General features: G+C 45.3%; 1 protein-coding gene and 1 long non-coding RNA gene across 3 annotated transcripts; one reads left to right on the forward strand and one right to left on the reverse strand.

The window, feature by feature from the left end:
* Window positions 1-2835: 2835 nt before the first annotated feature.
* LOC122543399 (nuclear receptor subfamily 4 group A member 1-like) lies at window positions 2836-62455 on the reverse strand. The gene is made up of 7 exons (XM_043682099.2): window positions 62239-62455; window positions 39679-40493; window positions 22726-22855; window positions 12186-12349; window positions 10816-11018; window positions 7458-7636; window positions 2836-5828 (listed from the first exon to the last, which is right to left on the reverse strand). The coding sequence occupies exons 2-7, from the start codon at window positions 40489-40491 to the stop codon at window positions 5572-5574; spliced, it is 1746 nt and encodes a 581-aa protein (XP_043538034.1). The 5' UTR covers window positions 40492-40493; window positions 62239-62455; the 3' UTR covers window positions 2836-5571.
* LOC122543400 (uncharacterized) lies at window positions 59100-113588 on the forward strand. 2 transcript variants are annotated; one of them, XR_015755687.1, is made up of 3 exons: window positions 59100-59274; window positions 76683-76806; window positions 113506-113588. It is a non-coding gene; the product is annotated as an uncharacterized LOC122543400 (long non-coding RNA). The 2 variants fall into 2 exon arrangements; XR_006310013.2 differs by lacking the exon at window positions 113506-113588 and adding an exon at window positions 83013-83162.
* The last annotated feature ends 30591 nt before the right edge of the window (window positions 113589-144179 follow it).

Here is a 144179-nt window from a genome sequence, read left to right on the forward strand (position 1 = left end):
CCTCTGCTGCAGAAAGCCATGTTGACTATCCCTATCAGTCCTTGCCTTTCCAAATACGTGTAAATCCTGTCCCTCAGGATTCCCTCCAACAACTTGCCCACTACCGAAGTCAGGCTCATTGGTCTATAGTTCCCTGGCTTGTCCTTACCACCCTTCTTAAACAGTGTTACCACATTAGCCAACCTCCAGTCTTCCGGCACCTCACCTGTGACTATCGATGATACAAATATCTCAGCTAGAGGCCCAGCAATCACTTCCCTAGCTTCCCACAGAGTTCTAGGGTACACCTGATCAGGTCCTGGGGATTTATCCAAATTTATGCATGTCAAGATATCCAGCACTTCCTCCTCTCTAATCTGGATATATTTCAAGGTGTCGCCATCTATTTCCCCACATTCGATATCTTCCATATCCTCCTCCACAGTAAATACTGATGCAAAATACTCGATTAGTATCTCCCCCATCTCCTGCGGCTCCACACAAAGGCTGCCTTGCTGATCTTTGAGGGGCCCTCTTTGCTCCCTAGTTAACCTTTTTTTCCCTTAATGTATTTGTAAAAACCTTTTGGATTCTCCCTAACCCTATTTGCCAAAGTGGAGTGCCACAAGGATCGTTCTGGATCCACTACTTTTTGTCATTAATGTAAATGATTTGCATGTGAATATAAGAGGTACAGTTAGTAAGTTTGCAGATGACACCAAAATTGCAGGTGTAGTGGACAGCAAAGAGGGTTACCTCAGATTACAATGGAATCTTGACCAGGTGGGCCAATGGGCTGAAGAGTGGCAAATGGAGTTTAATTTAGATAAATGCGAGGTGCTGCATTTTGGGAAAGCAAATCTTAGCAGGACTTCTGCACTAAATGGTAAGGTCCTAGGGAGTGTTGCTGAACAAAGGGACTTTAGAATGCAGGTTCATAGTTCCTTGAAAGTGGAGTCGCAGGTAGATAGGATAATGAAGAAGGCGTTTGGTATGCTTTCCATTATTGGTCAGAGCACTGAGCAGAGGAGTTGGGAGGTCATGTTGCAGCTGTACAGGATGTTGATTAGGCCACTTTTGGAAAATTGTGTGCAATTTTGGCCTCCTTCCTATTGGAAGGATGTTGTGAAACTTGAAAGGGTTCAGAAAAGGTTTACAGGATGTTGCCAGGGTTAGAGAATTTGAGCTACAGGGAGAGGCTGAATAGGCTGAGGTTTTTTCTCTGGAGTGTCGGAGGCTGAGGGGTGACCTTATAGAGGTTTATAAAATCATGAGGGGCTTGGATAGGATAAATAGACAAAGTCTGTTCCCTGGAGTGGGGAGTCCAGAACTAGAGGGCATCAGTTTAGGGTGAGAGGAGAAAGACATAAAAGGGACTTAAGGGGCAACTTTTTCACACAGAGGGTGGTACGTGTATGGAATGAGCTGCCAGAGGAAGTGGTGGAGGCTGGTACAATTGCAACATTTAAAAGGTATCTGGGTGGGTACATGGATAGGAAGGGTTTGGAGGGATATGGGCCAAGTGCTGGCAAATGGGACTCGATTAGGTGAGGATATCTGGTTGGTATGGACAGGTTGGACCGAAGGGTCTGTTTCCATACTGTACATCTCTATGACTCTATGATCAGGTAACATCCTGGTAAATCTCCTCTGCTTCCAGGCCAGACAACATCAGATCCTTGGTGCTTCCCAGGGTGCTACTGTTCATCATGGATTCCCTTGCCTTGTTTGCCCAGAGGACCACACTGACTACATTCACCGTTGCTCGACTGAAAATAATGCACTTTACTGAAATGGTGCAGTCAGGCAATTTCATGTTCTCATCTGAAAGGCAGGTGTCAGCAGTAAGATCATATAACATATCCAGGTGGCAGGACAGACAAGAAATGGTGAAAGCAGGTCCAGGCCAGTGAAACCACTATTACAACACTTAGGAGGCGGATGGGGGTGGGGGCGCATTTGTAGGATTCAAGAGATGAGCTCAACTCCGGGCCCATGAGACAACAATTTTCCTTCCTGCCCTTGGGCTGTGCAACTTCTGGAGGCTTCTGTCCACCATATGGGCCCCTCAGTACATCCATGGTCTGTTCAGAGCCACATTATGCACACTTGCTTTAATTCAGCAAAGCCTTCTCAGAGCTGTATTCATACACCCTCCCCCATCCTCACTCTGTCTCAAGGCTTATAAACCTTATTGCAGCTCAATGATCCAACCGGAGAGATTCCTGGCTCAGTTACTGAAAGCCATGCTGACTTTCATTAATGCTAGTGGGACTGCGTTTGGGAGGGGGAGCAGCAGGCAGTGCCTGATCGCATGTTAATGGACCCCAATATCCCCTCTGGCACTGATCCTCTGAAAGGCCCAACTCTCATACACTTAGACAACGATAAACTGCAGATGCTGAAGATCTAAAGTAACACCAGAAATTTGCTGGAGAAACTCAGCAGGTCTGGCAGCATCTGTGGAGAGAGAGAGAGAGAGAGAGAGACAGACAGACAGAGTTAACATTTCAAGTCCAGTGGCCCATCCTCAGAATGGGGTCACTGGACTTGAGACATCGAGTTTTTCTCTCTCCACAGATGCTGCCAGACTTGCTGAGTTTCTCCATCAATTGTGTGTAGCTGTCTCACATTCTGTTCATTGCTTGGGACACTGGTCAACATCCAGTGGTCCCTGACTCACCTTGGTAGCTGCCTCCTGCAGTACGTGCTTTTCATGCAACAGCGTGCCAATGTGACACTGGGCATTGCACTCAGGCAGGCAAAACCTGCTGCTGGTAGCCTTAGCTGCAAGCTTTCATTCTTCACGCACGTTATATGCGATACGCAAGAAATCCAAGGAAGCGTGGCTTTGTGCTCAATCAGGCCTTTTATTGGGATATGGACGAGACTTCATGTTTAAGAATGCGTGCTACACCAGGGAGGATGGTTCAGAGCAGTGCTAGAATAGATAAAAGCTTTTATTAGCACTAACTCCACAAGTGACCCCATGCACAATTTGTGCACAGAACAGATGTGACAATAGGAGAGATTGCTTTCAGAGAGGACAGGTTTTTTTAAACATCAAGCTAGACATCTTGACGTCATACCCTCACATTGGAAAAAATATTGGTTTAAAAATATATATTAACAATAGAAAAGTATATGCATTTTGCAACAACCTCTTACATTTTCTCCTAGATTACAAAGTCTTATTATCATAAGCAGGTGGACCTCAATAGGGAACAGCCGAAGTACCAATGTGGCATAGTGGGATCAGTGGTTACGAAAAACAGAAAATGTTGAAAATCTTCCACAGGTCAGGCAGCATCTGTGGAGAGTTAATGTTTTGGGTTCATAAGATCGGTCAGCATGGACAAGTTGGGCCGAAGGGCCTGTTTCTTTTTTGTATGACTCGATGAGATGTCACAGATGCAAAATGCAAACTTGGTTTACCACTCTGCACAGAGGTTGCCACACACATTCAGGAATTCCAGCATTTTCTGCTTTTCTTTCAGATTCTCAGCATCCAGAGGGTTTTGCTTTCACAATGTTGGGCACGCCATTTCTCCAGGATTCCCAAAGCTTCGCCATTGTGGTTCTCTCATTCTGAACCCCAACCCCTGCAGGCGCTCGCAAATATGGTCCGCATTAAAAGCCTGGTTGAAGTCTAAAAGTGCGGCTATAACTTTATACTTGAGCTGCCCCATTGTAAAGGTCCGAATCCCGAAGCAGAAGAGACCAGTTTTGCAAACCTAGAAGCAAGCCTTAAAAGTGTACACATGAGGGTTCAATACCATGACGACACATTGTGCATTGAATTCGACCATTTCCTGGAAACATCAGAATCAAACACCTTCTGTACAATAATGAGTGGTAAGGCACTGTCAACATAGTCTGAGTTTTTTTTAAACCAATATAAAATATACACATTTTCATTCTGGCATCAGACGTGTTAAGTACTACAATTTATTCAGTGCTCCTTGTTTGAGATTAAAGCATGTTATTCCCAGTCATAATACTCTCACTATACGATAAAATCAGACAATTATTCCCTGCCACGACAGTACAATACATCTCTTTCACCCTTGCTCCCTCACAAGGTCAACCAGTCAATAGACCAATTGATTTGAACCTTTTGTCATATGGGTGACCATTAACTGAAGCCAGGAATAACCGCTTGAAAACGTTTACAGTCCATTTAAGGAACCAAAGAACTCATTGGTGGATGTGACCAATATGGGTTTCTGCGATAGCTAAGGAGCCAACTAATAGCAAGATTAATAAAAGGAATCGTAGACCACACTCTCCATCTCAACTGCCATTGCCACCATCTCTGCCTGCCCCAATCTACCCTCCAACTCAACCCATAAAGTGCCTGTTTCCATTGGGACAAGTGGCTTTGCTCTCTCATGCACAAGTCTCAGAACCCTTCCTTGAGGGGTTACTACAAACTGAAATTGATCCACTCTTAGTTCCAGGATTACATTTTTTTTCATTCACAGGACTTGAGCATTGCTGGCTGGGCCCAGCATTTACTGCCCATCCCTAACTGCCCCTTGAGAAGGTGGTCGTGAGCTGCCTTCTTGAACCACTGCAGTCCATAGGGTGCAGGTACACCCACAATGCTGTTAGAGAAGGAAAACATATCTTAACAAGACAAATAACCTTTTTAACACACCCAAGCTAGTACCATTAAATTGTGTCATGTTGCATGAGTGTAGTCTTCATAACTGGAAGTGTCACAGCTTCCAGTCAGGGCTGTGTGCTTCTTCAGTACTGCCTTATTTTTTTTATTTTTGCTAAACCTTGGTGTCAAATATTCATGCAGAATACATTTGTGACATTGTTCAAGGTTTAGTCTGTCACACTTCAGGCTTCTCAGTCCTGACTGTCCAGGTCTGGCCTTGAAAGAACCTTTTGAAGATTGACTTATCACACTGTTCACAAATGTTGTCCTTTCAAAATCCATCTCAGATAGCTTTACTCTTTCCAAAGATGACTGGGTTGCACACGGTATTCCTACATCTGACATATTATTACAAATCCAGCCAGACAGATAAAGAACATATCCATTTTCTTAGATAAATGATGGCTGAAATAAGCTCAGTCTTGACTTTTCCCATTTGGCCCAAAGACCATGTTCCTTGACTCTCATTTGTGATTCTTTAGCTGTGATAGATGACTATAATTGAGAGTGTACAACACAGAAATGGCATCACATTGCATTCATTCTTAAGTTTAGGATTTAGGGCCATGACATATGGGACAGAGGGAGAGAATGTCTCTAACCAGTGCTATTATCTTCTCTGAGAATATCTGATCTCCCAAGTTTGTGAAAGCTCAGAGAAGCTGTATGGTTAGATTGCTTTGTAGAAACTGCAATGTAGCAAAGGGACATTTTTTTCTCCAACAATCTGTAATGCTGAATAAAATAAAAACAGCATGTTTGAAAAACAGCAAACCCAATTAGCGCATAGCGTATTTGTCCATTTCCTGAAGCCATCCAATTTTGGAACGGGTTCCAGTGTAAGTTGAACTCCCTGCTCATACTGCAACATCAAAGATGATGGCTGGGGTCCAGTTCAACAGTTATACAGCTTGGCAGCTTCTCTAGAAAGGCAACGTGTCCAAGAATAGCTTATCGACAATGGCAGGTGGAGGAACCAGGTCAGCGAGTTTCAGGTAAAAAATGCGTTGCAGTCCTTGTGTACAGAGTGTGCACAGTTCTGGCAGCTTGCCCAGAAGCTTGGATAAGTAGTTTGGCCGCATCTGCTCACCTGCACTGGATGTGACATGGTCTTTCAGGCACGTTATTATCTTGGTCTGCAGGTCTTCGACCTTCTTGGGTTCTTTTAAGCCGTGCCGGTCTGAAACATCGTAAAAACCACCACAAGCCCATGAAACTAGTTTACAGAAATGGATGAATAAACAATAAAGCAAAACTTTACAACTCAAGGATCATGTGAACAACTATCAACCACTTGGAGGAAAATCCCCCCACGCTCACATGACGATAGATTATTTTTATTTCAATCTAAAGATAGAGGGCAGACTGAGAAGCAGTTTTTTTGCTAGGATCCCTGCACACCACCCACTCTCTCAGGCACCCCCCACACACCCCCTCCCCGCCCTGCTTCACCAGGGAGGATCTTGGGTACAAATGCCCCCTAGGCTGTCCCATAGTTCTCTAATTCCAAGAGGAAGCGGTCTGAGGGGCCTGTGCCCATAATTGGAGAGGAGTACTGGGCCAAGGGAAACAGAAAATGCTCAATAGATTTAAAGAGGAAAGATAACTAAAGAGTACTGGTATTGTATTTACCCTGAATTCTTTTTGGTGACATAATTTAAGAGAACCGTGTTGATAAATCAGGGGCACACATACTGGTATCGTATTGGCCAGCCATGGTTGAAGGACTCCCCAGACTTCCTGGTTTAGAGCCAAAATTTCCCTGTATGCTACTTCAGGCACTCTGAAAGTTTGTCTTCGAGGGAGGTGGCTGCATAGGCAAACTGAGTGCAAGAGCCAGGAGTAGTTACAACATGCAATGGAGCTGCTGTGGATAAGAGGTGAATGACTCCAAGCAATTTGTGGTTACGATCAAACCGAGGTCATTGCTCAAACTGAACTGCTGCCTCATTTCACATTTCAGCTGCTTTATAAAATTTTATCCTGTGGAGTTTGAGAACCTTGTCCAGGTTGTATAATAAGGTCCAACAATTATCAGGCTTATTATTCAAAACATTTAGTTTACAATATCAAGAAAGTACTACAGGACAACTTGATGGAGTGAAAGCTGATTATTTCTTTATTTAATTGATGCAAATCCCTGGAGTCAGTTGTGAGCCTCATCATTTGCTGAGCTGAAGGTGATTCGTTCCTGACTTACTTTGTGAACGGGATTTCCCTCAATACTGTGCAGCATTGTCTGTGTCTCTCCGCAAGTGCAGAAGGTTGTTTGTAGTGAGGCCTCAATAATGGACATAGGCTGCACAGGGGCCCTGGCTTATTCTGAACCTCTGTAGCAAGGACCACGCTCACCGTGGGGGTGCAAAAACCTGCCATTACAGATCTGTCACACAAAACTTGTTCGCGACTTCCCTTGCTTCTCATGCCTGGATCGCAAAGGTAGATCGTGTTCAGGAAGCATGCTCCATACAGAGCTGTGTAGTGGTAAGTGAGATACAGCATAGATGATTTCAACTAGTTTATGCAATTTCATTGTAGTCAGAAGAGAGAAGAAGTGATGTTTGCAAAGACAGGAAGCCAGGGGAGGTGCATGCTGAGCAGAGAGGTGTCTATTATGATGTGTCTATTGCTCTTGCTGAAGGCGAACGATATATTTGAGTCAAAAACCAGAGACCCTTGACAATGATGCCTCTTTAAAGGGAGAACAGGCAGGGAAAGTGTTTCTGGGTGGCAGCTTGCTCAGGATAAGGGACACCACAGTTAGAAGAAGGCCCTCACCGGGAAAGTCTGAACGAAAGGACAAACTCACCTGTTATGACAACCAACGCTGCAAGGCAGGCGAAGCTGGACACATCGATCTTCATCCGCTGCAGGGTGCCGGAGAAGTCAATGATAGAGTCAATCCATTCGCCAAAGCCGCGCACACATTGCTGACGGTGGAGGACGATGCCACTGCAGAAGATCAGCTTGCCTTCGTCAGGGCTGGACCTGCAAGTAACATGTAAACACAACCTCTCACTATTCAAGCCAATCAATCTTCCTGTCAGTCTTGGACTAACAGAAAGGGGGAACAAAAATCAAATAAATCGGTTACTCCACTTAAACACAGAATTCATTGCACACTGACAGACGTTTACTATCCGCACAACAAAGGCACGATGTTTATTCCCCCATAATTTCTAGGACTATTCCATTGAGGATATTGCGACTGAGTGCCACTTCTGCTTTGAGCAGCTCTTCGACCAGGACTGACCAGATTGGAATTGTTGGTACAAAAGAGTGGAGGAACACACTTCCCATTCTTGATGGTTATCCACGTGTGTATACATGTCAGTTTGAGGGCAGGATTGCAACCAGCTTTAATAACGTCTCCAATCAGGTGGCCCACAAACACATGACCTGGACATTATTGCATCACAGTATATGGAAGCTGTGCATAAACTGCTTGCTCTTCCGACATGGAAACTGGAATGACACTCCTTGTGTATGAAGCAATTTGGGATGTCCTGTGGTTATGAAAGGGGCTACATAAATGCAAATTCTTTCTTTAACACTAAGAAGGACTAGGAAGAACAGGGATAGTTAAACTGCATGGTGGCTCAGTGGTTAGCACTGCTGCCTCACAGCAGCAGGGACTCAGGTTTGATTCCAGCTTCGGGCTACTGTCTGTGTTAAGTTTGCACATTCTCTGTGGGTTTCCTCCCACAGTCCAAAAACGTGCAGGTTAGGGTGGATTGGCTGTGCTAAATTGCCCATAGTGTTCACAGATGTGCAGGCTAGGTGCATTAGCAATGGGAAATGCAAGGTTTCAGGAAGACAGTAGGGAGTAGGTCTGGTGGGATGCTCTTTAGAAGGTCAGTATGGCCTGTTTCTACACTGTAGGGATTTTATGCCATCACCATGGGCCTGTGCACCATACACACCAATGTAAAAGACAATGTTTGTACTGAGTTGGCATTGGCAAGGATCTGATGGGCATTTGGTCAGAGTATTCAGTGGAGGGGTTGGGAGGTCATGTTGCAGCTATACAGGATATTGGTTAGGCCGCTTTTGGAATACTGTGTGCAATTCTGGTCTTCCTGCTTTAGGAAGAATGTTGTGAAAACTGAAAGGGTTCAGAAAAGATTTACAAGGATGTTGCCAGGGTTAGAAGGTTTGAGCTATAGGGAGAGGCTGAATAGGCTGGGACTGTTATCCCTGAAGAGTCGGAGGCTGAGGGGTGACCTTATAGAGGTTTATAAAATTATGAGGGGCATGGATAGGGTAAATAGACAAAGTCTTTTCTCTGGGGTGGGGGAGTCCAGAACTAAAAGGGCACAGGTTTAAGGGGAGAGGGGAAAGATTTAAAAGGGACCGAAGAGGTAACTTTTTCATGCAGAAAGTGGTACGTGTATGGAATGACCTGCCAGAGGAAGTGGTGAAGGCTGGTAGAATTACAGCATTTAAAAGGCATCTGGGTGGGTATGTGAATAGGAAGGGTTTAGAGGGATATGGGTTGGGTGCTGGCAGTGGGACCAGATTAGGTTGGGATATCTGATCGGCATGGACGAGTTGGCCACTTCTCAGCCCATTTGCCCATTTGATCAAGATCCTGTTGTAATCTGAGGTAATCTTCTTCATGGTCCACACGGTCCTCCAATTTTGGTGTCATCTGCAAACTTACTAACGATACCTCTTATATGGAAACAGGTCCCTTATAAGGTCCATACACCCCACCAGCCCATTCCCAGCACCTTCCCCTGCCACCGCAAGAAGTGCAAAACCTGCGCCCACACCACTCCCCTCACCCAAGGCCCCAAAGGATCCTTCCACATCCAACAGAAATTTACCTGTACCTCCACTAATGTCATCTATTGTATCTGTTGCACCCGCATGGTCTCCTCTACATCAGGGAGACGGGATGCCAACTTGCGGATCATTTCAGAGAACATCTCTGGGACACCCGCACCCACCAACCTCACTGCCCAGTGGCTGAACAGTTCAACTCCCCCTCCCACTCCATCAAGGACATGCAGGTCTTGGGCCTCCTCCATCGCCAGACCATTACCACCCAACGCCTGGAGGATGAACGCCTCATTCCGCCTTGGGACCCTGGAACCACACGGGATTAATGTGGATTTCAACAGGTTCCTTATCTTCCCCTCCCTCCCACTTTATCCCAGTCCCAAGCCTCCAACTCGGCACCACTCTCCTGACCTGTCCATCACTTTTCCCATCTATCTGCTCCACCTCCTCTCCAACCTATCACCTTCCCCACCTTCATCTACCTATCACTTTCCCAGCTACCTTCCCCCCAGCCCCTCAACCTCCTCTCCCATTTATCCCTCAGCCCCCATGGCCCATAAGCCTCATTCCTGATGAAGGGCTTATGCCTGAAGCGTCAATTCTCCTGCTCCTCGGATGCTGCCTGACCGGCTGTGCTCTTCCAGCACCACACACTCGACTCTGATCTCCAGCATCTGCAGTCCTCACTTTCTCCTAGACCCTTCAGTCCAACCAGTCCCTGCCGACTGTAATCCCAAACTAAAGTAGTCCCACCTGCCTGCGCCTCACTCATATCGCTCCAAACCTTTCCTATTCCTGCACTTATCCAAATGTCTTTTAAACATTGTAACTGTACCCGCATCCACCACTTCCTCAGGAAGTTCATTCCATCCATGAACCACTCTCTGTATAAAAAAATTGCCCCTAATATCTTTTTAAAATCTTTCTCCCCTCACCTTAAAAATATGCCCCCTAGTATTGAAATCCCTCACCCTGACACCTACCATTAACTCGATCTATATCCCTCATGATTCTATAACCTTTATGAAGTCACCGCTCAACCTCCCATGCTCCAGGGAAAGAAGTCCCAACCCTGTCCAGGCTCTCCTAATAACTTAAACCCTCAGTTCCCAGCAAAATCCTGGTAAATCTCTTCTGAACCCTCTCCAGCTTAATAATATCCTTCCCATATCATGGCGACCAGAACTGGACACAGTATTCCAGAACAGGCCTCATCAATTTCCTGTACAACCACAACATGACGTCCCAACTCCTATACTGAAAGGTCTGAGCAATGAAGGCAAGCATGCTGAACACCTTCTTAACCACCCTGTCTGTATACAAAGAAAAGAATGGAGGCAGTGAGGTCCTTCCAGATGGGGCTATTGTGTTCCCATACTGACCTATAGGCTAACCGGAGGATGAAGAGCTCGAGGAAAGCAGATTCCAGTAGTAGATCCTGATCTTCCTTAGGCAAACCATTGAATCCCGGAATCTTCTCCGCCCACTTGCGTATCATTTCCATCGAACCAGCCAACAACTCGTAAAACTGTCGGATATCTCCAGCCTCGTCTTCCTGTGGCTGATAAACGCTGGATTCCTGGAACTGTAGCAGACATTGTCATTCAATGGGAGAACATTTCTGCTGAAGAGAACAACTATTTTCTTTTATAACTGGCAAACAAAAGTACGGAATGTTGGCTTAGTTTAGAGTGAGATTTCTCTGCAAAGCATACGATTGACCACCATCAATCAAGCATTTGACTTGTACAAATCTATCTGACATTTCGGGCTTTGTATGTTGATTGGCATTCTATTATTAGACAGAGAATGCATGCTGCTTTCGGATCATATTTACTCCAGGCTTGGATGGGCAACACAGAAGTGACCGCTCAAATAATTTCTGAAGACAAATTGCACGCTTGCACAAGTAAAGTTGGCGCCAGGCTTTTTTTTTCCCTTTTCGCGCAGAGCCACACATTTGCTGCCTTTCGATTCTTTGCGCCCTTCCAGATGATTATTTGTTGAGGTGAATGTGATTGACATATTCACCTCAAATGAATATGTATTAATTTGGAGTAGAACTGCAGGTAAGCAAACGGCCTCCTGGCTGGCGGGGTGGGAGAGGGGAAGAGTTATGGGCTTTTTTTAAGGAAAGGGACATTTTAAGTCAATTCACCATATCACCTTCCCATTGCCACTTATAACCTTCCAAATAAGCAACCACACACACGCAAAAAACAAATGACACATGTCGGACCATCATTTCCATTTTAAGACGCAACTCAACACTGTTGACGGGTGATAGAGCAAAAGAGGCCTGAAATTGTAAGTCATGATTTGGAGATGCCGGTGTTGGACTGGGTGTACACAGTTCAAAATCACACAACACCGGGTTATAGTCCAACAGGTTCATTTGGAAGCACTAGCTTTCAGAGCGCTGCCCCTTCATCATGTGGTTGTAAGTTTAGCATTCGTGCTGTGGCTCAATATAAATAACCAATGTTGTCGTTGCTGTCGCCCATGGGCCCTGACATGCCCTTGGCAGGGTTTTCCTGGCTGAGTGGCCTGATGCCGACAGCTCACTGGTTCGATGAGGCCTGGGCCTACGTGTTGCATGCACGTAGAGAGTCAAACATTGGGCCTGATGATTGGCAAATAAGTCAGAAGAATTTCACTGGATTTGCAAATGGGTTTAAATGCTGCCTCCTCCTCCCCAACACAAACAGTTTCCTTTTTAAACCCCTCAACTGTTTTGCCGTCTCATATTTACCTTGGAATAATCTAGATTAGACATGATTGGGTTGGAATCAATATGTGCCCTGACCAGCGCTGTGATGAGACTAACTGGAACATTTGAAGGCGTGGCTTCTTGAACACTCTTTGGTTTGGATGGAAGTCGACCTCTGCGACCTTTCAGGCTGTCTGTGCGGACCACTGGAAGATTAAAAAAAAGTTAGAGTTTCTTTTAAGCCTCTTGGGCCTCTTGCCATTGGAGCTAGCGGTTGCAAAATAAAAAGCTAAAGGAGAAATTTTGAGAGTTTGTGCAAGTGTGCCTACTTCCAGTGCCTCATCAAGTTCCTCATGCACATAAAGTGCTGTTAGACAGTTGCACACAGACTTGAGGTGAGCCTATTTCTTTTCTTTATTAAGGCCTTTTGGTAATAAGCAATTCTTTGGTTTCATTTTCTGCGCTGGGTGCATTTGTTACATCCAATAATAAAGGCTGCTGCAAGAGCAACAGAGAAGTGCTGGGAAGAGATTACCTGCTAATAATCTGCTCCTTCAACAGCTCCGGTGTTTGCTCTCTCTCCTAGACTGACCCTCAACCTGGACTTTGAAATCTGACTCCAAACAGTTCAACTCCATCTCTATGTCACCTCTCCATCTATTTCTGACCAGGACAGGTCTCTCCTCATGTTCTCTGTCTCGATATTACCCAGTGTCTGTTCACATGCACTTCCTGGTAATGTTCCAGACCTGAATCTGTTACAACCATCTCTCTTTGTAACTTTTGATCCTTTATGGCCCTATCTTTTGCCCATACATGCCAACTTTTCATTTCTCCACCTTGTCCATGCTGCCTCACAATCTCCTTATCACAACTCCTTTGCCTTCCAGCTCACTGCTGCGCAGGGCTTGAATCTGCTCTGCACAAACCCATAGCTTCCCCGTATCCCCTCACAAGACTCAGCAAAGGGGTACGCCAATTGTCTGAGCCTCCTTACTTGCTGACTTTCACAAGGCCACGAATAGGAGGAGATGGCCATTCAGCCCCTCAGGCCTGCTCTACCATTCAATCCAATCATGCTTCTGCCTTAACATCACTTTTGCACCTACGTATCCCCTGAGAGGCCAAAAATGAGTTTATCCCAGTCTTAAATGATGGATCATCCACATCCCTCTGCAGTAGAGAATTCTAATAATTCACACCTCACTCTGAGTGAAGAAATCTCCTGATCTCAGCCCGAAATGATCATCCCCTTACCCTGAAACTGTACCCGCTCCCATTGTGTTCGAGATTCTCCAGCCAGGGGGAAACAACCTCTCAGTATCAACCCCATCAAGACTCTTCAAACTCAAATCTGTCTCATTCTGCTAAACTCCAGAGAATGTCAACCCAATTTAATCAGTCTCTCATCATAGGACAACCCTCTTATCTCAAGGATTGATCAATTGAATCTTCGCTGTCCCACCTCTGATACAAAAGTATACCTCTGTCAATCTGGAGACCAAATCTACATCACACCATTCCAGATGTGGTCTCAGCAAAGCCCCATGTAATAAAAGTAAACCTTCTTGTGCTCCAGACCCCTTCGACGAAGACCAACATGCAATTTGACTTCCAAATTGCTTGTTGTAACTCCAGGCTTCCTTTCTCAACACTCAAGGAGGGTAAACCTCAAAAACTCATCCCCATGCATCCTACTCACCATTACTCCCGCGCCCCCGCTCACTCACCCACCCCCACCACTGCCAATGGACTGACAACCACTGTGCCTCTCTGCAGTTCCCTTCACCCAAACATTCAATCAGGTTTGCCCCCCTGCTACAGGAATGAAATGACTCCAATCAAAATCTTGCTTGCAGCCACTGACATCTTCCTCCGACACCCTTTCATCACCTGGTCTAAATAAGTGTTGTTGTTTGATTCCATTTTTACTCGTCCTTTCAGAGCCACAGCATCGCCAACAATGCTTTCTCCTTCTGCCCCATTCCAACATAAGGAGGCCATTCAGCTCATTGAGCCTGCCTTGCTGCGGCAGAATTCGATCACGGCTGATCTGTATCTTAACTCCATTTGAACTGCCTTGGTTCCCTATTCCCTCATACCTCATCAAACAAAGATCTACCAATCTCAGTTTTGACATTTTCAATAACTCCCAGCTGTAACAGCTTCTTCAGGGGGGTCAGGGAGGAAACGACTTTCAGATTTCGAACCAACAATTATGTGACAAAGGTGCTTCCTGACATCAGCCCTGAATGGCCTGGTTGAAATTTTAAGATCATGACCCCTTGTGCTGGACTCTCCCAGCAGCAGAAACCAGTTTCTCTCTATCTACCCTACCACCTCCTTTGATCACATTAAACATCTCAATTTGATCTTAATTTTCAATACTCAAGCAAGAACAATAACATGTCCACCTAACTGTCCTCATAACTGAATTCTCTTAGTTCCAGTATCATTCTGATGAATCTGCCATGACCCACTGCAAGATCCATATATCATTCCTAAGGTGCAGTGCCCAGACCTAAAGCAATATTTGCACTAGGGCCTTCTGGGAGGTTTGACAATCTATCGTACAACTCCCACCCCTTTGTACTCCCAATGTCTTGAGCTATATCCTTGTCCACACCTACCGTCCCCTCCACACCAGTTCCTCACCCATAAGCTGCTGTTTGACAAATATACAGGTTCAGTGTCTGCACATGCTTAACTCTATTCCCCCACTCCTCGCCCTGAACCCTCTGCATTGTCAATGCTGAACGAGCTGTGACATCTCCAGTCCAAAGCTCTCCAACCTTGTGTTCTGATCTCTCTATGGCCTCATCCCAGGCTATCTGTATAACTTCCTCCAGCCCCACAGCTTTCTGAAATCTCTGGATTTGTCCAACTCTAGCCTCCTGTGCATTGTACTTATCTCATCACTGCCGCAAGATTGGAGAGACTCAAAACTCTGGAACTGCCAACTTCATTATATGATATAGATTCAGCCCCAATTCAGTCAGGTTTGCGTCATTGCCTGCATATAGGATGCACTGGACTGCACTCAGGCAGAATCATTACTTTCTGGATATCCAAATGCTACAACAGCACCTTCGTGGATTCTGCATAGTTCCAAAGGAGCTCCTCACACACGTTACAGCCACCATGTGCTCTACGATAGATTGAAGGCCAATATCAGCCACTAGCATGGCTGCAGCTCCTGTGTGTAGGAGACAAGGCAAGATAAAGGTGGAGGGAGTGAATTTAGAGGGCAAAATAATCAGAGCAGAGACGCTTGCGGGGTTGAAATATTGTATCACGTTTCAACCGTGGAGGGCTCCCTTCTACCAGACAGAATTGGCTGCTTAACACGCAGATATTGCCAAGTGTCACAAGGGAAACTAACAAGACTGTGGAAGTTGCTCAAAAGCAGAATTGAATCATGTAAGCCTGAGGAAACATCAGCAATGGAGTAGCCCAACCAGGGAAATCAAACCAATGCATCAGGCTGTCGCCAACAAATTTGTCTCTGGAGGTCCTGACAAATGAACAGTGCAAATTTCACTTGCTCACCTATCTTAGCTTCTTAGCATCTTTGCTGTAGGCTGCACGTTCAATCCAAAATGATTTTCTGAAGATTGCCGAGCCAAAAACAAACCCTCTGACGCCAATATTTCAAGAAAATGTTTTTATTCCAGCAGATGTGAAAACTGTGCCCAATGCACAGTGACTCACACCGAATGCAAGGCCATGCTGGGTTGCTGCAAGATATCCTCACAGGCCCGGCTCTCACTCACTCAATGTAACTGAAAGACAAAAAGTCCTACAAAAGGTCCTTTCCTGCTGGAAACACTTGCCATGTATGTGGGCAGCTGTGTGGGGCTGCTTGTTGTCAGTGTGGATCTTTCTTTGCCCAGAGGTGCATGATGGCAAGGATTTGGCACAGCTGAGACACCATGTGCTTCAGTTTTGCCACCTGTGTGCGATAAAAATGCCAATGCTAAAAATGCTAATCCCTGTGGGATCTGGATTGCTATGCATTGCCTTAGCATCTCACAAGCATGTGGATGCAAGCCTTTATTCAAGCTGAACGAGTAAAAGCTTCTGTAAGAGATACTCTAAGCGTCTCTGTGATCAAAGTCACTCCTCACAGACAACCACTGATGTTGCTACTCAGTGGCTGTCTGCAGAATAGATAGCTGTCTCTCCATGGCAGTGTCTAAATGAGCCCTCAAAACCATGGTGCTACCAGGGCCAGCTTCCACTGTGCTTCACAAGGAGATAAGCAGTTCACATGCAGTTCCTGGTTGTGCAAAATCCTCCACTGGTAAGCCCATGCTGTAGAAGTAAAACTGCAAAGCAAAGCAAGGATTTGTAATCTGCCCCCAGTGGACCGCAACTCACTCGATGCCTCCTCAACCTCACTAAACATCTTCTGACATGTGTGGGCTGATGCTTGGTTCAAGTCATGTTGATGACAACTTAAGGAGTTGGCTTTCCCATCCAAAGGTTGTGAGATCAGAGAAGCAGCAAAGATGAATCTGTGACAGGCCAGAGGTGTGTCTCCTCTCTAACCATAAGCGACTGCTTATCTTTTATTTCTCTGTACAATCCTCCACTGGCAATCTTGATCGTCAGCCAACTGCTGAGTTGCTCACGGCTGCTTCGAAACAAACGGTCTGGGTGAATACCAAGCATATACATTGAAAGCTTCATTATGCACAAGTGTGTTCCAAGTTATGGGAAGTTGTTGAAATTTCAAAGCATTTGTTACATTTGAAGTATAGTCAGGGTGCATCAGAAGCTCAGTATGAAATTAAGCATGTGTTCACTGGAACCTAGTGAAATCTGGTGTGCACGTCTACATCTTAAACAAAGATAATCTGTAATATAAAGTCTGTCAAAACACTGGTGTGGCACGGTGGCTCAGCAGTTAGCACTATTGTCTCACAGCACCAGGGACCTGGACTCAATTCCATCCTTAGGCAGCTGTCTCTGTGAAATTCTCCAAGCATCTGAGTGGGTTTCCTCCGGGTACTCCGGTTTCCTCCCACAGTCCAAGGATGTGCAGGTTAGGTGAATTGGCTATGGGAAATTGCCCCTAGTGTCCAGGGATGTGCAGTTCTGGAAAATGCAGGGTTTATAGGGTAGGGGTGTGTGTTCAGGTAGCATGCTTTTTGGAGAGTTGGTGTGGACTGAATGGCCTGCTTCCATACTGTAGCGATTCTATGTTGTTTGTCCACCTATTTCAATGAAGTCAAGTCACTATAGTCTGACCAACTGCTTTCTCATTAGAGACGGGTGGTGGTTTAAACTGACCACCACACCTCGGTTGAGGAGGAGAGTCCGTCATGGTAACCTCAGCGGTGTGGGGATTGAATCCACGCTGTCAACATCGCACTGCTTTCCAGTCTAACCGAGCTAAATTGACCCCCGTTTTCAATGAAATATTAACCACTGAAAGCTGTTCATTGTTTTGGAAGAGTAATGTAGTTCCAGTTTATTTTGTGGCTGAGGCCAATCTTCACTTCAAGTTGAGGACAGCCTTTCCTACGGGAGCTGCCTTTTACACTGGACAAGCAGAACAGTATCCAATTCATAGCAATGGCCATGTGGACATTGGCTTGTGATGATCTAAATATTCCATCAGCATTTTCTTTCTTAATTTATCCTCACATGACTGGATGGAGTCACTGGCAGGATCACATTTATTGACCTGCCCAAACAACAAAGAGATTTACTTATAACAAAGAACTGCAGATGCTGAAGAACTGAAACAAACACAGAAATTGCTGGAGAAACTCAGCAAGTCTGGCAGCATCTGTGTAAAGAGAGAAACAGAGTTAATGTTTCAAGTCTAGTGACCCTTGTCTGAAGAAGAGTCAAAGAACAAAGAACAAAGAAACTTTACAGCCCAGGAACAGGCCCTTCGGCCCTCCAAGTCTGAGCCGATCCAAATGTACTGTCTAAACCTGTCAGTCAATTCCTAAGCATCTGTATCCCTTTGCTCCCCAACTATTCATGCATCTGTCCAGACGCATCTTAAATGAATCTACCGTGCCTGCCTCTACCACCTCTCCTGGCAACGCGTTCTAAACATCCACCATCCTCTGTGTGAAGTACTTGCCGCTTGTATCCCCCTTAAACTTTCCACCTCTCACCTTGAAAGCGTGATCTCTCGTTAGTGAATCCTTCACCCTGGGAAAAAGCTTATCTCTATCCACCCTGTCTATACCCTTCATGATTTTATAAACCTCAATCAGGTCCCCCCTCAATCTCCTTTTTTCAAATGAAAATAAACCTAACCTACTCAACCTCTCTTCATAGCTCGCACCTTCCCTACCAGGCAACATCCTCATAAACCTTCTCTGCATCCTCTCCAAAGCGTCCACATCCTTTTGGTAATGTGGTGTCCAGAACTGCACACAGTATTCTGAATGCGGCTGAACCAATGTCTTGTACAATGATAACATGACTTGCCAGCTCTTATACTAAATATCCAGTCCAATGAAGGCAAGCATACTATATGCCTTCTTGACCACTATATCCACCTGTGCAGCAACCTTTAGGGTACAATGGACCTGCACTCCCAGATCTCTCTGCCCATCAACTTTTCCCAAGGCTCTCCCGTTCATTGTATAATTTGCTCTGGAATTAGACTTGCCTAAATGCATCACCTCACATTTGCCTGGATTGAAAGCCATTTGCCACTTTTCTGCTTGACTCTCCAGTCTATCTATATCCTCCTGTATTCTCTGACAGTCCCTTACGCTTTCTGCTACTCCACCAATCTTCGTGTCATCTGCAAACTTGCTGATCATACCAACAGTGCCCTCTTCCAGATCATTTATGTATATTACAAACAACAGTGGCACCAATACTGACTCTTGTGTAACACCACTGGTCACCTTTCTCCATTTCAAGAAACTCCCTTCAACTATTACTCTCTGTCTCCTGTTGCTCAACCAGTTTTTTATCCACCTAGCGAGAACACCCTGCACACCAAATGACTTCACTTTCTCCATTAGTCTACCATGGGGAACCTTATCAAACGCCTTACTAAAGTCCATGTATATGACATCAACAGCCCTTCCTTCATCTATCAACTTGGTCACTTCCTCGAAGAACTCTATTAAGTTGATAAGGCACGACATCCCCTGCACAAAACCACGTTGCCTATCACTGATAAGCCCATTCTTTTCTAAATATAAATAGATCCTATCCCTCAGTACCTTCTGCAGCAACTTTCCCACCACCGACGTCAGGCTCACTGGTCTGTAGTTACCCGGAATATCCCTACTACCCTTCTTGTACAGGGGGACAACATGAGCAACCCTCCAGTCCTCTGGCACCTCACCTGTATTTAAGGATGCCACAAGGAGTCATTGGTCTCAAAACGTTAACTCCATTTCTCTTGCCTTTATTAGTCAGTGCATTGAGTACAGGAGTTGGGATGTCATGTTATGGCTGTACAGGACATTGGTGAGGCCACGTTTTGAATAAAGCATTAATTTCTAATCTCCCTGCTTTAGGAAAGATGTTGTTAAACCTGAAAGAGTGCAGAAAAGATTTACAAAGGTGTTGCCGAGGTTGGAGGGTTTGAGCTATTGGGAGAGGCTGAATAGGCTGGACTATTTCCCTGGAGGCTGAGGGGTGACCTTATAGAGGTTTATAAAATCATGAGGGGCATAGATAGGGTGAATAGCCAACGTCTTTTCCCTGGGGTAGGGGAGTCCGAAACTAGAGGGCATAGATTTAAGGTGAGAGGGGAAAAATATAAAAGAGACCCAAGGGGCAACTTTGTCACACAGAGGGTGGTGCACGTACGGAATGAGCAGCCAGAGGAAGAGGTGGAGACTGGTACAATTATAACATTTAAAAGATATCTGGATGGGTATATGAATAGGAAGGGATTAGAGGGATATGGACCATGTGCTGGCAAATGGGACTAGATTAGGTTAGGATATCTGGTTGGCATGGACAAGTTAGACCGAAACGTCTGTTTCCATGCTGTATGACTCTATGACTGTATGTCATAGATGTTGTCAGATTTGCTGAGTTTTTCCAGCAATTTCTGATTTTGTGTGGGAGGTTTGCTTCTGAGACCACTTCACAGAGCGTGGACTGCCAGCATTAAAACGGAGCTGTCCAAAAGGAAAATCAATGCGATGGCTTTGAAAAGTCACTGGATTTGATTCTGAGGAGTATGAAATGTTGTGTGAGAATGCAACTTGTCAAACCAAGAGTTTAATCATCTCCTTCGACCTCTGTGTTCCTGATGCCAACAGCAACAGCCCCCAAAATGTCAAGAGCCTCGGTTTGGTTCAGAATCATTACCAGGTCACCAATATTATTTCCTCTAATAGGCTACTTTCTCTTGCAAGGAGAGTGGTCTTTTTACTTCAAAACAATTATCTTTTGTGCTCCACCTCCACACTATTCATGTGAATTATTCTTTCTGTAGTGCTATTCAAGCAACTCTCTTCCAAACTACCTATGGGCTACCCAGTTAATTCACACATGGCTCGTATCTTACCCCTTTTCTTCAGGTTTGTCCAGCTGGCCTTGAAGAGCACTGCTGACCCTCTTAATATCAGATGGCAAAGCCCAGTGCTCACTCCTTCCTTATGGTGTTAAGAGGGCCTCTTGCTTCCCTCTGAAGCCTCCTGTCACAACCTGGAAAGTACCCGCAAGGCTTCCCCTTTGAAGTGAGCTTTTCCGGTTGCCTCAATGAGCAGTACAAGTTATGTGAAGCACAGCCACTTTGTTGCATGATACACATCTTACACGCTCAGTCAAGTGGACTCATGCTAAGTAAGTGGCTTGGATGTTCACAACTGAGAGCGATCCCAATGTGTATAATAGCTTACCACAATGCACAGAAGGAAAACAGTCTTATTCATGCATTCTCCATGTGCTATGAAGAGCATCTTTTACGGACTTCTGCTTTTGTTAGCACCAGCCTTGAGTTCTGGGATTTAGCAACACCCAAACTGTGCTACCAGAACAGAAGGCATGGAGACAAAACAAGAGGAATCAAAGGTGGGGGGGGGGGGGGGGGGGAGCAGGGGAGTCAAGACATAAATTGACTGTATTAGAGTGCCAACACCTTAGCAATTGATAAAGCAATTCTCTGTTTGTTATAAAATATGATGAGGAGGTGTTGGTGTTGGACTGAGTTAAAAATCACACAACACCAGGTTACAATCCAACAGTACTTCCAAATAAACCTGTTGGACTATAACCTGGTGTTGTATTATAAAATAGGCATTTGCTCTTAATTTTTAGGGGAGAGAAAGGTTCTTCAAAAGGACTAGATGTTGGAAGACAAGTGCTGAATGTAAAGATGATAGCAGTTATGGAGGAGGAGATACTAAAATGGTGCGAGGCCTACATGTCCATCAGGATTCTCAACGCAACATCACTCAGTTTTAAACAGTTCAAAGATGCAAGAGAAAGTACTGCTATTGTGCAAACTGCAGTTTAGCCATTGCGCTGGTAACTCTCCTTCAAGTTTGTGACAAAGTATGTTTCCTAAAAGTTCATAAGCCAGCTGTTACCTCGAAAGAGCAAGGTGCATATACATCTCTGGGTGGTTGTAAGCAACCGGGCAGCAAAGATTCTAATTCAATGGTTTTACTTAACCTTCAGGCTAGCAAGCATTTCAAGATGTGATCTAATTGAAGAGTTTATGTTGACTGAAGAATTTCAAAGGGTTGCTTAAGAGAAACCTGGTAGGAGAGTGGAATAGAACCTTAAAATTTGAACTGGGCCATTCAGGGAGCAATGTCAGGAAGCACTTTATCACACAATTAGGAATGGCAATCTGGAACTTGCTCCTTCTACAAAAAATGCTGTTGAGCCAAGAAAAACGTCAAAACTGAGATAGAGTTTTTTGTTAGGCAACAGTATTAATGTGTAAAGACCCAAGGCGGCAGATGAAGTTAAGATACAGATCAGCCATGATCAAATTGAGCGGCAGAATAGGCTCAAGAGGTTAAATTTCCACCTCATGGTCCAATATTCATTTGTTCCACTATAACTAGAAAGGATGTTCTTACTACACCCTACCTGCCACATGTTCATCCTCAGGGTGCCCAGCACACTGTTTTGGCATTTTTCTGGTTATCAGCATCAAATCAGTCTGCTGAAAATTGACCTCCTTGTAGCCATTTCCCTGATACTGCTAATAGTGTTATACGGGACCCTGGGTCTCGAATAGCTTTGTCTGAACTATGGGGAGTATAATTATGATTGAAGGCAAACCACCAAAGCATAGATCAGTAACTTACCAGGGAGGCATGTAGGACAAAACCTGACAGATGATAATAAAGGCTGGGAGGCAGCAGATTCTGAAACTGTTACTTCCCCATTGCAAAAATGCCTCAAGGGAAAATGTAAAGAAGTGGCTTGGATTCTCAAGGGCAAAAAAATCTTATTTTTGTAATATAGTTGCATTCACTTATACTTTACATCATAGCAAAATGCTGTGCACTAGGTGTCTAGAATTAGACCATTGTTGAGAGGCAGATGTGACAAATGAAATGGTGGTTGACCAACAACATTATGTAAATTTGTGCAAGGCGAGAATCATCCAAATGCTTACCTTCTTTGACCATGCCTACAGCAAGGCATTTCTGAAAGCGGCAAAACTGGCATCGGTTCCGTCGCCGTTTATCCACGGGACAGTCTTTGTTTGCCAAGCAGACGTACTTGGCATTTTTCTGAACCGTGCGCTATGGAAACAAATGAAGGTCATCAGTGAGGAGGTTACCGTGGAAGTTGACAGAGCTACCAAGTGCAGTATCAAGAAGGTTGGAAATCCACACATGCACAGCTTTCTGCGCACATAGCTACACTGAGAAGGTTGAATGTTTCAGTTGAAATTGGATTCAATATTATAATACCTGTTCCCCCTCCCCACTCTGCCATCCACCCACAAGCGTTTCAGTCGAGAAATGAATTGCCCTTTCTGTAAAATAGCCAATAAGGTGATAGATTCAGTTCTCAGCATATGGGCTGATGTAAATCAGAGTGAAACAAACACACCCAAATTGGCACATTACTGGATTGAGGAGGAGCAAACAATACAGTGCCCGCTATGGTTCCTGTTCCGTATCACAACTGCACACCTCATAGCCAGCAGGGCAAGTGTGTGGACATTATAACAGCCCAGGAGCTAGCTCCATGCTGAAGATAGTCAACAGCCTCAAGCATCTCTTGACAACACTCTGCAGAATGAGGTACCATCTTGAAGATGATTAGGTGATTGATGGGGCAATGGGGGATAAACTAGGGTCTTGAACTCTATTCTATAGGGAAGTAGGATGCAGTTATCAACAAGCAAGGTGTGTGGAAGAGTTTAGATTGGACCTATCTTGCTGGGTAAATAGGTTGTGTCATGTTGCTCATGTTGAAGTCTGTGGCTCAATTTAATCACAACTAGCTTGGCCAATGAGCATGACGGAAGATTCGAAGAAGACTCCATCTTGGGGAAGACAAGGGCATGTTGTTTTTGACACTGATGGTGATGAAATTCTTGTTGTCATTAGGGTTGAGCCTTAACTGAGGATAAGTGAGAACAATGTGGAAAAGCAGTGCGGGATATAATGAGACCAGCAGAGATACGGTGATAATCCATCAATGGATAATAATGATAAATGGACAATGATAGGTCACAATCGATGGGTCACAATCTTCTGCTAAATAGCCACTGATATCAATTTGAAGCTAGCATATTTAATAAGACAGTCTAGAACTGTCACCAACAGTCAAAGTACATTAGTAAATTTGCAGATGACACTAAGGTCGGTAGAGTTGTGGATAGTGCAGAAGGATGTTGTAGGTTACAGAGGGACATAGATAAGCTGCAGAGCTGGGCTGAGAGGTGGCAAATGGAGTTTAATGTGGAAAAGTGTGAGGTGATTCACTTTGGCAGGAGCAACAGGAATAAAGAGTACTGGGCTAATGGTAAGATTCTCGGGTAGCGTGGATTAGCAGAGAGATCTCGGTGTCTAGGTACATAGATCCCTGAAAGTTGCCACCCAAATTGATAGGCTTATTAAGAAGGCATATGGTGTGTTAGCTTTTCTGGTAGAGGGGTTGAGTTTCGGAGCCATGAGGTCATGCTGCAGCTGTACAAAACTCTGGCGCGGTCACACTTGGAGTACTGCGTACAGTTCTGGTCACCACATTACAGGGAGGATGTGGAAGCATTGGAAAGGGCTCAGAGGAGATTTACAAGGATGTTGCCTGGTATGAAGAGAAGGTCTTATGAGGAAAGACTGAGGGACTTGAGGCTGTTTTTGTTAGAGAGAAGAAGGTTGAGAGGTGACTTAATTGAGATATATAAGATAATCAGAAAGTTAGATAGGCTGGAGAGCCTTTTTCTTCAGATGGCGATGGCTAGCACGAAGGGACATAGCTTTAAATTGAGGGGTGATAGATATAGGACAGATGTCAGAGGTAGTTTCTTTACTCAGAGAGTAGTAGGGGCGTGGAACGCACTGCCTGCAACAGTAGTAGACTCACCAATTTTAAGGGCATTTAAATGGATAAACATATGGATGAAAATGGAATAGTGTAGGTTAGATGGGCTTCAGATTGGGTTCACAGGTCGGCGCAACATCAAGGGCCAAAGGACCTGTACTGTGCTGGAATGTTCTAGGTTCTATAGGATTTCAGCTCCTATCCATTTCCATTTAATCTGCCTGGTCAGGCTTGTGAATTTTGTAGAGCCAGTTCACGAATTATGACAAGTTCAACTGAATCTGAGCACTGGATTGTAAATTTGAATTCTCTCCAAAGTTAGGGTTAGGGTACAGAGAACAATGAGTCATGAAATATTGGTTAAGTTGCACCAAAACTGGAGTATAAAAGCCTGCAGTTTGAAGGATGATGTGAGGAATCCATTGTTTTGAGGTTAAAAATGAGTTTGATGAGCTTGGCACCGTGAAGAAGCCAGGAGGAGGAGGTATGCACAGAATGATGCATTCAAAACTCCAGGCAAACAAGAAAATTCAGGGTATTGGCTCAAGCAGTGGTGTTCCTACAAACAGTTGGAATGGAACATTTCAGTAGTGCGTGAGAGCTCGAATAGCCATACAGTGCTCTTCACTGTCAGTCTCTTTCCAATTCAAATTGCACTTTGTTCGCAGAGGCCCTACGTTTCTGACAAACTTTTGCACCATCTGATGAAATGTTCTGACATTACAGAACGGAGGGCTGAATATGTTCAAAACCAAAAACCCAGAAACCCAACCCAATCAATCTGCCTTTGTAAAGCTAGAAAGGTTGGACTAGCTGAGAATATGGGCGAAGGCAAAACAACTTCTCACATGTTTATCTAGTGCAGTAACATTCAGCACTGACATATTGGGTTGTAGGGTTCTTCAAACAGCTCTCTTTTGCCCAAACATCTCATCCTTATTCTCAGATGTGGTAAACCAATGTAACTTTTTTCAATTCTGACACCACCTTTCAGGGTGAGCAGGACAGTGCATCAATATTTACATGATGGGTATTCCTACAGAGAGATGACTTTGCATCTATCTATGTTAGATTTGACCTCAGAGGCCAGTGTTAACACTCAGTCTTCAGAAGCTGCAAAAGAAATTGAGAGGTCTACCATAGAAAGTCTTTCTATTTATCTTCTTTAGTTGTCCGAGATTCATAAAGAAATGTGCTGTATGATGGTATCACAGCGAGCATTATGTAAAGATTTTCATTCATATGAACTGTAAGTGTTAAACCGAACATTCAAGATCATCTTCACCTGAGCAAAAAATGCTCATGTGACAAAGAGGGGACAATATGTTGTTGCCAAGCAACTGGTCATTGGTAAGATGCCAGAACATCTGCAAAACAACTATCTTGGTTCTCTTTTCACTAATCCCCCACCGCTACCCGCACCCGCCCCCCCCCACCCCTTACTCTACCCCTTGCTAAGATTCAGTATCACAGCTGTACTGAATATCTGTGTTGTCAATGTTACGTGATGAAAAACAGATTTGATTTTGGCGTTATGCCAGGAAAGTTCAGTGTTTAAAGGGCTTATTGTGTTGTGCAATCGCTCACTGGCCAGTTGGTCATATTTGTGGCTTGCTACTTTTGACTTTAAAGACCCACTCTGTCATTGCAGCATTTCCCCATTTAAAGGGACCGTGTAAATTTTGCACGGCATCGCTCTGTGAAGCAGCGACAATTCCTGAGCAAAGTTACAATGCTGGCAACGATTTTATTGACAATGCCAAATGATTGAAGGGGAACTCACTTAGTTTAAAGCGGTCATACAGTCTCATGCCTGTCCATCGATGTTGCAGTGTGGTCAAGAGTCCCTAGTCTGTTAACTGATCTCACCCTGTGTTGGCCTCAGCACTCGTGCTCAGGGAGGGAAACCCATACTGTGCTCAGGATTGCTGAAAGACCGTTGCACCTGGGTGAGCACCAACTCAGACTCGCCCCCAGAGTCGATAATACAGAACCATTCGTTGCCTAGACTTTCACATAAGCAACAGCCACTTGGGTGATGTCTGGGAGGTCATAGGCCAACTATCAAGTGTTACCAAAAACATGCTAGAATCATTCATGATTTTATTGACTATTTCAACCTCGTAAGAAAAAATAGATCTGTTGTCTACACTGAAGCAATGGATCTTGGGACAGAAGCAGTGGATCTTGGTATGGGCAGCACAGTGGCTAGCACTGCTGCCTCACAGCTCTAGGAACCAGAGTTCAATTCCAGCCTTGGGTGACTGTGTGGAGTTTGCATGTTCTCCCCATGTCTGTGTGCTCTGGTTTCTTCCCACAGTCCAAAGATATGCAGGTTAGGTGGATTGGCCATGGAAGGTTACCCATAGTGGAGAAAGTGAGGTCTGCAGATGCTGGAGATCAAAGTTGAAACTTTATTGCTGGAACAGCACAGCAGGTCAGGCAGCATCCAGGGAACAGGAGATTCGACGTTTCGGGCACAGGCCCTTCTTCAGGGCCTGAAGAATTCCTGAAGAAGGGCCTGTGCCCGAAACGTCGAATCTCCTGTTCCCTGGATGCTGCCTGACCTGCTGTGCTGTTCCAGCAATAAAGTTTCAAGGTTACCCATAGTCTACAGGGATGTGTAGGTTAACTATGGAAAACGCAAGGTTACAGGAATAGGGGGTTGGATCTGGTGGGATGCTCTTTGGAGGGTCGGTGTGAGGTCAATGGACAGAAGAGCCTACTCCCACACTGTTGGGATTCTATGATTCAGTAAGGAATACATTGGTCAATTTGGGGACAGTGACCACAATTCGGTGACTTTTACTCTAGTGATGGAGAGGGATAAGTGTGCACTGCAGGGCGAGAGTTATAGCTGGGGGCAGGGAAATTATGATGCGGTGAGGCATGACTTAGGATGCGTGGCTTGGAAAAGTAGGCTTCAAGGCAAGGGCGTAATTGATATGAGGAGCTTGTTCAAGGAGCAACTATTGAGTGTCCTTGATAAGTATGTACCTGTCAGGCAGGGAGGAAAGGGTCGTGTGAGGGAGCCGTGGTTTAATAAGGAATTGGAATCCCTTGTTAAATGGAAGAGGGCGGCCTATGTAAAGATGAGGCGTGAAGGTTCAATTGGGGCGATTGAGAGTTATAAGGTAGCCAGGAAGGACCTGAAGAGAGAGCTAAGAGCAGCAAGGAGGGGACATGAAAGGTCCTTAGTTGGTAGGATTAGGGAAAACCCTTTCTATAGGTATGTCAGGAATAAAAGAATGACTAGGGTAGGAATAGGTCCAGTCAAGGATAGTAGTGGGAAGTTGTGTGTGGAGGCGGATGAGATTGGGGAGACACTGAATGAATACTTTTCGTCAGTATTCACTCAGGAACAGGACATTGTTGCCGATGTGAATACTGAGTCACAATTAAGTAGAATGAATGGCTTTGAGGTATGTAGGGAAGAGGTGTTGGAAATTCTGGAAAGGGTGAAAATAGATAAGTCCCCTGTGCCTGATGGCATTTATCCTAGGATTCTCTGGGAAGCAAGGGAGGAGATTGCAGAGCCATTGGCCTTGATTTTTATGTCCTCGTTGTCTACAGGAGTAGTGCCAGAAGACTGGAGGCTAGCAAATGTGGTTCCCTTGTTCAAGAAGGGGAGTAGGGATAACCCTAGTAACTATAGGCCGGTGAGTCTCACTTCTGTTGTGGGCAAAGTCTTAGAGAGGGATAGGATTTATGAACATCTGGATAGGAATAATGTGATCAAGGATAGTCAGCATGGTTTTGTGAAGGGCAGGTCGTGCCTCACAAACCTTATTGAATTCTTTGAGAAGGTGACTAAGGAGGTGGACGAGGGGAAAGCGGTAGATGTGGTGTATATGGATTTTAGTAAGGCGTTTGATAAGGTTCCCCATGGTAGGCTACTTCAAAAAATACGGAGGTATGGCATTGAGGGTGAGTTGGAGGTTTGGATTAGGAATTGGCTGGCTGGAAGAAGACAGAGGGTAGTAGTTGATGGTAAAGGTTCATCTTGGAGTGCCGTTACTAGCGGTGTTCCGCAAGGATCTGTTTTGGGACCATTGCTGTTTGTCATTTTTATAAATGACCTGGAAGAGGGGTTAGAAGGTTGGGTGAGCAAGTTTGCGGATGATACGAAAGTCGGAGGAGTTGTTGACAGTGAGGAAGGATGTGGCAGGTTACAGCGGGATATAGAGAAGCTGCAGAGCTGGGCAGAAAGGTGGCAAATGGAATTCAATGTAGCTAAGTGTGAGGTGATTCACTTTGGTAAGAGTAACAAAAAGATGGGGTACTGGGCTAATGGTCAGATACTTGGAAGTGTGGATGAGCAGAGGGATCTTGGTGTCCATGTACACAGATCTCTGAAAGTTGCCACCCAGGTAACTAGTGCGGTGAAGAAGGCATATGGCGTACTGGCTTTTATTGGTAGAGGAATTGAGTTCCGGAGTCCTGAGATCATGTTGCAGTTGTATAAGACTCTGGTGCAGCCACATCTGGAGTATTGTGTGCAGTTTTGGTCGCCATACTATAGGAAGGATGTGGAGGCACTGGAACGGGTGCAGAGGAGGTTTACCAGGATGTTGCCTGGTATGGTAGGAAGATCGTATGAGGAAAGGCTGAGGCACTTGGGGTTGTTTTCATTGGAGAAAAGAAGGTTTAGGGGTGACTTGATAGAGGTGTACAAGATGATTAGGGGTTTAGATAGGGTCGACCATGAGAACCTTTTTCCACGTATGGAGTCAGCTATTACGAGGGGGCATAGCTTTAAATTAAGGGGGGGTAGATATAGGACAGATGTTAGGGGTAGGTTCTTCACTCAGCGAGTCGTGAGTTCATGGAATGCCCTGCCAGTAGCAGTGGTGGACTCTCCCTCTTTATGGGCATTTAAGCGGGCATTGGATAGGCATATGGAGGATAGTGGGCTAGTGTAGGTTAGGTGGGCTTGGATCGGCGCAACATCGAGGGCTGAAGGGCCTGTACTGCGCTGTATTCTTCTATGTTCTATGTTCTATGTTCTAAAAGTCATTGCGAGCTGAGATAGTCTGGATAATGTTTTCAGAGGCTTTTTTGTTTAATTATTTTTTAAACCAGTCATTTTTCATTGTAACTTTTCCTATATATATATATAGTACATATATTTTCCATACTTGTGCTACTTTATTTTAAACATTAATAACTTTGGATGTGTCCATCATTTAAGCAAACAGTAAACGACAAATGAAAGCAAATTTCACGAAGTTTATTAAATACTAATGCCACTCACGTTATTGAGGTTGAAACTCAAAAATTGCAATAGTAGAAGCAGCAGGCAGTAAATAAGACAAACAGTATGTTGACCTTCATAGCGAGAGGATTCGAGCACAGGAGCACAGATGTCTTGTTGCAATTGTACAGGGCCTTGGTGAGACCACACCTGCGGTACTGTGTGCAGTTCTGGTCTCCTTATCTGAGAGAGGATGTATTCGCTATAGAGGAGTGTAACAAAGGTGTATCACATTGATTCCTGAGAATGGCAGGACTAACAAATGAGGTGAGATGGAGTTGGTTAGAATTCTATTCACTAGCGTTTAGAAGAATAAAGGAGTATCTCACAGAAACGTATAAAATTCTAACAGGACTAGACAGGTTAGATGCAGGAAGAATGTTCCCCTTGGTGAGAGAGTCCAGAATCAGGGATTATAATTTAAGGAGAAGGGGTAAATGATTTGGGACTGAGACGAGGAGAAATGGCTTCACCCAGGGGGGAGCCTGTGAAATTCTCTACCACAGAAAAAATGATTGAGGCTAAAACATGTGTTTTCACGAAGGAGTTAAATGTAGCTCTTCTGGCAAAAAGGATCAAGGGATATAGGGAGAGGGCAGGATTAAGGTATTGAGTTCAATGATCAGCCAAGATGATACTGAATGGCGGAGCAGACTCGTGGGGCTGAATGGCCGACTCTTGCTCCTATTGTCTATGTTTATGTGAACTGTTGGAAATTCAGACTGAACAACTGATCACAAAAGGCATAGGAATGTTGAAGCCAAGAATTGTGAACTATATTCTGTTAAAACTTAATGAATTATGAATTTATATGCTTCCACAATTTGGTTAGTTTAAAGTTGCACAGTGACATTGTAACTGACAACCCATAACATACACTTGTCCATATTTAAAAATCTTAGGAGATCCCAAAGCATTTCAACTCACAGATGATGAAGTACTTTGTGAAGTGTGGTTATTGCTGTAATGTAGGAAATGAGGTAGTCAATTAATGCACATCAACTTCCCACAATCAATATGGTCTGCTTTTGTGAATACTGGTTAGAGGAAAAATATTGGCCCAGAGATGAAGAACAACACCTCTGCCCTTCTCAGAAATTGTGGCCATGAGATGTTTTTTTATTGTCACCTGAGAGGACAAATGAGGCTTCAGTTTGACTCCATCCTATTTTTACATGCACACTATGCAGTGAAATCCTTGCTAGCATGGTCTGGTCACCTCTCCAAATACTAGTGAACCAGTCTACTGTAAATTCCTTATAAACTGATCGTGTGGTTTTGGGCCAAATTTAACTTGATTCTTTTATTATTCTTACTGTAAATACAATTACATGCCTGCTTGACATTCAGTGGTTATAGAACACATGCAAATAACATCTGACATTAATGCAAAGCAGAATTATTTGTAAGCAGTCAATCAAATAAGAACAAAAGGTTATAAGTTACTTTACTTAGGACAAGGCAGTGAAGGAGCTGAATCGATGATATCCAACAAGGGTGGGTACAGTGTAGTGGGGCGAAAAGGGTTAAATTATGAGCTTGTGTAGACCAGGTTTTATGTGTAGAAGGTTAAATACTGGTCTAATTGACATAGTGGAGATAATTTAAAGATTTGTTAGGATAGGTAGAGAGGAACTATTTCCTCTGGTAGGAATCCAAAATGGGATTGTGGACAGGGGAAACCTTAAAACTGGAGACACGTCATTCAGTGCTAATGTCAGGAAATGTTTGATGTCAAAAAGAATTTCTTCACACAAAGGACTGTGGAAATCTGGAGCTCCCTCACTCTGGAGTCAATTGAACATTTAAGATTTTTGTTGGTTATTAAGGGTTACAGAATGAAGATGGAAAGCTGGAACTATGAACTAACCATGGCAGACAGAATTCAATGTAAGCAAGTGTGAGGTTATCCATTTTAGACCAAGGAAGGATAGATCAGAGTACTTTCTAGATGGTATGATGTCAAACGCAGTGGATGTCCAAAGAGACTTGGGGGATCAGATCTTTAAAATGCAACAAACAGGTGCAGAAAATAATCAACTAAGCTAATGGCATTTAAATCTGGAGAACTGGAGTATAAGGATGCAGAGGTTATGCTGCAGTTATACAGGACCCTGGTTAGACCCCACTTGGAGTACTGAGAACAGATCTGGGCACCACACCTTAGGAAGATTAGCCTTAGGAGGGAGTTCAATGTAGGTTTACAAGAATGATACCTGGACTTCAGCGGTTAAGTTATGAGGAGAGATTACACAAATTAGGCCTGTTTTCTCCATAATTTGGAAGGTTAAGGGGTGATCTTAACAAATTATTCAAGTTATTAGCAGGAAAGACAGGGTAGATAAAGATAAACTATTTCCACTGGTTGGGGATTCTGGAACTGGGAGTATAGTCTGAGAATTAGGGTCAGACCATTTAAGAGAGATGTTAGGAAGCACTTCCACACACAAAGAGATTTGCAACTCTTTTCCACAAACAGCAGTGGATGCCTGATCAGTTGTTTGCTTAACAAAAAAAATCATCAATTTCAGATTTAAAACAAAGTTGGGCGATAAATCACTGAATGGCCTACTCCTGTTCTTATGTTCCTAAATGAATGGGGAAAACAAGCTTGATGCTTTATTCTTCTTAATCTCTATTCATTCAGAGGATGTAGGCATCGTTGGCTGAGCCCGGAATTTATTGCCCATCCTTGGTTGCCCCTTGAGAAGGTGGGGGGTGAGCTGCCTTCTTGAACCGCTGCAGTCCATGTGCTGTGGGTTGACCCACAATGCCCTGAGGGAGGGAATTCCAGGATTTTGACCTAGTGACACTGAAGGAACGGCAATATATTTCCAAGTCATGATGGTGAGTGGCTTGGAAGGGAACTGGCAGGGGTTGGTGCTCCCATGTATCTGATGTCTTTGTCTTTCTAGATGAAAATGGTTGTGGGTTTGGAAGGTGCTGTCTGAGGAGCTTTGGTGAATTTCTGCAGCGCATCTTGTAGATGGTACACACTGTATCAAGCTGGACAACCTCCCCGTCCCTGTGTTCTCAAAACCTTGGAACCAGTCAGGCTTTTTGTTGGTTTTTATAGCACAAGGAGAGTTGAGAAGAGTGGGGAGCATCACAGCAGTGCAAACAACCTGCTTCCTTAATCTTACCGATCTTGAAATGTACTCGTGAGTAAAGATTATGTGTGGAGGAAGAGTGGGCGGGGAAATTCTCAGGCCACTGCTTTTCAGTGAAAGCACGAGTTAGTCACAAGTGAATCACGAGCAAGTTATAAAGGTCTCTCTTGGAAATGTAATCACTGTGGTATTCCCCTGGTCCCCAATGCATTCTCAATCTTTACCACAAGTTCAGAAAAGGCACTTGAAGCAGTCACACATCTTGCATGACTTTAAATGTTTTCAAAATAGTCACTGGCATATTTCTTTTTAAAACTTATTTTCCTTATTCACAACCTAGAAGATGGGATTTAGTGAGGTTTTATATTGGTGTGGGAGACAAGGAGTTATTTAAACTACAACAGAATCCATTTCTAAACACTAATCTGGGAGTTGATCCAAAGCAGGAGAACATGCTATTGATGGCAGAGTCTGCCAAAGAGTTGTTCCACTATAGAAGTCCCCAGTGGTGACATCACTATGGTTGGACACTGTCCACTGAGCCACAATCTATATATTTTCAATTGCAGCAAATATTTTTACCCCTTTACAACACAGAAGACCTTTTTGACTCTTGCTTCAATTGAATCTTTGACACAGATATCCAATTCACTCCACTTCCCTGCTCTTTTCCCATTTTCCTGATAATATTTCCCCTTCAGGAACTTATCCAACTCTCATTTGAGTGTCATCATTGAATATGCTTCCAGCATCCTTTCAGGCAGGACACTAGATCTGAGCAACTTACAGCATGAAGAATTGCCTCCTTACCCATGCTCAGGTTCTTTTGTCAATTGTCTGAAATCTTTGTCCTCTGGTGAGCAGCTTTTTCTGCCACTAGACACAATTTTTCACTCTGTCAAGAGCCCTCATAACTTAGAATGTATGAAATTTCCTTTCAACCTTCACTGCTGTAAGGGCAACATTCTAATGTTCTCCAGTCTATCAACAGCTCTCTAACTGAACCCTAAACAGTCATCTAAAAACAGATTAGCAGAATTTCCTTGATTTTGCACTCCATATTTTCCAACAGTTATCTTTGACTTTCTCTCCTTTTTATATAATGTCAAGTCTCTTATTAAATAGGTTGGTAGTCATGTAACTTCCAAGTTGTATCCATAACCTTGACCGTCCCTATCTCTGTAATCCCCTCTAGCCTCCACATTCCTCCCTAACTCTGCAGCCTACTCTGACTCTACAGCACTTCAAGCCTGGCCTCCCCAATTTTCAACCCTCAACCATTGATGGCCGTTCATTCCATTACCAAGACCGTAAGCTCTGGAACTCCCTCTCCAACTGCCAGTTTCTTTACAATGCCTCTCGAGATCTACATCTTTGGCCAGGTGTTGGTTCTTCTGTCTTACCACCTTGGGGTGCAGGTTCATAGTTCCTTGAAAGTGGAGTCGCAGGTAGACAAGATGATGAAGAGAAGGTGGTGTTTGGTACACTTGCTTTTATTGGTCAGTGCATTGAGTATTGGGGTTGGGAGGTCATGTTGCAGCTGTACAGGCCACTATTAGAATACTGCATTTAATTCTGGTCTCTCTGCTACAGGGAAGATGTTGTTAAGCTTGAAAGGGTTCAGAAAAGATTTACAAGGATGTTGCCAGGGTTGGAGCTATAGGGAGAGACTGAACAGGCTGGAGTTGTTTTCCTTGGAGCATTGGAGGCTGAGGGGTGACCTTATAGTGGTTTATAAAATCATATGTGACATGGACAGGGTGATTGGCCGAGGTCTTGTCCCAAGGGTAGGGGAGTCCAAAACTAGAGGGCATAGGTTTAAAATTTAAAAGGGAACTAAGAGGCAAATTTTTCAAGGAGGAGAAAGTGAGGACTACAGACACTGGAGATCAGAGTCAAAAAAGTGTGGCAATGGAAAAGCACATTCCTGAAGAAGGGCTTATGCCTGAAACGTCAATTCTCCTTCTCCTTTGATGCTGCCTGACTTGCTGCGCTTTTCCAGCAACACATTTTCAAGCTAAGTGTATGGAATGAGCTGCCAGAGGAAATGGTGGAGGCTGGTACAATTACAACATTTATGGATGGGTATATGAATAGGAAGGGTTTAGAGGGATATGGGCCAAATGTTGACAAATGGGACTAGATTAGTTTAGGATATCTGGTCAGCATGGACAAGTTGGACCGAAGGACCTGTTTCCATGCTGTACATCTCTATCTTCTTGTTCAGTTTAATGTCAGATTTGTAGAGATTTATACTTCCATGGAGCACCTTGGGATGGTTTAGCATGTTAAAGGCACCATGCTAATGCAATTTGGTGTGGCTGTAACATTTTAGTTCATTTCAGAGTTGGAATTGGGACAAAGATTTGGGCTAGAGGGATGAGAAGACTATGGTTCTGAGGAAAGGATAGCACATCCTTCCACGTGTTAGTTGCAACTGAGGGTGAAGCCTTTTTTCTGAAGTTGCTGATGGAAATTCAGTTGGGAAAAGTGTTTTAAAGAATTTGGTTTGTAGCTCCCTTCACCCTGAGGAGATATTTTCTCTTGCCCCCTTATCTCAGTGGCTTGAAAGCTGAGTTTCCTGTACATTCCTCTCTCAGTTTGTCCTTCAAACGATGCCACATCTGTAAAAGCCACTTGGTTTCAGCGTTTGGGCATTAGATGACCCTGGCATGCATTTTCCCATGGAACCACAAGCCAAGACTGAAAAGGCACACACAGCACTAGCCTTGGGGATAACTACAAATTATTCTATACTTAGTGGAAATGAATGAACCATTGAAAAATGGTTGATGTAGTTTTCAAATGCAAATACACTCCACTTTCCATTATATCCTAGTGCAAGGTCTAACCCCACTTGAAACCATAAAAACAATGAACCATTGGGAGTACAAGGCCCACTATTTTCTGGAGGTTTTTTCGCCAGATACTTCATTAAGCTTGTACATAGAGTGCCACTTTGTAACAAACTTAGACCAAGCAGTGGACAGCCTGAAACTGTCCAGAATATAAACAATGCATCCAAAACCTATTTTTCGCAATGCTTTGCATTCAGTGCTACGGAGCTATTCATCATTAACTGTGTTCTCACTCGGACATTTGAGCACATAGTCTCAGGTGGTAGAGGCAGTATTACACAGAGAGATGCATCTTTCAGATCAAATTAAATCGAGGCCTCTCTGCATTCAGGTGACTGTAAAACGTCCACAGCTCCACTTCATTGAGAATTTTCCTTGTGTTCAGACTAATATCCATCCCTCCACTAACATTTTTTAAAGTTAACAGATTTATCTGGTCATTAATTGCAGTACTGTTTGTGGAATGCTAAAGTGAGTAAATTGGTCTGAATTTGCCTAGCAAACAGTGATTGAAAAGTAAGCCATTTTAGGAAGCTCTCTAAGATTTCTATGATCTTCAAAGGTACAATACAGTATCAATACAAGTCCCAAAGAGTCAATTAAATTGCATCAGTAGTTCAACAAACATCAGAACTCATCCGTTGATCCCACCCCTTTTCCCTGGGGTGGGGGAGTCCAGAAATAGAGGCCATAGGTTTAGGGTGAGAGGGGAAAGATATAAAAGGGACCTAAGGGGCACTTTTTCACGCAGATGGTTGTATGTGTATGGAATGAGCTGCCAGAGGAAGTGTTGGAGGCTGGTACAATTGCAACATTTAAAAGGCATTTGGATGGGTATATGAATAGGAAGGGTTTGGAGGGATATGGGCCGGGTGCTGGCAAATGGGACTAGATTGGGTTAGAATATCTGATCGGCATGGACGGGTTGGACCGAAGGGTCCATGCTGTACATCTCTATGACTCTATGACTATGACTCTGCCTCATACCAAACCTATTTGAGGAAAGAGAAGCAAATGGAATCAGGGCTGTACAGCACAGAAACAGACCCTTCGGTCCAACTCGTCCATGCCGACCAGATATCCCAGATAAATATAGTCCCATTTGCCAGCATTTGGCCCATATCCCTCTAAACCCTTCCTATTCATATACCCATCCACTTGGCTTTTAAATGTTGTAATTGTACCAGCCTCCACCACATCCTCTGGCAGCTCGTTCCACACACACACCACCCTCTGTGTGAAGAAGTGCCCCTTAGGTCCCTTTTATATCTTTCCCCTCTCACCCTAAACCTATGCCCTCTAGTTCTGGACTCCCCCACCCCAGGGGAAAGACCTTGTCTATTTACCCTACCCATTCCCCTCATAATTTTATAAACCTTTATAAGGTCACCCCTCAGTCTCCGATGCTCCAGGGAAAACAGCCCCAGCCTGTTCAGCCTCTCCATATAACTCAAAACAATTCTAATCACGAACTGTGACTGATCGGGTGCTCTAAGTATTTTGAAATAGGTAAATCCAAACAACAAAGACAAAATTCAATAGCTCGTGCTACAAATTCACCTGAGTGGTCTTATGGATAAGGCATTTGCCTCCTAGGCCAGGGATTGTGGACTCAAATCCCATCTAGCATGACAAGCGTTAGGGGCTACACAGTGGATCAGTGGTTAGCACAGCTGCTTCACAGCACTAGGGACCAAAGGTCAATTCCACCCTCGAGCAACTATCTGTGTGGAGTTTTCACATTCTCCCTGTGTCCATGCGGGTTTGCTCCCACAATCCAAAGATGGACAGGTTGGGTGGATTGGCCATGAGAAATACAGGGATAGGATAGAATGCTCTTTGGAGGGTTGGTGTGGACTCAATGGGCCAAACAGCTTGCTTCCACACTATGAAAATACAGCAGTCTGTCAATCATTCAGATCAGTGAGCCTGTACTTTGAAAGAACAATCCAATTTGTCCCACACTACTGCAGGACTCTGCAGATTGGTCACTTTTAAGTATCTATCCAACTCGCTTTCAAAGGTTCAACACTCATAGTGACCCTGGCAATCAACTTCCACGGATTTGAATGAAGAGCTAAGCAGGAGCTCTTTTGGAAAATTTCTCTGCCCTGGTGTCTTTTGATCTTGTTCTTGATAGAAGGGCAGTGTTTAAATTGATTTCAAAGGCTCTGTGGTGTTATCCCAACACTTTTGATTTTGTCCTATATTCTATTTATAGAGGTGAGAGTGGTGTTGTCACAAACTAGTAATCCAGTGACCCAGGGTATTACTCTGGGGACCTTGTTTCAAATCCCAGCATGGCAACGGCTGGAATTTGAATTAAATCAATGGAATTGAAAGCCTGTCTCAGTAAACATGATCACAAAACCATAACTGACTGTAGTCAAAACCTGCGTGCCGAATGTCCTTTAGGGAAGTAGTTTGCCTTCCTTACCAGGTTTGGCCTACATGTGGCTCCAGACCCACAATAATGTGGTTAATTCTTAAGTGCCTTCTGATAAGGTCTTGCAAATCATTTAGTTCAAAACAACTCAGGATGGTAACAAATGTGGGCCTTGCTGCTGATGCTCAGCTACCACAAAGGAAGAAACTTTTAAAAACTTAGTGCATTAGAGATCCTCAGAAAGGATCACAGTTTTAACCATGAAGTAAATTCAGACCTTGCAATTCAGACCTTAACTTAGATTATGGCAGTGTGTTTCTGTTCGGCAGCTCTCAGAAGGTTACGGTAAAGGTCAGAGCTGGGAAAGTACAACACGAAAGACCAAAGCTGAGGTGGGGGGTGGGTGCAGCATAGAAGCAACCTGAATGGAGGAAGGACAAAGGAAAGATAGCTCCAAGAGTCAACAGACAGGTGAATCAGTGGTTAGCACTGCTGCCTCACAGCGCCAGGTACCTGGGTTTGATCGCACCTGTGGGTGACTGTTTAGAGTTTGAGATTCTCCCTGTGTCTCTGTGGGGTTTCCTCCCACAGTCCAAAGACTGTGTAGGTTAGGTAGGTTGGCCATGGAAAATGCAGGATTACAAGGGTGGGGTGAGTCTGGGTGCAATGCTCTTTGGAGGGTTGGTGTGGACTTGAGTGGCCTGCTTCTGTGATGTTTTGATTCTATGACTTGCAGCACTGACAGCCTTATGACGGATTTAGCTGGATTTTGGAGAATTGTACCTTACAAAATATAATTCCTGTAAACCAATGATGTGTGTTACTGATTGCAATAAAGAAACTTACACATCAGTACCAATTTTCTTCGAGTAACAACTTGGCATTTGGCATCAAAGTTATCATAGCACATGGAAGACACAAATCTTTAACTTGCTGAATAAATGCCCTGCCATTTCTGTAGCACCTCATGCCTGCACAGTGATTTTACAGCCAATGAAATGCTTCCGAAGAGCGTCACTATTACACAATAGGAAGCATAGCAGCCACCTTATGCACAGCAAGTTCCCACAAACAGCTTTGGTTCAGGCTGAGTTTTGTGGGATGTTAATTGAGAGATAAATATTGGCCAGATCATTGGGGAGAATACCCCCCCCCCCCCTCCCCCAACCTCTGACTTTCTTTGAAACAGCAATGTGGGCTCTTCCATGACCCCCGGAGGAAAACAAATGAGGCCTGAACTGGAGCCTGAACCTTCATGATACCAAAGCGTAAGTACTACCCACCCATTGAGCCATGAGCTCGCTCTGCATGGCACTTTGGCAAACAGAATGGGCAAACTATAAAGTGGAAGAAGAAATGTACAACAGACTTCTGATTCCCGATGATCGGCTTTGCATTATCAAACAGAACCAAAACTATCTCCCCCCAACTAGTGCTAAGGCTCAAGTAACTGATCAAATACCTTGAAGAAACCTTTGCATCCTTCACAGGTCCGTACACCGTAATGTTGGCAGGAAGCGTTATCTCCACACACCGCGCACTGGCCCTCATTGGAAGGGGGGTTACGAACCGGTGGAGAGGGGATGGGATTGTCTATAACAATGGGACTATCCAAGAGCCGTGGTCCACGGTCCATGGGGAGAGCAGGAAAATTCATGGAGGCTTGGTTGGTGGCATCATAAGACATGGTATCAACAAGCTGGTGGACAGGGTTAGCTCCATGGGAACTCGCATCGAGCCTCATGTGGCATTGTGGCACAGGAGACTCTGAAGGTACCTGCTTAAAGGAAAAGAATGAAAGTTGGGACACATTTTTTTGTTGATCTAACAAATGATCCACCTCACCATATTGTAGTGAATGATGAGGAAAAGAATCATCCCATATGGACACTTGCTGCATTTGAAAAGTGGGGGTTGAAGGTGAGGGGATGGAACAAGATCCATTGTAATATTGAGAAGATCCACACTGAGGTAGCACCTCTTCCAAATGCATGTTGATTGAGGCTGGGTAACAGCCAAACATCTGAACGTCTTCCACTTTAAATGGAGACTGCTGGTTGGTAAGCATCAGTTGGTACAAGTAGGCGTCAAAGTCTCCGTTGTTGCTGTCAATGAACGTGTTGAAGCTGGGAAGAGAGGTGGTGGCAGCGATCTCTGTGGTGCCGAGGTCCATTCCAAGCTTTACAAACTCAGGAGTCAAGAAATCAGAACTGTAATCCTCATATGGTCCTCCACTTTGTGGCAAGGTCCCATACTGTGCCTGAAGACAAGGCATCTCTGCAAGGGAAACATATTAAAACTATTCAAGTTAGAGTGTATTTTGGTCTTCATTACATCTTGCACTACTTACTAAAAACAGATTCTAAAGCGACTGATATCTGGTGCTGTCATATAACAGTTTTATTTCACCTGAGGTCAAAGGTCAAGATGGCCAAATGTGTTCATATGTCAACACTACTCTAAATTCAACAAACTGCCAAGCTCACTGGCATTAGAATTGTACGTGCAATGGTAACAGTAAGTCAATCCAGGTCAAATTTGGCACTCAAATGCTACCCTCATGCCCTCTTATTCCATTCTTTTATTCAGGATTCTTAAGCTATTTTTGACTCAATTTTCAAATTGAGTTTATGCCAAGTTTGTTGAATGTAAGCTGGTCATTTTTTCTTCAGTCTGCACCCAAGACTTTATGCATTGGAAAGTAGATTTTTGAAAAAGTACTTACATGACCTGCAATGCTGACTTTTCTTTTTAATGTGATGGCTTAATTCATGTTTTGCCCATTAGAATTAACTTTATTGTCACATGTACTCACATGAGTGCAGTGAAAAGTTTACTATGTCACCATTTACAGTGCCATCTTAGGTATCAAGGTACAGCATCTTATGAATAACCACACAGCCACAAATAATTTGTAACAGAACACAAGAGTGCAGTGCAAGTAGTTGGCCTTATGACAGCAGACATTCTAAACACACATAAGTGGCCATTTGTCATCACAGAGATATATATTTATATATATAAAATATACATCTCCGTTGTGTCCCTCCAGAAAAGTGATACCTGCTGCCATCTTGAGACTTTTTATTCATATTTATAAATGGAATAGCATTGGAAAATGTATTCATTTTTGACTGTGTCACAATGCCAAAGGATCCTATGCAAAACAGTTTAAGATTGACTGATTGATTTAATTGTTGTCACATGTACCAAGATAGAGTGAAAAATGCTGTTTTGCATGCTATACAGGCAGATCAAACTATACAAAGTGCATTAGGGTAGTAGAACGGAGTGAGAATACAGTGTTACAGCTGCAGAGAAGGTGCACCTAAGATGACAGGAACAGGACGAGACCATTTAGCTCTTGAACCTGGTTCTGCCATATTGCAGTTGGCCCATAGTCCATTTCTCTTCTTTTCTTGTAAGTGTGTATGTGTAGCTAACAGCACTTACTACACAAGCTTGCTTGACATTCACCACTGCCTGGATGGCAGCCAGCAGTGAGACATTGGCAGGGATCGAGGGATAAAACCCAGTGCAGCGGAGAGATCCAGCTTGATGCAACTCATGCCCATGGATAAAGAAGGATTGTAATTTGGAACTTTTATCTTTTTGCTTATTTATTACTGCATACTGACAAGAACTATAGTGTTGAATTTTAACTTATTTCCTTTTTTTCACTTTTTAGCTAAGACTTTGTACTTAAGATGGCACCGGAAACGGTGACATAGTACACTTTTCACTGTACTCCCGCATCCCCTGCACTTGTGTACACATGATAATAAAACCTAATTTTAATTCTCAAAAAAAAACACGACCGCTTCCCTTGTTTGGGCAATCCAACACATGCATAAATCCTGCCATCAGCAAACTTGTATGTTATTTCTCTCAGAACCTACATCTGGATAGTTAATGGTCAGCCAGCAATGATTAAACGCAATCAGATGCCGTGGGGCTGAAGCAAGCAGACACTATTGTCGGGAACACAATAGAATAGAGAGGGTGCTTTATTAGCATGTCCTGTTCTTCTGTGCTCGGAACTCCTGGAACTGCAGTGGCTTCCAGGAGATACACATGTTGCTCCAGCAACACACGCAAGTTCCCCTCCCTCTCATCCCTTGGGCCATACATGAGTACGTCAACAGCAAATGTTCAGAACAAAAAGAAAATGTGAGCCAGCAGAGGGCAAGGTCGATCAAAGCCATTTCTGACTTTTTTTTGACCAAACTATGCCAGTGTGTCTCAGTTGCTAACAGCACATTGAGGAGTTCAAGCCCAGCAGCCAACACTTCAGTATCCTTCAGAGAGTTGGTGTGAACTCGATGGGCTGAATGGCCTACTTCCACACTGTTGCGATTCTATGATTCTAAGTTCTTTCTCTCAAAGGAGGCCATATTTCCTTGCTTGAATAGGCATTAAAGAACCCTCCCTCACTAGCTCTGCTTACCTACCCCAGTGTTGGAAGAATTCCAGGAACTTAAGTAGGATCCTGACAGGACCAGGCCCATCACACTATCCTAACCTGCCTTAACTCAATTTTCCTGCCTCTCCTCACATCCCATGATCCCCTGGGGGACCGGGATGGCATCCTGACCAACTGATCCCACAAACAAGATTAGCCAATCATTTCTCTCATCGCTGTTCCCAAATTTGTCATGCAATAAAATGGCGACTGCCCTCACTAATATATGAATAGAGTCATACAGCACAGAAACAGACCTTTTGGTCCAACCAGTCCATGCCGACCATGTTCCAAAACTAAACTAGTCCCACCTGCCAGCATTTGGCCCATATCCCTCCAAACCTTTCCTATTCCTGTACTTAACCAAATATCTTTTAAACATTGTAACTGTACCCACATCCACCCCTTCCTCAGGAAGTTCATTCCACATATGGATCACACTGTGTAAAACAATTGCCTCACGTCTTTTTTAAATCTCTCTCCTATTATCTTAAAAATATGCCCATTAATCTTGAAATCCCCCACCCGAGAGAAAAGACACCTGTCATCCATCTTATCTATAACCCTCATGATTTTTTAAACCTCTATAAGGTCACCCCTCAGCCTCCTACATTCCAGTGAAAAAGGTCCCAGCCTATCTTGCCTTTCCTTCTAACTCAAAGCCTCCATTCCCTTCAAATCCTGGTAAATATCTTATGAACCCTCTTCAGCTTAATAATATCCTTCCGAGAACAGGGTGACCAGAACTGGACAGAGTTCTCAGCAATGTCCTGTATAACCTCAACATGATGTCCCAACTCCTACACTCAAAGGACTGAGTAATGATGGCAAATATGCTAAGCACCTTCTTAACCCCCCTGTCTGTATGTGATCTATATGTCACTGTACTGATACATTACTTAATGCAACTTTAAATTCAACTTATTTCACCACATATTTATACTGGGACAAGGCACAATTGAAATGCAAATCATGAGTACAGAAGTGAGAATTATACACATTGCAAATCTTATTTTCTGCTACCTCAAGTCCCTTGCCCGAGCTGACAGACCAAGGGTTGGCTTCCCAAGTCTACCTTTTCGAAATTTTGAGTGCCAATATACAGCGGGTAGCAAGCAGAGGAGCCTTGGCAAAGGCAAAGAATGAGACCACCAGATTTTGTGGAAAGAAAAACTCTTTTTACACACTATCTGACATGTGGCATCCCTTTTCCTACACCCTAATTGAGCATGGACTCAATCTTTTGCAACAAGCTCCCTCCCTCTCTCTGACATGGACTGAATGCAATGTGATTGACCCAAATTGCAGCAAACAAATGTACCAAAAAAAAGGCAAATCTTAACAACTAAGTGATAGAAACAGATATTTCACGTAAATATGCTTTTCTTTCTTCTATGCAGAGTTGACCCACGTGAGGCTGCTGGACCCTGACAGAGTGCTCAGAGGATGCTCTGACATACTGGTGGATGTTCTCACAGGCATCTTCAACATCTCCCTGAGCTGAGCCATAGTTCCAACATGCGTCAAGGCCGCTGTCATCGTCTCCGTGCCAAAGAAGTCTCCAGTGTCCTGTCTCAACGAGTACCGCCCCATTGCGCTAACACCCAGCATCATGAAGTGTTTTGAGAGGCTTGTGATGAGGAATATTAAGACCCTGCAGTTCACATCTCGTCCAAACTGCTTAACAGATGATGCCATTCCCAACACCCTCAAGCTGGCCCTCACCCACCTGGAGAAGAAGGACCCCCATGTCAGACTACTGTTCATAGACTTCAGTTCTGCATTTAACACTATCGTTCCTCAGCACCTGGTTGGAAAGCTGAGTCTGCTGGGCCCAAATACCACCCTTTGTAACTGGATCCTGGACTTCCTGACTGGGAGACCTCAGTTAGTCTGGATTGGGAACAGCATCTCCAACACCATTACACTGAGCACGAGGGCCCCCAGGGCTGTGTGCTCAGTCCACTGCTGCTCACCCTGCTGAGACACAACTGTGCAGCAACGCACAGGTCGAATCACATCATCAAGTTCGCTGATAATATGACTGCAGTGGGTCTCATCAGCACGACCAATGAGTCAGCATATAGAGAGGAGCTGCAACGGCTAACAGACTGGTGCAGAGCCATCAAACGGTCTCTGAATGTGGACAAGATGAAAGAGATGGTTGTTGACTTCAGGAGGGCACCAAGCGACCATTCTCCACTGGACATCAATGGCTCCCCCATGGAGATCGTGAAGAGCACCAAATTTCTTGGCATCCACCTGGCGGAGAATCTCATCTGGACCCTCAACACCAGCTCCATCGACAAGAAAGCCCAGCAGTGTCGCTACTTTCTGTGTAGGTTGAGGAAAGCCCACCTCCCACCCCCATCCTCACCACATTCTACAGAGGGTTTATTGAGAGTACCCTGAGCTGCAGCATCTCTGCCTGGTTTTGGAATTGCACTGTCTTGGATTGTAATTCCCTACAATGGATAGTGAATACAGCTGAGAGGACCATCGGGGTCTCTCTTCCCTCCATTACAGACACTTAGACCACACGCTGCATCCGAAAGGCTAAGAGCATTGTGGAAGACCCCACACACTCCTCACTCAAACTCTTCTCCCTCCTGCCATCTGGCAGAAGATACCGGAGTGTTTGGTCTCTCACAGCCAGACTGTGCAACAGTTTCTTCCCCCAAGCCATCAGGTTCCTTAACACTATATAATCAGACTCTATTCCACCTGAAACTCTTGCCACAACTTTGAATTGCTGCTAGAACAATATTTTACTAATTATCATTCTTTTATTACACTGTAATTTGTACACCACTGTGCCTATTGTCTTGAAGTGTCAGAAATCACTGTGCTGTCTTGTGTGTTTTGCACTTCTTATGCACTTTATGCCACCTTGTGTCCGATCGTGTAGTTTGTGCTATCCATGTAGCACCTTATTCCTGGAGGAACACTGTCTTGTTTTTACTGTATCAGTTGTATATGGTAGAAATGACAAATAAAGCTACTCTTGACTCTTCTTCTCCTGCCAGTGAAGTGAAAGAGTGGCTTGACTATATTTAGCAAAACATTAAAGAACTGTTAGTCATAAGAAATCTGTCATTAAATCAGTTCAGTTACTTCACGGATGGGCACATTGGAATTACAAAGTGGGATTTGGCAGGTATTTATATGCATTTTGCTGGAGGGCCACCTGGTGGTGAGCTCTTGCAAACACATTTTGGCAGGGAATTTCCCTAATTGTGTGGCCCTGCCACCATCTGAAAGCCACATGAATAAAAAAATATAGCTGTATCTGGTTAACGGGGCATGTTTGCTCCAAATGTTTCAGGTTCTACCACGGTGTTTGACAACAGAAATAGCCTCACCTTTGACCCAGAATTCATTGTGAAATGTAACCTCAACTGTTAGCGCACTTGCCACATGTGCCTCAGTCGCTGCTTAACTCTGAAGCTCTTGGTGGTAAATATTCTGGCAGCAGACCACATTTGTTGAACCCAACACTGCACCAATGGTCAGTACCTCCCCAGAAACATTCTGCCAACAGGTTCGCCATCTGGTTCCCCTTGCAGCCTTAAGATCTCACCATTATCCTTGCAATTTCCTGCACTTTTTTCCCCTTTTTCTTGTAGATCAGCGCAAGTTTTTATTCCATTTCACAAACGCAAAGGCTATTATGTCTTTCTTCAGTGGAAGATACTTTCAACAAAAATACACAAAGCCAAAAATGGAGATGATTTAGGTAACTCGGTGGGAAGGGGGCTCCTGTGGGCAGTAGGAAAAGTAAACAGTTAATGTTTTATAGCATCAACAACCAAAGTATCACCCTGGATGAGTACAAAGGGATGTGAATAGTCTGGCCTCCAAAATAAAAGGTAGGCATCCTGTACTGACACATACTAAATCTCTTCTATCTAAAAAAAGCCAGACTGCAAGGACTGTGCGCTTAGTGAAACGTTCAATAGCGAACAAGTTACTAGATAGACAGAAACAGCAGGGAGTCATTAGCAGTGAGTGGGTTTTTACTGTGGTTTCTTAGAATATGTCACTCTGACTCTGAGTCACAGTCACTTGCAGTACAGCCTATTTGGCCACATCAAGTACATCTGGGCTCTGTGCAGAGCAATGCAGTCAGTCCCACTCTCCCTGCCTCATTCCCCCAGTAATGATCTTGATTATGTAAAAGGTAGCATGGTGGCTCAGTAGTTAGTACGGTTGCCTTCCAGTGCCAGGGATCTGGATTTGATTCCACCTTTGTGCAACTGTTTGTGTGGAGTTTGCACATTCTTCTTGTGTCTGTGTGGGTTTCCTCCTATAGCTCCAAAGGTGTCCATGTTAGGTGGATTGGCCATGACAAATGTGGGGTTACAGGTATAGGGTCTGGTTGGGATGCTCTTTGGAGGGTCAGTGTGGACTTGTTGGGCTGAATGGCCTGCTTCTACACTGTAGGGGCTCTACACTCTTTTGAGGAAGGGTCACTGGACCAGAAACGTTAACTTCAATTTCTCTTCACAGATGCTGCCAGACCTGCTGAGCTTTTCCAGCAACTTCTGTTTTTGTTAGGGATTCTATGCTCCTTTTCCACTGGTTTGCAGCTTTCATCATGAAGCTGTTTACATGGGGTCTTACTACACCATGGTCACATCACTGCCTCTCTTCTTTGTGTTGTCCCTGGGTTGAAATGAAAGCTTTCCACTGTAGTTCATTCATTTTCCAAAGCTTCAAAAAGCATTTTTTTCAATTCATTCACAGGATGTAGGCACTACTGGCTAGACCAATATCCACTGTCCATCTCGAATTGCCCTTGAACTGAATAGTTTGTATAACCATTTCAGGGGCAGTTAAGAAGTAAACACATCCCTGTAGGGTCTGGAATCACAGGAAGGCCAGACAAGGCAAGGACAGCAGATTTCCTTTCCTGAAGGGCATTAGTGAACCAGATGGGTTTTACAAAAATCATCAGTCGTTACAATTAAGCTAACTCTGAACTCTAGACATTCCAAATTCAAATTTCACATTTCTGCGGTGTGAAACCAGGATTTAAACCATTAACCTACTAGTTTAGACAACTAGCCCAGCAATAATGCCACCAGTCTGGGACTACTTATATTGTCCTAAGCCTTCCCTTCCACTTGCAATCAACTGGCTTCTGCTTTAGCTTTACCCAGTTCCACAGTTGTAGTCTCAACGGACTCTGACCTTTCCTTCAGGTAAGGAGAAAACAAACTACAAAGGAAAACGACAGGGTAGGAGGGGGCAGCTACACTTATGCAAATCTAGAATAATATTTCTGAATTGGGTGGCTTGTGCATAAGATCGGTAGTTTTGCCCTCACTTGGTGGCTGAAGGCAACCTGAATATTGGCTGAAGGTGGGACGATGCTGAGCCACGATGCCCGCCACTGTTGAATTTCCCACAAATAGTCACGTTGTGAGGAGTGCCCACCTGGATATGATATTGGTGTGGTCAACCGAAGGTCAGCTGAACCAGTCACCAGGAAGAGTCAGCTCCTCATTGCAGGGAGGTGGTAAATACAGACAAACCAGTGTATGTAACGAGACTATGTGCCAACCTGCTTATCAACACTACAAATGCAGTTTCTCAAAGTCTTTCCGTGCTCCCACAATCGCTGCTGGAGTTGAGTCTGGAAAATGGTACCACACTTCCAGCCCACTTTGAATGCAGACCAATGTGACATCTGCCACTGAATATCACCATAGTTACCTTTACTAGGTCACTCCTCGCCACGCCAACAACAAGCTGAAAGGGTAAAAAAACCTGCACTGAGACTGGCTGGAGCCATGTCAGTAAAAGGGGTTAGAAAACAATGTTAATTTGAGCCAGAGGACTGAAAAGAGTTAAAGCACATTCAGATGTCCTTTACTCACCAACCTTGGCTGAAGCTCATAAATAAATGTTCTATAGACACTTACAGAGAATGTTCTAGATCTTTAATGAAGAGAGATGACTTGTGTAACTCTGCATTCCTCCAATTCTGGCCTCGTATGCAGCTCTGATTTTAATCACTGCTCCATAAGCTGCCATATTTTCAGCTGTGTTCAAGCTTCGAGCTCCTTCTGTAAATTCCCCGGCTCTCTCCTCCTTTAAGACACTGTTGAAAATGGACCTGTTTGGCCTACCCTTTGGTTAGTTGCCCTAACATTTCCTTATGTGTAAAACCTTGCGTGATAATTGTGATTATGTTCATTATATAGGGAGTAGATAAGACAAGGGGGGGGGGTTGTTTCCACTGGTGGGTGAAACTAGAACTAGGGGGCATAGCCTCATATTAAGGGGGAACAGATTTAAGACTGCATTTAGGAGGAACTTCTTCACCCAAAGGGTTTTGAATCTGTGACCCATTCCCTGCCCAATGAAGCAGTTGAGACTACTCGGCTGAATGATTTTAAGGCAAAGATAGATTTTTAAACAGTAGAGGAATTAAGGGTAGTAGTTAATGGGCAAGTAAGTGGAGCTGAGTCCATGAAAAGATCAGCCATGATCTTATTGAATGGCAGAGCAGGCTTGGTGGGCCAGATGGCCTACTCCTGCTCCTGTTTCTTATATTATGTTAAAGGTGCAATGTAACTGTGTGCCGTTTTTTTTTTCAGCATGTACACCAATGGCTGGTTCATTTGCTTTTTGGCTTGGCCTAGGTTATGTAGGTGGGGAGGGGTCACTAAAATGCTGGTCGACCACCTCAGCCCTCTTATCCAAATCTTTTTGGGTTTTGCAGGTGGCTTGATCTTCCCGCTGTATCCAGGCTAAGGACTGTCACTTAATATTCATTGGTTTGCTACATTCCTTCATAACACTTTATTCCTGGAGTGTGACTCAAACCCAGGGCCTTCCAACTCTGAGCCAGGAAAGCTACACTCCAGCTGATCCTCATACATATCAGCATGTTGTGCCAGTTACAGATTCATTACCTTAGGCACAGCCGCAAAGTTCACCAGGAGGGCTGTACAGAGCAAAAGGACACAGTCAGGCAGAGGAGTTTGCTGAATTCTGGGCTGGTCCTACATAAGCCCAGTTAGCCAAGGGTCAGTTAGCCCTAAACTGTTCTGACTCATGGCTAAAGTGGCAAAGAGTTTTGAGCAGATTTCGAACCTGTAGATTTTTAGCTTCCATTCTATAAATGGGTTGTGGGATGGGTTAGGGGTGGTGGTGGCAAAGGGATTGGTACTGTCAAGAAAAAAGGACAATTAAGAAATGGAAATCCCTCTTGTCACTCAAGATTATGCAATGAGGATGGTTCAAGTATTGGGCCTGTGAGATTCTGTTATGGGTGCCAAACAATCTTTTAAAGATGATTTTGAAAAGGGGACTAATTGTTTCTGCTGGTGTATTGGCCCTGGGGGAGGAGCATTTACAGTCTAAAAACTCTCTGGGGGAGGCAATGGTTTAGTGCTGGAATATTAACCCAGGGACCCAGGTCATATTCTGGGGAGCCTGGGTTTGAATCCCACCACAGCAGATGGTGGAATTTGAGTTCAATAGAAAAAACATTTGGAATTAAGAGTCTAGTGATGACCATGAATCCATTGTCAGGAAAAACCCATCTGGCTCACTAACGTCTTTCAGGGAAGGAAACTGCCATTCTTACCTGGTCTGGCCGACATAAACAAAGCTTTTCACTGTACTTAGGTACATGTAACAATAAATAAACAAACATGTCAAGGATAGTAGTGGGAAGTTGCGTGTGGAGGCTGAAGAGATTGGGGAGACACTGAATGAATACTTTTCGTCAGTATTCAATCAGGAACAGGACATTGTTGTCAATGTGAGTACTGAGTCACAATTAAGTAGAATGGATGGCTTTGAGGTATGTAGAGAAGAGGTGTTGGAAATTCTGGAAAGGGTGAAAATAGATACGTCCCCTGGGCCTGATGGCATTTATCCTAGGATTCTCTGGGAAGCAAGGGAAGAGATTGCAGAGCCATTGGCCTTGATTTTTATGTCCTCGTTGTCTACAGGAGTAGTGCCAGAAGATTGGAGGCTAGCAAATGTGGTTCCCTTGTTCAAGAAGGGGAGTAGGGATAACCCTAGTAACTATAGGCCGGTGAGTCTCACTTCTGTTGTGGGAAATATCTTAGAGAGAATTGTAAGGGATAGGATTTATGAACATCTGGATAGGAATAATGTGATCAAGGATAGTCAGCATGGTTTTGTGAAGGGCAGGTCGTGCCTCACAAACCTTATTGAATTCTTTGAGAAGGTGACTAAGGAGGTGGACGAGGGGAAAGCAGTAGATGTGGTGTATATGGATTTTAGTAAGGCATTTGATAAGGTTCCCCATGGTAGACTACTGCAAAAAATACGGAGGTATGGCATTGAGGGTGAGTTGGAGGTTTGGATTAGGAGTTGGCTGGCTGGAAGAAGACAGAGGGTAGTAATTGATAGCAAATGTTCATCTTAGAGTGCCGTCACTAGTGGTGTTCCGCAAGGATCTGTTTTGGGACCATTGCTGTTTGTCATTTTTATAAATGACCTGGAGGAGGGGTTAGAAGGTTGGGTGAGTAAGTTTGCGGATGATACGAAAGTCGGAGGAGTTGTAGACAGTGAGGAAGGATGTGGCAGGTTACAGCGGGATATAGATAAGCTGCAGAACTGGGCAGAAAGGTGGCAAATGGAGTTCAATGTAGCTAAGTGTGAGGTGATTCACTTTGGTAAGTGTAATAAAAAGATGGGGTACTGGGCTAACGGTTGGATACTTGGTAGTGTGGATGAGCAGAGGGATCTTGGTGTCCATGTACACAAATCTTTGAAAGTTGCCACCCAGGTAAATAGTGCGGTGAAGAAGGCATATGGCGTACTGGCTTTTATTGGTAGAGGTTCCGGAGTACTGAGGTCATGTTGCAGTTGTATAGGACTCTGGTGCGGCCACATCTGGAGTATTGTGTGCAGTTTTGGTCGCCATACTATAGGAAGGATGTGGAGGCACTGGAACGGGTGCAGAGGAGGTTTACCAGGATGTTGCCTGGTATGGTAGAAAGATCGTATGAGGAAAGGCTGAGGCACTTGGGGTTGTTTTCATTGGAGAAAAGAAGGTTTAGGGGTGACTTGATAGAGGTGTATAAGATGATTAGGGGTTTAGATAGGGTCGACAGTGAGAATCTTTTTCCACGTATGGAGTCGTGTATTACAAGGGGGCATAGCTTTAAATTAAGGGGGGGTAGGTATAGGACAGATGTTAGGGGTAGGTTCTTTACTCAGCGAGTCGTGAGTTCATGGAATGCCCTGCCAGTAGCAGTGGTGGACTCTCCCTCATTATGGGCATTTAAGCGGGCATTGGATAGGCATATGGAGGATAGTGGGCTAGTGTAGGTTAGGTGGGCTTGGATCGGCGCAACATCGAGGGCCGAAGGGCCTGTACTGCGCTGTATTCTTCTATGTTCTATGTTCTATGTGACTCCAGAGCCACAGCAATGCGATTGATTCTTAACTGGGTAATTAGGGATGGGCAATAAATGCTGGCCTAGCCAGAGGTGCCCACATCCCATGAATGAATAAAACAATTACCTTTAATTGACCTCAAAATGTACCAAATGCAACTTTAATGTGGTTTGAAAGAGTCACGGTAGCACTTTTACAACATGTGGCATACCCCTCCTCTCTTTATTACCAAAGTGTGACTTGGTATCTCAACACTGTTTTCTTTTTTAAAAAGCTCCTTAAGTTACAGGCCAGAGATGTCCACAGCCCTAGCCTGAGCATCTGGACTGATCTCAGTCCAGGGGATGCATGGGTGGAGGTCAAGATGGCTTAGAGTCAGTTCCATGACAATTAGACTGGGCAATGAATGAGGGTGGAAAACCCCCAAAATCAGGATTTCTGCTTTTGGCTGAGAATCCAAACAGCTGGAAAATCCATGTGTGTGTGGACAATGTCAATTGTAACACTGCTGTGACGGCTCTTGTGGTGCAATATCATGGTGATGTATCCTTTTTTGATACCTATGCTCATCCATGAGGAATGTCCCAGAACTCAGGAAACCATAGTCCAGTAAGGGCCATCAACTTTCAGGAGGAAAGGGAAGGCTTATGTATGGCACAGGAATTTGGCACAATTCAAAATGAAGGGTTGCACCCAGTGGTGCAGCAGGACATTAGCCTTGGTCGTGAACTCACATGTAGCTGGACTGGAGAGGAGCTAAATAGTTCCCTTCTATATTGAACCAGAATTAGAAAGAGCCGATATTCCACATCATAGGAACAGGCCATTCAGCCCCCACAGCAACACCTCATCTGATCTAATGCTATCAAAATATCCTGCTCCTGCTTTCTCCCACATGTTCATCCATCTTCCCCCTCAAATGCATCTATGCTATTGCCACAAGGCAATGTTGAGGGGAATGAGTTCCATATTTTAACTATTTTTCACATGAAGATATTCCACCTGAATTCCCTACTGGACTCAATAATGGCCATCTTATATTAATGTCTCTCAGCTCTGGACACCCCTTCCCAGCTCCCACAACTGGAAACATTTCCTCCATATCTGCCTTCTCTAACCCTTTCCAAATCTCAAAAGGTTGTTATAAGGTTGCTCTTCAGTCTTCTACAGCCTGCTCAGTCTTTCCTGGCCGGCAGAACTGTTCTTGTACCTTGTCTCAATTGTTTTTGATATCTTCTCCAGCAACTCCTCACACTTTTGTTGTAAAACATGGAAACCTAAAAACGTGGAAAGCTGTTCACAAGTCTCCCTTGTTGCATGATTTTGTCTCTTACTTTCAGAGCTTCCACCCCTCTGAGAATGTGGCAGTTTTGCCTGATATTTTATTCGATAACTCAGTGACTCCTTGTCAGTTTACTTCAAAGAGACATATTCATTGCTTAGTAAACTGGGTGTTGAGATACTTGTGGTTAAAGTCGAGTCAACAGCAACCTGGGTGTTATCAATGACAAACTAACACCTACCAGTCTGTACAAAAATAGGTCAGAAAAAAGCATCATCACATCCTGTCCTGAGTATAATATATCATAAGACCGTGGAATACTTTCGGCACCTAGGGGCATCGTCAATAAGACACACCTGGGTCAGCTAAAAATGGACAGAGATACTGAGTCTGTCCCACTTCAAGCAATTCAGCTGTAAATGCAGGAAGAATAACGTGGACACTGGAAATTCAGCTGTAAAACCTACTGAACTATATTCAGGGTGAAATGCTTCGTAGACCAGAGATGAAACGCACCATGAAAATGTAACAGTGCAATTTAAGGTCAATTGAAAACAGAAAATGCTGCAAATACTTGGCAGGTCTGGCTGCATTCGTGAAGAAAGAAACAGAGTTAACACTTCAGGGTCACTGGCTGTTTACTGGAACCCTTCATCGACTTGAAGCATTAACTTGTGTTTCTCTCCAGGTGCTGCCAGACTTGCTGATTACTTTCTGTTTTTGCTTTAAACTTCCAGTACCAGAACTACTTAAAGTACTGGCGTACAACAATGAAACACTAATGTGACACAGCTCAGTTTCAATATAAATCATTTATATTATAATAACAAAGTAAAATCAACATTAGAATCTCATTGTTGGGTTCCCTAAAAAGTTATAGTTACTTCAATAACAGTAACTTGCTTACACATAGCGCCCTTCACACAGTAAAACATCTCACAGTAGCGATTATCAGACAAAATTTGACATGAAATCACACATAAGACAGCATTTTAAGCAAAGGGACCAAATAGTTGGTTAAAGAGGCAGATCTCCTCCATATCTGCCTTCTCTAGCCCTTTGCTGAAAATGTGTTGCTGGAAAAGTGCAGCAGGAGAAGGAGCATCCAAGGAGCAGGAGAATCGACGTTTCGAGCATGAGCCCTTCTCTAGCACTTTCCAAATCTCAAAGATTGTTATAAGGAGTAGAGCTAGGTGGCACGGTGGCTCAGTGGTTAGCACTGCTGCTTCACAGTGCCAGGGATCCAGATTTGATTCAACCCTCGGGTGACTGCCTGTGTGGAGTTCGCACATTCTCCCTGTGTCTGCTTGGATTTCCTCCAGATGATCTGGCTTCCTCTCAGTCCAAAGCTGTGCAGGTTAGGTGCAAAATTGGAAAGTGCTGGAAAAGCTAAGTAGGTCTGGTAGCAACTGTGATGAAGAGCCACTCAACCCGAAACATTAACTCTGATTTCTCTCCACAGACGCTGCCAGACAAAAGCTACTGAGCTTTTTCAGCAATTTCTATTTTGCTCTCAGATTTACAGCATCCACAGTTCTTTCGGATTTTATGCAGGTTAGGTGGATTGGCCATGCTAAACTGCACATAGTATCCAAGGTTGCCTGGGCTGGGTGGATTAGCCATGGGATGCAGGGCTGGGGTAAGTCTGGGTGGGTCAGTGTGGACTCAATGGGCCAAATGACTGGCTTCTAGACTGTAGGGGTTTTAGGTGGAGAGGCAGAGAAGTTGAGGGAGGGAGTCCCAGAGTTCAAGGCTTCTGCAATTGAAGGCACAGAGCAATTAAAATCAGCCCATCTCCATTTGGTTCCACTGATCTCATAGACATTGACGAAGCATGTTAAAATTGAGCTGATCAACAGAACCATGTTAAGAAAGAACCATGACACAAAACTCCCTTCTGTAGCTGGGGTGTACTGAGGGCAGCTGATCACTTTTCACTTTTTGCTCTTGGCTTCTTTCACCTCAGCCAAAACTTGCTTAATCCAGGTTTGTATTTCGTTTAATTCAAATTAAAAACCTGTTGGTTCTGCAAGAAATCAATACAGCAGTTAACAAAAGCAAGAGAAGTACCTTAATGGATGGCTTTATCAGGATTTTAGTGTTCTGGCTGTGACTCATCAACAACAGCAAATTGTGAGGGGGGGGGGGGGTGTAATTGGAAAACCATGAAGTAGGCACAATTGGAGTAATCACCTCTTTTATGTCTGCTCATTGTCCTGTTTCATTGGCATCAATACAGCTAAAGGAGAAAGTGAGGTCTGCAGATGCTGGAGATCAGAGCTGAAAATGTGTTGCTGGAAAAGCGCAGCAGGTCAGGCAGCATCCAGGGAACAGGAGAATCGACGTTTCGGGCATAAGCCCTTCTTCAGGAATCGCTGAAAATGTGTTGCTGGAAAAGCGCAGCAGGTCAGGCAGCATCCAGGGAACAGGAGAATCGATGTTTCGGGCATAAGCCCTTCTTCAGGAATGCTGAAAAAGGGCTTATGCCCGAAACGTCGATTCTCCTGTTCCCTGGATGCTGCCTGACCTGCTGCGCTTTTCCAGCAACACATTTTCAGCATCAATATAGCTAAATCCCATTTAACAGTCAGTAAAATCTGATTACATTTTGTGCCCCCTGCCCATCTCTCCTGCGGCATGTTGAACATGCGCAGTAGCCAAACTTGCTCCAATAATTCACTACAATTCTCAGCTCAAGTCCACCTTCCACATCTGACGTTCTCCACAACAGGTTGGCCATCAATGTTAGTAAGGGCCTGGTGTGGTGAGAGGGTGAGGTGGATTTGTACAAGCCAATGTTAATGTTGATCTCTCTTTCGCTAGGCACCGTCTCTGTGGCTCTAGCACTGTATTCTGCACTCTGTTCTGCTGCCCTGATGCACTTTGCATGCTACGATCTGTCTGTATAGCATGCAAAACAACACTTCGGTTTGTGACAATAATAAGTCACAATAAATCATTTTATAATACCTTCATATGTGAGGCAGCATGTTGCCTCAGTGGTTAGCACTGCTGCCTCATAGCACCAGGGATCCAGGTTTGATTCCACCCTCTGGTAAATGTCTACACGGAGTTTGCACATTCTCTGTATCAGTGTGGTTTCCCCTGGATGCTTCAGTTTCCTCCCATGCAAAACTGCCCATAGTGTCCAGGGATGTGTAGGTTAGGGCGGATTGGTCATGCTAAATTGCTCATAGTGTAGGTTAGGGTGGATTGGCCATGCTAAAAATTGTCCCATAATGCCCAGGGATGTGTAGGTTAGTGTGGATTGGCCATACTAAATTGTCTCATAGTGTCGAGGGATGTGCAGGCTTAAGTGGGTTAGACATGGAAGATCCCCAGGATTGGGTGGGATGCTCTTCAGAGGATTGGTGATGAGCTGAATAGCCTGCATCCACACTGTAGGAATTCCATGACAAGAATCCTCTACATTGGAGTCCATTTATATTTTCTGCCCACACCATGATGGAGACAGAGTCAGAGAGTCATAGAGATGTACAGCATGGAAACAGACCCTTCGGTCCAACCCATCCATGCCAGCCAGATATCCCAACCCAATCTAGTCCCACCTGCCAGCACCCGGCCCATATCCTTCAAAACCTTTCCTATTCATATACCTGTCCAAATGCCTTTTAAATGTTGCAATTGTACCAGCCTCCATCACTTCCTCTGGTAGCTCATTCCATACACGTACCACCCTCTGTGTGAAAAAGTTGCCCCTTAGGTCCCTTTTATATCTTTCCCCTCTCACCCTAAACCTATGCCCTTTAGTTCTGGACTCCCCACCCCAAGGAAAAGATTTGTCTATTTATCCTATCCATGCCCCTCATAGTTTTGTAAACCTCTATAAGGTCACCCCTCAGCCTCCGACGCTCCAGCCCTCGCCTGTTCAGCCTCTCCCAAAAGCTCAAATCCTCCAACCCTGGCAACATCCTTGTAAATCTTTTCTGAACCCTTTCAAGTTTCACAACATCTTTCCAATAGGAAGGAGACCAGAATTGCACACAATATTCCAACAGTGGCCTAACCAATGACCTGTACAGCCGCAACATGACCTCCCAACTCCTGTACTCAATACTCTGACCAATAAAAGCAAGCATACCAATTGCCTTCTTCACTATCCTATACCTGAATTCCACTTTCAAGGAGCTATGAACCTGCACTCCAAAATCTCTTTGTTCAGCAACACTCCCTAGGACCTTACCATTAAGTGTATAAGTCCTGCTAAGATTTGCTTTCCCAAAATGCAACACCTCGCATTTATCTGAATTAAACTCCATCTGCCACTTCTTGGCCCATTGGCCCATCTGGTCCAGATCCTGTTGTAATCTGAGGTAACCTTCTTTGCTGTGCACTATACCTCCAATTTTGGTGTCATCTGCAAACTTACTAACTGTACCTCTCATGCTCGCATCCAAGTCATTTATGTAAATGACAAATAGTAGTGGGCCCAGCACCGATCCTTGTGCCACTCCACTGGTCACAGGCCTCCAGTCTGAAAAACAACCTTCCACCACCACCCTCTGTCTTCTACCTTTGAGCCAGTTCTGTATCCAAATGGCTAGTTCTCCCTGTACTCCATGAGATCTAACCTTGCTAATCAGTCTCCCATGGGGAACCCTGTCAAACACCTTAGTGAAGTCCATATGGATCACATCTACCACCCTGCCCTCATCAATCCTCTTTGTTACTTCTTCAAAAAACTCAATCAAGTTTGTGAGACATGATTTCCCATGCACAAAGCCATGTTGACCATCCCTAATCAGTCCTTGTCTTTCCAAATACATGTACATCCTGTCCCTCAGGATTCCCTCCAACAACTTGCCCACCAGCGACGTCAGACTCACCGGTCTATAGTTCCCTGGCTTGTCCTTACTACCCTTCAGACCGATGAAGAGCTCTCTCACTTTCAAATTCAAACCTAACTGTGATAGTTCCCGCCACCCAAATCATTTTGACTGACCAGCTTTTCAGCTCTTTCCCCTCTTTCAGACCTCTTTCTATTTTAAGATAAAAAGTTGATCAAATTGAACAAAATTAGAATTGACAATCTCTTAGGCACACTATAACAAAACCCAAAGGGAAACTTACCAATTTGAATCAAAATATCCTTTTGAGGGAGATAACTGAGCCCAACCCCTGCAGTGCCCACTGGTCACAAATCCCCTCCTTGCATTGAACAGGAGCTGAATTGGGATTTGGACCTCCTTCCAAACAGCATGAAGCCTCTGTGACAATATCACTACTGCCCTTGAAAATTTTCTGAGGCATTTTGTGGCAAGGTTAGAGATAAAAACACAGAAGTAAACCATAGTTTTTGAGGTGGTGCACCATTTTGGGTCGAGGTGAAGCATCCCCGATATGCACTCCCATTATGTGTTTTCTTGATTTCTTGCTTTCTTTTCTTTCAAATCGAGCCCGAAGCGGCAGAGGAGGTGATTTTTAAAAAAAAACTCTCGAAGCTGCTGTCGGGCATTGGAGGGGCAAGGGACAGCCGTCGTCCAGCAAAAGCTGCCAGCGGGAACAAGAGGATGCGCGAGATCAAACCTCGAACGGAAGCCCCCACCCCCTCCCTTACAGTGGCCGCTTCCATTTAGCAATTGGCGGTTCCTGTTTGGGACGCGGCACGGATTGTGGGGGGGGGGGGGGAAGCAAGGTGAGGCCGCCCGCAGCTCACCACGGTTCTCTTGGGGGGGGGGGGGTGTCTGGCGGGAGCGGGCCATCTCGGGGTTTTCCTTTCAGGCTTGAAAAGATCGGACGCGCCAGTTGTTTGACGGCGGCAACTTGCAGCAATTCCAACCCACTTGCCAGCCTTCGTGGACAGTCTGCACAACTTAATAATGTTGAATTACAACTATTTTTAGCATAGGAGCTTCTTGTGGCGCAGTGGTGGATTCTCAAATCCCACCTGTTCTGGAGATATAGTAAGTCTCTTGCATTTTTCTTCCTAACCTGATGAGTTTTGCAGTAAATCCTACCGCAAGTACACTCTGTAGGAGGCGCCTCTTATTTTTAAATGACTCGATCACGTCAGGAAAACTCATCAGAATAAATGTCACTTTTGCATGTAGGCATGATCAAAGTGGCAATGGATATCAAATTATTCACTTAAAAGACACTTGCTAATCTGCATTAGATTTACACTTGTTTCATCTGGCATTCTGCGTACCGCATACCCCGGATTTTATTTTTTCCCATTTAAGCAATTTTTCTAATCAACTTGTTCGGAAATGTTATTACAAATATTCACTTTCGCACTTATTTGGCTTATGGATACTTGTATTTTGTATAAAAGGCGAGATAAGGAGAAATGTCCTTTTTTTTACTTGTAAGTATTTATACCAGTCGGAGTAACAAACTTCCCCCACAGTCACATCCGCTAACCTAAATAAAATATTTGTTTACCTACTGTCTCAACTAATACAGAATGTATGAACTGATTTAATGCAATGTTGCAATTACAATTAGAGTCATAGAGATGTAGAGCAAGGAAACAGACCCTTCGGTCCATGCCGACCAGATATCCCAACCCAACCTAGTCCCACCTTCCAGCACCCAGCCCATATCCCTCCAAATCCTTCCTATTCATATACCCATCCTGATACCTTTTAAATCTTGTAATTGTACCAGTCTTCACCACTTCCTCTGACAGCCCATTAAACACACGCACCACCCTCTGTGTGAAAAAGTTGCCCCTTTAGGTCTCTTTCATAACTTTCCCCTCTCACCCTAAACCTATGCCCTCTAGTTCTGGACTCCCCCATCCCAGGGGGAAAAAACCTTGTCTATTTACCGTATCTATGCCCCTCATGATTTTATAAACCTCTATAAGGTCACCCCTCAGCCTCTGACGCTCCAGGGAAAACAGCCCCAGCCTGTTCAGCCTCTCCCTATAGCTCAAATCCTCCAACCCTGGCAACAACCTTGTAAATCTTTTCTGAATCCTTTCAAGTTTCACAACATCCTTCCGATAGGAAAGAGATCAGAATTGCACGCAATATTCCAACAGTAGCCTAACCAATGTCCTGTACAGCCACAACATGACCTCCCAACTCCTGTACTCAATACTCTGACCAATAAAGGAAAGCATGCCAAACGCCTTCTTCACTATCCTATCTACCTGTGACTGTACTTTCAAGGAGCTATGAACCTGCACTCCAAGGTCCCTTTGTTCAGCAACACTCCCCAGGACCTTACCATTAAGTGTATAAGTCCTGCTAAGATTTGCTTTCCCAAAATGCAGCATCTTGCATTTATCTAAATTCAACTCCATCTGCCACTCCTCAGCCCATTGGCCCATCTGATCAAGATCCTGTTGTAATCTGAGGTAACCTTCTTCGCTGCCCACTACACCTCCAATTTTGGTGTCATCTGTAAACTTAACTAACTATACCTCTTATGCTCACATAGAGTCATAGAAATGTACAGCACGGAAACAGACCCTTCGTCCAACCCGTCCATGCCGACCAGATATCCCAACCCAATCTAGTCCCACCTGCCAGCACCCAGCCCATATCCCTCCAAACCCTTCCTATTCATATACCCATTCCATCTAAATCATTTATTTAAATTACGAAAAGTTGTAGACCCAGCACCGATCCTTGTGGCACTCCACCGGAATTATTTCACTGTTTCCTCTTATTTCCACACCGGAATTGGAAATATAGTTCAAGGTGAGCAAAATGTTCAAAATTAATGCTGTGATACTGGACAGAGCAAATGAATCCCTCGTCGAGATTTTTCCGCGAATTGACCTGTTCTGGGATCTTATTATACACCTCTCCAGCAAATGGGACTTAAACCCAGGTCTCCTAGCTCAGAGGTAGACTCACTACCACTGCTCCACAACAAATCCCTGGTCGGTACTGAGTTAGTGGAAGTCAGGCGGGCAGAATTAGTCCCATCCCTGAGGGAAGGAGGAAGACCAGTCAGGGTTGTCACTCCTGTGGTATTCTTGGGTGTTTGGATCCCGAGGGAGGACTGTCTGATGCTGTTAAACGGCCCTTATGCTTACACAGCCAGCTGCACTCATCCGCCTGAGCTCACACCCGAGGAACTGCTAATGTAGTGTGAGCTATCTCAGCAGAAACAGCCAGGAAGAAACATTGCTCTTTAAAAAAAGAGACGGAGTCACAAAATAAAAGCACTGTTGAACCTCTGGCACATCTACTGGCCAGTCCCACAGCTATTCTGGAAACCACTTTACCAAAGATTCAAAGTTATGATTTCTGCAGTTTAGATTTGTGGGCTTAATCTTGCTTTTCTAACAATGCCACAAGTTTTAAATGCATCAACAGTGAAGTTGTTCCCTACCCGGTTAAAGCCTGGGGAGTCGGCACCGGGATAAACCAGCCTTGCCCCAGCAATTGAATGCAACTACTATAGAGTGTGACAGTTTGCGTTACTCCTGCAGCAACGAGCCCCGAGTAACAGTCGGCGTTACTGTCCTCGTTGACCCGATTTCTTGCACTGTAATTCCACTTAACGCTGTCCTGCAAACCCTTTCTCTCCCCAGCACAGTTTGCACGACCTTCACAGATGTTACAGTTGGCCGGTTAGCCTCACCATTACTTCTAAAGCAACAGCTGAATTCCAGCTTCCTGCAATTGAACCGTATTCTGTACACAAGCGCAGGCAGCTACAAAACCTCAGCAAGTTCCTCCTAAGTGCCACACACAGAACTTTGAAATGCTGTCTTCATACATGTTTAACTTGCAATATTTTGAGGATTACGTTTGCAAAAAAAAAGTACGTCCAGAGCAAAACAGAGTAAATCAAAATAAATCATTGTCTTGGAGTGTAAAAAAAAACTGATTTATGTTCCCGCCATGTAATTCATAACACGTTTTTCCTAAAGAAAGCAATAAGCTATTACTTGCAATACATACCTGATGGTTAAAAACGTGTGGTATATCTTTTGCTTTGTTAAAAAAAAGTCCAGATCAAAAACGATGCATAGAAATAGATTTGGAAAACAAAGAGGGAAAAAAACAAACTCCCAGCTGATGATTTCGCTTGCCCAGCCAAAGAAGCAGGTTGGAAGCACCTGCCTGAGTTGCTGAAGACCCTAAGTCCCTTTCTGCAGCCTCCCTCCCCGGCTTCTGGGAATTACTCTTGTCAATTGCACTGTAATGAACTATCCATTCGGTCCGGGAAGTAGAGGGGAGGGAGGGAGGAAAGTTTGTAGGTCGGGGTGGGGGGCGCTCCTATTGGTCTGCCTCCCGGCCTGTAGGTGGCACCCCGTCTGGGAACCGGGCCAATGGCTGGGCGACGGAATGCTGGCTGACGCGCACGGAGCCTCCGGTGACGCGGAGGACGATCCAAAAATAGCCTCAGGTGAGCCCCACTGGTTTCCGCGCGATAAAAGGATATCCAACTTGCTGAGTACCTCTCCAGCATGCCAGCAGATTGAAGCAGGATGAGGGTAGACCACCCTGGTTTGCATATCTTCCCTTTGCTGTGATTGTGATCAGATTTATTTTTGTTACATGTACCGAGATACAGTGGAACAGTAAGGAATGCAAAGATGGAATCCCTACAGTGTGGAAGCAGGCATTCGACTGATCGAATCCACATCAACTCTCCGAAGAGCATCCCACCCCCTGTAACCCACATTTCCCATCATTAACCCACCTATCCCTGGACACTACGGGCAATTTAGCACAGCTCATTCACCTGACCTGCACATCTTTGGACTGTGGGAGGAAACTGGAGCACCTGGAGGAAACCCACGCAGACATGGGGAGAATATGCAAACTCCACACAAGTCACCCAAGGGTGGAATCAATCCAGAGTCCCTGGCGCTGTAAGACAGTAGTGCTAACCACAGTGCTGCCCTAAGCCACCATGACTCCCAATGATCTCTTTCCTTTATTCATTCAGGGAATGTTGAACATCACCAGTCCTGGGCCTGTCCCTAACATTTTGGAAAGGCAAATCAGGGTAGCACTTATACATGTAATGGTAAGGTCCTGGGGAGTGTTGCTGAACAAAAAGACCTTGGAGTGCAGGTTCATAGTTTCTCGAAAGTGAAGTCACAGGTAAAAAGGATAATGAAGAAGGAGTTTGGTATGCTTTCTTTTATTCGTCAGAGCATTGAGTATAGGAGTTGGGAGGTTATGTTGTAGCTGTACAGGACATTAGTTAAGCTGCTTTTGGAATGTTGTGTGCAATTCTGGTCTCCTATAGGAAGGATGTTGTGAAACTTTAAAGAGGTCATAATAAGCTGGGGCTGTTTTCCCTGGAGTGTCAGAGGCTGAGGGGTGACCTTATAGAGGTTTATAAAATCATGAGGGGATATAGATAGGGTAAATAGACAAGGTTTTTTTCCCTAAGGAGGGAGAGTCCAGAACTTGAGGACACAGGTTTAAGGTGAGAGGGGAAAGATTTAAAAGGGATCTAAGGGGCAACTTTTTTACACAAAGGGTGGTGCATGTATGGGATGTGCTACCAGAGGAAGTGGTAGAAGCTGGTACAATTACAACATTTAAAGGGCATCTGGATGGGTATATGAATAGGAAGGATTTAGAGGGATATGGGCCAAGTGGGACTAGATTAATTTAAATATCTGGTCGGCATGGACGAGTTGGACCGAAGGGTCTGTTTCCGTGTTGTACATCCTTTGACTCTACCCCTGGTGGTAAGGTGCTTTCTTGACACCCCCCCAGCCCCCCCCCACCATGGAGAGGTTTAAAGTGGGGGTTACTTCTGTTCAGAAAATGAAAATATATACCAAGCTAGAGACACAGCAGGTCTAACAGAATGAACATTTCAAGTTGATGACTGTTGTAAAATTCTTTTTATGGGATGTGGGCATCACTTGCTGGACCAGCGTTAATTGCCCGTCCCTAATTGCCCTTTGAGAAGGTAGTGATGAGCTGTCTTCTTGAACCGCTGCAGTCCATGTGTTGTAGGGTGACCCACAATGCCCTTAGGGAGGGGATTCCAGGTTTTTGACCCAGTGACACTGAAGGAACAGCGATATATTTCCAAAGCAGGATGATGAGTGGCTTGGAGGGAAACTTGCAGGGGGTGGTGTTCCATTGTCCTTCTAGATGGAAGTAGTCATGGGTTTGGAAGGTACAATCTAAGGATCTTTGGTGAATTCCTGCAGTGCATTTATAGATCGTACACACTGCTGTTACTGAGTGGTTGGTGAAGGAGGGAGTGGATGCTATTAGATGTGGTGCCAATCAAGTGGACTGCTTTGTCCTGGATGGTGTCAAGTTTCTTGGAGCTACATTCATTCAGGCAAAAGATTTTCAGGCAAGACAACATTTTCCTCACCAAAGGTGTTCTGCCCAAAGATGCTGCCAGACCCAGAGAACATTTCTGCTTTTATGTATCTAGAGCTATTGGCTTTACAGCTGACATGATAGGAAGATGTTGCATTTGTGTAGCATCATTCATGATTCAGCATCCTGAAAGGTCTAGAGTGTGTTACAGGTGCTGAGGTGCCTGTATTATGTAGGTATAATGGAGGAAACATGGAAGCTGATTTGTACACAGCAAGCTCCCACAGACAGCAACATAATCATGTAATCTGTTTTGCTTGATGATTGTTGAAAGATAAATATTGGCCAGGACATTATGGAAGAACACTCCTGTCTTATTTAAAATAGTGCTGTGGGATCTCTCAATTTCACCTGAGAGAACAGACAGAACCACACATTATTTAACTGAAGGACAGTTATGTCTGACAGCTGAGCATCTCCTCCATACTGTATTTATAGAGTCTACTGAATGGCTGCAGCACTGAAGGAGGGCATTCACCTGTTGTGGCTGTGCTGATTTCTGAAAAAGCGGTTCATCCCAAGCTACTCCCCTGCCATGCTGCATGCTTTTCCATTTCAGATAATGATCCAATTCCCGTTTGAAAGTCTCGATTGAACCTGTTTCCCTGCACTCTCAGGCAGCATATTCCAGATCCTAATCACTTGCAGCACGAAGAAGTTTTCTTCACGTCTGCGTTGTTTCTTTTGCCAATCACTGTGCCCTCTGCTTCCACCCAATGAGAATCATTTTTCCCTTTTTTTAAAAAATTCATGCACGGGATGAGGGGGCCACTGGCCAGACCAGCATTTATTGCCCATCCCTAATTGCCCAGAGGGGAATTAAGAGTCAAGCACATTGACTGTGTGTCTGGAATCACATGTAGGCCAGACAAGGTAAGGATGGCAGTTTCTTTCCCTAAAGGACATTAGTGAACCACATGGGGTTTTCTGACAATCCACAATAAATTCCTGGTCATCATTAGGTTCTTAATTCCCCATTTTTATTGAGTTCAAATTCCACCATCTGCCATGGCTTGATTCGAACCTAGGTGCTTCGAACATTAGCTCAGTGTCTGGATTAACAGTCCAGCAATAATACCACTAGGCCATCACCTCCCCAATCTACCCATTCTGTCCAGACCCCTCATGAAATTGACCCTCTCGACCAGATTTCCACTCAGCCTTCTCTTCTCCAAGGAGAACTGTCCCAATGTCTCCAATCCATGTGCATAATTGAAGGTTAACAATCCTGAGACCATTCTCATGGTTCTTTTCTGACCCCTTTCTAACACCTTCACACCTTTCCTAAAGTGTGGTGCCTAGAATTGGACACAATCCAGTTGAGGCTAAACCAGTGTTGATTCCAGCTTTAACATAACTGCCTTGCTGTTGTACTCTCTGTGTCTGTTGCCAGGAGGTGACAAGCTTTACTAACCATGCTCTCAATTTGTGCATGTACACACCCAGGTCCGTCTGTCACACGCCCCCTTTCGAACTGTTCCCTTTCTTTCGTCTTTCTGCCTTGTTCCGACTAAAATGTAGAACCTTGCACCTCTCATCATTAAATTTAACCTCCCACTCATCCAACCATTTCACCAAGATCCGTGGAACTCATTGCTGCAGAGGGCTGTGGAGGCCAAGTCAATGAGTGTCTTTAAGACAGAGATAGGTAAGTTCTTGATTGGTAAGGAGATCACGAGTTACAGGGAGAAGGCATAGGAGAAACGTATCAGCTATAATGGAATGATGGAGCAGACTTGATGGGCAGAATGACCTAATTCTGATGGTCTAATGTCCTTTTGCAGGTCTGCACTATCCTCCTCACAATTCATAATGAGTCACATTTTGTGTGATCTGTCCTGTACACCAGGGTCACCTTCATCGATATTTATCAGTAATGAACTGTTGACCTAGGCTTGACCCTCAGATTTTGAGAGGACAGCTCGAACATGTGTTTGTTTTGTTCATATCTGAGGTTGGTACCAATTGTGCCGCTGTGGATACCCATGGGCTGAGGTGATGAGGAGGGGAGGTTTGTAATCCCTGTTCGACACTGCAGCATTAGCTTCCACAGCATTGTTTTTTCCAATTACAGTTCATAGATTATAATAATCCACTTTACAATCCCTTTCACTAATAGGTCCGAATCTTACCAGAAATTGGCTAAGTGACAGTTCTGTAAGATTTCATAGAGGGGTTCTCGCTATGGAGTCTTGCGAGTTTTCTCAATCAGCACAAGCTTTCCTCATTAATGCCGAAATGCTATCCCTCTTGTCTGATGCTTGTCGAAATGCTCCCACTCATTGTAGGTGGAGCTCCTTGCCACTGCTTTCCTGGTGCAGGTACCATCCTAAAAAGCCCAATGTGCCTTCTTTACTGTGCCAACTTAAGTGCCCACAATCTTCGTTCTGATATGTCACATCCACTAACTCTCTCTGTTCCTGTACCCACCTCCCACCAAGGCTCACGCTCTGACCCTCTCACTATCGCCTACAACTTGCTCACTTGCTCTCACCCACCCTAACCCCTGGAAGCACTAACCTTCCATGCTGTCAGTGCTGCCCACTCACCCACTTACTCAGGACACATCCTCACCTGCACCAACAGTAACTGCTGTGGCATTGACTATCATCTCACCCAAACCTTACCCTTCCGTCATTCAAGGGATGAAAAAAACAGCCCGTGAAAGGACCAAAAGAGCTGGGTAGGTGGTTGGGTGGACAATATGCAGCTTGCCACCCCACAGTCAACAGTATGGTGCTACAAGATGTGCCCTCCTCCTCAGTGGAAAAGACCACCAGTCCCTCAGCAGGTGCATTGGCAAGAGTGCCTCCTGCACCCCCACCAGCTTAGATACTGACACCTCAGCGGGTATATTTGTCATGTTAAGTTCAGGGGGTTCCTGCTGTGAGCCTTCACAGCCCAGTCTCCACAGCTGGCCAAGGAAGAAATGCCCACCAGGTTGTTGGCACTTAGAGGACTACTTGAGACCAGGCAGGAAAGTTCCCCATGATATCAGCTATCAGGGACTTCATAGAAACACAGGAGGAGCAAGCGGCTTTGAGAGAGGACTCCATCACCTTATCTACCCATGCTGCCTGGCAATCGGCTGGGGACCTCCGGGTGCAGTGCGGTGAGGCTGGCATATGTCAGATGCTAGCGTCCATAGACACGTGCAATTGCTACCCATGTAGCCCACCCAAGACGTTGGTGCCGGTGGTCCAAGATGGAGGCGAGGAGGAGCATGCAGCGAGCTGGAGTCACCAAATACCCTGCTCTAACTTTCATGTCTGGAATTCTCGGTGTCTAGGATCTATCCGGTGGATGGGACTTTGGGAGCCTGCGTATTGAGGTGAGATCAAGTAACAATGAGCGATAATTCCTGTTCATAGGCCTCTCACTAGCAAGAATCTCATCTCAATATCCAGGACTTGATTGGAAAATGTGTTTTGGTCTCAATGTCAAGGAGGACTTCATTCAACATCCCACCTGATTTCCCCAAATTTCTCACAGTAGTCCACGTCATTCAGGGAGTGGGAAGATTCTGTCCATAGTCTTGCATATTTGTTGCAAAATGACTGTTCTAGGAGGTGGACACTTGCCTGTTCTATCAACAAACTCACTCATGTATCCAGTGCTGACTCAAGTTTGGATGACTTAGAGAGATGCCATACAAGCAAGCATAAGTAGGTAGCCAACTGACTAATGGAAAGCCTATCAAATATTGTACATAATTTACGACAAGGTTAATGTGGGTAGCACCCGGCTGGAAATGGGTAAGATGGGGCGAATTGTCCACTTTTGAGCGCAAATAGAATTTCCTGGCGTCTGCAACAACGGAAACAGACCATTTGGCCCATCTGTACCATGTCCGCACTCCTTCCACCCTACTCTTTTAAATACAATGTAGCCAGCCCCTGCTGACTCACTGTAGCAAAAACAATTCATGGAAGATTACACAAGGCAAAACAGAAACTTACAAAATTAATTACAAAATGGCTGGGTGATCCTCCTTTTGCTGTATTTGATCAAACCTCAGTCACATCTCCTTCTCTTTCTTTCGCCCTCTTTATTTCCTTGACAGCATATATTTCATCAGTCCCTGGGCAAAAAAAAAGTTTTCCTGAATTTTCCCTTGGAATGATCAGGACGAACCTTACCAATCTGCCGGCTGTAGATGCATCTGTCTGTGACAGTATCGGTAAGAGTGACCACCACACAGTCCTTGTGGAGACAAAGTCCCACCTTCACATTGAGAATACCCTCCATCGTGTTGTGTGGTTTATCACTGTGCTGAATGGGACAGACTTCATACAGATCTAGCAACTCAAGACTGGGCATCCATGAGGCACTGTGGGCCATCAACAGCAGGAGAACTGTACTCCAGCACAATCTGTAACCTCATGGCCCAGCATATCCCCCACTCAACCATTACCATCAAGCCAGGGGATCAACCCTGGTTCAATGGAGAGTGCAGGAGGGCATGGCAGGAGCAGCACTAGGCATTCCTGAAGATGAGATGTTAACCTGGTGAAGCCACCAAACAGGATTACTTGCACGCCAAACAGCAAAAGCAGCAAGTGAGAGACAGAGCTAAGCGATCCCACAACCACTGGATCAGATCTAAGCTCTGCAGTGCTGCCACATCCAGTCGTGAATGGTGGTAGGAGATTAAACAACTCACTGGAGGAGGAGCCCCCACAAACATCCCCGTCCTCAATGATGGAGGAGCCCAGCACATCAGGGCAAAAGGTCAGGCTGAAGCTTTCACAGCAATCTTCAGCCAGAAGTGCTGAGTGGATGATCCACCTCGGCCTCCTCCAGTGATCCCCAGCATCACAGATACCAGTCTTCAGCCAATCCGATTCACTCCATGTGATATCAAGAAACGGTTGGAGACACTGGATACTGCAAAGGCTATGGGTCCAGACAACATTCCAGCAATAGGACTGAAGACCTGTGCTCCAGAACCTGCCGCTCCCCTGAGCCAAGCTGTTCCAGTACAGTTATAACACTGACATCTACCCGACAATGTGGAAAGTTGCCCAGGTATGTCCTGTACAAAAAAGCAGGACAAATCCAACCCGGCCAATTACCGCCCCATCAGTCTCCTTCCAATCATCATGAAAGTGATGGAAGGTGTCACCAACAGTGCTATCAAGCAGCACCTGCGCAGCAATACCCTGCTCAGTGATGCCCAGTTCGGGTTCCACCGGGGTCACTCAGCTCCTGACCTCATTACAGCCTTGGTTCAAACATGGACAAAAGAGCTGAACTCAAGAGGGGAGGGAAGAGGGACAGCCCTTGATATCAAGGCTGCATTCGACCGAGTGTGGCATCAAGGAGCCCTGGCAAACCTGGAATCAATGGGTATCAGGGGGCAAACTCTCCGCTGGTTGGAGTCATACCTGGCACATAGGAAGATGTTTGTGATAGGCCTGGAACCCTGGTATTCTAGTTATCGGTGAGGTGGTGGCAGCAGCTCCTGGTTGTGATAGTCCAGGAGTGGGGTCTCCTGGTTATCGGTGAGGCAATGGCAACAGCTCCTGGTTGTGATAGGCCTGGAGTGGGGTCTCCTGGTTATCGGTGAGGCGGTGGCAGCAGTTCCTGGTTGTGGTAGGCTGGTGGCCAGGGACCCCTGGTTATCAGTAAAGCAGTGGCAGCAGCTCCTGGTTGTGGTAGGCCCGGAGCCAGGGACCCCTGGTTATCAGTGAGGCGGTGGCAGCAGTTCCTGGTTGTGGTAGGCTCGGAGAGGGATCTCCTGTTTGCAGGGCAAGTGTGTGTTAGGACGGGATTCAGCGGCAAAGTCATCCCATTGGCAGAGATGGCACCTAAAGAGTGGCAACTCCTACGTTGGTCGGTCTGGCACAGGCGGCAGTGAGGTGGTGGAGGAGGGGTGGTGGTACAGAGTTGTTGGTGAACCAGCTCAGGCCCAATGTTGGAGGCAGCAGAACAAAGACAGGCACTCTTTCATACTATCTTTTTAGTATTTTTATTCTTAAAACATTCAAAATGGTGGCCAATTGTGACAACAGTTGAAGCTTTTCACTGTATTTTACCATTTTTTTCACTGTAGAATGCAAGTGACGATAAATCATTCAGAATCAAATGTTCAGCGCCATTGACAACTCCACAGGTGCTGAAGCAGGCCATTTTCAAATGCAGCAAGATCTAGGCAATATCTAGGCTTGAACTGACAATTGGCAAATAATATTCATGCCACACAAATTCTAGGCAATGACCATCTCCAATAAGAATCTGACCATCTCTCTTTAATATTCAATGATGTTACCATCACTGAATTGCCCACTATCAACATCCTCGGGGTTCTTACTGACCAGAAACCGAGCTGGACACGACATAAATATAGTTACAAGAGCAGGTCAGAGGCGAAGAATACTGCAGCAAGCAACACACCTCCTGACTCCCCAGAACCTGTCCACCATCTACAAGGCTTCAGTCAGGAGTGTGATGGAACACTCCCCACTCACCTGAATGGGTGCAGCTCCAACAAAACTCAAGAAGCTTGACACCATCATTAGTGCAGAGTGGAAGCCATGTGTACCACCTACAAGATACACCTTAGCCTCATTTAGCAGCACCTTCCATACCCACGACCACTTCCATTCAAAGGACAAGGGCAGCAGATACATGGGAACACCACCCCTTGCAAATTCCCCTCCAAGCCATTCACCATCCTGACTTGGAAATCTCTTGCTGTTCCTTCAGTGTCGCTGGGTCAAACTCCTGGAATTCCCTCCCCAAGGGCATTGTGGTTCTACCCACAGCACATGGACTGCAGTGATTCAAGAAGGCAGCTTTCTCAAGGGCAACTAGGGACAGGCAATAAATGCTGGGCCCAGTCAGCAACGCCCCCGTCTGATGAACAAATGGCTCTTGCACAAACGTGTCATTATTTAACAGCCTTTAAGCATATGAATAGAATACATGAAAGCTGCTAACAGCAATAATGATCCCATTGTTAAGGAAACAAAATGATCATCAAAAAATGTTTTTCTTCCCAAAAGCTTTTCTCACTTGTTTACCACGGAGGGATAATGATACAAGTTGTGATGTAAATATAAGGCTATGTTCCATAGACTCCACCAGCTCAGTGAAAACTAATGTAATACTCTCAGAAGAGCTGTCTTTATAAATGAGATGTTAATCTGAGGCCCCAATTACCCTCTCAGGTGGAGAAAGAAGATCCCACAGCACTACTTAAAGGATGGGGGTGTTCTCCCCAGTGTCAATGTTTAATCCCCACCCAACATCGCTGAAAAATAGATGATGTGATGTTTTTAACTCTTTTATGGGATATGAGCATCACCGGCAAGACTGGCATTTATTGCCCACCCCTAATTGCCATTGAACTGAGTGGCTTGCCTGGCCATATCTGGGGACAATTATGCATCAACTACATTGGCTGTGAGTCTGGAGTACATGTAGGCCAGACTGGGTAAGGATTGCAGATCTCCCTCCTTATTTCATAGTAATAGAAGCAGGAAAACGCCATTTTGGCCCATCGAGCCATTCATTAAGATCATGGCTGATCTATGCATCATGTCAGCTCCTCATACCTGCATCATTCCCATTACCCTTAATTCCCCAACCAAGCAAAAACCTATCCAACTGTATCTTGAATATATTTAATGAAGCTGCCTCGACTGCTTCCGAGGGCAGAGAATACTATCGATTCACTACTCACTGGGAAAAGCAGTTCCTTCTCAACTCTGTCCTAAATCTACTCTCTCTAATCTTGAGGCCGTGTCCCCTAGCCCGAGTCGCACCACCAATGGAAACAACCTGCCTGCCTCTAATCTATCCCTTTCATAATTTTATATGATTCTATAAGATCCCCTTCATTTCTTCATTAATGAACCAGATGGGTTTTTAACAGTCATCAGCGGTGGTTACATGGTGCAATTAGACTAGTTTCTCATTCCAGATTCAAAGCCCACCATCTCTCATAAACCCACTGTCTCCAGAACATTAGCTTGAGGCTTTTGGAGACTGGTCCTGTGACATTCATAGAAACATAAAAAATAGGAGCAGCAGTAGGCCATTCAGCCCTTCGAGCCTGCTACACCATTCAATATGATCATTGATGATCATCCAACTCAGTCCCCTTTTCCCACTTTCTCCCCTAAACCCTTTGATCCCTTTGGCCCTAAGAACTATATCTAACTCCTTCTTGAAAACAATCTTCCCTGCAATCATATTGCTCTTGTGTGGGCTATTGTTTTGCACAAGTTGGCTCCTGCATTGCAACAGACACTTTGATAGGCTGTTACGTGTTTTGGGAAGTCCTGAGGATGTGGGAAGTGCTAAATCAATGCAAGTGCTTTCCATTTTGTCTGAACCTGTCACTTGCAACACCATTGTGGCACAACTTTCAGAGATAAGCTACAGAATGGTCTCCGCCCAAAACAAGTGAAGTTGTTTGTGTTACAGGTGGTGGCCGACCTGCCATGCATTTCCAGTGTTTCCGGTTTTCGGGACTGACACACAACACCCTGACAAGCACAAAATAACCACCTTCTACACAATGACGCAAAAGGAATTGAAGACATTCTTTTGACTTTGTAAGAACAAATGTGCACATTCTTCACAGGTGGCACAGTGGTTAGCACTGCTGCCTCAAAGTGTCAGAGAACTGGGTTCAGTTCCCGCCTCAGGTGACTGACTGTGTGGAGTTTGCACGTTCTCCCCGTGTCTGCGTGGGTTTCCTTCCACAGTCCAAAGATGTGCAGGTTAGGTGAATTGGCCATGCTAAATTGCCCGTAGTGTTAGGTGAAGGGGTAAATATAAGGGAATGGGTCGGTGTGGACTTGTTGGGCTGAAGGGCCTGTTTCCACACTGTAAGTAATCTAATCTTCACTTCTGCAGCCAAGTTGTTTGTTTTCGTTTATCTTTCATAGTGTGTCACTTGCTCTCTCACTGGCAATGTTTGATTGCCCATTCCTAATTGCCATCGAGCTGAGGCAACAGCCTAGTGGTATTATCACAGTACTTCTGGCCCAGATCATGTTGTGGGGACTTGGGTTCAAATCGTACTATGGCCTGATTTGAATTCAATAAAAATCTGGAGGTATGAATCTAATAATGACCATGAGCTGTTGCTGATTAGGGAAGAACCCATCTGGTTAAATATTGAAGGAAATCTGCTATCCTTACCTGATCTGGCCTACGTGTAACTGCCTTCTGAGTAATAAATGCTGGCATAGACAATAATGCTGACACCCTGTGAATGAATCTTAAAAAGAAAAATAAAACAATAAATTGCTGGTGAAACTCAGCAGATCTGGCAGCATCTGTGGAGAGCGAAACAGAGTTAATGTTTCAAGTCTGGTGGTGGACTCATACCAGACTCAAAACATTAACTCTGTTTTTCTCTTGCCAGACCTGCTGGGTTTCTCCAGCATTCTCTATGTTTGTCTCAGATTGCCAACATCCAGCAGGACTTTGCATTAGGCCAAAAAGAGTCGACAAATCTGCAGTGGCTCTGGAGTCCCACATCAGCCAGAGTGGGTGACAATGGAAGGTTTCTCCTCCAGAAAGGACATGAGGAAACCAGATGGGATTTACCACCAGATTCATTACCACATTTTAAAATTCGAACTCATGCCTAAGATATTCACCTTGACAACTGAGTTCGAGTCATAGAGATGTACAGCATGGAAACAGACCCTTCGGTCCAACTCGTCCATGCCAACCAAATATCCTAAACTAATCTAGTCCCATTTGCCCGCATTTGGCCCATATCTCTCTAAACCCTTCCTATTCATATACCCATCTAGATGCCTTGTAAATGTTGTAACTGTACCAGCCTCCACCATTTGCTCTGGCAGCACATTCACTTTATAGAATAGAAACCCAACACTTAATATAATCCAAGAAAAGCGATGGGACCAGAGTTGAAAATGTGTTGCTGGAAAAGCGCAGCAGGTCAGGCAGCATCCAGGGAACAGGAGAATCGACGTTTCGGGCATAAGCCCTTCTTCAGGAATGGGACCAGAGTACCAGGCCGTGGCCTCAGAGTATGCGCAGATCAACTGGCAGAGGTCTTCTTGGACATCTTCAACCTCTCCCTCCAGCAGGCCACTGTCCCTGCCTGGTTCAAGAGGTCCAACATCATCCCTGTGCCTAAGAAGGCTCACGCAGCGTGTCTCAATGACTACAGCACATTGGCCCTAACTTCGTTGGTCAGGAAGTGCTTTGAAAGGCTGGTCATGGCATTAATCAACTCCAGCCTCCCCACTACTCTTGACCCACTCCAATTTGCCTATCAGACCAACAGATCCACGTCAGATGCCGTATCACTTGCCCTTCACTCCTCCCTAGAACATCTTAACATCAAGAACAGCTCCGTAAGAATCCTACTCATTGACTACTGCCTTCAACAGTATTATCCCCTCAAGGCTGATTACTAAACTTAGTGATCTCGGACTAAGCCCCACTCTCTGCAATTGGATCCTCAGTTTCCTGACCCACAGGCCACAATCAGTGAAGATTGGGGACAATATTTCATCCTCACTAACACTCAAAACTGGAGCCCCCCAGGGGTGCATACTCAGCCCCCTACTGTACTCACTGTATACCCATGGCTGTGTCACCAAATACCAGACTAATGCCATTCACAAGTTCGCTGATGACACCACCGTAGTCGGTCGAATCTCAGATGGTGACAAAACAGACTACAGACGGGAGGTGGAGCACCTGGAAGAATGGTGCACTGAGAACAGCCTAGCTCCCAATGCCGGCAAAACCAAAGAACTCATTATTGACTCTCAGCGGGATGTTTCTCATGCCCCCCTACACATTAACAGCACAGAAGTGCATCTAGTGGAGTGTCAAGCTCCTGGGAGTGGTCCAACAAGCATTCTTGGACTCTTCATGTGGTAGAGGCAGCTTCAATTGAAACATTCCGAATGGGATGAGAATGTTACTTGAAAAGGAACAATGTGCAGGGTGGCGGGGAGAAGGCAAGAGAATGGCACTCAGTGAATTGCTCATTTGGACAGCTGGTCCAGATAGGATGGGCGGAATGGCTTCTGTGTGCACTGTAACAAATCTGTGAGGCTTTAAAAGGCACTGAAAGAAATGTAAGTTGTATTTTTTTTTCCCCTCAGTCAAGTACCTGTCAGAAATCCATAAAGTAAACTCAAGTAAAATACTGTCAATCTTACAAAGGCAGCGTGTCTTGAAGGCCGGCATTCTTGGAACAGAGGAGTGGCACTCTGTGGGTGCTAAGAATCAGAAGGCTGAATTCCTACTGCTGACTTTAGTACAAATCCTGCCCCTCTGGATTGAGGGTTGGGGTGGGAAATGGCCAGGACAGCACTCAGTACACCTGGGTTTATTTGTCTTTTTCTTCCTTGTTCCCATGCCACAGAATCCTTCTCAGTGTCAGGTTTTCATACTTCCCTGCTGTGAGTACTTACCGGCCCTCAGAACCCCGCTTTTTTCTCTCGATATTTGACCCACAATCACCTCCTTTCGCCTCACAGCCTTAGCATTTAGATCATTTAAATTGATAAAAAAAAAGGCTGGATAGGCTGGGACTTTTTTTCAGTGGAGGGGAGAAGGCTGAAGTTGATAAAATCATGAGGGTATAGATAGAGTTAATGATTGTCCCTTTTTCCCTAGGATGGGGGATTTCAAAATGAGGGGGCATATTTTTAAGAGGAGAGAGACTTTAAAAAGACAGGAGGGGCAAATTGTTTGTACAGAAGGTGGTTTGTGTGTGGAATGAACTTACTGATGAAGTGGTGTATGTGGGCAAAATTACAATATTTGAAAGATATTGGGATTAGTACATGAATAGGGAAGGTTTGAAGGGATATAGGACTAGTTTAGTTTGGGATCATGTTCATCATGGACTGGTTGGACTGAAGGTTTATTTCAGTGCTGTATGACTCTATGACGCCTCCTCAATCCCTTTAATCTTGCACATCTCCTCTTTCTGCAGTTACTTAAAAGCTGTTCATTGTTAACTTCTCCTAATTCTGACAAAAGGTCTTCAAACTGAAATGTTAACTCTGTTTCGCTTTCCACAGATGCTGCTAATTCTCACTGCTGAATGGTTCCAGCATTTTCCACATTATATTAATTCTGGTTAATCAGATAGAGGCGGAGGCCTCTACAAATAGACACAGATTGAAACTGTATTCGTCATGAAAGGTAAGGGCCCTGAGTGTTGCAATGCCTCATCACTAGAATCTTCCAACAAGCACCAAGACACCACTTTGCTGATGGTAAGAAGGGAGATTCTTCATGTATGCTCAGTCCGTCTGCGCCTCCACACACTGCCCTCAAAGCAGCCGCGCTGGCAAATAAACTGCCACACATCTGCTGCTGGACTGTGTGTTTGCAAAGAAAGTCTGGAGAAGGATGCAGTGATTTGTGTCAAGGTTCATCCCACGCATCTCTGTGACACAGTACTCTGTGCTCTATGGTCTGTTCCACCGAGGCAGACATTGACTGCGCCTGGAGGACCATCAACTCACTGAAAGGTGCTCTTTGGTCTGCCTGAAACCTATTGGTTTTCCAGGACAAGGAGTTGACCCTGACTGGAATGTTGCATTCCAAGGTCCAGGACTACGTGCTGAGGGACACACTAAAACTTGAGGCAGCTGCCACCAAGGCACAGTGGGGAAAGACCACCAATTAAGGTATTTCTGCTGAAGTTAAACGGGGTCCATTAAATTATCAGACCCTCCCAGTGCCTCAAATGTATGTAAATATAATCTTGTACAAGTAACAAATATCATACCACCCTCTGCATGGAAAAGGTGACCCTTAGGCCCCTTTTAAATCTTTCCCCTCTCACCCTAAACCGATGCCCTCCAGTTCTGGACTCCCCCAATCCAGGGAAAAGACCTTGCCCCTCATGATTTTATAAACCTCTATAAGGTCACCCCTCAGCCTCTGATGCTCCAGGGAAAACAGCCCCAGCCTGTTCAGCCTCTCCCTGTAGCTCAAATCCTCCAACCCTGGCAACATCCTTGTAAATTTTTTCTGTACCCTTTCAAGTTTCACAACATCATTCCCATTGGAGGGAGACCAGAATTGCACGCAATATTCTAAATGTGGCCTAACCAATGTCCTGTACAGCTGCAACATGGCCTCCCAACTCCTATACTCGATGCACTGACCAACAAAACTGACATTACCACTCTGCCACCAGACGTAAGAAAAATGATGGGATACCATTCTTGTGCATTTTGGCCAAATCGTAATCTTGGTACAAGTACAATTGCTGCCCCAGTCAATGCATGAGGCCATAGCAACACCACACAGAACTTAACTGTGGTCTGGCCCTTGTCCCACATTTTGCTGGCAAAGTTTACTTTATAACCATGGCGAGTTGCCAGATTTCCATTTGTAAATAATATTGGTGCATAATTAACGTTGTCATTCGTGCAGCCTCATCCATTGAGTGTTTCTAATGTTTAATAATTTAGACCATTTTGCAGTTAACAAGAGGGGTTTATCACTTCCTCTTAGAAGCAGAATTGACACAGCACCACATTGCACTGAATGCATTCATCTGAAACTATTTTCTCCACTATTTTTATTGGAGCTGTGAAGCCAGGTTAATGCTTCCATTTAAATAGTGAACAAAGTCATTCTAAATGAATGCATTGAGCATCCTCAGCTTTATGAGGGCTAATCTCAACATAGAAAGGTCATTGATCTAGCATCCATACATCCCTATAAAATGAGCAAAATAAGAAAGGTGTTGAGTTAGGCTAGATGTTGGTTCCACCTCTGGGACCTGACTTCTACATCCAGTCCAGATTAATATTGTAACAGTTTTCTCTCTACTGGCAGTCAAAAGATCATGTAAGATCAGTCCAGGTAGCGTCATTTGCGACCAGCACAAGTGCCTGAAACGTCGATTCTCCTGTTCCCTGGATGCTGCCTGACCTGCTGCGCTTTTCCAGCAACACATTTTCAGCTACCAGCACAAATAAGCAACTTCATTAGGGGCGGTTTAGCACTACTGCCTCACTAGGGGACCCGGGTTCAATTCCACCCTCGGGTGGCTGTCTGTGTGGAGTTTGCATGTGCTCCCTGTGTTTGCGTGGGTCCACTCTGGGTGCTCTAGTTTCCTCCCACAGTCCAAAGATGTGCAGTTTAGGTGGATTAGCCAAGCTAAATTGCCCATAGTGTTCAGAGATGTATGGGTTGGCCGTGGGAAATGCAGGATTATAGGATGGGATGTTCTTCAGAGGATCAGTGTGGGCTTGATGGACTGAATGGCCTGCTTCCACACTGTAGGGATTCTATGATTAGGGGAAACTGAGACATGGGTAGATGATGCACCTCTGAAGTTACTGTGCAGCTGAAATACAAGGGATCATGCATTTAAGCAGAACAAGCATCCCTCAACGTTATTAGGAACAAACAGAAAAAACTTACATAGCAAAGTCTGCACTCAGCTATGTTGATTCGGTGTAGTCCCATCTTACTGACTCCTTTTTTAGTGGAATTATGGAATTGGCTGTTGGCATTCCTGTAGATGGTAAATAACGCCTTTCTGTACCTTCCTTGTCACCGTTTGCTGAAGCTTCGTTCACATATTTCTTGGCACCTTTTTCCGCTTTCTTGTCCTCAGGCATTGAAATTGTGCCTTCCCATGAAAGCTTGTATTGAAGGAATATAATTTTTTCTAAATGCCCCTTTTTCACCTTTCCTATCCAACTGCCTTCTTAACCCCCTGTCTATATGTGATGCAAACTTCAAAGAATTGCGTACCTGAACCCCTAGGTCTCTCTGTTCTACAACACTATCTAAGGCTCTACTTTTAATTGTATAATGAGACTGGACAAGTCTGATCAAAGTGTGAAATCTAGTTCATAGATCATAATCCCAGACAGAGATATAATTATAAAAGACCTGACATATAAACATTCCCTTATGAGCGATACTTTATATTGTCCTCCATTGACTTGCGTACAAATCGACGTGCAAACAGGCTCCAGGACAGAACCCATTCACACCCAGGGACTGCCTGTACATGACAATTCAGAAAGCTCTCAACATAAAACAACAAAGTTGAAATCCTTTCTCCCAGCAACATCATTCACAGATACTCGATCTCACTCCTAATTTAACTCTGGGTTTTGACTCTAACAATTCTTTGCAGCCCTTCCTTTTGGACTGCTAAAGCAGCTTAAGATTTTTTTTTTGCCCAGCCCTGAAATCCTGACGACTGAGAACATAGAACAGTACAGCACAGGAACGAGCCCTTCAGCCTACGATGTTACATAGTAGCATAGAAAATAGGTGCAGCAGTAGGCTATTTGGCCCGTCGAGCCTGCCCTACCATTCAATATGATCATGGATGACCATACAATCTCAGTATCCCATTCCTGCCCTCTCCCCTTATCCCTTGACTCCTTTAGCCACAAGGGCAACATCCAGCTCCCTCTTGAAGATATCTAATTAACTGGCCCCCACAGCTTCCTGTGGGAGAGAATTCCACAAGTTCACAACTCCCTGAGTGAAAAAAGTTCTTTCTCATCTCAGTCCTGAATGCCTTACCCCTTATTCTTAGACTATGACCCCTAGTTCTGGACTTTCCCAACATGTGTCAAACATGACGCCAAATTAACCTAATCCCTTCTGCCTGCTCTTGGCCCATATCCCTCCATTCCTTGCATGTCCATGTGCTTATTTAAAAGTATCTTAAACGCCCCTCTAGTATCTGCCTCCACCACTACCCCGGCAACACGTTCCAGACTCCTACCACTCCCTGTGTAAAAAACTGGCCCCTCACAACTCCTTTGAACTTTCCCCCTCGTACCTTAAATGCATGCCCACTCATTTTTACTTCTTTCCAATTCTGCAGCCTGTAGATTTCTACAAGCACTTCCAACCTGGAGATTGCTACAAACTCTAAAACTGTCCTTCAGCTGGGATGACTCCTCCAATTCTAAACTCAACCTACTTAGCCCCTGATTTCCTGTTTCAGTATCATCAGTTTAGCAATTAACTCCCCGAGGTAGCCGATTGAGTCATTTAACTTAAGTCATGGGCTTTCTTAGAAAAATAAAGCTGAGCTCAGTTTATGACTTAAAATGATTTTTTGAACTTTGTTTTAAGAAAAGTCACCTTCACAGAACTGGAAACCAAGATCTATTTTTCTATCTGTTAAAAACCAAATCCCCAACATATGAAAAATGCTTACCCATTGTGTGAATGCTTACCCATAGATCATTCTATCTGGACACTGTTTGATTTATTTGTTGGAGAGGGTGTGGAGGCTGTCAGGCCAGGGGGAGACTTTGCAAATTCCGTCTTTGTTGATTAAATGGATCAAGCAGAGGCCATGATCAAGGAAACAGCAGGAGGAATCGACCTGAAGGACCAAGGGGTTTTTATTGATCCAGGATTTCCAATTCAGAGTGTACACTATCTGAGGCCCTAGCCTGAAGTAAAGTAACATCTTCCTTACCAAATATTCGTGACCTTATAAGGAACATTTGACAGGGTTTTTAAAATAAAATTATGGATGCAATGATCTCTTCATTTATGGCCATTGTCCACAGAAAGGTAAACTTGCTGTATTCCCAGAGGGGAAAGGTGACTGGTGGCGAGAGGTGACTGGTGATGAGATGTCACCATGCTTCAGATGAGGTTGCAAAGTTGGTCATAGAGTCATAGAGATGTACAGCATGGAAACAGACCCTTCGGTCCAACCCATCCATGCCGACCAGATATCCCAACCCAATCTAGTCCCACCTGCCAGCACCCGGCCCATATCCCTTCACACCCTTCCTATTCATTACCCATCCAAATGCCTCTTAAATGTTGCAATTGTACCAGCCTCCACCACTTCCTCTGCACGCAATATTCCAGCAGTGGCCTAACCAAAGTCTTGTACAGCCGCAATATGACCTCCCAACTCCTGTACTCAATACTCTGACCAATAAAGGAAAGCATACCAAATGCCTTCTTCACTATCCTATCTACCTGTGACTCCATTTTCAAGGAGCTATGAACCTGCACTCCAAGGTCTCTTTGTTCAGCAACACTCCCTCGGACTTTACCATTAAGTGTATAAGTCCTGCTAAGATTTGCTTTCCCAAAATGCAGCACCTCGCATTTATCTAAACTAAACTCCATCTTGTCGGTGACCTTAACCAGTCAGGAATTGAACCCGTGTTGTTGGTGTCACAAACTGGCCATCCAGCCAACTGAGCTCATCAAAATACTGACCCAATCTCTGGAAACTTAAGCTCATTCAAATCTCCACTCTCCACCGTCAACTCCCAGTCTGTGGTGGTCTCTCAGCTCTGTGGTGTCTCAGCCTGGTCTCCAGGCAGCCGTGATGGTGTCTCGGCCTGATATGGTGGTCCCTGAGCCCGGAGTGGCGGTCTCTCGGCATGTGAGGTGGGTCCTGCCTGGGCACGTTCCAGAGGCTGCAGGAGGAGATTGGGAAGACAGTGGCAGCAGCAATAGCATCATGGCCCCATGCGGGAAGAGTGAACAGTGAGGGAGCTCCGCCAGTATCTGCAGCAGCAGCATCAAGAGTAGACAGCTAAAGTCTCCTAGAGAGTGAACTAAGTGGAGGACTCATCAAAGACTGCTGAAGTTTTAAGAGATTCCTTTACTTCTTTTAGTTTAAACAAAGAAGGACTTTAACGTTAGCTATTACTTTATTTCTTTACTTATTCTATGAAGGTAGTGCTCAACCTTTTAACTCTTTTACTATTTTGCATTTAAATACCTTTGTACCTAAGATGGCGCTGCGTGTGGTGATATTATACACTTTTCACTGTACTTCTATATTTGAGTACGCATGATGGAATTAAATCTAAAACTCCAAGTCCCACTTGCCATTCACCTCCATTCTGGGGTGATCAGTCTTGGATCCCAGAGCTTCAAATCTAAATTACCCTAACTGAGATTGGACAACCCAGCACAGGCCAGTGCATCAACCTGCAGCTCCAGCAAGGGATTCTGTTGCACACCATGTGTTTGCATTTATCTGTGAAATCACCAGGGGAGCTCAGGAACGGCTAACATTAAGAGATCGCAGACTGAACAACTGAAACGCAGGGAGCACTGATTTCCATTGAGAACCAGCACCAAAGACGCTTGATTTATGATCTGTCCGAGCAATTGGCTTAGAGATCATTTCCCAGGACCATCTCTCGTGACTGTGCTGCATTACACAATTGTACAACCACATTCCTCCGACAGTTTAACAAGCCTAATTATCTCGCATTCTTTCTTGCAATTAAAGAGGCACTGTCTTTGAGAAAACCTATTGACTAGCCCACTTTTTGGTTGGGAGGGTAAAGCTCAGGGAGTGCAAATTCTGCGATGTAACTATCCAGTGTGTGACTTATGCCATTTTGTCATCTCGCCTCCAGTTGCCCACCCTCCACCTCCCTCTCCCACCCCGCCACCACCAGAACAACATTCTCCTGCGTGAACCCATAAACCAGGAACTGTCTCTATGGAACAGACAAAAGTGATGGAGGCATCACGAATGAAGTCAATGCATTGGCCACATCAGAATGCGCAATCCCCTCCAATCTAAAGTAAAACTTACAATCAAACAGCTTGTGTGGTGTTTGTCCTTACAATTTTAATTTTCCATTATTACCCATTTGCCTGGGAAGGGGAGGGGGGAGGTGAAATAGCTTGTGATAAAGCACAATGAAATCTGCAGCGTAATTAAATCTAGGCTTCCTTCTGTTCTTCATGTGACAGTAGTCCCTCTGTTTGAGCAAATAGCAGTCTATGCAGTCCCAGGCCATAGCTAGCTGAATGCTGTTGGACTGGATTGTAATACTGCACTGCATTGTGCAGTAACACTACACTTCCTTTGTGCTCTTGCCAAAAAATGCATCTTTGTACAGCCAAACCCTGCTCAGAAGGACGTCAATTCAGGCTTCCATTGACGTCGATGGAATTCCCATCTCTTGCGTCATTCCAATAAAAATAGAATCGACAAAAAGCAGCCATCTGAAGTTGTACACAGTATGGGTAATGGATACCAAGGTTTAACCCATCTGCGCCTCGATTATTAGGGTCGATTTCCAGAATATTGTTCTTCTGCGCTGGTTAGTGTTTTTAAAAGAGTCCTTTTGCAAGGAAACCTTTTGGGCTTAGAAGCAGAAGTGTGGGTTTACAATCGAACTCTGACATGCCAAGCCCAATTCTGCCACATTCCTGTTGAGAGCAGAGTGGAGCTCTGGTGCAGAGTCTTTTGAGGATTCCCTTTCTCCCACTTGCTTTCATTCCACTACTGGCCCAGTGGATAACTCGCTTGCCTCTAGGCCAGGAGATTGTAGGCTCACATCCCACTCTGAATTACTCAGGCACATCATCTCAGCTGACACTCCCACTGCCTTCCTGTTGGAGTGGGATGTTAAACAGAGGCCTCCATTGTTGCACAAGGTAATGAGCTCTGAAAGGGTTATTGCCTATGTGACATTGGACCAGTCTGTTCTTTTGATATCACATGCATTCTGTCGATGTAGACAAGGGGTGGAAAATCAGAAACAAAAACAGAAAGTTGCTGGAAAGGCTCAGTAGGTCAGGCAGCATCCATGAAGAAAATTCAGAATTGACGTTTCGGGTCCAGTGACTCTTCCTCTGAACTGACCCGGAACGTTAACTCAGATTTCTCTTCACAGGTGCTGCCAGACCTGCTGAGCTTTTCCAGCACCTTCTGATTTTTGTTTCTGATTTACAGCATCCACAGTTCTTTTGGTGGAGAGTCACAGTCAGGGGGGCAGGGCAGCTGGTTACAAACCCGCCCCACATCCGTAAAGACAAGTTACATAAGCCCCAAGTGGCACAGTAACAAACTATCTAATTGACTGGCAGTTCCATCTGTCCTGTCAGTGCCAGAGCTCCCTACTGAGCACAGGGCAGGTCTGCACTGGAAGCCTCACCAAGCTTGCTTTGAGATGGGGGATTTCTGCCAACTTGGGGAGAGGGGTAGGTGGGAGAATATGTCTTAAAATATGAGTGGGAAGGAAGGAGGGTGTCATCTTCTCAATAGACAAAGAACACCTTCCAATGTTCGTACTTGCCCCAAAGTCCTCTGGTTTGCAGCTCTCCAAAAGGAGTCGTGAATCCCACTCCTGCCTGACATGGAGTGGGCAGCTGAATTATTTATTTGTGTATGCTGAGTAGGCTGCCAATTTTGACTGCCCTCCCACCCTCGGTATAATGGGAGCACGTTTGGGGGGTTGGGGAGAATGTGGTGGGCTAGCCACTAGTTACATCCCCCCCCCACTCCCTACCCCAGCCATGCCGAAAACACACCTGGATGTTCAGTGGCATAGCCATCATTGAATCCCCCTCTATCATCATCCTGGGGTTTACCGTTAACCAGAAACTTAACTGGACAAGCCTTATAAATACAATGGCGACAAGAGCAAGTCAGAGGTTAGGAATACTGCATTGGGTAACTCACCTGACTCCCCAAAGCCTGTCCACCACCTACAAGGCGCAAGTCAGGAGTGTGATGAAATACTGTCGAGAGTATGGTGCTGGAAAAGGACAGCAGGTCAGGCAGCATCCGACGTTTTGGGCATAAGCCCTTCATCAGGAATGAAGGGTGATGGAATACTCCCCACTTGCCTGGATTGGGGCAGCTCCAACAACACTCAAGAAGCTCAGCCCACTTGATCAGCCCCACATCCACAAACATCCACTCCCTCCCCCACCGACGCTCAGTAGCAGCAGTGTGTACCATCTACAAGATGCGCTGCAGAAATTCACCAAAGATCCTCAGGCAGCACCTTCCAAACCCACAACCACTTCCATCTAGAAGGACAAGGGAAGCAGATACATGGGAACACCACCCCCTGCAAGTTCCCCTCCAAGTCCCACACCATCCTGACTTGGAAATATATCACCGTTCCTTCAGTGTCACTGGGTCAAAATCCTGGAATTCCCTCCCTCAGGGCATTGTGGGTCAACCCACAGCACACGGACTGCAGCGGTTCAAGATGGCAGCTCACCACCACCTTCTCAAGGGGCAATTAGGGACAACCTAGCGACACCCACCTCCTGTTAGTGAATTTTAAAAAATGGACAGTGAATACTAAGTCAAAAAGTGCGGTGCTGGAAAAGCACAGCCGGTCAGGCACCATCCCAGGAGCAGGAGAGTCGACATTTCGGGCATAAGCCATTCATCAGGAATGTGAATACTAATTTAGCCAGCTAATGATACCCACAGCTTGTGAACAAAAGCAAAATGTAAAAAAAATTCCCTTTTAAAATTCCCTCTTCAACTCTAAAACCCACTGTTACTCAACACCGTGCCAGCTTCTTCCTTTGACTGGTAAGAATTTTTCCCTGATTACGTCTCTGTGAGGTTTCGCTATATTCTCTGCAATCTTTAAATAATTAATGACGAACGGAAAGGAGAAACAATAAATTGAATGGACAACGTGTGTACTTATGAATTCCAAATCAACAGAAAATCCTGCTTGATTCTCCTGCAAATCACTATCCTGGAAAGAGTTGGAAAATAAATCAATGATTCTGATACGGTTTTGAGAAGATGGCTCAGTGGTTAGCACTGCTGACTCACAGCACCAGAGACCTGCGTTCAATTCCCACTTCAGTTGACTGTGTGGAATTTATACATTCTCCCTGTGTCTGCATGGATTTCCAAAGATGTGTAGGTTAGGTGAATTGGCCACACTAAATTGTCCATGGTATTAGGTGCATTAGTCAGGGGTAATTAGATTAGATTCGATTCCCTACAGTGTGGAAACAGGCCCTTCAGCCCAACAAGTCCACACCAACCCTCCAAAGAGTAACCCACCCAGACCCTTTCCCCTACTCATGCACCTGTCACTATGGGCAATTTAGCTTGGCCAATTCACCTGACCTGCACATCTTTGGACTGTGGGAGGAAACCGGAGCACCCAGAGGAAACCCACACAGACACGGGGAGAATGTGCAAACTCCACACAGACAGTTGCCCGAGGCTGGAATCGAACCTGCGTCCCTGGTGCTGTGAGGCAGCAGTGCTAACCACTGAGCCACCGTTTGAAACCATAGGGTCTGGGTGAGTTAGTTTTTGGAGGGTCAGTGTGGACTTGTTGGGCCGAAGGGCCTGTTCCTATACTGTAGGGAAGTCAAACACATCATGCCTGCATTTTATATTTAGGACAATTGGCTGGATTTAGTTATATTTTGCTTGTGTAAACAATACAGTCAGTGCTAAATATGTTAAATAAAGATTTATTTCTGAGCTGTATAAGCTGTTAATGATGACTCTCAAATTCTGAGTAATTCACAAAATTAACAGCATCAGCTGGGAATCAAATCTGAGCAGCAGGCAAGAGTTCTACCACCGAACCACCGAAACGCTTTTTAAAATTAACCTGATATTTAAGCTGAATTGCTGACTTTTTTGCATATTTTATAATTTACAGGTATCCAAACCAAAGTAAGTTTTAGTGTTTTTTCAACAGTCACAGAACTGGCCATCTCAATCATTCACTGGATTCAGCAGGGGTAAACAATGATCTTTATGAGATTCAAAGATCAGTAGAGGTAGAGGCGGCCAACTGTATTCTTGAGACTCGATGATCCTTGTACGAGAATCTCATCTGTGAAAAGCAACTGGCCAGATTAGAATGATGGAGGTCGAAGGGCAGGTAGATTTTGTGTGAACCCTAGCTCATTCTAACTGCATGGTCAACAATATAGAGAAAGACAAGTGAATTCACTGCTCACACCCTGGGGAGGGGGAATATGATATGACCTGGATATGATCTGCTCTCCAGTTGACAGCTTACTTGCAAGGCTTGTGTGGTAACATTCAGGAAAAGGGTTAGATTTGACTCTGCTATTAGATTAGATCACTTACAGTGTGGAAACAGGCCCTTCAGCCCAGCAAGTGCACACTGACCCTCCAAAGAGTAACCCGCCCAGACACATTTCCCTCTGACTAATGCACCTAAAGCTATGGGTAATTTACCTGACCTGTACATCTTTGGAGTGTGGGAGAACGTGCAAACTCTACACAGGTAGTCACCTGAGGCCGGAATTGAACCTGGGACCCTGGTGTTATGAGGCAGCAGTGCTAACCACTGAGCCGCCATGCCACCCCATGGTAGACTGTTTGCCAAACACTCATTGCCAGGACTTACAGGAGATTTACCAGGATGTTGCCTGGTCTGGATCAGGGGAGATTTACCAGGATGTTGCCTGGTTTGGTGCAGAGGAGATTTACCAGGATGTTGTCTGGTCTGGATCAGGGGAGATTTACCAGGATGTTGCCTGGTTTGGAGCAGAGGAGATTTACCAGGATTTTGTCTGGTCTGGAGCAGAGGGGAGTTACCAGGATGTTGCCTGGTCTGTAGTGTTTCTGTGATGGAGAGAGATTGGACAGACTGGGATGTTTTCCTTGGATCAGAGGAGATTGAGGAGGGGACATTACTGAGATGTATCCAATAATGAGGGATATAGACAGGGTGGACAGGAAGGAAACTTTCCCCTTGACAGCAGGATCAATGACCAGGGGCATAGACTTACGTCAGTGGTTCGAGTTTTAAAGAATATTTGTGGAAAAGCTTTCTCACTGAGAGGGTGGCGGGAATCTGAAACTCCCTGCCTGTAAGGGTGTGAGAGGCAGAAAGCCTCCTGACCTTAAATACCTATTTAGATGGGCACTTGTGATAACAAAGCATACAAGGCTATAAGCCACATGCTGGAAAATGGGGCTAGAATAGTGCAGGGGATGTTTTTGATTAGTGTGGATGCAATGGGCCAAAGGGCCTTTTTTCTCTGTGTAGACCTCTATGACTCCATTACTCTATGACTCCAAAAGCAGGACCATCCTACCCGCTGTTCCGTCAGTCTCCTCTCGATCATCAGGAAAGTGATGGAAGGTGTCACCAACAGTGCTATCAAGCAGCACCTGCTCAGCAATACCCTGCTCAGTGACGCCCAGTTTGGGTTCCCACCAGGGTCACTCAGCTCCTGACCTCATTACAGCCTTGGTTCAAACATGGACAAAAGAGCTGAACTCCAGAGGGGAGGGAAGAGGGACAGCCCTTGACATCAAGGCGGCATTCGACCGAGTGTGGCATCAAGGAGCCCTGGCAAACCTGGAATCAATGGGTATCAGGGGGCTCTCTGCTGGTTGGAGTCATACCTGGCACATAGGAAGATGGTTGTGGTTGGTGGAGGTCAGTCATCTCAGCCCCAGGACATCTCTGCAGGAGCTCCTCAGGGTAGTGTCCTGGGCCCAACCATCTTCAGCTGCTTCATCAATGACCTTCCCTCCATCATAAGGTCAGAAGTGGGGGATGTTCACCAAAGATTGCACAGTGTTCAGCACCATTCACGACTCCTCAGATACTGAAGCAGTCCGTGTTCAAATGCAGCAAGACCTGGACAATATCCAGGCTTGGACTGACGAGTGGCAGGTAACATTCACACCACACAAATGCCAGACTATGACCATCACCAACAAGAGACAATCTAACCACCGCCCCTTGACATTCAATGGTGTTACTGTCACTTAATTCCCCACTATCAACATCTTGGGTTATGATTGTCCAGAAATTGAAAGGGGCAAACTATATAAACAAAGTCAGAGACTGGGAATTCTGTGATATGTCACACACACCCTGACTTCTCAAAGCCTGTCCAACATCTCTAAGGCACAAGTCAGGAGTGTGATGGAATACTCCCCCCTTGACCCTGGATGGGGGCAGCTCCAACAACACTCAAGAAGCTCAACACCATCCAGGACAAAGCAGCCGCTTGATTGGCCCCACATCCACAAACATCCACTCCCTCCCTCACCGATGCTCAATAGCAGCAGTGTGTCCCATCTACAAGACGCTGTGCAGAACATAGAACAATACAGCGCAGAACAGGCCTTTCGGCCCTCGATGTTGCGCTGACCTGTGAACTATTCTTAGCTCGTCCCCCTACACTATCCCATCATCATCCATGTGCTTATCTAAGGATTGTTTAAATCTCCCTAATGTGGCTGAGTTAACTACATTAGCAGATAGTACATTCCACACCCTTACCACTCTCTGTGTAAAGAACCTGCCTCTGACATCTTTCTTAAATCTATCACCCCTCAATTTGTAGTTATGCCCCCTCGTACAAGCTGACATCATCATCCTAGGAAAAAGCCTTTCACTGTCTACCCTATCTAATCCTCTGATCCTCTTGTATGTCTCTATCAAACCCCCCTTAGCCTTCTTCTTTCCAATGAGAGCAGACCCAAGTCTCTCAGCCTTTCCTCATAAGACCTTCCCTCCAGACCAGGCAACATCCTGGTAAATCTCCTCTGCACCTTTTCCAATGCTTCCCCATCCTTCCCGTACTGGGGCAACCAGAACTGTACACAATATTCCAAGTGTGGCCGCACCAGCGTTTTATCTAGTTGCAGCATGATATTGTGGCTCCGGAACTCAATCCCTCTACCAATGAAACCTAACACAGTGTATGCCTTCTTAACAGCACTATCCACCTGGGTGGCAACTTTCAGGGATCTATGCACATGAACTCCAAGATCCCTCTGCACATCGACACTACCAAGAATATTTCCATCAACCCAGTACTCTGCCTTCCTGTTATTCTTCCCAAAGTGCATCACCTCACATTTAGCTGTATTGAACTCCATGTGCCACCTCTCAGCCCAATTCTGCAGTTTATCCACGTTCCCCTGCAACCTGTAACATTTTTCCAATCTGTCCACTACTCCACCGACTTTAGTGTCGTCTGCAAATTTACTAATCCATCAACCTATGCCTGCGTCTAAGGCATTTATAAAAATGACAAACAGCAGTGGTCCCAAAACAGATCCTTGTGGCACACCACTAGTAACCAGACTGCAGGCTGAATATTTTCCATCAACCACCACTCGCTGCCTTCTTCCAGAAAGCCAGTTTCTAATCCAAACTGTTAAATCACCCTCAATTCCATGCCTCTGCATTTTCTCCATCAGTCTACCATGTGGAACCTTATCAAAGGCTTTACTGAAGTCCAAGTATACCACGTCAACTGCCCTACCCTCATCTACATGCTTGGTCACCTTCTCAAAAACCTCAGTGAGGCTTGTGAGACACGACCTGCCCTTGACGAAACCATGTTGACTATCTGCAATCAAATTGTTGCTTGCTAGATGATTATAAATCTTATCTCTTATAATCCTTTCCAAAACCTTTCCTACAACAGAAGTAAGGCTCACTGGTCTATAATTACCTGGGTCATCTCTGCTGCCCGTCTTGAACAAGGGCACAACATTTGCAATCCTCCAATCCTCTGGTACTAAACCTGTAAACAATGATGACTCAAATATCAAAGCCAAAGGCTCTGCTATATCCTCCCTAGCTTCCCAGAGAATCCTCGGATAAATCCCATCCGGCCCAGGGGGCTGGTCTACTTTCACTCCTTCTAGAATTGATAGCACCTGTGCGTAACTAACCTCGATCCTTTCCAGTCTAATATCTCGTACCTCATTCTTCTCCTCTGCAATATTCTCCTTTTCCTGAGTGAACACCGATGAGAAACACACCAAGGTGTACCTTCCAAACCCACCATCACTTCCACTTAGAAGGACAAGGGTAGCAGACACATGGGAACACCACCCTCTGCAAGTTCCCCTCCAAGCCCCCCACCATCCTGGCTTGGAAATACATCGCCATTCCTTCAGTGTCGCTGGGTCAAAATCCTGGAATTCCCTCCCTCAGGGCATTATGGGTCAACCCACAGCACATGGACTGCAGCGGTTCAAGATGGCAGCTCACCCCCACCTTCTCAAGGGGGCAACTAGGGACGGGGTAATAACTGCTGGGCCCAGCCAGTGACATCCACATCCCATGAGTGAATTTTCAAAAATTAAGGCCACGAAAGCAAAATTGAGGCTATATAATTGAACCCAGATTGTAGCTTCAGGGTGCAGGGCCTGGAGTGTAGGGAGGTTAGGAACATGGCATCAATTTCAAAGGAGGGTGCCTGTAAACAGGAAAGTGGCTTGAAGTGTGTATACTTCAATGCAAGAAGTATACGAAATAAGGTAGGTGAACTTGCAGCGTGGGTTGGTACCTGGGACTTCGATGTTGTGGCTATTACGGAGACATGGCTAGAACAGGGACAGGATTGGCTGTTGCAGGTTCCAGGATTTAAATGTTTCAGTAGGGTCAGAGGTGGGGGTAAAAGAGGGGGAGGTGTGGCATTGCTTGTCAAAGATAGTATTACAGTGGTGGAAAGGACGATGGATGAGGACTTGCCATCTGAGGTAGTTTGGGCTGAGGTTAGGAATAGGAAAGGTGAGGTCACCCTGTTAGGAGTCTTTTACAGGCCTCCTAATAGTCCTAGAATCATTGAAGAAAGGATAGGGAAGGTGATTCAGGAGATGAGTGACAGTAATAGGGTGGTTGTTATGGGGGACTTTAACTTTCCTGATATTGATTGGGAAAGCTATAGCTCAAGTTCGTTAGATGGGTCAGTGTTTGTTCAATGTGTGCAGGAGAGTTTCCTGACACAATATGTAGACAGGCCAACAAGAGGTGAGGCCATACTGGATTTGGTTCTGGGTAACGAACCAGGCCAGGTGTTAGAATTAGAGGTAGGTGAGCACTTTGGGGATAGTGACCATAATTCGGTGATTTTTACACTCGTGATGGAGAGGGATAAGTGTGTACTACAGGGCAAGAGTTATAGCTGGGGTCAGGGAAATTATGATGCGGTGAGGCATGACTTAGGATGTGTGGCTTGGGAAAGTAGACTCCAAGGCAAGAGTGTAAATGATATGTGGAGCTTGTTCAAGGAGCAACTATTGAAGTGTCCTTGATAATTATGTACCTGTCAGGCAGGGAGGAAAGGGTCGTGCGAGGGAGCCGTGGTTTAATAAGGAATTGGAATCCCTTGTTAAATGGAAGAGGGCGGCCTATCTCAAGATGAGACGTGAAGGTTCAATTGGGGCGATTGAGAGTTATAGGGTAGCCAGGAAGGACCTGAAGAGAGAGCTAAGAGCAGCAAGGAGGGGACATGAAAGGTCCTTAGTTGGTAGGATTAGGGAAAACCCTAAGGCTTTCTATAGGTATGTTAGGAATAAAAGAATGACTAGGGTAGGAATAGGTCCAGTCAAGGATAGTAGTGGGAAGTTGCGTGTGGAAGCTGAAGAGATTGGGGAGACACTGAATGAATACTTTTCTTCAGTATTTACTCAGGAACAGGGCATTGTCGTCGATGTGAATACTGAGTCACAAATAAGTAGAATGGATGGCTTTGAGGTATGTAGAGAAGAGGTGTTGGAAATCCTGGAAAAGGTGAAAATAGATAAGTCCCCTGGGCCTGATGGCATTTATCCTAGGATTCTCTGGGAAGCAAGGGAGGAGATTGCAGAGCCATTGGCCTTGATTTTTATGTCCTCTTTGTCTACAGGAGTAGTGCCAGAAGACTGGAGGATAGCAAATGTGGTTCCCTTGTTCAAAAAGGGGAGTAGGGATAACCCTAGTAACTATAGGCCGGTGAGTCTCACTTCTGTTGTGGGCAAAGTCTTAGAGAGGATTGTAAGGGATAGGATTTATGCACATCTGGATAGGAATAATGTGATCAAGGATAGTCAGCATGGTTTTGTGAAGGGCAGGTCGTGCCTCACAAACCTTATTGAATTCTTTAAAAAGGTGACGAAGGAGGTTGATGAGGGGAAAGCGGTAGATGTGGTATATATGGATTTTAGTAAGGCGTTTGATAAGGTTCCCCATGGTAGGCTACTGCAGAAAATACGGAGATATGGCATTGAGGGTGAGTTGGAGGTTTGGATTAGGAATTGGCTGGATGGAAGAAGACAGAGGGTAGTAGTTGATGGCAAAGTTTCTTCATGGAGTGCCGTCACTAGCGGTGTTCCACAAGGATCTGTTTTGGGACCATTGCTGTTTGTCATTATTATAAATGACCTGGAAGAGGGGTTAGAAGGTTGGGTGAGCAAGTTTGCGGATGATACGAAAGTCGGAGGAGTTGTTGACAGTGAGGAAGGATGTGGCAGGTTACAGCAGGATATAGAGAAGCTGCAGAGCTGGGCAGAAAGGTGGCAAATGGAATTCAATGTAGCTAAGTGTGAGGTGATTCACTTTGGGAAGAATAACAAAAAGATGGGGTACTGGGCTAATGGTCGGATACTTGGTAGTGTGGATGAGCAGAGGGATCTTGGTGTCCATGTACACAGATCTCTGAAAGTTGCCACCCAGGTAAATAGTGCGGTGAGGAAGGCATATGGCGTACTGGCTTTTATTGGTAGAGGAATTGAGTTCCGGAGTCCTGAGGTCATGATGCAGTTGTATAAGACTCTGGTGCGGCTGCATCTGGAATATTGTGTGCAGTTTTGGTCGCCAGGAAGGATGTGGAGGCACTGGAACGGGTGCAGAGGAGGTTTACCAGGATGTTGCCTGGTATGGAAGGAAGATCGTATGAGGAAAGACTGAGACACTTGGGGTTGTTTTCATTGGAGAAAAGAAGGTTTAGGGGTGACTTGATAGAGGTGTACAAGATGATTAGGGGGTTAGATAAGGTTGACAGTGTGAACCTTTTCCCGCGTATGGAGTCGTGTATTACAAGGGGGCATAGCTTTAAATTAAGGGGGGGTAGATATAGGACTGAAGTTAGGTGTAGGTTCTTCACTCAGCGAGTCGTAAGTTCATGGAATGCCCTGCCAGTAGCAGTGGTGGACTCTCCCTCTTTATGGGCATTTAAGCGGGCATTGGATAGGCATATGGAGGATAGTGGGCTAGTGTAGGTGAGGTGGGCTTGGATCGGCGCAACATCGAGGGCCAAAGGGCCTGTACTGCGCTGTATTCTTCTATGTTCTATGTTCTATAATGACACCATGGAACAAGAAGCAGAATTGACTAAAATCAGGCAACTGGTGATGGCATGACCAATGCTGAAATGTTACAACGTAAATGACCAAATTACACTGCAGTGTGAACCCAGTGAGACAGGATTTGGAGCAACATTAATCTCACAAGGACAACCAGAGCAATAAGGCAAGCTGAACAATGCTATGCTTCGATCTAGAGTCAGTGCCTGCCCAGTTTCTTTGCTTATTAACATTTGGACCAATATCTACTTGGAAGAGACAAAGAGTTTGACAAGCCACTTCAAAGAAATTTCCTCAGCTGGCTACTATGTGTTCCAAAGCATCTTCAAAGAACGTCGAAAGTACCATCTAGATGTGACAAAGAAGGAAGCAAAATTGAGGCTATATAATGGGTGGCATGGTGGCACAGTGGTTAGCACTGCTGCCTCACAGCGCCAGAGCCCCGGGTTCAATTCCCGACTCAGGCGGCTGACTGTGTGGAGTTTGCACATTCTCCCCGTGTCTGCGTGGGTTTCCTCCGGGTGCTCCGGTTTCCTCCCACAGTCCAAAGATGTGCGGTTCAGGTGAATTGGCCACGCTAAATTGCCCGTAGTGTTAGGTTAAAGGGGTAAATGTAGGGGTATGGGTGGGTTGCGCTTCGGCGGGTCGGTGTGGACTTGTTGGGCCGAAGGGCCTGTTTCCACACTGTAAGTAATCTAATCTAAAAAGCAGATGGACATTTTTGACATGCTGTCTTGAGCAGCACTCCTGATGGAGAAAGCAGAGGATATTACAATAGAGTGTGAAATCTTCCAGATCCAGCAGGAGGCAGGAAGTCATTAACTTGGCAGACACATTGTGATGCAACTGTACAAAGGCAATCAAGTCATTAATCTGAAGGAGCTGAGGAAAGAGATGCTAAGGTGCATCCATGTAAGCTGAAATCTGACAAAGGCAAAAGACATGCTCTACTGGCCAAACGTGAACGATGTTGACAGGAATGGAAGGTTTTAGATGTAAAGCAAGGCTGGATAGGCGGGGATGTTATTCACTGGAGCGTAGGAGGTTGAGGGGTGACCTTATAGAGGTTTATAAAATCATGAGGTGTACAGATAGAGTTAATCGTAGTTGTCTTTTCCCTAGGGTGGGGGATTTCAAGACTAGGGGACATATTTTTAAGGTGAGAGCAGAGAGATTTAAAAAAGACATGAGGGGCAAATGTTTTACACAGTGGGTGGTTCATGTGTGGAATTAACTTCCAGAGGAAGTGGGTACAGTTACAGTGTTTAAAAGACACTTGCACATGAATAGGAAAGGTTTGGAGGGATATGGGCCAGGAGCAGGCAGGTGGGACCAGTTTAGTTTGGGATTATGGTCAGCATGGACTGGTTGGGTCGAAGGGCCTGTTTCTGTGTTGTATGACTCTATGACCACATCAGCCAGTACCATGCTTGTAATGAGTACCAAGCTAAAAACTGATGACATACGATACCCCAGACAAACCATGGATGAAACTGGGAGTAAACCTTTTCACACTCGCAGGAACTGGTGATCTTGTCAAAGTCGCTGACTATTAGGAGTTAGACCAGTTGACTTCAATGACCTCTGCTCAGACAGTCAAATACCTGAACGCACACTTCAACCATAATAGAATTCCCAATGTTGTGATGAGCCATAATGGCTCACCGTTCATGAGCGAAGCGTTCAGTCACTTCGGAAAGAATTGGGAATTTCAATGCCACTCACCAACTCCACACTATCCCCAGTGACATTGAAAGGCTGAGGGGGCAGTGAAATTCACAAAACATGAGCAAATCCCACATAAATGTGTACAGATCCTCAACTGGAGAAACACACCCACTGAAAGCGTGGATGGACAAAGATGAATGTCACATTGCACCTAATGATAGGTGTCACTATCTTCTGATAGCGACAAAGCTACTAAAGCCAGGAGTAATGACAGGCAGGAGGGACCAAATCAAGGTGAAACAGCAGAGAGCCAAATTACATTTTGACAAGTCGACCTAACCATTAACAGTGTTGAGCACTGGTGAGTCAGAGTACAAACCTTCGACACTCTCAACAAGAGTCAGCCCAAGTAACAACTTGGCACCTGCAGGGAACAGTTGACACCTTGGAAGTGAATGAACATCAAACTCACAGGGGCATACACAGAACTGGTGGAGCTGTCCCTCAACTGCTCAGGAAGGTGTAGACTCATCACCAGCACATTTCCCAATCAACCATCAGACCCAGAGATCCAAAGCAACTCAACCACAAAAATTAAACCACACCAAGTACCATGGCAACAAATCAGGGAATGGGAGTGACATTTCCCAGGGAAGGAACATCACCCAGATGAACAGGCATCAACAACACATGTGCATACCATCAGAAGACCAGCAAGACTTAAAGTTTGTGGGCACAATGCAGTTACAGAAAATGCAATGCAATTTTGGTTTTTGCTTGCTGTGGAAAGAGGGATGCTGGTCTGCCACAGCAATGTGTCCTCTGTCACAAGACACACATGCAGACCGTGTCCATTTTACAGGCACACCAATGAAGACATGGTGCAGACAAGGGCTGCTGACTGGTGGAATTTGAACCCAAGCATCTCACTCAGAGGCAGAGATACTACCCACTGCACCATAAGATTGGCTGCCATTTAATTGGTTGGTCAGTAATGCCGTTACGTGACAAGACCAATTCGGATGATGAAGATTCATAAAGTTACAGAGTCAAAGAGCCATACAGCATGGAAACGGGTCCTTGGGCCCAACTTGTCCATGCCGATCACATTTCCCAAACTGCACTAGCCCCTTTTGTTTATATGTTGAGGGATCACACAATCACACCAAACTTGTACAAGACAGAAGACGTGGACAATCACGTAGCACTGATTCTACTCCATAACTGGACTATTAAAAGTTGTTGCCTTTGTCTTTTTTTTTAAAACAATTATCAACCTAAAACCTGATATGACAAATTACTTTGGTCCTCAGAAATCAAGAGGACCCATTTGTAATAATGTTGGTCATAAAGGGAAATTGAATTTCATAGAATTTACAGCACAGCAGCAGGCCATTCAGCCCAACTACTCCCTGTTGTCCATAAACCACGGGTCTCTGTACCGCTTCCCTCCTCCTTCACATATTCATCTCATTACCTCTTAAATATATTCATACTATTCATTTTAACCATTCCCCATGGTAGATAGTCCCACATTCTCCCAACTCTCAGGGCAAAGAGATTTCTTCTGAATTCTCTATGCGTTTTCTCAATGACTGCCTTATTGACAGCCTCCAGTTCTGCTCTTCCCCAGAAGGGAAAAGACTCTCTCTGTATCCACTCAATCAAAGCCTCTCAATATTTGTGAGTGGTACAGTGGTTAGCACTGTGACCTCACTGTGCCAGGGGCCTAGGTTCAATCCCACCCGTGTATGACTGCTTCTGTGGAGTTTCCTCCCACAATCCAAAAATGTGCAAGTTAGGTGAATTGGCCATGCTAAGGGTCTGGGTGGAATGCACTTTGGAGGGTTGGTGTGAACTTGATGGGCCAAATGGCCTGTTTTCATGCTGTAGGGATTTTAAAGACCTCCATTCAATCACTACTCAACCACCTTTGTTCAAGAGAAAACAGGCTGAGAATTCATGCCTGATATGTAGACCCACAAATTTCTGACTCACCCTTGTAAATCTTCTCAGCACCCTCTCCTGTGCCTCTCAATCTTTTTAATAGTTTGATGACCAGAACTGTACACAGTTCGCCAAGTGTGGTCTCATAAAGCTTTGATACAAGTTTAATGTAACTTCTCCACATTTCAATTCTACCTCTTTAGAAATAAACCCAAGTGTTTGGCTTTTGTCGTGGTTTAATTAATTTGCATCAGAATTTTAACGGTTTTGCTTTATTTCCTTGTCTTATTTACTGTTCTTAACAAACTAGGAGCAAGCCTAGTAGCAATTGGCTCACAGGTTCATGAAAGGAACTGCAGGGCCATACTGCACACTAGTGGTAGCATAAGGAACAGCACCCTTTATCCCATGGCTCTTTTCATGCTGAGTGGCATATGAGGCATAAACAACGCGATCAGCCACAGTTTGAACACTCCTTTCTTTGCCATCAAGTCCTAAGGTGGGATTTGAACCCAAGAATCTAGTTCAGAGATGCCCACTGTGCCAAAAGAATTGCTGCCATTTAGTTGGTTAGCATGGTAATAAATAATGCTGTCGCATGACAAGACCAATTCAGATGATGAAGGCTCATAGAGTCAAAGAGTCATCCAGCACAGAAACAGGCCCTTCGGCCCAACTCATCCATGGCAACCAGGTATCCTAAACTGAACTACTCCCATTTGCCTGTGTTTGGCCCATATTGCTCGAAACCTGTCCTATTCATGTACCTGTCCAGATGTCTTTTAAATGGTGTCATTGAACCCACTTGTACCACTTCCTCTGGCAGCTCGTTCCATATATGCAACAATGTCTTTGTGTAAATGTTGTCCCTCAGGTTCCATTTAAATCTTTCCCCTCTCACCCTAAATTAATGCCCTCTAGTTTTGGACTCCCCTACCCTGGGGAAAAAGACCGTGTCTATTTACCCTACCCATGCCCCTCATGATATTTGAAACCAGTATAAGGTCACCCCTCAGCCTCTGACGCTCCAGGGAAAACAGCCCCAGCCTATTCAGCCTCTCCCTGTAGCTCAAGCCCTCCAACCCTGGCAACATCCTTGTAAATCATTTTTGCATCCTTCCAAGTTCAACAACTTCTTGGATAATCAAGGTTCCTCTCTGGGAGTGGCAGAGTCAGAATCATTGGTGACATTTAAGCGGCAATTGGATAGGTACATGGATAGGTGCTTAAGCTAGGACAAATGTTCGGCACAACATCGTGGGCCGAAGGGCCTGTTCTGTGCTGTATTGCTCTATGTTCTATGTTCTATGATGTTGCCTGGGATGGAGCAGTTTAGTCGTGACGAGAGACTGGACAAGGTTGGGCTGTTTTCTATAGAGTTGAGAAGGCTGAGGGGACCTGCTTGAGGTGGATAAGATGATGAGGAACATGGGCAGGGTGGATAGGAAGCAGCTGTTTCCCTCAGTCAAAGGGTCATCAACTGGGGCATCATTTTAAAGCAGGGTTGAGAGGGGATTTGAGGAAAGATCCTTTCACCCAGGGGGTGGTAGGAGTCTGGAAGGCACTGCCTGGGATTGTAGCTGAGGGGGGAATCCTCACAAACTTTAAAAAGTACTTGGATGAGCATCTGGAGTATCATAACATTCAAGGCTAGAGGTGGAGTGTGGGAAAATGGGGTTAGTGCAGATCAGTGCAGACTCGATGGGCTGAAGGGCGTCCTCTGTACTGTCCAACTCTATGGCTTTAAAGCTTCCGAAGAAACAGCCACAGCTAATCTTGCATTTATCAGCAGAGGGCCAGGAGTAGGAAGCCTTATTGCTTTTTTTGTCTGCTTACCTAAGGGTCACTGAGGCCAATTGCATCAATGCCCTGCACCATCAAACTGCCTTCAACTGCTATCTTTAATACATTGGAATGATTACTGACGAGCAGGATGAGAACCTGTTACTTGCAAACAAAATTCCGACTAACATAAGACCTTCAATATGTCTTGCACCTGGACAGTACATAAGTTGCCACACATAAACTTGCTGCCTCGTTAATCATATTTATAGCACGACATGACTTTGCAATGACATGTTCGTCTTTTACAATGTGGGATCTTGCCAAAGGAAGGCTATCTGCAGTGTCGTGCAAGGCACCTTGTGGGACTGGAGGATGGAATTATGGTTTCCCTGTCACACATCAGGCAAGTGATGAACTGTACTTGAGCCTCTGAGGTTTGAGCGACATGCCTTTCACTTATAACCTTGGCATTGATGCCAACATTTTTTGAAGTATTCCAGCACCCATCCATCTGGACATTTATGGTGAGGTCATTTTAACAAAACTATTTACAGACAAGGACACATCCAAATCGCCTGGTGCTTTCTTATTGTACACACTTTAGCAAAGAGTTCTCATCCAAAACAAGAGGTGCAATTCTGAAGCAAAATTGTCACTAATTTTGGTCCTTTATAGCATTGCACACACACATTGCTAGGAATGCAAGAATAGGCCTTTCAGCCCCTCCAGCCTGTTCCGCCATTCAATGAGATCATGGCTGAGCTGTGGCCTCACTCCATAGTCAGCCATTGGAGCATGCTTTGTGGCTTTTCTGCAAATAGTGGGATTTTCTTGCAAATTCATGCTGAACGATTTCTGTACTGAAATGCTCTGTTATTGTGTCATTCATGAGCAAGTCACCTCCAGAAAAGCCTAGAGGTACAACCAGTATTTACAAGTGCGAGCTGTTGAGTGGAAATAGGCTGCAATGGCAAGGAAAGATTGCTCATTTTGGCTTATTGCACAATTTATGCCATTTCTGAACAATGCTATTGCCCAGTGGACCGACAGACCACATCTTATAGTTGCCCTTTTGCAATGATGCGGTGTCAGTCAAGTGGAAACAAGCACAGAGCCCATTGAGAGCTGCTAAGAGTGCTCACCTGAACAATCCCATGAGCCACAGTCACTCGTTTCTCTGCAATGCAGCAGGAACCCATCCCACTATGACCACCTCCCTGACAGTATACCATAGACATTGACTAAATCGGAGAGACTTCCCACTGAACTGAGCCCCCTCCTAGTCCCACGCTGCGTAGCATAATGAATCCACACAGTGCTCGGTTAATCAGGGTCAAAATAGGGCATACAAGTAACAGAATTGTAATATTCTTGATCACATTGCACTGCTAAAGAATATTTATAGATTCTGCTCAGGTAAAGGAAACATTATTTAAGAAACAACATTGATTCAAGAAACAACAAAATTATGAGGGGCATGGCTAGGGTAAATAGGGTAAATCTTTTCCCTGGGGTCGGGGAGTCCAGAACTAGAGGGCATAGGTTTAGGGTGAGAGGGGAAAGATATAAAAGAGACCTAAGGGGCAACTTTTTCACACAGAGGGTATGGAATGAGCTGCCAGAGGAAGTGGTGGAGGCTGGTACAATTGCAACATTTAAGAGGCATTTGGATGGGTATATGAATAGGAAGGATTTGGAGGGATATGGGTCGGGTGCTGGCAGGTGGGACTAGACTGGGTTGGGATATCTGGTCGGCATGGACGGGTTGGACCGAAGGGTCTGTTTCCGTGCTGTACATCTCGATGACTCTATGACTCTATCTTACTGTGGCTTCATCTTGCCACAAGGCTGTGAGAGACCCAGCAATATCATGTGACATTGCATCACTTCCTGTGATGATACATACACTATCTTATCAGCATATCACACATTCAGACCTAATGACATCACCTCCCCCGAGCCTTTGATTTGACCCATGATATTACAGTCCCCCTCAAGCCTGTAATTTTCACCATGATATTACACCTCTACAGTCTGGTTCTATAGTACAAAAGTCAGGTGCAGAATATCGTTGAAATCCAAGTAGAGTGTGGGGCAAAAATGCAAAATAAGAAGGGCAAAACGAGATTAGCAGGTATCATAAAATGGACTCCCTAATAGTTTAGAAACCTATATTAAAGGGGAAAGGATGAATGGACTGACCTTTGGAAATCTTCTTGTGTAAGCAGGCAGCAAGACAGATTGAACAATTTGTGGTTGGTTTTGAAGACAAGGGTCCTCACACAATTTCAGAGTGAAGTGTGTGTAAGGGACAGGAGGGATATTGCATCTTGCATTTTGGAAAGTCAAATCAAGGCAGGAGTTTCATGGTGAATGGTAGGGCCTTAAGGAGTGTAGTGGAACAGAGGGACCTTGGAGTTCAGGTGCACAGTTCTCTGAAAGTGGAGTCACAGGTGGACAGGGCAGTGAGGAAGGCTTTTGGCACACTGGCCTTTGTTAGTCAGGGCATTGAGTAGAGAAGTTGGGAAGTTATGTTGCAGTTGTACAGGACGGTGGTAAGGCTGCATTTGGAGTATTGTGTTCAGTTTTGGTCACCTTGCTGTAGGAAGGATGTTATTAAACTGGAAAGAGTGCAGAAGAAATTTAAAAGGATGCTGCTTGGACTCGAGGGTCTGAGTTATAGGGAGAGGTTGGACAAGCTAGGACTTTTTTCTTTAGAGCATAGGAGACTGAGAAGGGATCTTATAGAGGTGTATAAGATCATGGGAGGCATGGATAAGGTGAATGCACTCAGTCTTTTTCCCAGGGGTGGGGAATTGAGGACTAGAGGTCATCAGTTTAAGGTTAGAGGAGAAAGAATAAATGGGAATTTGAGAGGCAACTTTTTTACACAGAAGGTGGTGTGCATATGGAATGAGCTGCTAGTATAAGTGGTTGAGGCGAGCACATTAACAACATGTAAAAGGCATTTGGACAAATCCATGGATAGGAAAGGATTCAAAAGATATGGGCCAAGTGCAGGGGAATGGGGTTAGCATGGTTGGATGCTTTGGTCAGCATGGACGATACCCTCCAGAGCATCTCCTCCACTTCAGCACATCTGCCCTTGAACCCCAACCATCCCAATGCAACAAGGACAGACACACAACCCCCCCCCCCCCCCCCCGGTCCTCACCTTCCACCCCACCAACCTCTATATACATCACATCATCCTCTGCCACCTACAAACAGACCTCACCACGAGGAGTATATTTCCCTCCCCATCCCTATCAGCATTTCGGAGAGACCATTCCCTCCATGACTCTCCCCCCCCCCACCCCCAACCAACTCACCTCCGTCCAAGGCCCCAAAAGATCCTTCCATATCTGACAGAAATTTACCTGTACCTCCACTAATGTCGTTTCCTATATCCGTTGCACCCGGTGTGTTCGCCCCTACATCGGGGAGACAGAACGCCAACTTGCGGATCATTTCAGAGAACATCTCTGGGACACCTGCACCCACCAACCCCACTTTAACTCCCTCTCCCACTCTGTCAAGCACATGCAGGTCCTGGGCCTCCACTGCCAAACCCTATCCACCCAACGCCTGGAGGAAGAACGCCTCATCTTCCGCCTTGGGACCCTGCAACCACACGGGATCAGTGTGGATTTCGCCAGTTTCCTCATTTCCCCTCCCCCCCACTTTATCCCAGTCCCACACCTCCAGCTCGGCACCGCCCTCTTGACCTGTCCATCTTTCTCCCAATCTATCTGCTCCATCCTCCTCTCTGACCTCTCACCTTCTCCCCCACCTTCACCAACTTGTTACATTCTCTGCTCCCTTCCCTCTAGCCCCACCCCTCTCCCAACTATCTCTCAGCCTGATGAAGGGCTTGTGCCCGAAATGTCGATTCTCCTGCTCCTCAGATGCTGCCTGACCTGCTGTGCTTTTCCAGCACCACTCTCTCGACTCTGATCTCTAGCATCTGCAGTCCTCACTTTCTCCTCACGGACCAGTTTGGACCAAAGGGCCCGCCTCCATGCTGTAGAACTCAAATAAAAGTCTTGGATAGGATAAGCACAGGTACAAAAATAAGTGCTGGTGAGGTTGGCATCACTAAACTAGGAGAAAGCGAGGACTGCAGGTACTGGGGATCAGAGCAGAAAAGTGTGGCACTGGAACAACACAGCAGGCCAGACAGCATCCAAGGTCTCCTGTGCTTTTCCAGCGCCACACTTTTTGACACTGGCATCACTTAATGTTAACAAGCACTACCACATCCAGATGGGATGTATCTTTCCCTTCAGAGGGAAGCAAGGATTAAGATAGAGGAAATTCAGACCTCAATCTTCCAATCCTCCTCATATATCAGTCAAATGCCTAAGGACTAGAACACTATCAATGTTACATCTCTGTTCAATAAATGGGAGAGGAATTACCCCGAAGACAACAGGTCAGTCAGTTTTATGTCTGTGGGAAAACCAGCAGAGATCATTGTCAAAGACCAAATATTTATCACTTGGAAAAGCATGGGTTCATAATGCACAGCCAGTGTTAATGGCAAATTTAGGCCTGACCAACCTGATTGAGTTATTTTATGTTGTGGTAGGGAGAGTTGAAAAAAAGATGGTGTAGTAGACGTGAAGGTGGTGATGGTACCACAGAACAGAGTTATTTGGAAAATGGAAACATGTCGCATTAAAGGGATTGGCAACCTGGCAAAGGAACAAGAGGCAGAGAAGTAAATAAATGATTTTTATAAATGAATATGGAAATATGTATACAGTGGATACGCAGGGATCTTTATTAGGACCATTGTTTTCTTTTCCTGGAGTGTCAGAGGCTGAGGGGTGACCTTATAGAGGTTTATAAAATCATGAGGGGCATGGACAGGATAAATAGACAAGGTCTTTTTCCGAAGGGAGGAGAGTCTAGAACTAGAGGGCATAGGTTTAGGGTGAGAGGGGAAAGATATAAAAGGGATCTAGGGGGCCATGTTTTCACACAGAGGGTGGTGTGTGTATGGAATGAGCTGCCAGAGGAAGTGGTGGAGGCTGGTACAATTACAGCATTTAAAAGGCATCTGGATGGGTATATGAATAGGAAGGGTTTGGAGGGATATGGGCCAGATGCTGGCAAATGGGACCCGTTCGGTTTAGGAAACCTGGTTGGCATGGACACGTTGGGCCGAAGGGCGTGTTTCTGTGCTGTACGACTCTAAATGAGACCTGGGTAGAGGGAGTGCAAAGTTCGTAAATGATTTGAAGCTTGTCATTGTGTGCAGGTTTCAGCAGAAGATTGCAGGAACACAGAGGTTGAACTGATGAAAGAGGCAGACATTTATCCAGTTGTGAAGTAACCCATGTTAAGAGGACTGTACTTTGAAACATAGTGTAGTCGAAATTGTACGATTCTGATGGGGGTTCAAGAACAGAGGGAGCCGAGGGGTGAAGATTCACAACTGTTTACGGGTGACGGAGCAAGCTGTTGGCACTGTCAAGAAAATGTCAGGGGTACTCAGTGGTGTCAACGAGGGCTTTGACTAGAGAAACAGGTTCACGCTAAAATCTTTACAAATCTCTGACTAGGCCTCAGCGAAAATACCGGGCACCTCATGACAGGAGCAGTGTCAAGGTCCTGGATTGGGGAGATAGGAAGCTTCTGTTGGGGAGAAAATATAGAGAACCGCCAGGCGACACAGAGAGTTCTTCAAGAAGTAGGTCCTTTAATTGCAAACAAAAAACCGTGACACTGAGAAAGCAGATTCTCGAATGCCCCCGAACCTCAGGGTCCATGGATTTTTATATCTTTTTTTAAATGTTTCTGTTAGGTTATCAGCATGTTCAACTATATTAATCAAAGTACCTCACTCTAGCTACACAATAAACCAGTGATGTTAATTCCCATTATCTCTTTAGTTGTACATTCTACTTAATGCTATTCTAATGTCACGGTTAGATATTTATTGCTAACTGTGCTACAGTGATCTTCAATTCCAGACTAACCTATCATGATAGATATTTAGCTATTCCATCTGTTACAATAGTCTCCTGTCTCAAGCTGACTTTACTAATTATTAATTAGATATTTATTGTCCCAATCCTGTCATAATAACACTTAACAGAGAAACTTCCTTTATTACTTATGTTATCTCATCTCGCCATAGTGACCTTTCAGCTTTAACCTTACTCTGCTAATTGGTGTAAGAATGTTCCACTGTGGTTATCCCATCCTGCCTTCCACAGAACACAGATTCCCAGTGGTCTTCGTGCTTTAACCCTTCCCATACTTCCATGTTCTTTATTTTCCGTACTTCGCAGGATAATACCAGGTAGTTCAGTTATGTGGAAATATTGGTGAAGCTGGGATTAATCTCCTTAGAGCAACGAAGGTTAAGGAGAGGTTTAATAGGGGTTGTCAAAAATACATCAGGATTCTCTTCCAATAAGGTCCCCCAGCATTTTAGCTTTGGCAAGGTGAGTTGCCTGCAGCAGGATTCCTAGCCTCTGACCTGATATGGAATAGCTGAGCAGGTGCAAAGCTTGAAGGAAACACTTCTTCTCCTATTTTCTATGTTGTGCTAGCAGGAAGCAGAAGGTAGGGATAAATTGGTCTTCTTGAGTCGGCGGGCTCTCGCAAATGGAGTGCCGCAAGGTCCTCAATTATTTACAGTCTATCTCAATGAATTTGGTGACAGGAGCGAATGTGTGGCCACTAAATTTGCTGACGACACCCAGATTGGGAGGAAAGCAAATTGTCAAGAAGGGGCAGGGAGTCTACAAAGCGAGAGAGGACAGGTTACCTGAGGGAGCAAAGATTTGGCCGATGGAGTATAATGTGAGTCAGCATAAATGTGTCCATTTTGGCAGGAAGAATAGAAAAGCAGCACTTTTTTAAAATAAAAAATGAGGAAGGTTGCAGGATTCTGAGGTTCCGAGGGATCTGGGTGTCCTGGTGTATGAAATACAAAACAGCGTGACGAGGAAGGCAAAGCGAATGCTGACATTTAATAGCGGAGGAATAGAATAGTGAAGCAGGGTGAGACTGCATCTGAAGTTTTTTTTAATCTCCTTATTTGAAAAAAAACTATAATTCCTTTAGAATCAGTTCAGAGAGGTTTCACTCAACTCATTCCTGGGATGAAAGGCTTATCTCATGAAGCAAGGTTGAATAGGTTAGGCCTCTCTCCATTGGAGGTTAGAAGAATGAGAGGTGATCTTATTGAAATGTATAATGACTTGAGAGACTGGGCAGGGTAGGTGCTGAATGAATCATGTCCCCCTCTTTTGGGGTACATGATGTGGAGGTGCCAGTGTTGGACTGGGGTGGACAGGTTTATTTGAAATCACACAAGCTTTCGGAGTGCAGGCCCTTCATCAGGTGCAATGAGAGAGCAGGGCACACAGACACAGAGTTTATTGGCAGAGAGATCAAAAGATGATACAACTGGTGTGAGTGGAGCGTCAGATAATACATCTCTGTAAGTCACCAAGAGTGTTAGACGGCGGGTAAAGTGTTTATAAAGTCAATGTCAGTGCTGCGCTGTCATGACAATCAGGCAGAGCGATGGGAATAGACAAAAGTGACATCTCAGGTCAGACACTGAATTGTAGGTGTGAGGCTTTGTTCAGAATCTGGCTCAGAGTTTCAACCTGGAGTCAGGCTGGTTTTATTCCGAAAGCTGAAATTCAAAAGATGCCACATTGACAGACTCTAACTACAAATTATGTGTTTTTCAAACAAAATTGAATTTATCTGCAAATAAACAAAAGAGAGTCCAAAGATAGTATATTCCTGTCAGGGTGAAAGGAAAGACTGGTAGGCATAGGGAATGCTGGATGACTAAAGAAATTGAGGGTTTGGTTAAGAAAAAGAAGGAAGCATATGTCAGGTATAGACAGGATAGATCGAGTGAATCCTTAGAAGAGTATAAAGGAAGTAGGAGTATACTTAAGAGGGAAATCAGGAGGGCAAAACGGGGGCATGAGATAACTTTAGCAAATAGAATTAAGGAGAATCCAAAGGGTTTTTACAAATACATTAAGGACAAAAGGATAACTAGGGAGAGAATAGGGCCCCTCAAAGATCAGCAAGGTGGCCTTTGTGTGGAGCCGCAGGAGATGGATGAGATACTAAACAAGTATTTTGCCTTAGTGTTTACTGTGGAGAAGACATGGAAGATATAGACTGTAGGGAAATAGATGGTGAGATCTTGAAAAATGTCCATGTTACAGAGGAGGAAGTGCTGGATGTAAAGGTGGATAAATCCCCAGGACCTGATCAGGTGTACCCTAGAACTCTATGGGAAGTGATTGCTGGGCCCCTTGCTGAGATATTTGTATCATTGATAGTCACAGGTGAGGTGCCGGAAGACTGGAGGTTGGCTAACGTGGTGCCACTGTTTAAGAGGGTGGTAAGGACAAGCCAGGGAAGTATTGACCGGTGAGCCTGACCTCGATGGTGGGTAAGTTGTTGGAGGGAAACCTGAGGGACAGGATTTACGTGTATTTGGAAAGGCAAGGACTGATTCGGGATAGTCAACATGGCTTTGTGTATGGGAAATCATGTCTCACAAACTTGATTGAGTTTTTTGAAGATGTACCAAAGAGGATTGATGAGGGCGAGTGGTGGACGTGATCTATATGGACTTCAGTAAGGCGTTCGACAAGGTTTCCCATGGAATACTGATGAGCAAGGTTAGATCTCATGGAATACAGGGAGAACTAGCCATGTGGATACAGAACTGGCTCAAAGGTAGAAGACAGAGGGTGGTGGTGGAGGGTTGTTTTTCAGACTGGAGGCCTGTGACCAGTGGAGTGCCACAAGGATCGGTGCTGGGTCCATGACTTTTTGTCATTTACATAAATGATTTGGATGCGAGCATAAGAGGTACAGTTAGTAAGTTTGCAGATGACACCAAAATTGGAGGTGTAGTGGACAGCGAAGAAGGTTACCTCAGATTACAATGGGGTCTTGATCAGATGGGCCAATGGACTGAGATGTGGCAGATGGAGTTTAATTCAGATAAATGCAAGGTGCTGCATTTTGGGAAAGCAAATCTTAGCAGGACTTATACACTTAATGGTAAGGTCGAAGAGAGTGTTGCTGAACAAAGAGACCTTGGAGTGCAGGTTCATAGCTCCTTGAAAGTGGAGTCGCAGGTAGATAGGATAGTGAAGAAGGCGTTTGGTATGTTTTCCTTTATTGGTCAGAGAATTGAGTACATGTTGCGGCTGTACAGGATGTTGGTTAGGCCACTTTTAGAATATTGCATGCAATTTTGGTCTCCTTCCTATCGGAAAGGTGTTGTGAAACTTGAAAGGGTTCAGAAAAGATTTCCAATGATGTTGCCAGGGTTGGAGGATTTGAGCTATAGGGAGAGGTTGAATAGGCTGGGGCTGTTTTCCCTGGAGTGTCGGAGGCTGAGGGGTGATGTTATAGAGGTTTATAAAATCATGAGGGGCATGGATAGTCTGTTCCCTGGCTGGGGGAGTCCAGAAATAGAGTGCATAGGTTTTGGGTGAGAGAGGAAAAGATATAAAAGGAACCTAAGGGGCAACTTTTTCATGCAGAGTGTGGTACATGTATGGAATGAGCTGCCAGACGATGTGGTGGAGGCTGGTACAATTGCAACATTTAAAAGGCATCTAGATGGGTATATGAATAGGCAGGGTTTGGAGGGATATGGGTCGGGTGATGGCAGGTGGGACTAGATTGGGTTGGGATATCTGGGTCAGCATGGATGGGTTGGACCGAAGGGTCTGTTTCCGTGCTGTACACCTCTATGACTCTATCTGCATAGATTTGTGTGTGTGTGTGTGTGTGAGAGAGAGAGTGTAATAAGTAATTCAAACCTGTACAAACTAATTAAGTTAGAGAGATCACAACAATTTATCAAGGGGATGTTGTCAGAACAAGACAGTAAGGAAGATTTTACAGATACGGAAACGTGTGGTGGGGTCACCTGTAGGGCGACGTGAACCCAAGATCACGGTTGCCCCTGACGAAGGGGCAGCGCTCTGAAAGCTTGTGTGATTTCAAATAAATCTGTTCGACTAAAACCTGGTGTCATGTGACTTCTGCCTCTTGTGCATGGAGATTAACACTCGGAGTCCTAGTTTAAGGTAAGAAGGACTCCCTTTTAAGACAAAGACGAGGTGAAATATTTTCTCTCAGAGGATCATTTGAATGTAACGGAGGCAGGGTCTTCAATTCATTCGTGCTGTACACGGTAATGGTTGTGAAAGGGTTAATGCCGAAGATTGCTTTAAGCACCATCGAATCTGATTATGTCATTGAGACTTGGGTGGGGAAAGGCAGAAGGTTAAGAAGCCTGGACTACCTCTGGCATACTGAACCTTTAATTACAATATGAGTGGGTGTGTCTTTTTCCAAAGAGAAGTTACGGCCAAACGATGACTGCAGATGTAAATCCAGTAGCTGTCTGGAAAGGAAGCCTGGAATATCATGTCTGAAGGCATCAAGGAAGCTTCAAAAACCAAATTCATGAGAAACTGAACTGTAATCTTCCACGGATATCTCAGACTGTGGATATAATGGGAGAAAGGACAGCAATCTGGACAAGGTATGTGTTTGTAATTCACCTTGCAAGAAGACATGAGGACCAGGATTAAAAGCTAGCTTCCACCCTAGCCTGTGTGTGCTAGTGAGGTGAGTTTCATATACACACTAACTTGGGTTTGAGCATTAGTCATCTGTGAAAGTTGCAGTCAAAGAACCATCCAACAATTACTCCTACATTGCAGATAAATGACTCTCAATCTGAGTGCTGTAAACCAGTTGGCAAACTGTCCAAAGGAAACAGGCCAAAAGCATTTCAATTAATCTACAAAGCCAAAAACTACTGGTATCACCCAAGGTCCCAGTATCTACTCTTTATGAATGACCCAGAGAATGATCTGTATGTGCCTTAATTCTTTCTCTGTGTGGTTAATAACTAATGAACTCACTCTTGTGATTCAGAAGGCAGTGGTATCATGGTGATCTTACTGAGTTAGTCATCCAGGTTAATGTTCTGGGTAGGGTTGAAAATGTGTTGCTGGAAAAGCGTAGCAGGTCAGGCAGCATCCAAGGAGCAGGAGAATCGACGTTTTGGGCATGCGCCCTTCTTCAGGATGGCAGATGCTGAAATTTGAATTCAATTTCATAAGAAGCTAGTCTAATGATAGCTAATATTTTGGTTCAACCTCCATCTGGTTCACCGATATCCTTGAGGAAAGGAAATCTGCCATCCTTACCCAGTCTGACCTATACATGACTCTAGACCCACAGCCAATGTGGTTGACTCTTTACTACCATCTAAAATAGCCTCGCAAGACATTCAGTTCCTGTGTACTAAATGCTGCCTAATCCAGCAACTCTCTTCTGCATATGAATGAAAAAAAAAACTCAAGAAATTTCCTTTCAAAATGCAAATTCACAGGGATTGCACAAAGGAGGGGGATCCTTTGTTGCAACCAACCAAGAGAACACCCAGGAGTTTGACAATTTGGGGGAATGCTGTCTGGAAATATGACAGATTTGGGTTCCTTGGCCAGTGAGTAGCCTTAACACTACACATCAAAAAAATGTAAAGTGCTTTATATGCCCTGAGTTCACACTGCTATAGAAACACTCTTTCTGGAGTTTTACAAGGACACTTCATATTTCTTGGAGGACTTCGGTTTTGGAGGGTTGTGGAATAATTGATTTATTGAAAGTTTTGCAGAAATACCTGGAGTTTCTTTAAAAGAGATCGCTGAAAAGGTCATTGGGAATATTGGAGCTTTTTTCTCATCCAAATCTCCAAGAGGGCGAGGTGCTGGTGTTGGACTGGGGCCGACAAGGTCAAAAGTCACACAACACCAGGTTATAGTCCAACAAGTTTATTGGAAATCACAAGCTTTCGGAGCGCTGCTCCTTCGTCAGGTGGACTCCACCTAGAAAATCACATGACTGGTAAGTGAAGTAACTCCACAGAGGCCAGTAGCCCATCACCAAATCACCCTTTACTTACATGCGCATAGCACATGACACTGACCCAGCTAGCTCGCAGCCAGCACCTAGGATAAACAGAACCCCTGACACTCCAGTTTTCTTTTTATTTCCTATCTTCTGAAATAAATATGAACCAAGTTCAGATATTTTCGAGGGAAAAATATGTAATAAAATGCAAAAATGCATAATCTTAATATATTTATAGGGCTTTCTGCGGCATGGCAGCTAAATGCTGAAGGATTTACACTGTATGGGCGAAACTCTGGTGATGGCTCAACAAAAGGCAATGAGTGAAATACTGATGGAATGCACTGTTGGGAAGTGTGATGGAGGCAGGTTCATCTGAGGCATTGGATGGTGATTTGGATGGAACTAGCATGCAAAGATAATGGGGAAATGCAGGAAATTGGCACTTGGCAATGATGCTCATTTAATGAACCAGTGCAGACATGACAGCCCTAATGGCTTCCTTCTGCACCCCAGCACCTCTGTGACTCTGGGTCCATGTTTCCCCAGAAAGTTCAGTGTCCAGTTTGTAATGAACTAGTCCCAACCAGTTGAAGGATGAGCATTGCAATTATCTTGACATCCCCACTGTCAGTTATCCAGAGGCCTATTATGAATGTTCCTTACGAAGGAATAGCTTGCTGTTATTCACTTTCTAGATTGTTAAGGGGATCAAAGGTTATGGGGAGAAGGTGGAAGAATGGGGTTGAGAAACTTATCAGCCATGATTGAATGGTGGAGCAGACTCAATGGGCTGAATGGCCTAATTTCTGCTCCTATGTCGTACAGTCCTTTGGTCTACTTTCTAGACTGACACTGAAAAAATGGTCATATCAGTAACAGAACAACGCTTTACATGCCAAATATAACCCACCCCAGGAAAATGGACCAGGGTTACTGCAGGATCCAAGAGTTAGATTCACGAAGTCTTGCCTCATCATTACCCTAGCCCAAATGTCCTTAAGGACAATCCCTCTTTTTCCATTTACAGCATTTACTTAGGGGAGACAATGGCCTCTTGGTGTTGTTACTGGGTGAATAATCCAGAGAGCCAGGTAATGTTCTGGGGAATCGGTGTTTGAATCCCACCAGAGAGACAATGAGTATTGAATTCAATAAAAATCTGGAATTAAAAGTTTAATGAAAGCAGTTCATTGTGGGCGGCACGGTGGCACAGTGGTTAGCACTGCTGCCTCGCAGCGCCAGAGACCCGGGTTCAATTCCCGCCTCAGGCGACTGACTGTGTGGAGTTTGCACATTCTCCCCGTGTCTGCGTGGGTTTCCTCCGGGTGCTCCGGTTTCCTCCCACACTCCAAAGATGTGCAAGTCAGGTGAATTGGCCATGCTAAATTGCCCGTAGTGTTAGGTAAAGGGGTAAATGTAGGGGTATGGGTGGGTTAAGCTTCGGCGGGTCGGTGTGGACTTGTTGGGCCGAAGGGCCTGTTTCCACACTGTAAGTAATCTAATCTAATCTAATCAGTTGAAATGGCCATGAAAGCAGTTGAAATAACACCGTAGAGGCCAGTATCTTGTCACCAAGTCCCCCTTTACTTACATGTGGAGAGTCCCTGACACTGATCCAGCTCCCTCAGAGCCAGATCTCAGAGTGAACAGAACCTCTGACACTCCTGGTTATTTTTGTTTTCTTGCAGGTTTCGGACACAGTGAAAAACAACAAGCATGCAAATCTTTATTTATAATCCACCACTAGGAAGAAAGAAAACACCCAAGTGGCCAGTGACAAGCAGTGCTCTTCTCAAAGGGCAGATGCTCCTGTTTATTTTTTTTTTCTCTCTATTTTTCCCCACACTACCACCTGACAGCTCAATATTATATTTCCTGAGCAAGCTGTGTCAACCAAGACTCCAGTGACAACCGTGTCACAACATTGGAGCAACAGACTTTGGAACATTATATACTTGATCTTTTTTGCCTTCAAGACTAATGCTGATGGCCATTAAGTGTTTTTATTATTTCCAAAGTGAATCTCTGCAGGCTGAAATCCAATTTTTCCCCTAAAGTGTGGATGCTTGAGTTCTTTAGAGGGATAAGTATTTATAGTTGCATTTGCTGACCGAGTATGTTAATCAATTATTGCATCTTTATTGAATAAGTTTTGTTTTGATAATAAGCCCTTAATAGAGGTTATTAATAAACCTGGCTTATATATCTTGTTTGAAGCCTGATATGTATAAGACATTAATTGGTAACTGGGAAATATATTGTTAATTCTACAATATGGTTGGTGGAGGAGTGGGGCTAGGATGAGGATTCTATCGTAGCATTGGAGTTGTACAAATGTAAGGTACTTATGGGTCGCTTCCTGTCCTGTGCTGTAGAAATAGTGGTTTTCATTAAATAGAAAGCATTATTCTCTGTGTTTAATGATAGCTGTCGTCCCATATAATTAGAATGCCTTTTAAGAATAAAAGGGCAAATCCTCATCTGTGCATCTTTTACTTTCAGTACAAGGGGACACCCTCCAGCTCAATCTAAGCGTTTACAAATTCCCTTCTAAATTAAGATCCAGTCCTTCAGTCCAGTTCTGCCCCCTTAGTCGAGTATCCTCTATCTGTCATGCCTGCGACAGCTGAGTAAGCTTTCAAGACTCCCAGTCTATTTTTAAGAGTAAAACTGACAGTGATAGATGTGGCCTGGAGATTTGCAGCCAATTATTTACAACCCCTGTTATGAAACATCAGGCAACTGCATGGGTACATTGCGGGATGGTTTTCCCATAAGTAAACCAGACTCACCCCAGAGCACAGCTGGGAAGTGGTAACACACAGGCCCATGCTTATTGCTCGGCAGTGCTTTGAGAACTGTGCGACCCTTTATATCAGCCCGAATCTCAATGATTTGACCCTCCTGTGTATAGGTCTACATATCACATCACCGAGCCACATTCAAAATCTGGTCCTAAAGCTGCCGGCTTTGAGAGAATGTAGAGATGGGAACCTTTTCACAATGGCGGAGGGGAGCATGATAGTCATGTGGAAAAGGTAAAGTCATCATGGGGTGACTTTCTCATTCGAGAAAAAGAGACAATTGGTGGTCACCACACCTCGGACAAGGGGGCTAAGGAGGAATCATCATGGTAACTTCAGTTAGGGATGGGAACTGAACCCACAGAAATGGCATCACCAACCAACTGTTCAGCCAATTGAGCTAACCCTTATTGCTTCACAGAGCACCTTCATTGATCTGAAAGAAGCCAATGGAGTACCCAAAACAACACAGTAGGGGGCAGCAATGAGGGTATCTAAGAAGGACTATAATAGGCTAGAACACAAGCACTTGCTTAGTGGCTTTAGCACTGCTGCCTCACAGTGTCAGGGACCTGGGTTCGATCCCACCCTCAGGCGACTGTCTGTGTGGAGTTAGTAAGTTCTCCCCGTGTCTGTGTGGGTTTTCTCTAGTTTCCTCACACGGTCCAAAGATGTGCAGGTTAGGGTGGATTGGCCATGCTAAATTGCTCATGGTGACCAGGGATGTGCAGGCTAGGAGGGGGGGGCGGCGGTTAGTCATGGAAAGTGCAGAGTTGGGTGAGATGCTCTTCAGAGGATCAGTGGTCACTTGATGGGCCAAGTGGCCTGCTTCCACACTGTAGGGATTCTGCGCAACCCTGGTCACCTGCTCAAAGAAGAGTGGGTTTGACCTCAGCACTGGCCTTAAGGAAGGATGTGGGAGTAAGAAGAAAGCTGAAGAAACTCTGAGAGCTTTCATTAGCAACAGACTGACCGTGAGTTTGTTTAAAGAAATGCTGCTGCTTGCTGAGCTATTTACTTTCCCTTTGCCACCTCCTTTACCTTTTTCTGACATTCCCCCCCCATCCCTGTCTTTCCTTCTCCTTATCCTCTGGCAAGGCGTAGCAGACATTCCCTGCAATCCATAGGACTGCCAAAGAGAGATAGTGAACATGATGGCTAGTGCGACTGGGGCCTGAACCTCTGCCAGTCGTTTCAGGTCCTATCGAAAGCTAAAGTCATCCTGAGGAAGGATGTTTGTGTCAGCGAGGCAGGCAGAGGTGAGGCCTGCAGATGCTGGAGATCAGAGTGGTGCTGGAAACGCACAGCAGGTCAGACAGCATCCGAGGAGCAGGAAAATCGATGTTTTGGGCAAAAGCCCTTCATCAGGGGCTTTTCCAACACCACTCTAATCTTGACTCAGCAATTAAGCCACAGTGAGATTAAATTAGATTCCCTACAGTGTGGAAACAGACCCTCCGAAGAGTAACCCACCCAGACCCATTTCTCTCTGACTAACGCACCTAACGCTACGGGCAATTTACCATGGGCAATTCCCCTGACCTGCACATCTTTGGACTGTGGGAGGAAACCGGAGCACCCGGAGGAAACCCACACAGACACGGGGAGAACGTGCAAACTCCACACAGACAGTTGCCTGAGGCTGGAATCGAACCTGGGTCCCTGGTGCTATGAAGCAGCAGTGCTAATCACTGAGCCACCACGTCACTCCCATTGTTCCATTGCCCGGAAGCATAAAGCATATCATTTAGCACGGCCAATCCTTACCTGTACATGTTTGAACTGTGGGAGGAAACTCACAAAGATACAGGGAGAATATGCAAATTCCATGCAGACAATCACCCGAGGATGGAATCAAACTTGGATCCCTGGAGCTGTGAGGCAGCAGTGCTAACCATTGAGCCACCGTGCTGCCCTTATGCACAGGAGAATACAGGTGATTATTGCCCAGGAAGGTGGCTAGGGTTAGGATGAACTGAGTTTTTTTATGGAGAATGATGTCATGCCATTAAAGGACAAAAGACTTGCATTCATATCGCATCATTTACATTCTCAAAGTGTTGCAAATCGCTTCACAGCCAATGAAAAGCCTTGTTTCTATGATGAACTCAAAAGTTGTAATGTAAGGAACACGATGGCCAATTCGTGCACAGCAGCTTCCCCCAGATAGTCAGAAGCTAATGACCAGAAGTGAAGGTTTGATCACTGAAATACAACACTCACCAGTGATTGACAGAGTCGATGCACGCTGAGATATCAGTACAGTCTGTAACTCAACACTGATTAGAATAGATTAGATTTCCTACAGTATGGAAAGAAGCCCTTCGGCCCAACAAGTCCACACTGGCCCTCCGAAGAATAACCCACCCGACCCATTCCCCTACCCTATATTGACCCCTGACTAATGCGCCTAACACTACGGGGCAATTTAGCATGGCCAATTCACCCTAACCTGCACATCTTTGGACCATGGGAGGAAACTGGAGTACCTGGAGGAAACCCACACAGACACAGGGAGAATGTGCAAACTCCACACAGACAGTCACCCGAGGGTGGAATCAAACCAGGGTCCGTGGCACTGTGAGGCAGCAGTGCTAACCACTGAGCCCCCATGCTGCCCCAAATATGCAAATCCGGGGCAGCATTGCAACTGCAAACACTAAAAGATGGTTCAGTGTGTTTGGAATGAACAAAAAAAAATCCACCAATTTCAAAATGGACAAACCCACATGCAACACCCATTGATACAACTTGAATTGACTTGCCTCATGCTTGTTGGTAATAGAAGCCAAGAGCAAAAACATCACCACTGTCTGGCCATTTCAGTGTTTCTACATCTCTATGTACAGGACCTCGTCAGTGGTTTGGGATCTCTGGTCTACTGTGCTTCATGAGTGATTGGGGACCCCAGGTATACAGCATATCACCAATGCTAGCAATCTCTATGTACAGGACCTCGTCAGCGGTTTGGGATCTCTGGTCTACTGTGCTTCATGAGTGATTGGGGACCCCAGGTATACAGCATATCACCAATGCTAGCAATCTCTATGTACAGGACCTCGTCAGCGGTTTGGGATCTCTGGTTTACTGTGCTTCGTGAGTGATTGGGGACCCCTGGTATATGGTGTATCACCAGTGCTAGCAATCTGTAGCGTACAGGACCTCGCCTGTGTTTGGAACATGGGACGCAGTTTAAAGATGGTGAGCCGGACCTAAAATTGGCTCAGTGACAGGGAGAAAAAGAGTAATGATCAATGGAGGTTTCTGTGAACAAAAAGTGATTTCCAGTGGGGTTCCACGGGGAACCAGTGTTGGCTCCCTGTTGTTTGTGGTATGAATCAATGACTTGGGCATAAATGTGGGAAGTGTGATGAGGAAGTTTGCAAACAACACAAAAATTAGCCGCATAGTGGAGAGGATGCTGTTAACTGCAGGACGATAAGTGGGTGGAAAAGTGGCAAATGGAATTCAATCTGAAGAAATGGGGAGGCGATGAGGGCAAACTGAGCAAATCAATAAACAATGAATGGAGGGCTACTGAGAGGGGTGGAGGATGTGAGAGGCCTTGGAGAGCCTATCCACAGGTCCCTGAATGTGGCAGGACAGGGGGATAAGGTAGTAATAAAGACGTATGGGAGATGTATTGAATGCAAGAGCAGGGATGTAATGCTGGAGTTACATAAGGCACTGGCAAGGCCACAGCTGGGGTTGTGTGCACAGTCCTGGTCACCACATTACAAGAAGGACATCATTGTTCTAGAGAGATTACAGAGGACATTTCCAAGAATATTGCTAAGGTTTGAAAATTGCAGGAGTGAGAGGCGATTGGAGAGGCGAGGGGTATTTTCCCCAGAACAGGCTGGGGTGGGGGAGGTGGGGCGGGGGTGGGGGGTGATTGAATGGAGGTGTATAACATAATGAGGGGCTTGGACAGAGTGGGCAAGGTAGGTCTGTTTCCCCTCACAGAGAGGTCACTTAGCAAGGGCTACAGATTGAAGGTGATTGGTGGAAGGGTTAGAGGGACATGAGGAAAGTCCTTTACCTCAGGGGGTGGTAGGTGACTGGGTCACTGTCCAAATTGATAGTGGAGACAGAAACCCTCAACCCGTTTCAAAAGGGCCTGTGGGGTTACAGAGCCGGGGCTAGAAAGTGGGATGAGAGGAAGGCTATCAGAATTAGCCACATGGATATGATGGGCTGAATGGCTTCTTTCTGTGCTGTAACTTTGCTATATATCATAGAACTCTGACAGTGTGGGAGCAGGCCATTCAACTCATTGAATCCACACCAAGCCTCCAGAGAGCATCCTATCCAAACAGACCCCCTCCCCCAATCCCTGTAACTCTGGATTTCCCATGGCTAATCCACCCATCCTGCATACTATGAGGCAATTTAGCCTGGCCAATACACCCTTACCTGCACATCTTTAGACTGTGGGAGGAAACAGAGCACGCAGTGGAAACCCACACAGACACAGGGAGAACATGCAAACTCCATGCAGACAGTTGAGTTGCCCGAGGATGGAATCGAACCTTGGTCCCTGGCACTGTGAGGCAACAGTGCTGAGCCACTCAGAGCGATAGAAATTGATGAGCTGAAACTGACTCCTTACTGGCCCTTTCAGATGGCCAAAACTTCCCAGGCCTTTCAAAACCTTTAAATCTCCATTTCTGAAGCTCACTCGACAGACCAAGCTGAAACGCTGGTTAACATCAGCTACATTTCAGGCTGACCATGACCCTGCCTCAAGTCTGAGTCTCCCCTTTGAAAGAGAGAACAGGAAGCAGTACTCTGCGATAACAGCTAACTGGCCTCAAGTCCAGGCACTCGAATCCCAGTTGTGAAAGGACCCTTGTAATTGACTGAGCAGTCTTGATGAGCTCACCTCCCACCGCTGTGTCTTTGCCATCTGTAAGAGGAATTCTGCAACTCCTGGCTTGACCAGCTGAGCCTCCCTGAATTCGAGTGCAGAATCTCCCCCTTTTTGGACTAAGTGTAGGGGTCAACGCATGAGGTGGCAACGCTGAAAACTGCAGGATTAGCTGGTGACCGGGTAACAGCTGCTATATGAGCGTGGCCGAGTGCCTCACCACATCAGAGGCCTTGACACTGGTAACCTGGGCTACTGGTGAATCAGAAGCCAGCAGCTACTGGGTCCTAAAGTCTATTGGGGTCAAGGCCTCCTCCTTCTCATGGGATCCCAGTGCAAAGAAGATACCTTTTTTTCAAATTAATTCACAGGATGAGGGCATCATGGCTGCGTCAGCATTTATTGCCCATCCCAGAGGGCAGTTAAGAGTTGACCACATTGTTGTGGGTCTGGAGTCACTTGTCAGCCAAACCAGGTAAGGATGGCAGCTTCCCTCCCTAAAGGAAGGAACTCACTCTGTCACCATCACCCTGATCCCTCACACTTACTCCATCGCTCCGAAAGCTAGTGTGCTTCCAATTAAACCTGTTGGACTATAACCTGGTGTTGTGTGATTTTTAACTTTGTACACCCCAGTCCAACACCGGCATCTCCGAATCATGAGCCCTAAAGGACAGTAGTGAACCAGATGGGGTTTCCCAACAATTGACAATGGTCATTATTGGATTCCTAATTCCAGATTTTTTATTGAATCCAACTTCCACCATCTGCTGTGGCAGGATTTGAACCCCAGTCTCCAAGGTATTCCCTGGGTCTCTAGACTAGCAGGCCAGCAATAATACCAGAAGGCCATCAACTCCCCAGTGACTGTGACCTTCTGTCCTGGGGCACAGACCATGGGAATCGAGGCATCAGAGGCTTTCAGAGACCACCCTTTTGCACCCTCCTTGCCTCTGCTTGACCCCAGATTGGGGCAAATGGAGGCATACCTCTCCCACCCCAATGACTCAGTGGACAGCTCCTTTTCTCATCAGCCTGAAATTGAAGGGCTTTAACTGGTGACGGCTCGAGAAGGTCACACAGGAACCTTTTTACCCAGAGTTTAATTGATGAGGTGGCAAGGAAGGGGCAACTATCTCTCCAGGACCGACTTGCCCAACTATTTCCCCTCCAAGGAGAGGAAATGTCTATTCTGAGCTCCTACAGGAGAGAATCATCACTGGACCTTCTTGATTCTGACATCTATCTCTGTGTTTTCACATTATTCTATTTCCTTTCTTTTTTTCCTCTTTGTATGTGCAATTGCGTATATCATCCTTCAGGTTTGGCTGCACAAATAAATCATACATCTCACTTCATCTGAAAGAGAATTTGTTGTGGTTCATTTAAAAATTGACTTCACATCTAGGAGCAACACCACAGCCTCTCTCAAAATAGAAAAACAAATCAAATAATTTTGCTGATGGACAGAAGGCAAATTTACCTCTCCCCAGCTGGAGGAGGACATCTCTTGTGTATAACACATCACCGGCGTTTATACATTTCGAGTGAACAGTACATTGACAGTGTTTGTACATCCCACTACACAGCACATCACCAGTGTTTCACACCTCTGGTGTACCGTATATAGCCAGTATTTGAACACCAGCATTAGACATTGTTCCAGTTTCTTGCTTTACCACTGGGCTGAGAAATAAGTCCAGATGAAGGGCTCCGGTCCGAAATGTCGATTTTCCTGCTCCCCTCGGGTGCTGCCTGACCTGCTGTGCTTTTCCAGCAACACACTCTCGACTCTGATCTCCAGCATCTGCAGCCCTCACTGTCTCCTGAGAAATAAGTCTGCCCTCTTTCAGACTTCTAACTTATTGACAGGACATTCTCCTCAGTGTGTAATTCAAAAGCTTTCCAGAATTCTGGTCTGGAGTTCTTTCACGTACATTTTTCCTGGGCACTTTGCTTCGGTGGTGATTTGAAAGTGCTACAATAGTCAGTCCAAACATGGGTTTGATGTAAAATATTTGTCTATAAGCATTCATACATATTCCAATAACTCTTTGTCCCTGATTAGACTTTTTCTGTGCTCTCCAATGTTCACTTATTTCATCAAAGGTGAGGAAGCTCATCACAGTTGCCACATTATTGATATTTTGTGCCTTTATTGATATAGTCAACACATCATTGCTCCATCTTGCTAAGATTAGATTACCTACAGTGTGGAAACAGGCCCTTCAGCCCAACAAGTCCACACCAACCCGCCCAGACCCATTCCCCTAACACTACAGGCACTTTAGCATGGCCAATTCACCTAACCTGCACATTTTTGGACTGGGGGAGGAAACCCACACAGATAACATGCAAACTCCACACAGACAGTTGCCCGAGGCACGAATTGAACCCAGGTGTCTGGCACTCTGAAGGAGCAGTGCTAACCACTGTGCTGCCCATAAGAGCTGCATGTCAATCGTATCCTTGCCTGGGTCAAACAGTTACCCTCAGTGCATCTTCATCTGTGCAGGTAACTGCTGTGATAAAAGCAGGAAGCGCAGGAAAGAACAAGTCAGGCATTATGTGTGGAGAGAAAGAAGCAGACTTAATGTTTCAGCTCGATGATCCATTCGTGTTACAGCACTGACATCTTGTGGCGATTTAATGAGACTAAATGTTGGCAGAATATGGATGATGCTGACACAAGTAAAGCTGCAGAGTAACTTGCAATGATTTTGATGCCTTTCCAGTTGCTGGTTGCATGAACTGCTATTCTAGTCTTGCTGGAAATGGTGCATTTTGAAGAGCAGACCTTACAGCATTGTATCACAGTTGAGATTGTAGTAATTTCCATTTTTCATTTTAAATCAGCCTTCAGTTGGTATAATAATGCAGCTCAGCCACATGAAACACAAGCAATAGAGTCATACAGCACGGACACAGGCCCCCCCAGCCCAACCTGTCCAGGTTTCCAGGAGATGGCTGGGAACTATGGGACAATTTAGCATAGTCAATCCACTCTAACCTGCACATCTTTGGATTGTGGGAGGAACCCCATGCAGACACAAGGGAAATGTGCAGACTCCACACAGACAGTTGCCCGAGGCTGGGATCGAACCTGGGTCCCTCGCGCTGTGAGGCAGCAGTGCTAGCCACTGAGCCACCTTGCTGCCCAGTGCTCTGACCAATGAAGGCAAGTGTGCCAAATGCCTTCTTCACCACCCTGTCGACCTGTCAGGCCATTTTCAAGGATCTATATACCTGAACCTCTTGGTTCTGTTCAACAACACTCCCCAGGACTGTACCTTTAACTGTGTAAGTTCTACCCTGGTTTGTTTCATGAAAATGCAACACCTCACATTTATCTGCATTAAATCCCATCTGCCATTCCTCTGTCCACTGGCCCAGGTGATCAAGATCCTATTGTGATCTTCGATAACCTTCTTCACTGTCCACTATACCACCAATTTTGGTGTTATTTGCAAACTTACTAACCATTCCTCCTATATTCACATCCAAATCATTTACATAATGAAAAGCAGTGGACCTAGTACCAATGCTTGTTGCACAATACTGGTCACAAGCCTCCAGTATGAACAACCACCCTCCACCATTACCCTCTGTCTCCTACTTTGAAGCCAATTTTGTATCCAATTGGCTAGCTCTCCCTGGATCCCATGTGATCTAACCTGACCAACCAGTCTACCATGGGGAATCTGTCAAAGGCCTTGCTAACGTCAGTGCAGTCAGTAAATGATTATGGGATGCATTATCTGCAGCTGCAAAGGACTTTTCTTTCCACATCTCCTTTCAAAGCTGACCGACAGATTGAAAGGAAGAAAGACCTGCATTTCTGTAGTGTCTTTCACACCCTCAGGATGCCTCAAAACCACAGCCACTGAAGTACTCTTGAGGTGTGGCCACTCTTATCATTGCAGGAAATGTTGCAGCCAATCTGCACCAGCCAGCTCCCACAAACAATAATGTGGTAAAAAATCAGATAAACCTGTTCCTTTCGGACGTTCTGATCAGAAGTCATTGACCTAAAATTTTAATTCTGCCCTCTTTCTCTCTCGCTCGCTCACCTGACTGCTGAGTATTGCCAGTGCTTTCTGCGTTGTTTCGGATTTCCAGCTTTTGTAGTATTTCGCTTTCATTTTAATCCTGTTGTTTCACGGATGAATATTGGCTGGAATAGCAAGGAGAATTTCACTGGCTTCCTTCAACATTGTGCAGTGTTTGGGTGGGGGGCTCTGTTTGATGTCTCATCTGAAAGATGACACTTGCAGCCCAACGGCACTCCATTGGCGCTGCACCAGACTGTCAGCAAGGGTGGCTGTGCTCAAGACTCTGGAGTGGGACCCGAGTCCACGCCCTTCTGACTTCAAGGTAAGCATGTGCCCACTGGCACCTCTGACTAACAGAAGCTGTCACTACTTGCTGACAAACCATAGGTTTCGCCTTCATTCAGAACAAAAGCAACACTAAGTAGCAACACTAAGTAGCACCACAGAGTCGTTATTTTCTAACTTTAAAGAATTGAACTTGATCTGAAATATGCAATCTTACGAAGACCTGATTTTAGGTGCTCTCTCACTGGGCCATGTGCCTTCAGCTGTCCAAGCCCAAAGCCCCTGAAACCTCTCCTTCTGTTCGCTGCTCTCCATCTTTAAGAAGCTTCTTACAGATGCATCTTCGTCCAGGTTTTGGCAGCCTACTGTCTCCTTATGTTCGATCTTTTCTTTAATTCATTCATGGGATGCTTAGGCCAGCATTTATTGCCCGTCCCTAATTGCGGTTAAGAGTCAGCCATTTTGGCTGTGGGTCTGGAATCACATATGTAGGCCCAGACCAGGTAAGGATGCAGTTTCCTTTCCTAAAGGACATGAGGTGAAATGGATGGGTTTTTCCAACAATCGACAATAGATTCGCGGTCATCCTTTGATTATTAATTACAGATTTTTATTGAATTCAAATTCCACAACCTGCCGTGGTGGGATTCAAACTCTGGGTCTCTGGATTGACAGTCCAGTGGTAATACTATGAGGCCATCACATCCCCTTGATTATCTTCAATAATCACTGCTGTAAGATGCCTTGGAGTGTTTCAGTATGTTAAAGGTGCTATATAAATGCAAGTTGAAACACAGCACTAATTCAGTAAGACATGAGGGAGTATGAACAGAGGAATGCAGTGGCAGGATGGGTGAGTCCCGAACCAGAGGACACAGATTAAAAACAAGGGGTAGGCCATTTAGGACAGAGATGAGGAAAAACATCTTCACCCAGAGAGTGGTGACTATGTGGAATGCTCTGCCCCAGAGGGCAGTGGAGGCCCAGTCTCTGGATTCGTTTAAGAAAGAGATGGATAGAGCTCTCAAGGATAGTGGAATCAAGGGTTATGGAGATAAGGCAGGAACAGGATACTGATTGAGGATGATCAGCCATGATCATATTGAATGGTGGTGCAGGCTCGAAGGGCAGAATGGCCTACTCCTGCACCTATTGTCTGTTGTCTATTGTCTAAGAGGTTTGTTCACATGGGTGGGTGGCACGGTGGCACAGTGGTTAGCACTGCTGCCTCACAGCGCCAGAGACCGGGGTTCAATTCCCACCTCAGGCGACTGACTGTGTGGAGTTTGCACATTCTCCCCGTGTCTGCGTGGGTTTCCTCCGGGTGCTCCGGTTTCCTCCCACAGTCCAAAGATGTGCAGGATCAGGTGAATTGGCCATGCTAAATTGCCCGTAGTGTTAGGTAAGGGGTAAATGTAGGGAAATGGGTGGGTTGTGCTTCGGTGGGTCGGTGTGGACTTGTTGGGCCGAAGGGCCTGTTTCCACACTGTAAGTAATCTAATCTAATCAAAATGCAGAGAGGAGAATGCTTCTGTGGACTATAAAGGCTGACATAGTTGGAATGATATGTTCCTGTGCTGTAGATTTGGTGTAACTCAATAGTTTAATCACTTTGTTAAATTCCTTTGTCTGCTGTTTTAATATATTGAACAGTATAGAAAGGCTTTCTTAAACATGTTAACCAGTGCAAGACATTGGAAGTAATTGGGGTTGTTTCTGATGGACCAAAATTCTGCTTCTCAAGTAGACATCAGCCACTAGATGGAGACAGCGTGTCAATGTTTTACAGTTAAAAAATCCCACAACACCAGGTTATAGTCCAACAGGTTTAATTGGAAGCACTAGCTTTCAGAGCGCCGCTCCTTCATCGGGTGGTTGTGATGAAGGAGCAGCGCTCCGAAAGCTAGTGGACTATAACCCTGGTGTCGTGTGATTTTTAACTTTGTCCATCCCAGACTAACACCGGCTCCTCCACATCAATGTTTAACAGGGTAGCCTGAGTCTGCCAGCAACATGAGTGCACAAAATGTTCAAAGGTATGAGACATTTCGGTGAGCATCAGATACTTCATGTCAAAGATATACGCATCAATCAAGTGTGTGCTTCAGATTGACCAACTGAGAGGTGTTTATAAATGGTCTCTTATCCTTTCCTTCATCTTTCTCTTTTTGCATTTCTCACTCTATGTCTTTTTCTCTTTCCGCTGTATTTTCACACCACTCAACGTGCTGTGGAGTGAGTGTTTGACCTTCTTGCAGCGATCTCAGCATCTTTTGTCAAATCCACAGCCTCCTGATTCAGAGACACAGCTCTTCACTGAGCCAAGCTGTCGGACTGAAAGCACAGAGTTTGTTTACGGACTTAATCCACCTGCCCCTACACCCTGCCAAATAGACCCAAATCTTATTTCACAAGTTTGTCTCTCACCTAGTTTGCTCTTCCAAAAATTAATATTGAATTTGTTCCCATCACTTTTCAGGCAGCAAAATTCAGAACTTAACAATTTGCTGGCTTAAAGAAAAGGAATCCCTGATCCTTTCTCATTCAATTACGAGGTACAAGTCAGGAGGGTGATGGAATACTCCCCACTTGCCCCTGGATGGGGACAGCTCCAACAACACTCAAGGAACTTGACACCATCCAGGACAAAGCAGCCGCTTGATTGGCACCACGTCCACACCCTCCACCAAATGCAACTATATCGCCGTTCCTTCAGTGTCACTGGGTCAAAATCCTGGAATTCCCTCCCTCAGGGCATTGTGGGTCACCCTACAGCACATGGACTGCAGCGGTTCAAGATGGCAGCTCACCCCCATCTTCTCAAGGGGCAACTAGGGACAGGGTAATAAATGCTGGGCCCAGGCAGTGACCCCCACATCCCCTGAATGAATAAAAGAGTTCAAATCTGTGTGTCTTCTGGTGGATGACTTCTCTGCCATGAAAAATGCTTTCTCCTCATTGACACTATCAAATTCCCTCATGATTTTGAACGCCTCAATGAAATCGCTTCTCAAACCTTCTCTAAGGGAAAAGAATCGAAATTTTTTTCCAGCTGTTTCTATTCATTCCTTTCCCTGACATTGTTGCAACTGAATTCTAGTCTGTCACCTTGGCAATGGCAATGGAACCAAAACATAGCCCGTCCACGATTATCAGACCCTACCCAGTCTGGCCACATTAACCAGATCTTGCTGTGACATTTCGGGTTGCCAACTCTGGTTGGGTACATTCCTGGAGGCATCATCACATGACCACCTGACATGTCCACCTCACCAAGCTCATCAGCCTTCCCTGAATCGTTCACCAGCCTTTTGCTCTGATTATTGTTGTGAGAAGAGTTTGAAGATGTTTCTCTTTGAAGGTGTGACTCTTTCCCCCCCCCCGTAAGTCTCTGATTACTTTTCCTCTCAGTAGTTTCTTGTGTTCAATTCTTGGAAATACCAGGGCTATCCTAGCCCTGAAGCAAGTCACTCTTGACCCTCTCTCCCTTCTGTTGCCTTCAAGAATGGATGAATTAGGAGTGTTCAGCCCTTTCGGTTGCTTTCCCACTTGAAAAGATCATGCCGCATAGGATTGCGGCCTTGACTCCACTTCCCTGCCTCTGTATAAACATAGAGTGCACTTCCCATATAAAAGTGGCTTCTTGTCCAATTGTCTAGTCCTCATTCGTTGCATGTTTGGATGCTCCCGTTATTTCGCTTACCCAACTCTTCTCTGCTGCTAGGACATCTTCCAGTTCAACCTTTTCTCTCCAAGCTTTCAGTGTCAGAATCTGGAGAAAACCATTGCTTCTGAAACCCTTTAGGTTTGAAAAACAGCAAATGCAAGAGCTTTTGCGTCCCCATTTCCTGTTTAATCCTTGAAAGGCAGCAGGAGCCAGTCCCCTTCACTTGCCAAACAATTATCTTAATTGACTCATTTCAGAACAAAGCGAGCAGCCTGTCTCCACAGAAACTCCGGAAGGGAAAACATTCCAGGCGGTATGTTCTGTTTGGCATAAACACATCAAAGTGGCCGAAAGTACACTTTGTGTTCCAAAGGTCTCTCGCTTCTATTTCAAAAACTGTATATGATATAAAACCCCACGGCAATAAAACAGATCAGATTTTTTATCTGCTGCAGTCTTTCTCCTCAGACTCATGTCGGAAATGCGTGTGTGTTAACGCTTCTGCTACAGGCTTTTTTTTTTAACTATGTTGACACTACAGTTCCAAGGTTGGCTGGCAGTCAATGCATTAAACAGGCTGCCTGGATGTGGAATCATCAAAGCATCATGTTTTCAAATGCTCCAGCTTAATCGATCCAACAGATGCAAACTGAAGGCAGCTTGTCTCAAGGCGGTGTGGCGTATTGTGCTCAAACGAAGCTGGGGATGGGGACGAAAGCTTTTTTCACCTTCCACAGAGAAGACTTCCGAAGCTCTCCCATCCCTTTCTCTCGCTGAAAACGTTGACAGGTTCAGCTCCCACTTCAGACGGTGAGGTACAAAATCGAGGGTCGTCCCCTGAGCAGGGGGACTGATATGCCAGAGTTCTGGAGAGGGCATTAAACCGAGGGCCCCGTGTGCCCTCTTCTGAGACAAGTCGAACAGATCACGTAGCCACGAGGTCAAAGCAGGAGGGTTGAGTTGTCCCTGGCCAGTAAGCATCCCTCATCTGGAAAACAATGATATGCATGTTACCTTGGGTTAAAAGCTGGTGCTGTTCCCTGTGTATTGAGATCCCAGTCTGGAGTGTCTCTGGGCTGTGAGTGACTATACAGACCCTGTCTCTGAGGTTACTTGCTCCTTATCTCAGGCAATTCTTAACGTGCTGGAACACTCCTTTATACACAGTAGATTCTCAAATACAGCTCCCTAGTGTGGTGCCTAAGACTTCTTTCCTCTCTCACTCATTCCAGACTGGTGTCCTCACCCTCTCACTGATGTCAGAGTCATACAGATAGACAACATACAAACAGACCCTTTGGCCCAACTCATCCATGCTGACCAGTCATTGGCACGATTAGTTATGAATCCCTGTTATCCCACAGTCTGGTCAATGCCCTCTGTGGGATCTTACTGTGCATAGCATTTCCAACATCGCAGCACTGACTATCCTTCAATAGTAGTTCACTGTCCAGTTCTTCAGCATGTCCTGAAATTGAAGGTGATATACAAGTACAAATCACTTCTGGAGCAGTTGGTAGCCTCATGGCTCCAGATTCAAGTCTCTCACCTGCCTCAGAGGTGTGTGTGTGTCACAAGGTGTTCAAACATGTTGCCAAGAAGCTAGTTAAGGCTGAGTGGTGCAGTGGTAGCATTTAGTACCCCTGGGTTTGAGCACCAGCTACGCTTAAGACTTTCTAACACTCGGAAAGACTATAAATCCAAGTCTCCCTCTATTACAAAGACCTGAAACCCCTTCTGCAAATTTGATTCAATACCAACCCAATCTAATAATAAAAAAACAAGGTGTTAAACCTCAAATGTTACAAATGGCAGCATGCTCATACTGTACTCGGCCACTAGGTGGGGCAGCCGCCTATTACCATACCCTTGTCTCTGCTGTATCTATCATACTGATGATCCAATGTTAACATCATTGCTGATTTTGTCTCCTCAACCCCGACATTGTAACTAAAGGCCCCCAAGTCTTTTCAGATCATGGTCACACCAAAATCATGCCAGTTATGCCCACCTTCTTTGTTCTTGGCAGAATTTGCAGCAACAAGGGGTGGGTGCCTCATCAACCTCGCACATCAGCGATTACCTGATCTATTATTCTGCCCTCAGGAGATGAGACTATCCAGCCCTACCATAACAAGTGCCCCAAAGTGATGGGAGGCAAGTGGGGGAATCACTGGAGAGGGCAGGGTCAGATCCTTGCTTCAGATGACAATGCCTGAACATTTGCATGTTTAAAAGTGTGCCTGTGACTGTGTATGGGTGACTGGGACTGTATTGTGTGTGTGTCTCTGACTGAGTATATGTGACTGTGTATGTGTGTGTCTGTGACTGTGTGTGTGAGACTATGTGTATCTATGACATTGTGTGTGTGAAAGAGAGAGAGTGTGTGTGTATGTGTGTCTGTGACTGTGTGTGCGTCTATGACAGTGTGTATGTGTGTGTCTGTCTGCGTGTGACTTGCTATGTGTGAGCCTGTGTATGTGTGTGACTGGGTGTCTGCGACTGTGTGAGAGTGCACGTGTGTGTGTGAGCATGTGTGTCTGTCTGTGTCTATGATGGCATTGTATGTGCCTCTGTGTCTGCGTATTTGCTATTCTGTGTGTGTGTGTGTGTTCAAACCAGCATGTCATGTGAGATTGTGTGTATGTATGTATAAGTCTGTGTGTGTCTCTGTGTCTGTGCATTTGCTACTCTGTGTGTGTGTCAGAGACAGAGACAGAGAGAGACTGCCTGTGTGTGTGTGTGTGCCTGTATTTGGAGGCTACCTGCATTCCCAGTATAGACATGGAAGGGTTGAGGTTTGTTGGCGGGGTGGCGGGGGGGGAGGGGGACTGGCTTCCTGCCTCACTTCGATGGTCTTCTCCATGCTTAGGTAGCCCTGAACAGAATGGGTGCAGTTTCTGCTGGTCTGCTTGAGGCCTCTGTGACCAGTGTGCATTGCAAAGAGTTTGGTGGATAACCAAGCCAACGATTTTGTTTCAGAAGTTTCCTTCCCATTAACAGTTCGACATGCGCCGCAGCATACAGGCACCGAGCCAAGAATGATTCCTTTATCTCTTCGGAAGCCATGTTTAGACTTTTTTAGTTTCCATGCAGTTGAAAGTTGAGATTCAGCATCACATCCTTGTTGCAATAAAGGATTGCATGCATAATATTTTCCACTTGTGGCTGAGACCATTGTATCTGCCTTGTGATATCCCACTCCTTGTGGTATGTGTGGTTGGGCCTCGTGTCTGCTTTACAATCACGTCACTGTGACCTCTGACAGTTGCCATGGCTCCCTGTGTAAAGTGCAATGGAGATAACCAGGGCCTTTGAAAGCACCCCACTTTTCCTGAAGTTGTTTAGCTGTTTGATGAGCTCAGCAATTTAGCATGGCCAATTGACCTGACCCTGCACATCTTTGGACTGTGGGAGGAAACCGGAGCACCCGGAGGAAACCCATGCAGACACGGGGAGAATGTGCAAACTCCACACAGTCAGTCGCCTGAGGCGGGAATTGAACCCGGGTCTCGGAGACCAGACAGATCAGATGACATTGAGTTTCTCTCTTGGAGGCCAGCATGTACTGCTGAAACGTTTGCACAGATGTGACCCGCATGCACCTGTTGTGGCTGGAGAAGACCGATTGGAGGCGACATATTGGGCGGCACGGTGGCACAGTGGTTAGCACTGCCGCCTCACAGCGCCAGAGACCCGGGTTCAATTCCCGCCTCAGGCGACTGACTGTGTGGAGTTTGCACATTCTCCCCGTGTCTGCATGGGTTTCCTCCGGGTGCTCCGGTTTCCTCCCACAGTCCAAAGATGTGCAGGGTCAGGTCAATTGGCCATGCTAAATTGCCTGTAGCGTTAGGTAAGGGGTAAATGTAGGGGTATGGGTGGGTTTCGCTTCGGCGGGTCGGTGTGGACTTGTTGGGCCGAAGGGCCTGTTTCCACACTGTAATCTAATCTAATCTAATCTAATAATGTTATTCACAGGCGAGGGGTACCCAATGTCATGCTGCAACGCTGCCACGCTGCCACCCCGCCCCCCACCCCCAGTGCCAGTCACACCCCCGAGAGACTGGATATGAGTCCAGAGAATGAGGTCTTCCTATGGGCTGAATAAAAGAATGGGATCCCATCTGTGTCCAGTTCTGTCTGCTGCTAAGATCCATGCCAAATACACCAGTTAAAGTGCCCATCCCAGTGATCGACAGTGGTGATGCCAATTGATTTTGCCTCTTCTTGTTGCCTGAGGCCACTTGAAACTCTGTCCTTCGTGGGTGTGCACAGACAGTAATTGCTGGCAGTTTATTTAACTGATCAGGGATTAAACTTGAGAACATCCAGTATGGTTCTGCATCAGACGATGAGGTGGGGAGGGTTGTTGAAAGCGGAGTTTGATACCAAAATAGGTGACAGAAGGTCACAATGCAACATACCACTCAGTGTGTTAACTCTAGTCAGTTCCACTGACTTCAGTCTTGAACATGCATTGCATACATAGTCTTTAAAGCCTGCAAGTCTCCGAATGGCAGGCACATTCATTCCCATTGGCTGTTCACCTGCTCCAAGGATGATGTTCCTTCTCTGGGCAGTGTCTTTCCTGTGGCAAGTGCTGCTGTTATGGTAACTGCTGCTGCTATAGTAACTGCTGTTGCTATGGTAACTGCTGCTGCTATGGTAACTGCTGCTGCTATGATAACTGCTGATATGGTAACTGTTGCTGATATGGTAACTGCAGTTATGGTAACTGCTGCTACTATAGTAACTGCTGTTGCTATGGTAACTGCTGCTGCTATGATAACTGCTGATATGGTAACTGCTGCTGATATGGTAACCGCTGCTACTATAGTAACTGCTGTTGCTATGGTAACTGCTGCTGCTATGATAACTGCTGATATGGTAACTGCTGCTGATATGGTAACTGCTGCTATGGTAACTGCTGCTGCTATGATAACTGCTGCTATGGTAACTGCTACTGCTATGGTAGCTGCTGCTGCTATGGTAACTGCTGCTGCTATGATATCTGCTGCTGATATGGTAACTGCTGCTATGGTAACTGCTGCTGATATGGTAACTGCTGCTGATATGGTAACTGCTGCTGATATGATAACTGCTGCTATGGTAACTGCTCCTGATATGGTAACTACTGCTATGATAACTGCTGCTGCTATGGTAACTGCTGCTGCTATGGTAACTGCTGTTGCTATGGTAACTGCTGCTGCTATGGTAACTGCTGCTGCTATGGTAACTGCTGCTGCTATGATAACTGCTGATATGGTAACTGTTGCTGATATGGTAACTGCAGTTATGGTAACTGCTGCTACTATAGTAACTGCTGTTGCTATGGTAACTGCTGCTGCTATGATAACTGCTGATATGGTAACTGCTGCTGATATGGTAACTGCTGCTACTATAGTAACTGCTGTTGCTATGGTAACTGCTGCTGCTATGATAACTGCTGATATGGTAACTGCTGCTGATATGGTAACTGCTGCTATGGTAACTGCTGCTGCTATGATAACTGCTGCTATGGTAACTGCTACTGCTATGGTAGCTGCTGCTGCTATGGTAACTGCTGCTGCTATGATATCTGCTGCTGATATGGTAACTGCTGCTATGGTAACTGCTGCTGATATGGTAACTGCTGCTGATATGGTAACTGCTGCTGATATGATAACTGCTGCTATGGTAACTGCTGCTGATATGGTAACTACTGCTATGATAACTGCTGCTGCTATGGTAACTGCTGCTGCTATGGTAACTGCTGCTGCTATGATAACTGCTGATATGGTAACTGTTGCTGATATGGTAACTGCTGCTACTATAGTAACTGCTGTTGCTATGGTAACTGCTGCTGCTATGATAACTGCTGATATGGTAACTGCTGCTGATATGGTAACTGCTGCTATGGTAACTGCTGCTGCTATGATAACTGCTGCTATGGTAACTGCTACTGCTATGGTAACTGCTGCTGCTATGGTAACTGCTGCTGCTATGATAACTGCTGCTGATATGGTAACTGCTGCTATGGTAACTGCTGCTGATATGGTAACTGCTGCGGATATGGTAACTGCTGCTGATATGATAACTGCTGCTATGGTAACTGCTGCTGATATGGTAACTACTGCTATGGTAACTGCTGCTGCTATGGTAACTGCTGCTGCTATGATAACTGCTGATATAGTAACTGCTGCTGATATGGTCACTGCTGCTATGGTAACTGCTGCTGATATGGTAACTGCTGCTATGGTAACTGCTGCTGCTATGGTAGCTGCTGCTATGATAACTGCTGATATGGTAACTGCTGCTATGGTAACTGCTGCTGCTATGGTAGCTGCTGCTGCTGCTATGGTAACTGCTGATATGGTAACTGCTGCTGATATGATAACTGCTGCTATGGTAACTGCTGATATGGTAACTGCTGCTATGGTAACTGCTGCTGCTATGATAACTGCTGATATGGTAACTGCTGATATGGTAACTGCTGCTGCTATGATAACTGCTGATATGATAACTGCTGCTATGGTAACTGCTGATATGGTAACTGCTGATATGGTAACTGCTGCTATGGTAACTGCTGCTATGGTAACTGCTGCTGCTATGATAACTGCTGCTATGGTAACTGCTGATATGGTAACTGCTGATATGGTAACTGCTGCTGCTATGATAATTGCTGATATGGTAACTCCTGCTGCTATAGTAACTGCTGCTGATATGGTAACTGCTGCTGCTATGATAACTGCTGATATGGTAACTGCTGCTATGGTAACTGTTGATATGGTAACTGCTGCTATGGTAACTGCTGATATGGTAACTGCTGCTATGGTAACTGTTGATATGGTAACTGCTGCTATGGTAACTGCTGCTGCTATGATAATTGCTGATATGGTAACTCCTGCTGCTATAGTAACTGCTGCTGATATGGTAACTGCTGCTGCTATGATAACTGCTGATATGGTAACTGCTGCTATGGTAACTGTTGATATGGTAACTGCTGCTATGGTAACTGCTGCTGCTATGATAACTGCTGCTATGGTAACTGCTGCTGCTATGGTAACTGCTGCTGCTATGATAACTGCTGCTGCTATGGTAACTGCTGCTGATATAGTAACTGCTGCTATGGTAACTGCTGCTGATATGGTAGCTGCTGCTGATATAGTAACTGCTGCTATGGTAACTGCTGCTGATATAGTAACTGCTGCTATGGTAACTGCTGCTGATATAGTAACTGCTGCTATGGTAACTGCTGCTGATATGGTAGCTGCTGCTGATATAGTAACTGCTGCTATGGTAACTGCTGCTGATATAGTAACTGCTGCTATGGTAACTGCTGCTGATATAGTAACTGCTGCTGCTATGGTAACTGCTACTGCTATGGTAACTGCTACTGCTATGGTAACTGCAGTTGCTGATCCATTGCAATCACTGGGTACCTCTGGGATTGATGGTCATTTTTTACTCTATGCAGATAGTGAGATCATTTCTTCCTGATCTATTGCCCGCAATAACAACTTCTCTGGCTCTGCGAAAATGCCTATGGTTGCGATGATATATCTGGTCGTACATACAATTGAAGTGACAGCTGCTCTATGGAAGTCCAAAGTTGCGTGGGGGCTGGCTTTTGTTGACAGTGTTGAATGTTTGACTCAGGCTCACCAATGCTCAGCTCTGGCAAAGACTCGGCAGTTTAATCAAAGTGGAATTTGGTATGCTGTTGTTTTCACCTTGATTGTTTTCACTCACACCTAGAGGTCTACAGCATAGAAAAAGGACCTTCAGCCCATCAAGTTTACACTAGTCAAAGCAACCACCTAACTATTCTGTCCGCCAACCACCTGTTCTTCTTGCTTCAGAGGTTTTTTTTCATGGCTAAAAAAGTCAGTTTGGTGCAGTCGTTTGGACTGGGCTACAAGTCTTCATCTGGTGTATTTCTCCATTCAAGGATTACCTTGTACAAAACTGGGCCGGATATGCTCCATTTCTATCATTGAACCCCTACAGTGTGGAAACAGGCCCTTTGACCCATCCAGTCCACACCAATCCTTTGAAGAGCATCCCACCCAGTCCTTTACCTTATCCCTGTAACCCTGCATTCCCCATGGCTAATCCACCTAGCCTACACATCCTTGGACACTGTGAGATAATTAGCATGGCCAATTCACCCAAACTGTACATCTCTGGACTGAAGGAGGGAACTGGGGCACCCAGAGGAAACCCACATAGACACTGCACTTGTGGAAGTGGCCTTTAGTCTCATTAGTCAGGTTTGGTCAGGAGATCATCTCTCTTGCCTTCCTCAGACTAAATTCAGTTCCTTGACGGTTGCACGGACATGCTTCAGCCTTCCTAACATCATCTCTTTTGGGATAATGACCCTATTTCTGTTGCACAAGATGCCATCTTGGGCTCCCACTTCATCTCAGTTGGTCCACTATTCGCTCTTTGCTATAGCAGCGCCCTTGATAGTTTCAGACCATCCTTTCATCGCCACTTCCTGTAGCACTTGGGAGAGTTGCAGCTTGTTGAGTCGGTGCTTGGTTCGAGCAAGATGCTTGTCTTTAACAGTCAAGGTCTCTGATGACTTCCAGATACGACAGGTTAACACAAACAAACGTACCATCTACCGGTCAGAAATATGTGAGGGGTAGGAAGTTGAGTGTCACTCCATCAGAAATCTGTTTCTCAATGAATCATTAACTAATACATTTCTAACAGCAACACCTCTACCAACCAGAGTCCACCTGCCAATCAATCAACACTCTCCTCTCATACACTACAAAAATATTGGTCTCTCTTTACTTTGGAATTCTTGTGAATGGTCTTGCTGAGTGCAAGATGGGAGATGCTGCATTGCTTTCACACCCTATGGCTACTGCATCTCTGCTACAGCTGTCACCTTGTCATAACATCCTCATGTTCCAAAATGCTTGGCCCAGCCTCCCTTCCTATCTCCGTAGTCTCCTACAACCCTCAACCATCTGAGATCTCTGTGACCTTTCAATTCTAGCCTCTTGTCGACACACCACTCCCCCTGCCCCCACCCCGCAACCCCCCACCCTTTCTTTTACCTCAATATTGGTGGTTGTGCTGTCACGATCCCAATCTCTGGAATAAAATCCCCAAAACCTCATTATTTCCTCACCTCTCTTAAGCTGCTCCTTAAAACCTGACTCTGACCAAGCTTTGGGTTGCATCTCCAAATATTTACTTCATTGGCTGATGATCAAATGTTGTTTGATAACCGCTCCTGTGAAGCACCTCAGGATAGTGGACTCTTATTAAAGGTGCTGTACAAATGCAAGTCATTGTAAATTTAGTTTGATGGAGGAAAGCAGGATGAGGCTTGTATAGACCATAAACACTGGCATGGACTGGCTGGGCCAAATGGCCTGTTTCTAAGCTGTGGGTTTGATGTAATTTGTGTAAAATGACTGGACTCCCTGCTGGGGAGAGTTTGGGATAGGTACTACCATACCTTGGCATGAATATACAATAATAACATGTAATATGGCCCATATTTCCTGCCAGAGATTGTACATTTGTGCTATGTTCCAAAGGGCAGAGGACAGAAGCAAACTATCTATCATATGTGGAGATAATGGGGCGCCAATTTTCATAAATGCAGAAGACCCTTGTTTTAGGTGGCCACCTCAACTGCCCGTATAACCCTGTTGGAAAGCAATGAAGTGACAGAGGGGTTGAAGTTCAAGTGGATAAGGAAGCTTTTTGTTTTTTAATCTGCTGTTTTGCCTGGTTCCCAGGTAGAGCTTTGATTCAACACCATATGTAGATATATAGACCACCCGCACCCTTACGCCGTATATGAGCTATGCATCCAGAAGCTTAGATCTGGTGTTAAGAACCATTATCCAAGCCATACATTTATTCTGGAAGGCCAACCTCCCCACATCTGGAATACATCTTCCATTTACTGGAAAAGCTTGTCAACATTTAGGTGCGACTGTGCACGCAGACTCCATTACCTTCCTCTGTGCCATATTAGAGTGAATTGCCTGTTAGTAATTACCTAATGTGCGTCACATTTCCCACCATTCCATGTTTACCCATCATTCATTTCAGGTGAATTGGCCTGTTGCACCACCTATATTGCCAGCTCAGCTGGAATTAACAAAACGTACACAGATTGGGGAACGGATCCTGAACTCTTTTGAAGGTATGAATTCCTCTGGTGACAGTAACTGCTGACTCCTAATCCCATTTATTTCCAGCTTGCAAATTGCTCCCGAGGTTTTTCGGCAGATTGCGCACAGTGTCCACAAGCAGACGTGAGCCTGCCATGGACTGCGTGTGTCGCAGGTTTGGAACGGTGAGCATCAGCCTCCCATGTGTGGCATAATGCACCAGAGACCAGTCCAAGCCCCCAGCGTGCCGGCAGACCTGCACTGAAAAACATTCAGGGTCATACTCATCAAACCTCACAAAGCTCAGGAGGTATAGGACCAGATATTCCAACAGCCAGAGAGTCGTTGGAGTAGCAAAGACTGCCGTTGGACACTAGGGCCCTGTGGAATCCCAGATGTAGCTGACTCTGTGGGGATTACTGGGGAGGGTGAAGATTCCAATGGGCAATTCCCCTGTGTCTGGAACTGTTCAAAACAAAAACCCTTAACATTGGGAAGTTTGGAGATTTCACCTCTGTTAAAGTAACCCTTGCCCAGGAACAATCAGTCAATTGCAGATCTAGTCTAATTCCTGGGTAACCAATCAGCTGATTGCACTCCTCCCGACAATTTACTCCCAAATACAGTATCCCCGCTCCTTATAACCCCAGAATCCCTGATAAGCGATCCATCTTACCCATCCAGTCTGCCAACCCAGCACGATGCCAGTTCACTCCATCCCTTCCCCCGGGACTTGACCTCCCCGACTGCTGACATGGGCTCGATTCTTCCAGGACCTAACTGCCTTTATCACTTCCATCCCCCAGATAATTCCCCACCACTGGCAGCCCTAATAACACCACCTCCTTGAACAATCTTAAGCATTCCATCACACACCTGGCACCCTACCCACCTGGCACCCTACCCACCTGTCATTCCACACACCTCTACTTAGCATCCCACTGCCTATCACCTTACTCACCTATCACCCTAACCACCCGGCACCCTACCAGCTTATCACCCTACCTACCTGCCACCCTACCTGCTTATCATCCTACCTACCTGCCACCCTACCTGCTTATCATCCTACCCACTTGGCCTCCCACTGCCTATCACCCTAAACACCAGGCACCCTACCCACTTATCACCCTACCCACTTATCATCTTACCCACCTGGCAACTTATTGCCTATCACCATACCCACCTACTACCCTACCCAACTATGACCCTACCCACCTGGCATTCTCTCCACCTGGCACCCTACCCAGCTATCACCGTAACCACCTGGCACCCTAGCCACCTATCACCCTATCCACTTGGCACCCACCCATCTACCACTCTGCCCACCTGGCACCATACCCACCTAGCACCCCATTACCTGCTATCCTATCTATCAAGTATGCTAACCCCTTAACAAACCTCCACCATAACTCCACACTTACCTTGTATACTTATCCTTTCAATCAGCTGTCAAAAGTGACTGGCAGTGTTGCTAAAAATTTAAATCTCAGAACACAGTGGTTTGACCTCCCCTGACTATCCTGTGCTGTGAAGGAGTGGTGTTGCTTTATGCGACACACTGCATTTCTGAATGAGACAGGGTCAGAATTCCCCGCTAGAAATGCGTAGCTCAGTACTAGCACAAAATAAAATGAGTGAGCTCATAATTCAGCAGTGACTGTGTCTCCTCGGAATATTTAGGCCAGTGTCTGACCTTGGATTTGATCCCACAGTGCAACAGCACTTGACAAACAATCCCTGAGTGTGCTAAGAATTGTACAAGCATACACTTTTATCAATTTTAACCGGGCAGAAACAGAAACACCAACCAACCCAACCACCCTGTGGCTGAACACTAACTCCCCCTCCCACTCCGCCAAGGACATGCAGGTCCTTGGCCTCCTCCATCGCCAGACCATGGCAACACGACGGCTGGAGGAAGAGCGCCTCATCTTCCGCCTAGGAACCCTCCAACCACAAGGGATGAATGCAGATTTCTCCAGCTTCCTCATTTCCCCTCCCCCCACCTTATCTCAGTCCCAACCCTCGAACTCAGCACTGCCTTCTTGACCTGCAATCTTCTTCCTGACCTCTCCTCCCCCACCCCCACTCCGGCCTATCACCCTCACCTTAACCTCCTTCCACCTATCGCATTCTCAACGCCCCTCCCCCAAGTCCCTCCTCCCTACCTTTTATCTTAGCCTGCTTGGCACACCCTCCTCATTCCTGAAGAAGGGCTTATGCTCAAAATGTCGATTCTCCTGCTCCTTGGATGCTGCCTGACCTGCTGCGCTTTTCCAGCAACACATTTTTAAGCTCCACTTTTATCAACCCAAGCTCACAATGTGGCTCACGCGCTTGCTAGAAGCTAAATGTATTCACATGCAGGAAACTTCCGCTGACAGAAAAAAAAACTGTCCAGTTTTTTCATGGCTTTTTGGAATAGAATAAAAGCCTGTGGGACAACAGTTCCCTCTTCCATTCTTCATAGTAATGTCTCAATCAAGCAAAGTCAACTTGCCAACCAATCAGCACTCTTTCTTATTCAGCAGAAATTGTTCCCTTTGAGATTTGGCAGTCTTGTAATTGTGTCCTGACGAGGGCAAGCTGAAAAGCTTCAACAGCATTGTCTCTTTTCTCAACAATACTCAAACATCCTACCATCAGATCATTCAGATTGAAACTAATCAATGTACTGGCATGGGAGACAATTACACCAAAGCAGAAATATCACAGGAATCTCTCCGGGCGTGTCTCCCAATTTCAGCAGGGAATTGGCAAAAAGCTCAAGGAAATGATGGAACTAGCCTTTTCCTGTTATTATTACATAGAGTTCTACGGTATTGACCACACACAAACAGCCATTCAGTCCCACTGATGCGTCCAAGTGTTTTTATTTCACCAAAGTCTCATTTCAAACTATTTCTTCTTACTGAGCAACAAAGCCTCTTTCTTCTCTCCTGTGTTTACCATAAATGCACCTATACTATTTTCTTCAATTATTCCCTATTGTGAGTCCCACACTTGGATTACTCTATGGCTAAAAGCATTGCTCCTGAATTTCCTGTTGGATTTATTGTATTTGAGGAGGTCTTGTGGTGAAATGGTAGTATCCCTACTTCGAGACCAGAAGCTCTGTGTTCAAGTCTTCTTTGGCAGGACCTGTTGGCCATGAAAGATGTGTTTGTAAGGGAGCTCAAATGGGTTGAGGTCAGCCTGTAAATCCTTCTAACACGCCTGATGGCAGGTGATAAGAGTTGGAAATTCTCCTGGTCAGCCATCCCGCAGGTGCCAAAGGCAAACCACTGCAGTACTTTGTCCATAAGCATGGGCCAATCCAATAGAAGTCTTCAAGACCATAAGAAATAGAAACAGGAGTAGGCCCTTCAGCCTCTTGAGTGTGCTCCACCACTCAACAGGATCATAGCTGACATCCAATTTCCTGCCCTTTCCCCATAACCCTTGATTCCCGACTGATCAAGAATCTCTCTCTATCCCAACCTTAAAGATACACGAGGACTCTGCCCTGGCAGTTCTCTGTGGCAAGAAATTCCAAAAACTCTCAACCCTCTGAGAGGGAAGTTGCTGGAGAAGATACTGAGGGATAGAATCTATTTAAATTTGGAAGAAAATGGGCTTGTCAGTGATAGGCAACATGGTTTTGTGCGGGGAAGGTCATATCTTACCAACTTAATAGAATTCTTTGAGGAAGTGACAAAGTTGATTGATGAGGGAAGGGCTGTAGATGTCATATACATGGGCTTTAGTAAGGCATTTGATAAGGTTCCCCATAAGGTCTGATTAGCAGGTTTGCAGATGACAATAAGATTGGTGTAGGGGCAGATAGTGAAGGGGACTGTCAGAGAATGCAGCAGAATATAGATAGATGGGAGAGTTGGGTGGAGAAATGGCAGATAGAGCTCAATCCAGGCAAATGCGAAGTGATGCATTTTGGAAGATTCAGTGAACTATACAGTAAATGGAAAAGCCCTGGGGAAAATTGATGTACAGAGAGACCTGGGTTTTCAGGCCCATTGTTCCCTGAAGGTGGCAACGCAGGTCAGTAGAGTGGTCAAGAAGGCATACGGCATGCTTTCCTTCATCGGACGGGGTATTGAGTACAAGGGTTGGCAGGTCATGTTACAGTTGTATAGGACTTTGGTTCAGCCACATTTGGAACACTGCGTACAGTTCTGCTCGCCACATTACCAAAAGGATGTGGATGCTTTGGAGAGGGAGCAGAGGCGGTTCACCAGGATGTTGCCTGGTATGGAGGGGGCTGGCTATGAAGAGAGGTTGAGTAGATTAGGATAATTTTCAGTCGAAAGACGGAGGTTGAAGGGGGGACCTGAATGAGGTCTACAAAATCATGAGAGGTACAGACAGGGTGGATAGTAAGGAGCTTTTTCCCAGAGTGGGGGACTCACTTACTAGGGGTCACGAGTTCAAAGTGAGAGGGGAAAAGTTTAAGGGAGATATGCGTGGAAGATTCTTTACACAGAGGGTGGTGGGTGCCTGGAACACGTTGCCAGCGGAGGTGGTAGAGGCGGGCACGATAGTGTCATTTAAGATGTATTTAGACTGATACATGAATGGGGCAGGGAACAGAAAGATACAGATGCTTAGAAAATAGGCGACAGGTTTAGATAGAGGATCTGGGTCACTGCAGGCTTGGAGGGCCGAAGGGCCTGTTCCTGTGCTGGAATATACTTTGTTCATTGTTGTTCTTAGAAAATTTCTTCCTCATCTCAGTCTGAAATTGGTGCCGCTTTATTCTGAGACTAGACTCTCCCATGAGGGGAAACATCCTCTCAGCATTTACCCTGCCAAGCCCCTGAGGAATCCAATATGTTCCACTGAGATCACCTCTCATCCTTCTCAACTCCAGTTGAGCACAGCCCCAACCTGTTTGGCCTTGTGCAATAATTAAACTGACACTGTTGGCGTCACAAACCAGCTGTACAGCCAACTGACCGAAACCAACCTCCAAGCTATCACTTGCACATCGTACAGTGGCTCCTTTTTTGTCAACTTGGCACCGAGATGGCACACCTGGCGATGGCGAATTGGAAGCAAGGTAGTGCCTGACTCATTCGTGGGGCCCTCGCGGGGCACTGTCAACAATGAACGCTGAGTTTCTACACAGTTGGGGCAGTCATCCTGACTGAAAACTTTGGAAGTGACAGTATTTGGTGTGCTGTACTGGCACAGCCGTTTAAACCTCAGTCTAACCCAGGACTCAAGCCAACCTGCACTGAGGATCTCTGGATTTCGGAGAGTGGGGCCTATTAAACAAATTCCAAGTGAGTGGGGTGCAGTCTGAAATTATCCATATCTTCATAATTAGTTTTTTTTCAAGGAGTGGAACATTACAACTGTCTGTTTCTTATCTCTCAACTCAGTGTGCCAGCAGTCTCTCTTCATACTGTTTTTTTATAAAGCAATTAAAAAAAACACAAACTAAGTTTATTCAGTTGACAACCGCTTAAAGGGGCACTGCAACTAAAGACAGAAGCTCAAAGGGATCTTATTTATTTAACTAAAAAGGGTGTTCTGTGAGGTCCTGAAACACTCCAGCCCTGGCAGTGCCCATTGGGCGTGGAAGGTCTGAAGTATATAGGTGGACACTGGATACTGTCTCTCTAAGACTCTCTCTGAGTCTAGACATAACCATCAGTCTCCCTTTATAAGTGCTCGACGTACATAAGGAACCAATACCCTTTGCTAGCGTACATTCTCAATATAATTTGTCAACTGTCAACAAGTTTTATCCTGACAGAGAGAGAGTGGGCACTCCATATTAAATTAGATTAGAATCCCGACAGTGTGGAAACAGGCCCTTTAGCCCAACAAGTCCACACCGACCTTTGTAACCCACTCAGACCCATTCCCCTACATCTATATTTACCCCTGACTAATGCACCCAACACTATGAGCAATTTAGCATGGCCAATTCACCCTAACCTGCGCATCTTCGGACTGTGGGAGTAAACCGGAGCACCCGGAGGAAACCCACACAGACACGGGGAGAACGTGCAAACTCTACACAGGCAGTTGCCTGAGGCTGGAATCGAACCTGGGTCCCTGGCGCTGTGAGGCAGCAGTGCTAACTATCCGAAAAGAGTAGTTTGGTTTAAATGGTGGCATATTTCCCTTCACTTCAGTCACTTAACCAACCAAAATCAACATTTTCCTAACCCCAGAACTGGTCAATCCCAATAACAACTTGCACTAATCCTTTAACATACTGCAAATCTCCCAGGATGCTTCACTGTAGAATTATCCAAAGGAATTTGACACTGAACCACATAAGGAGACATTGGGACATGTGACCAAAAGCTTGATGCAGGGCAGATTTTAAGGAGTGCTTTCAAGGAGAAAATAGTTTTGGGGAGATGGAGGGGTTTAGGGAGAAAATTTCAGAGACCAGGAGTTATGAAGCTTAAAGCAGTGGGATTCAAGATGGCGGCTGTCTGAACAGTCTGCTGTGTTGGGCTCTGTGCCAAATCCGAGGCAAGGTGGGCTCCTAACCCAACCCCCCCCCCCCACCATTAGTCACCCCTGAGGAATGTTTG

Source organism: Chiloscyllium plagiosum, unplaced genomic scaffold, assembly GCF_037043375.1.
Source record: "Chiloscyllium plagiosum isolate Xiang-an unplaced genomic scaffold, Cpla_swu_hap1 HiC_scaffold_53X, whole genome shotgun sequence".
Classification (NCBI taxonomy): Eukaryota; Metazoa; Chordata; class Chondrichthyes; order Orectolobiformes; family Hemiscylliidae; genus Chiloscyllium; species Chiloscyllium plagiosum.

Excerpts from the sequence above, each read along its gene's own strand:
- LOC122543399 (XM_043682099.2), bottom strand. The coding sequence starts at position 40,491 with ATGCCTTGTCTTCAGGCACAGTATGGGACCTTGCCACAAAGTGGAGGA. Across the intron at positions 22,856-39,678 it reads GATGCAAAGGTTTCTTCAAG|CGCACGGTTCAGAAAAATGC; the intron begins GTATTTGATCAG and ends TTGTTTCCATAG. Across the intron at positions 7,637-10,815 it reads ATCCTCCGGTTAGCCTATAG|GTCCAGCCCTGACGAAGGCA; the intron begins GTCAGTATGGGA and ends TGTTACTTGCAG.